The following is a 144,179-nucleotide window of genomic DNA, read 5'->3' on the forward strand; positions in this document are numbered from 1 at the left end:
TATTAATTTGCATTGTCTCATTCTGACTCTTATAATTGTGAGGTAGGCAGAACAGATGATGAGAAATGATCACACATCTAGTAAGAATCAAGGTGGGGAGTCAAGTTTTCTGACTTGCCATGCCATATATTTTTTTTGCATCAAATAATTCTCACTGTTACGCTATTGGTGATGGCAATTCCAACTGAACTGTCAGGAAAGAACCATGAGCAGGAATTCTTGCACGCTGCAGCCTGACTCATGTCTGTGTTGCTGGCAGTGCCCTGGCCTCCAGCCACCGGACTGTGGGTGGCACAGTTCTTGTGATTCTGAGAAAAAGGCGATGTTGTCACCCTGCCTGAAGCCAATGGGAAAGGGAGGAGAAAAGAAAGTTGGAGGCACAGAGGCAGTGGAGGGTGACCAAATTATAGACCTTGTAACAGCATGTCCCTAAGACCTTTTGAGTTTTGCCCCATGTTATGAGTGAAAGAATCTAGGCCATCTATCTGACCACAAAATTTTAAATTAGTGAGTTTATTTTTTATAATTTTTAAATTGTAAAATTGACACAAACAGGGTTCTGTTTTTGTTTTCATTTATACAAACAAGTCAAGGATCCAAGTTCTCATAAGTGAAACAAAGGAGGTGGTGAAGGGAAAAAATTCTCTTTTGGATAGAAAGACATTAAAGTGGGATTTTTAAACTCATTGTTTGTACAATATGGTTGAGTAAGTTTAAAGAAAATTGAAAAAAATAGCAATGTGTTTAATCATGTAGTTGTTTGCAAAGTTCTAAAAAGCATTTGGCTATAGAATTATTCTAGAATACTGTTGTGCAGAAGTGCAAGCAACATTTGTTAGGGGCTAGTAAACCAGCCACCAAGTCTTCCCTGGTGGCTCAGGCAGTAAAAAAAAAAATCTGCTGGCAATGCAGGACACCTGGGTTTGATCCCTAGCTCAGGAAGATCCTCTGGAGAAAGGAATGGCTACCTACTCCAATATTCTTCCCTGGAGAATTCCATGGACAGAGGGGCCTGGTGGGCTACAGTCTATGGGGTCATAAAGAGTTGGACACGACTGAGTGATTAACACTTGGCTTTCACAAACCATATATGTTAGTGAGTGTTGTAGGGTTAGTAAGATGAAACGAAGCTCTGTTCTCAAGAGCCATCTTATAGTGGCAGGATTGCCACTAGGAAGGTTGCCCCAGGAAGCTTTCCTACCTGTTAATCTCTTCTCTTGTCACTTAACCTACTTTACAAATTGACTTCAAATCCATTTCCTTGTCTGTTATACCCATCAGACTATGAGTTCCTTGAGGGCAGGAATTGTGCTCTGCTGTTTACTGTGCTCCAGAGAAGGCAACGGCACCCCACTCCAGTACTCTTGCCTGGAAAATCCTGTGGACGGAGGAGCCTGGAAGGCTGCAGTCCATGGGGTCGCTGAGGGTTGGACATGACTGAGCGACTTCACTTTCACTCTTCACTTTCATGCACTGGAGAAGGAAATGGCAACCCACTCCAGTGTTCTTGCCTGGAGAATCCCAGGGACGGGAGAGCCTATTGGGCTGCTGTCTATGGGGTCGCACAGAGTGGGACACAACTGAAGCGACTTAGCAGCAGCAGCAGCAGTTTACTGTGCTCACCATGAGAGACTGTATAGGAGAGGGATCATAGAAACTTAATAGAACAAAATAATAGCAGAGGAAATATAGCTTTGTCATTTACCATTTGGGGGAAGGAATTATTCTTTGATTATTATGTTAACTATTCTCAAACATATTGGGCTATACTTTTCAAATTAAGGTAAGTTAGCATATTATCATGGAGAAGGCAATGACACCCCACTCCAGTACTTTTGCCTGGAAAATCCCATGGATGAAGGAGCCTGGTAGGCTGCAGTTCATGGGGTCTCGAAGAGTCGGACACGACTGAGCGACTTCACTTTCACTTTTCACTTTCATGCATTGGAGAAGGAAATGGCAACCCACTCCAGTGTTCTTGCCTGGAGAATCCCAGGGATGGGGGAGCCTGGTGGGCTGCCGTCTATGGGGTCGCACAGAGTCGGACATGACTGAAGTGACTTAGCAGCAGCAGCAGAAACAGCATATTATCAAATTTTAGTTTTTATTAATTTTTCAAACCTAGGCAAATCATTCATGTCCTTAATTTTTCTTATCTACAAAGTAAAGGTGTTGGACCAGACCAATAATTCTCAACTGATGTTGGGGAATCCTATCTCAATATTCAGAGATAGGGTAGAACACATCAGAATCTTAATATATTTGTGGTTTGAAAAAACACACTCAATATCATTGTATAATTTTAAAATTGTAAAATGAAAAGAAAGGTCCTATTTCTGTAATGTTAAACAATAGAAAAAATTGTCCTAGAAAATGTTGGCCTCCAGGTTTTTCAGAAGTTGTGGGCCAACTTTTCTTAGGAGGTTGTATAAGAACCTTTAAGGTAGGTGTGGGAAGGATCATAATTTATATTCAGTATGGTTTTCAATGAGTTCAATAAAGTTAAAATACACTGCACTAATGCCAAGAAGCTCCAATCACCTAAGATTTCATCATGGCTGACATAAATCTTAGTTTTCTTTGCATGTGTTGGAAAAGTTCAGTCACCTTTTTTAAGAAACTTATTTTGAAGAGGGAAAAAGCTGTAGATCATATTAATACTAGGCTCAGAAAGATAAAGAGGATAAGAAAACCAGTCAGACTGAGTTATTGAAGCATTGATGTGTAGAACTGCTTACTTCTTGGACTTGCCTATGTGATCAAGGACAGGCCGATACTTTAGTTTAATTGTAGCTCAGAAGACTGAAACCCAGCATAGCATGTTTGGGTGATAGGGTGCTGAATTTTTAAGAGATGAGAGATTATGTTCTCAGAGTGCTTGGGGTCTTTATTTGAAGGAGTTTTTTAAGGGTTAAGTACTTGCTACTTAGCATCTGAATAACTTCCTCCTATAGTAAATTACTTTCTGGTCAAAATCGACATGATTTTCATATGTCTTTCTGGTCATGAGTATCCACATCACAACAAAAGCATAAAGTGATTTAAAATTCCTTTGTCCAAACTAAAAAGAGATTGAAATGTCACCCCATTATAGGAGTTGATACAAAAGTCAGTTCTTGCAAGCTCCTCTTCTCTGTGGCTCTCTTCAGATGGCTAGTGATGGAGTTGTTGTTTTGTTGTTGTTTAGACACTAAGCCATGTCTGACTCTTTATGACCCCATGGACTGTAGCCCACCAGGTCCCCTGTCCATGGAACTTCCCAGGCAAGAATACTGGAGTGGGTTGCCATTTCCTACTCCAGGGGATCTTCCTGACCCAGGGATTGAACCTACATCTCCTGCACTGGCAGGCAGATTCTTTACCACTGAGCCACCAGGGAAGCCCTAGTGATGGAGACAGCTGTGCTACTTATCCTTTGAGACTTTTGGAGCCTAGTCCATGCCCTTTAGCTCCTCTTATCCCTCAATGATTTGCCCACATTCCTGTGGTTCCAGGAGTCAACAGCATCCTGATATCTTCAGTTACAGGCCAACCTGGGCTACTTTCACCCTCCATTTTGCCAGTGAGAATCCATTTGTCCCATCTTGTGATATTTCAAGATCTGATTCTAAACTACTGCATAGCTTTAAGTTAGGGCATTGTTCAGTTTGGGGCGTGGCCTATAGATTTAGTGAAGCATTCTTAAAGTTTGACTTTTTGACCTAAATCTTTAAGTACCTCTGTCAATTTGGGTCTTCTGAAAAGCAGGTGTCAAGCAAGAGATTTGGGGAAAACATTGTGAAGGAAAAAAGAGAAGGAGCACGAGTAGGCCAAGAAGAGCCCTGAGACCCTGATGCAGGTCTGTGAAAGGAGAGGAAGGGAGTGTTGGTGTGGAAGGAGCCTCAGACCACTATGTAGTTCTGAGGAAGCCTCAGCCAGGCCTGTGGGGATCCCTGAGCCCAAGGGTCCCATTAGAGGAGTCCTGTGTCAGGCAGAAGTGGCCTGGGCCTACTGTTGCTACCATGCTCTGTCATTGTCTGGGGGCAGTCAGTGGGAAGTGTGACCTAACTTGAGTGTTGCACTGCATCTAAGAATGTGACAGCTTAAGGGTGTCCATCAGCTGTGTTCCCTACAGCAGATCCTCTGGGAGGGAGTTAAAAGAGGTACCTCTAGAGCCACTAAAGTACCCAAAAGTGGGACCTGAGATCCCAGGATCCTCAGCAGAACTTTCTGAAGGTTATTGGCCTTATTCTTCCACTCTCCATTCCCATCTCCTGCCTGACTCATGGAGATTCCTTCCATTCCTAGACCCTCTCTCAAGTACAGATAGGGAAGCTATACCTCTGGAGGCTCACTTTTGTTGGTTTTTATTGCCTGGCTAGTAAAACCAGCCATTAAAAAAAATAAAAACCCTGATTCCATGAACATTTCCAAGATGAAATTCCCAGCACTGTTTTAAATACAGAGGACCCAGGATAAATAAGACACCTCAAAGGACTCATACCCTAGAGAAGGTTATGCACAAATTAGCATACATTTTAATAATGTGATAAATAGAGGACTAGACTGAACATAGAACTCAACATATCTTGACCAGCCTGGGCAAAGTCTGAGCAGAGTCTCCAAGAACAAATACCGCTTACTCAGACAGAAAAGGTGGTCAGAGGCAAGTCTAGGCAGAGGCAAGAAAGTATGAGGAACAGACTATAAGAAACGGGGTGTTCCTGGAGGATAAAGGGGAAGGTTTATGAGGTAGGCAGGATCCAGATTTATGCTTGGGAACTTGTACTTGATTATGTTAACCATGGTCACCTGTGTGTTTTACAAGTGTGGCAGAGGATTTGGGTGCAAGAGAACAGTAGGAAGCCACTGCCTGCCAACTATGTATCTCTATCCTTTTAAGGACAGGTGTCCTGGGGAAAGATTGCCTTCCTTACATTCAAAAGATGTGGGTTCTAATCTGTGTGTCATGGTTTATCATAGTTAGGCAAGTGCTGTAGTTCTAGAAATGGAAGTTTGTTACTTATAAACTGGAAATTGTGATACTTTCCCTGACCCCTATTCAGCTGTTGTGAAGATCAAATGAGTTGAGACAGGACTTTCTGAAGGCACTTTGCAGACTTTCAGCACTGTAAAAATTAAGGGGCTGTTATTACGTGCTGCTCAGGAAATAACAGGCACCTGGGAAAACCCACAGAGTGTGGTTTTGTAAGAAGTTGCTCAGCCTCCAAGGGAGAAAATGCTTGGCTTAAGGTTGGCCAAGAGGAACATGTCCGGGAAATTACGACATGAGGTAAAGCAAATGGGGCTTTCTGTTTTGTTTTTGGAGATTACTATTTCTTGTCATTCTCATTGTTTACCCTTCCTCACCTTGGGTGGTTCTGAAATGAGAGGAAGTTGAGGTGGAGAATATTAATAAGGCAAAGAAAAGATGGTTAAAATTTACTTGATGTAACAATTAGAAACTGAACCATTTCAATGTGGGGAAGATCGTAAGCTAGACCTTGGTTATTTGAATGTGTAAAGTGGAGGGATGGAAAACAAACTTAGGTGTACCAGAAAACTCTCTGACTTTCTAGGAGTCTCAAGGGGTCCCCATCCTCTTATACTCCCAGATAGAAATAGCAGTACAGTATGAAATAAATAAAACTTATCCTAACACTTCTCTCCTGGAAAAATAAAAATTATGTTTCTTATTAGCTCTCTTTTGTTGACAGCTTGTTAGATTCTTACCAAACAAAAAACTCCACTGTCATCAGCATATTTGCTGTTGGTGAGATTCAGTGGCCAGGCCTTTGACATATATGATCAATGTATATCCCTATAAATATATTATTGGATTGGCCAAAAAGTTCATTCAGATTTCCTGTAAGATCTTACAGGATCTTTTAGCTCAACCCAACACCAGTACACGTATAAAGGTTTGGAAAAATCTCTATTTAAAAAATCCTACTTTAAAAATCTCTATTTAAACAATCCTGTAATACCACTGATCTCCTAAAAGAGTCGTCTATTCTAAGAAAAAACTTTTTTTTTTTTTTTGGATAGAGGAATCCACAAGAATATTTGCATGTGAATTGAGATAATTAGTTAATTCTTATAGCGAACTTGCAGGCAAAAATGTTGATTACTCTTTCTTGAATAGTCATACCATAGGTTGGTCATTGCCAACTTAAAGCAAAACAAAAAAAACTAAGAGAATTGTATGACCCATGAGAGACGTTTTGGGAAAGAATTGCCCAAAGAACTGGGTGGCTGAGTTAGAGATTTATTCATTTGATGTCAACATCAGCTACTTTTGACTTTCTTTTACTAATGTTTAGAGGGTAGAAAGCTAAAAATAATATCCCTCAAAAACCCTTGGAGTTAAACTTTGGGGAGTGACCTGGGCTTAGTCATGCAAATGCAAGTGTTAATTTTCTATTGCTATTTAACAAATCATATAGATTGAGTGGTTTAAAATAGCATCATATGTTGGCTTATAGTTTCTTCAGTTCAGAAGTATGGGCATGGTATAGCTGAAGCCTCTGCTCAGAGTTTCATAAGGTTGAAATCAAGATATCAGCCAGGGTTTCACTTTCAGAGATCTCGTCCAAGCCCACTGGTTGTTAGCAGAATGCAGAATTCAACTACTTACAGCTGTAAGAGATCCTTGTTTTCTTCCAGGCCATCAATCAAGGTTCCTAGAGGCTTCTTGCATTCTTTCCATGTGGCTCTCTCCATAGCATGGCAGTTTGCTCTTCAAGGCGAATAGGACAGAGTTTCTGACTTTTAATTTCTGATTTCATTTAAGGGTTCACTTAATTAGGTCAGGCCCACCCAGAATAGGGCTCCCCTGGTGGCTCAGATGGTAAAGAATCTGCCTGCAATGAGAGAGACCTGGGATCTATCCCTGGGTTAGGAAGATTCCCTGGAGAAGAGAATGGCAACCCACTCCAATATTCTTGCCTGGAGAATCTCATGGACAGAGGAGCCCAGCGGACTACAGTCCATGGGGTTGCAAAGAGTTGGACATAACTGAGCAACTAACACTTTGACTTTCACCCAGGATAATACCACCTTTTGATTAACTCACATTCAACTGACTAGAGACCTTAATTACATTTACAAAATCCCCCTTTTTTTTCGGTAACAGAACACAATCATGGAAATAATAGCCCATTGTATTCACAAGCCCTGCTCACATTCAGTAGGGTCTTGTACAGGGCATGTACATCAGGAGCAAGAATCTTGGGGACCATCTCAGAATTCTGCCTATCTCAGTGTGCCATGTTAGACGTAGCCAAGGTGAGGCAGGAAGATTGTACTGTGCGGGAAGCACAGGGGCACGGATGCTGCGCCCAGGGAGAGTTTGTTTCTGTTTCCTAGTGCTGTGTGTGCCAGGCAGTAGGCAGCAGCGGCAGAGAAGGGTTTGGGTTTGTTTTTTTTTTGGCTAGAACAACTAGCAAAAATGTAGTTGAGTATTTTTTCTGGGCAACTTTTCCTGTTTTCCTTGGTAACATTCAACCCTGTTTCTTTTGTCCTCTCATGGATGGTATAAGAACGATTATAATAAATCTTTTTCTCTTAAACTAGCTATAGTGAATACTTTTATGTGCAACATAACACCTTTACTGATACAACAGGGTCAATGATGACCTCTTTTTATATATCCATTAAGTGTGTGTCATTCTGTAATGCCTCTATAGATTCATAGAACTTTAGAGCAGGAAGGATATACTTTCAGCTCTACAGCTTTTAAAAATATATTCTGTAGAACACTTGTAATAGACTTTAGGATGTGAGGATAGTTTTTTTTTCTGAGGAAAAAGTATTCAATAGTTCTACCAGCTTGGGATACGCTATGCACTCGTGGAGTTTATGATATTCATTAGCATAACAAAGACTCTCAAAATCCTACAGAAAAAAAAGCAAACCCAAATCCAAAACTGTTAGACTTTTCTTAATCCAGCCAAGGTTTCCCAAACCAAGGACCAAAAAGGTTAACTAAGTTACCAATTCAACTAGTTAGTGATAGAAGGTTTAAAAGTAGACTAACTAGGTTTTGCTGACACCCAGACACATAAAGCTTACTCCTTACTCCTTAAATCCACTGGAGAATTAAGCTTCGGTGAATACAAACACAGCCTCATGCAGAAGTAGAAGATATAAATAACTCCATCAGATATACTAGTGATGTCTCCATGAAACTTGTCCTAGCTCTTAGAGAGGCTTGGTATCCCGCACGTCTCCACTGTAGGAGGAGGTGACTGCCAAAAGAGCAGACTCTGAGAGAATGTTTCCTTGCTTCTCTGTTATTCCCACAATAGCTTTTCCTGGGTGCCAAGGCCAAGGGCTCTCAGACCACAGGCAAAAGGAGCTTGTGAATTAGATTCTAGGACATTTTGGTAACCATTGCACCGTTATCCTCCATGCAGACATTTTGGGCTTAGTGCTTGATAGAAAAATAAGTTGCTTTAAAATAATTTCAAAATAAAAATGAAAAAAGTATAAAGGCAGTATGGATCATGTGCATAATAGAAATCTGATTCCTGGATCACAATGCTTGTAAGCACATGCCTCTCCCAAATTCCAAAATGTAAATCACATCACACACATCTGACCAAGAGAGAAGAGGTTCCAGGAGGCGCATATTTTGAGAATGAAAACAAGGAGCTGTGAGTGTTACAAAGCACAGCTCACAGTCAGCTGGCTGGCCTGACACACCTTGATTTTTATTGTTCCCCCAGGCCTTCCTGCTTGCGTGGTGCAGAGCTCGGGGTGGTTGTGGACGTGTGCTGAAGCAGCTGCAGCCCCTAAGCTTCCCCAACCCGCCTTTGCTGATCTTGGAAGGAACTAAGATTAAGTAAAGAACTTAGTCTCTGCCACATGTTTATTACTGGGAAGATTCCCTCTCAGGGCAGAGAGGCAGGGTCACAGGTAAGACTTCTCACAGTCTCTCCTGGGGCTTTCCCCTCAGCACCATAGTTTCTCCTTCCTTTCGGTAGCAGCATTTCTAACAGTGCATGGGTTAAAAACAAATCCAAAAGGAACTATCCTCCCCACAATGTTTCACAGCCACTGAAGCCCTTAAAAGAAAGAAAATGAAACAAACCCAGCCATTACACGGAGTCATAAAGGGACTTGCCACCACATATACCCACCCCGATTCTATGGGAAGTTTCCACATTCGTGCATATTCTCAGGGGTTTGTGGTGTTCCCTAGAGCTTAGATGGAGGCAGGACTGTGCAGTCTCCTGTAAAAGGCTCTGGGGTTGCCTTTGTTGTGCTTGAGGAGCCGGAAAAAAGGCAATGTAGGAGTTCGGGTAATGGCATATGGTGATTGTACTCTTTCTTCCATGCCTTGTATTCAGTAGACATTTTCTGGCCTTTTTGGTTCAACTGTTGAGCCTCCACCCAGAGGCTTTCAAAGTAAAGCTATTAGACCAGTGGAAGTGGGTTGTGTGGATACTTTTGGGGACTACAAAAGATATCTTGTTTCTTTTAAAACACTGTGAAACAAGTATCCAAGGAATGGGATATATTTCAGCTTTTAACTATTATTCTGGACACCCTTATGGAAGAGCAAAATAATTGACAAATTAGGTTTCCAGCCCCAAATGTTAACATATTTGTTAATCAAGAAGTAAAAAATATTTTGCTCTTCTGTTCTCAAAACTGGGCTCCAATTATATTTGGTCTATAATTGATAAGATGTAATGGACAGTGAAAACAGAAATATTTAAGGTGTGTTCAACTCCCACGCTTTGTTAGATAATATATAATCGGGACAGAGTTATCCTGTGAAAGAAAATATGCGCACTGGATGCAGAGGGATATGCAGACCTATTTCTATTCTAGCAGTGGGTGAAATATTTACAACAGGCAGGGGTGTCCGGAAAACTCTCAAAGTCCAAACCACTCGCTATCTACACAAAACTTCTTCCCTTTAGTACTACACGAAAGATCTCCAGGAAGTTCTGATACCTATTCCCTATTCCAGGATGACATGACACTTCACTATATGTGGAACTCATTTGTTAGCTGTATGTGGGACTCATAGTCTTTACTGTAAGGAGTATACAAATTGTTTATGCTAAATTTGAATTAAAACTGACTCTTTGAAACAGTGAGGATTCCAGGCTTGTGATGGTAGAGGAGACCATATTTTTATTTCTGTTCTATTATCTAATGGCCTGAATTCATTTTTATCTATTTAATACCAAAACCAAAATGAAATCAACTTCCTTTAAAACTTTGACTTGCAGTTACCTGAAGAATTAAAAGGAAGATGTATTGGGGTTCCCAGTAGAAAGGATGGGTATTTCCCTGTCAACGCCGCACACCAGGGACTCCAGCTCAAACCCAGGAAGGCGACAAAAAAAGGTGTTGAGGGTGTGGATAAAGTTCCCCAATTCTTTTTCTTCTTTTTATCAGGCTGTAACTTTAAATGAATTTCTTTCTGGTCCAAAGCAGGAATAACTGCTAAGGATTCCAAATGAGTACTCAAACAATTTTATCGGGCCCAGTAATGGACCTATTTTTGATAAGCGAGCAAGGAAAGCTGATAGCCCTATTTCAAAGCAGCTGGCAGTCTGCCAGAGAGAGGCACCTCCCAGGAACTTTCAGGGAAACACTTGTAAAGTTCACTGATGGCTCGAGGTGGATGCCTTGATCCCGTACTTTGGACTCTTCATTGCTGTTCTAACAGGTGAGGCCCAACATGCAAATATTTGGTTTGACCCTTTCTTACTGTGAACACTGCAGCCCTTAGTATGATGTGAAGTATAGAATTCATGGCTATTTGCTCAGATATTATCAAAATAATTGTAAATTCTACTTGTTATTTCTCAAGGACCACTAGCCTGGCTGCCCTTTTGGAGAAGGAATTTGATAAAGGTAGGTGAGTAGAAACTTGTGAAAAGTGTTAGTCGCTCAGTTGTGTCCCCACTTACGACCCCATGGACTGTAGCTTGCCAGGCTCCTCTGTCCATGGGAATTTCCAAGCCAGGATACTGGAGCCGGTTGCTATTCCCTTCTTCAGGGGATCTTCCCCACCCAGGAATCAAAGCCTAGTCTCCTGCACTGTAGGCAGATTCTTTACCATTTGAACCACCAAGGAAGCCCATTAGGGGATGAAAAATAGCAATAGTACAGATGAATCTTAGGACTCAGCATTTACATTCAGACATAAAGTTAAAGCATGGAGCAGTCTTCCAGTGAATCTGATTTCACTCCAGCCTGGGAAAGGCAATAATGAGCTCAACAAGGTGTCTATCAAAGTGAACTTCCATACCAGTTTTTCCTCTCTACTTTTTGTCCATGATCATTCATGATGGTTCTTCACCACCTTCCTTGTTGCTTTCTATTGAATTTCATTTTGTAATTTTTTTTAACTCAATACCACACACCCACCCCCCTTTCTGTGAGTATAAATCTTGCCTCTCCTTATAAATTTCAAGCATCATCAGGGTGAAGGCATGGTTCAGCAAATAAAAAAAGCATGAACTGTGGAATTAGCCTAGCTACTTTCAAATTCCAGTTCTTTCATTTATTAACTATGAAAACATTGGGAAGGTATTAACTTCTCTGAGTCTTTAGTACTTTATCTGTCAGAGATAATATCTACTTTTCTCTTTGTTTTAAATATAAAATGAGAATGTCAAGCCCATGGCTCAGATCTAGTTTCTCAATTTGTTTCATTCCTTCTCTTGTATTTCTGTAATATACGCTTGCTCTGGCACCCTCTTCTTACACTTAGTATATAACAGACATTGAACCATGCTATATGTGTGTGTATGTGTATATATATATGCTTTTTTGAGGGTGGATTGGAAAGTTTAGAAATTATCAGTTTGTATCAGTTTGGAGAAACTCAATTCGTAAGAAGTCCCTGGATCAGGGATCAGGAGGATGTTATTTCTCTCTGAATCTTCTCAACATATTTGCCTTAGCTCCCTACTTTGCCTGTGTAGACACACCCTTAACTTTCTATCCACACTGGTATGCTTAAATCTAGAAACTGTTAAGAGGGAGGTGGAATGGAGAAAGAAGATAAAAAGGAGAAAATCAATGAGAAGAAAAATGAAGAACAAAGTTTTAAAAAGAAAACTGAATGAAATAAATTTAAAACAACAAAATTCCATTTCAGCAATGTGATACCAGTAGCATAGGTGAAGTCAAAGACTTGATCATAGACACGATCAAGTCTAGTGTAGGCTTGGGTGTTGAGTGACATCAGCAAATGTAGATTCCCCAGCGAGTTAAAAAGCTGAGGGATTTGGGAAGAAAGTTTAATAAAAGGAATCATCCCTGCAGTCTGAAAGTACAGACATGCATAGCTGAGTTAGATATTTAAAAGACTTGTTGAAATACAGAAGTTCATAAGCAGCAGTGTGGAAAAACAATGCCATTTGACTTACTAATTCCAATTTGGAGATCTGGTCTCATTTAGGAGATTTTTTAGAGAAGGAAATGGCAACCCACTCCAGTGTTCTTGCCTGGAGAATCCCAAGGACAGGGGAGCCTGGTAGGCTGCTGTCTATGGGGTCGCACAGAGTTGGACACGACTGAAGTGACTTAGCAGCAGCAGCAGGAGGAGATTTTTGCATGATATATGTGTGTGTATATATATATATTAGATAATATTTTAATATTGCTGTGTTTTTAGGTTTTAGGATCTTTTTATCGCCTCTATACATCATTCAGCTCTCGTTCCTCTCAAGGACCCACTGAAACACCATGAACATACTTTTAGAAAAATCTCAAAGTTAAATTTACTAAAAATTTGAGAACATTAGAAGTATAACTAAACTGCTCACTGAGAATTTCTTAAGACTGTACGAATACATTTCCCACCTCCCAAAACATTGGTTCTTACTAGCCCAGTTATTTTTTGAAGTGCTGAGAATACAGAGTCTGATGATGTGGATGGCAGGAGTACTAAGGTCCTTCTTTTAAATCAAAAAAAAAAAAAACGAACAAAAAAAGCCATGAGCCCATTAAACATGGTAGCACCCTGGTGGCTGCTACCACAGCAGAGCTGCATTTCCAGGGAAGTTGCAGAGGTGGTGTGGCTCACATTAGGCAAGGCACAGGCAAAGGCTGCTCAAGGAAGGAGAACTGGGATACTGCTTGTCAAACATTCAGAGTGAATATTCCTCTTGGTGAAGTCTCTCCTAGCTATTTCCACAATGTGACGCTTCTTTGGTTATGTGCTTCCAGGGCAATTTGCCCTTTCACGGCACTTAGCATATTGCAGTGATTACCTGTATAATGTCAGATCCCTGCAACATGATATCTGACATACAGTAGGGAGTTGAATGACTTGCCTGGTGGCACAGTGGTAAAGAAACCGCCTACAATGTGGGAGCTACAGAAGACATGGGTTTGATCCCTGGGTCAGAAAGATCCCCTGGAGGAGAGTATGGCAACCCACTTCAGTATTTTTGCCTGGAGAATTCTATGAACAGAGGAGCCTGGTGGGGTGCAGCTCATGGGGTCACAAACACGACTGAAACGACTTAGCACAGCCCGGCGGGGAGTTGAATGAATGAATTAAACAAACTAACCCTTTCTGAGCAGTCAAGTTTGGCTGCCCTAAGATCTAGGAGATCTCCCAGTTAACCTAAGCTATTAACAGCAACAGATACCTATTGTTTATTCAATAAAACAAACATACTGAGTTTTCCTAGTGCCACCTGATTTGTTTTTTATTGTATGTTATTTTTTTCTAAGACTTAATTCTCATGGCTGGCCTTTGATCTCTCAAAAATAAAATATTTTCATGAGAGATAATATGAGATCAATGCCTGTAAGGTCTTAAATTCTTAAGGTCAATCTATAAACTTTAAAGTCTATATAATACACTGATATTAGAAGCAAGATTTTGATAACTATTTCCCTACTTGTAGTTGAAATGGTATTTTTTAATAGTTATTTGAAGCTATCTAGATACTGGTTGGGTGTAAGATGAAGGAAATACTGTGTGAAAGTTTCATCGTTGGTGTACACTGTACTCAGGAGCTAGTTTAGACTGTGCTAGAGAAAAACAACAGACACATCATTTGTATATCATTTGAATTTGGTGTGTATGACACTTTGATCTGGTGTGCCCTGAAAAATCATAGACTGAGATGTACACTTTTATAGGAGAACATATCAGAATTAACACTGGATTAATGGTTTGGGGTCGGGGAGGAGGTGGAAGCCTTTTCTCTCTATCTCTAATCCGGTGCTTGTGAAATTAGTAAAAAAATTTATTCAAAACTTACAAGCTCAAAAAAAATAATTTAAACTACGTGAAAGCAAGTGTAAAGGTTGACACTGAATGGTAGCTATGGGTTTTGTCCCTGAGCCTGCTCTCCATTTAGGAATTGGAGGCATTTAAAGATAGCACTTGTACCTGGGTTCAAGCACTAGCCTGAAGTGCCTTCCCCAGCCTATTTCTACAGGGAGATGAGGGTCAGTGTTCCCTCTCTGTGCACAGTAGGGTCAAACCATGAACACATTTTCCTCCCCAGGAAATGGGCTTTGATTATGTTATGAAAACGAGTGCCAACATTTGTCTTTCACTTTCTCACTGGTTCTGAAAAGGCACAGAGTCCCACCAACAAGTGAATATTAAATTATAGACTTAATGACCTGTTTTGAATATTTAAGAGACAAACCCAAACTCTTAAGAGCTAGTAGCTGCCTGTCCAGGGAGTTCAGTGCACTAAAAGGGAAAAGTAAAAAATAGCTCTAAGCTGTTACAGTAATTTGGGAAATTATGTCAGAATCAAGTCTATGCCCAAGGTTCAGGTTTGTTTTTTCTTCCTATGCCTCTTTTATCTTAAACCTAACAAATGAGTAGATAGGTTTGTCCAGAGGCAATGACAAAGTGGGGGGAGAGAAGGAAGTGTAGAAAAGCTGGCAAGGAATCAGCAAAAGGGAAAGCAGAAAGGAAATCTGTAGTGAACAAGCTGAACCACTCACATTTTAAGTAGTAAAACTGAATATATGTTGACGTGAATATTGAAAAACCCAATGGAATCAAAGGTGCAAGGGTAACTCCTTTGTTCACATTTAAAGACTAATGAACTATTAGTTCGGAGAAGGCAATGGCACCCCACTCCAGTACTCTTGCCTGGAAAATCCCATGGATGGAGGAGCCTGGTAGGCTGCAGTCCATGGGGTTGCGAAGAGTCGGACACGACTGAGCGACTTCACTTTCACTTTTCATTTCCATGCATTGGAGAAGGAAATGGCAACCCACTCCAGTGTTCTTGCCTGGAGAATCCCAGGGACAGGGGAGCCTGGTGGGCTGCCGTCTATGGGGTCGCACAGAGTCGGACACGACTGAAGTAACTTAGCAGCAGCAATAGCAGAACTATTAGTTAAGAAGCAAACTGTCTCACATGCTCTCTGAACTCCTGCAGAATCTTAATTTAATTTCAGTTTTAGCTCTGGTTTAGTTTAGTAAATATTAATTGAGCATTTGCTGTCTTACAGAGACGGTCAGAAACTGGCTACCTCACATAAGCAATGAAAGAATTTCAGCATATTTGGGGAGATGACAAGTAAGCAGAAACTTCCACCATAATAAAACAGGATGCTGTAAGAGAAAAAGGTGTAATAGACATGAGGGCTAATTAAAAAAAAAAACAACTTTTTTTTGTGTTTAAATCTAATTTGAAGGATGTAAATGGCAAATGTAGGATGAACTGGGATTCTGGAAACAGCTAAGTGTAGTAGAAGATCCCAAAGGACTCCGCCCTTCTGTGACTGAGCAAATTATTTGGGAAAGACTCATGTTTAAAATACAGGCACTTTAATTTTAAAATACATCATACAGTAATTCTGAAGCTCAACCACTGTTACATATTAATTATCATGATTATATGCAGTTATTAGTTATTGAACTAATAGTATTTTGCCATGTTTACATAAAACTATGGAAAATACTTAGATCCAAGCAGAAGATCATAGAATGTCTTAACTTTATACACTGTGGGTTTATGAAACATATGTTTAGCCTTCCAAAATATCCAGATGTTTGGCTTTTCCAGGAAAAATTATTGCTTGTATTTCTCTCTTGTTCATTCAGATGCTTTGGCTTCACATAGATTCTGTTTTGTTGTCAAGATGTGATCAGAACTTTCTAAATTATTGTCTATGGTATTCAGCATTGTTTATGGCCACACTAGATCTGACATCACACTTTTAATAGTCGCTTCAGAGTTTTTAAGATTTTTGTATCATACAAAATTTGATGCCAGAGCTTTTACAGCAGATGTGTTCAATAAGAAAAAGCTGTACAAGAAATTCTCATCCATATAATTGGTCATCTCCCATCAATGTGCTTCTTCCTGATCCTGATCTCTGTCTCCTCCAGCCTCTAGAGTCAAAGCACTTTTTAGCAAGGTTGTGGCCATGCTGGCTGACTGCATCAGTAGTTAGGCATTACAGGTTCTGGCCTTGTCCTTAGGCTCACTTGTCACTTCCTCTCAGATTTTGGACTTGATTGGCCTCTCGCCAAACACCTCCAGCTGTGGCTCTTCCTCTCTTCCTCCCAGGAGACCTTGTCCCTGGATCCTCCCCCAGTGCTCCCGCCAGCCCCAGTGACAGCCCTGCTGCTTTCTGCTTTTCAAACCGAGTGTTCTCACATAAAATTTTATTTCTGGGGGTTTATCATTTAGTATTCTTAGGTTGCATGGGACATACACCCACATCCCTCAAATCTGTTAACTTCAATGGTTTCTCCCAAATTTCTTGAAGACTCATTTTGTCTGAAAAAAACCTTTTGGAGTTTCCCCTGTCCCCTCGATGTGACTCATCAATGGAATCTCCCTGTTTTTCCTTGCCTGAGTGTTAGAGTCTAGCATAAGCCCACCAGGAATTTCCATAACTTCTTGTTCACTCTGAGGCTTATGAAAATGTTGGACTTACTTCTGCATTTAAGGGATTGTGGAACAGCCAGAATTTAGGGTGGCTGTCATTAGAATGATTTCCAAACAAAACTCTAAATGAGGTCGCTCCCCCCTTGAGAGATCTTATTCACCACTTGCCCCCAACATCCGCAGCTCAGATCAGTAGGCCTTCCAAACGAGTTTCCCCCTTTCATCCTCTCCCCTCCACCACGTCTCCCATCAGTAACATTTCAGATCCTCTTAGCACTTTTATTAGTCCGCTGGGCCTCTTCCTGAAGGTCACATTAAGATGTTAATAGTGGTTTAGTGGGTTTCCCTGCCCAGGAGTCTTTAAAAAAACAAACATATAAACTTTTCAATGAGAAATGAAGCTAACTACCAGTGCTCTCCTTCTAAGCAGGGGAATTTTGTGCCTCTCGAAGGAGAGTGAATGTGAGGGTTTAGTGCTTTCCTATACTCATCCAATACCCCAGACACAACCCCCATGTTTACTTTAAAAAAAAAAAAAACTGGTTGTGCCAGATATTTTATTTGTGCTTCCAATGGCACTCTGAATCTGAACACTCAAATAATCCCCATGCCCAATTTAGAAGGCTTGAGTCTGTTCAGCCCTCTCTCTTCCCCCAGGACTCCCCAGACATCAATTTGAATTTCGAAGACACAGCCCTTGACCCTGCATTGCATAACTACCCTGGAGGGAGAGATGATCTCTCCCCTTCACATAACCTTGTTCTCTTCTAGAGAAACAGCTCTGCAAGATTAAATACACTTGAGGGAGAGTGACATTACTGAGGAGAGGATAGTTAATTGTTCCCTCAAAATCCAATGGGCAATGATCCAAAAACATTTGGGGAAATAGAAGTAACTCATTGCAAGCCAGCCAACCAGTGGCTTAAACTCTTTTACTTGGTGATTTCTTCTGAGTGTTTAGTTCAATTGCCTTAAGATCCATCTTGATATTAACAGGCTGTTTAGGATTTTAACAAGATTATTTGGAGACTCAAAACCTTTCTGAGCTCATGTAATAGATGAATTCTCTCAAGGTGGGCAAACTGTAAGTGGCCCCCAAAGAAGGTGCACATTCCCCTTGATTTATTGAGGTACACAGAGGAAATAATATAAGTAGATAGATAAATAGATCAATCTTTAAATACAGTATTTTAAAGAATTCTATTTTTTGTGAATGTTTTGTATTGTTCATAATCTATTAGTTGGTAGTACAGCTATGTAACTCATAAATAACATAGATATGTTGGGGTATGTTCTTTTTTTTTTTTTTAAACTACTAAGAAGGAGGGATTAAATAAAACAAGAGCACCTTGCACTTAATACCCAACCCTCTCCAGTCCATGTACTGTAATGAACTCTCCATGGAAGCATCTACCCAGGAAAATGAAGAGGTAGTCCTGCTTCACTCAAAATCCAAAATTTTTTTCTGAATTCCAGCCACCTCTAGAAGTGGAAGCTGGGTACAGCTGCTTGAGAGTCAGTTTAGATAAAGTTGAAGGCAGCTCCTGAAGGAAAACATTTATTTTTCAGGTCAGGGCACTTAGGTTTTGCATAATCCTTTAGTATCTTGACAGTCAGACGTCCCCACCAGATACACTTGCAAGGACTCACAAGGGAAGGCTTTGAGGGAGCCAGATGGATGGAATCAGTGAGGAGCATGGGTGTTCATGAGGATTACTTGTGGTCTGTTCTCTCTGGGGAAGGAGAATTAGAGCTGGTCTTTCTTTAGACAGCATAAAAGAGGACCCCCTGTGAGAGAAGAGATTTCCTGCTTTGATTTGTCACAGACAATGTAGGTTCTAGACATAATTCCTGCCTGTTTCTTCACAAGTTTGACCATCAAGGGACACAAGGTGCAGGGAAGGGAAGAAACAGAAGTTTTTCTTCTCCTGCTGCCTCAGCCTGTTTTCAGCTGCAGAGGAAAGAGCACACTCTGGTTTTGAAGGCCTGCATGGGCATGCGTGCTCAGCTGCTTCAGTCGTGTCTGACTCTGTGCAACCCTATGGACTGTAGCTCGCCAGGCTCTTTGGTCCATGGGATTCTCCAGGCAAGATACTGGAGTGGGTTACCATGCCCTCCTCCAGGGTCGCTTCCCCACACAAGGACTGAACCCTCGTCTCCTGCATCTCCCGCATTGCAGGTAGGTTCTTTACCCACTGAACCACCTGGTAGGCCCCAAAGACCTGCATATCTGCTTTTTTTTTTTTTTTCATATCTGCTTTTAAATCACTGCAGGGCTGCATCACTGCACAGCTCATGTGCTCTGTGGCTGTCAGAGTCTAGGTGACCCACAGCCTCTAGAGCTGTTCTCTGAATGGCTGTCTGACTACTGGTGCCTGCCAGCCTCTCAGTGCTATTAGTTACTTGGTGTGTGGTCTTGGATGAGTGGCTTATTGTACCTACTGGTAAATGGGATAATAATTCCTACCTCCCAGAGTTGAGTATATGTATGCCTTATAATTAATGTCTTTCTTTCTTCCCTGGTCAGTTTGATCTGTCCACCTGCACAGCATCCATTATTTATCTTTGTTCACATTAAGATGTTACTTTTTGGATATCACTATTCAGGAGCCTTCTGTGAAGCCCTTTCTAGTAACTTCCTCCTTTCTAGTTCCATGTCTTCCTCACCAGCATTTCACTAAGAATTGGTCATAAGGCACTAGGTGTGCAGGATTATAGCTGTCATATGAAAAACAAAGGAGGTGGGGACATGAGGTCTGCAGTAAATTTGAGATGTGCTGGGTCTGACAGGCAGGTCCAGGTTCCTCCAACAAGGTGAGTGCAGTGCAGGGGACATCACACTTCAGCGTTTCCCAAACTGTCTACTTTGATGCATAAAACTTTTATGCACAATCGTTCATGGGCCTGAAGTTTGGTGGCATTTACTTGAAGAAATATCAAATTCTTGCCGTAAAAACTTTAGAGATTTCCATTCTCTTAGTGTCTCAGGCCCAAAGATCTGCTGTTTCTGTAACATCTCTTGAAGGAAGACAGATGTTAAGTCTACAACTGATGTTAAGTTAACCAGAGTTAACCCTGGTTTTATTCATTAGTCCAACCTCACTCTAATTCCTTAATAAAAAAAAAACCACCTATGTAAGACCATATCTGTCATTCCCTTCCAGGCCTGGGAGAATTTTAAACATCTTCCCTTCTACATGATCACAGCTACATTTTCACTATCTTTAAGGCATAAAAGTAGAGAACAGTCCTTGGAGTTAGTTGAGAGATCAGTTTTCCTATTGCCTTCCATAAGCTCCTAGGATTTTATATATGTAGTGTGTAATTTTAACTATGCCTTTGATCACAAAATAGGTCCTAGTTCAAACCAAACAATTTCTAAAGACATGAAAACCAGAAAGAAAAATATAATACAAAAGTTTTTGCTATAGATATGCCCTAGTTTACTAGCAAAATGGAGAAATTACTGCATAATACATGCTGAAACCACAGAGGAAAGAAAGTATATTTGTGGTGTCTATCTCACATGTACTTCTATTCTAGAATATAAATGCTGATGTTGAGCAACTTAACCCTTTCTTTGTAATATTTGCTGATGGTTCCAGATGAGGACGATGTCTCTTATACAAGCATCAGTGAACAAGCCTGTCAAGACAAGCCCAGGGCTGGCATTATTTGCATTTGTTGATCAGCGACTCTGGAGAGCTGTAAAGACTCTGACCCAAACAGTGACTCAGAAAACCAGGGGCCCATGTCATTATGCTCTAGACTCGGCCTTGCAGCATTGCAGTCTTGTGACTCGACAGTCCTGCAGCTTGCTTGCCTGTCATTTTCATTGACTGATGGTGCTGAGTGAAACTCTCAACAATTCAGTGTTCACACCCCAGCTTCTCAGCTTTTCCTCCTGTAGTGCTTGCTTGATCAGAGGCCGAGGACAACAGTTTAATGATTCATAGGCTTTCTTGGCAAGTAATCATTTTCTCACAGTGCTCATATACTCTGGGAGAGGGGTAAGGAATGTTGATTTGCTTTTTAAAAAATTTTTTTAATTTAAACTTTCTATTAACATGAGGTTGACAGGGTTACTTTGTCTCCATTTGCAAGTCCTTCTAAAAAATATTTAAAAACATTTTTGTTTATGTAGCTTGGGACCCTTAAACGTATGTTATCCATTGAGAACAGAATATGATAATCCCATTACGTTCTTTATTTTTTAAGAAAAGAAAAATTATTTTGTAAGTTCCTTCCTTATTTTGGTACATGAGGACTAGGTATGCTTCATAAAAGTTTAAAGCAGAGAGGTCCCCCCACCACAACTCCATTTTATAGATGAGAAAACTGCCCCAGAGAAATTGTATGATATTTCTATTGCCATAGAACTGGTCAGTGGCAGAGATAGATCAGGGCTGAAATCAGCCAATTTGAGGCTACTGTCTTATCTGATGTTAGGCTTACTTGTACCTGTCATAAGAGAATCTAGATCTAAAGAAGTCTGTGACTTGCATAGTGTGTCATGTGAATTAGGGACAGGGATTGAGGCAGAAGCACAAAGCACAGAAATTGGTATCAGATGGGTCTCAATGTGAATCCTGGCCCTGGAACTGGGTGTGTTGGTTAATGTCTTGCTTAATTTTTCTGAGTGTGTTTTCTCATCTTTACAGATGAGAAAGGGATAGTTCATAGTACCTGCTATAAGGATAAGAGATAATGCACACAAAGCTCCTGGCACACAGTAGGTGCTCAATAAATGGAAGTTTATTGAGCTCTGGTTATTGTTACGACTAAGAGGCATTTGCCCTTCCTCTCTGCTGCTTCCTTTCAAAGCAGCGTTTGCTATGCTCCACACTCTTAGAGTTCTGCCTTGTCAGGTTCAGCATGGTTCAGCTCATTTTCTCAAGACACCAGTGATTTTTTTTTTTTCTTCATAATTTGCATCAGCATTGTCTCATTTCCCTGAAACTCTGTCACAAGTCAGGAGATTGTTGCAGAACATGATCTGAAACCTTACTCGTAAGGGAAAGTCCCTTCCAAAAGAGGCATTTCCCCTCCTCTTGAGTTTTACACTTCTCTTTCACATTGTGCAGGCAATTCCCCAGCCTGGTGGCTGACTGGACACAGAGAAGGGCCTGCCCCCGAGTGTCCTGTGCAGCTTGAGTACAGTGGGAGAGAAGGGTCTGGTCACGGTGGCCCCTGGTGACTTCATTGTGATCATCTCTGACACTGTGCCTCCAAATGCTTCCAGCTTTCTGCTTTCACCAGGTCTCACTCTTGAAACCCCCGATGGAAATTTAGAGGCTTCTGTGGTTCTGAGGGGTTACTGGGGCTTTGCATTTTCTGTTTCCTCACTTCCTTTATAGCTCTCAGGGATTTCCTAAGAAGACTCTTTTGTCCTAGTAGCCTAGTCTGGCTCCTCCCCGCTGGGATGGGGGAGCTGACACGTAGGTGCGTATCTTTTTTTTTTTTAACACCATTTCAAAAATATATTTGGGTCTTATAATGAAAAAGTATTCTCTGGTCATTTTTTTATTTTTATTTTTTCTAGTGCAAATAGTATGCACTTATTATGATAAAAAATAATCAATTTTATCAAATGGATTCATTCTTTTATACCAAATGTGTGTGTGTGTGTGTGTGTGTGTGTGTGTGTTTGTGTGTTTGTGTGTGTGCCAGTGCTCTATTTTCTAGGTATTTTGTCACCAGGAGATTTTTCAACTTGAGGATATGTTGCAACACAGATGAACTATCTGCAATATCTTTAAAAAAAAAAAAGTACAGATCTATGTTAATTCTTTAAAAATACTTTACATTAACTGTTCACATCATAAAGGAATTTTTCAAGAAGAGAAAATAGGACTCTAATCCCATCCTTTCTGCATAATAACTGATTTCACTTTCATTAACTTTCATTTTTTATTCATGTACTATTCATGTATTGTGTTTCCTTAGGACAGGCTTTAAAAATTTGTGTCATAAAAATAAAGCTAGCTATTTCCTAAAATTTACTGCAGTGGGCCTGGCCACTTTCCTGATTTCTTGTACCCTGTCTTTTTCGACCAATAGTATACCAAGTAAAGATGGAGCCAACGTTCTCTTGCCCTGGGGATTGATCCCCAGTGAGGTTACTGATTCAAACTCCATTTTTGGTAGTTTTCTTTTCCTTTTAAGACTGAGTAGAGACAGAAGTTCCAGTATTTTAAATTTTCATTTATTTAACAAATATCTATTGAATATTCTTAAGTATTGAGTACTACTATGTTGATTAGGACAAAAGGTGTAAACTCACTTTGACCTGCTCAAGACTAGAGTGAAAAGTTATGGAGGAGACTTACTGGTTGGCTTTTGTGATTTTGCAAGTGGCTCAGGTCCACTCTGAGTGGAAAGATAATTTCTGCTATCATGTCCCATTCATACTATGGAAAGAAGTGGATGTGGAGGTAATGAAATAAAATGAGAGAGCATTATAAGCCATGGGCTGGTGGTGGCACTGCGTTTGGATTTGGGGAAGGATAAAGTAATGGGCTCCAAGAATAATAGAATGAAGCTGAATCAATAACCATGGATTGGAGAGCCTAGCATCTGGAAGCAATAAACTAAGTGTATTTGTTTATTTACTTGTTTGTGGGAAGTATTTAAGCTAAATTAATTAAATTGATTCTCACTGAAAAGGAAAGACTATTCTAACAGGTTTACATGAAAACTGAAATTTATTCCACATGTAACTAAAAAAAATCCTAAGCTGGATTTGGCTTCAACTTTGGATGAAATTATGTCTTGCAACAAAAGTTGTCATTCTGTCTTCTCCAGATTTTCACCTAACTTTCTTGTTGGGTTTCCATGTTAGTCAGGTTTCCCAACTTGTTGGCAAAGATGATCATCACCCACTTGTAGCTTATGCTCAACAAGCTTTGTAGCCCCGATGGAAAATACATGCTTCTTAAATTTTGATTGGCCTGGCTTGGGTTACAGGCCCACCATGCAGCCAGGTGGGGTGATTAGCCCCATCTAAATCATATGGCAAAGTGGTCTTCTCCAAAGGGAAGGAATGAATTTTGTTATCAGCAGAAGTGATGCTGCATAGACAAACACCAAGAATTACCACTACACAGATCATTTAAGTATCTGAGTATCTGATGAAAGGATGAGCCTTCTATTTCTAGAAAATTGCTCATAAGCACTTCTCCACATTCAATAATTCTGCTTATAATTATTAGAGTTCACAGAGCTTCTGAATTTGCATATCTGTATGTACCCTAGAGTTCCATAAATCCTAGCTTCAAAAAACTCAATAGCATGAAATAATTGAGGGCAAGCACTAGGACTTTTTGTACATGATATCCACAGAACAATGTCAGAAGAATGAAATGAAATAACATATACAAAATACTTAGCATACTACCAATACAGCAGATCACAAAAAAATGCTATTTGATTGATTGATTGATTCATTCATTCAGTGTATTCAGGGCTCAGTATGAACAAGACTGTCTATGAAACAGGAGTTATCCTGCTCAGACCCTGAACTGAGAAGAATAAAGTAGCCAACTATACTTTTCAGCAAATCATCTCACATGGGAGGAATGAGGGAAAACTAATATGCAAATTGCAAGGAGACAGTGGTTATGTTCTGATTAGTTCCTACTGATTTGAATCCATGCATATATTTCAACTGTTGATATCAATATGGACAATACGAATGTTTACATAAATAGATTTGAAGCTTTACTTTTTTCCCATAAGGACCTAGTACTGAGTGCCAGTATAAGAAGATATTTTACTTCTTTCCCCATTAATTTTGATGAGCCTCAATCAAGCTACTTTCTTTTCTCCTATTCTTGCTCTTGTGAAAGATCTTTTTCTCTGTGTGTGTGTTTTTGTGTGTAGCTTTACTAACCATAGTTTTTGGGCTCTTGAAAAAGGAGATGTGGTACAGGGTACATTTGAACTAAACATTTGTTTATTTAGCAAGGGCTTCTGTTTAAGAAGGGGTGAGTTGGGTATGGGGTGGTGTGAGGAAGCAAGATGTTACCAGATGATTAAACACTTGCTGTGAACGTTACTTGATATGTTGAAAGAGTCTTTGCAGATATGTGTAAGTTAAACATCTTGAGATGGGGCATTTAGCGTGGATTATCCTCTTAGATCCAATGCAATCACAAGGGTGCTTATTGTTTTGTTTTTCTCCCTTTGGCTGCACATGCAGCATGTGGGATTTAGTTCTCTGACCAGGGGTTGAACCTGTTCCTCCTGAGAGGGTCAATTCCTAGGCAGGTTGATAAGAAGTCTGGGGGTCCCCAAGGAGAGAGGGGTCTGGAATTCTCAAGGAGGAGGAAAGGACAAACGTTTTTTTTCCTCTACATTCCTTAGTCTTAGTTGCATAAAACGTTTTTATCCTTAAGCCTGGAACTGATGATTACACAACAAACTCAGTTTAAACTCTGTACTAAGGATTATATAATAATGATGTATCCTGCTTTAGGACAGTATCTCCTTTCTGAAAACCTTCTGGCTAATCCTGTTATCTTAAAATGTAAATTATGGGAGTGGGTCTAGTAAGATCTTTACAACCTCCAGACATTCTTTTGATTCATTGTAATAACTAATTAAAAGGTATATAACTCCATTGCTAGCACTAGCAAAGGGGGTATTCCTTCTGCCCCCTTCTGATGTCTATGTCAGAAGCTTTCTCTATCCCTTTTATACTTAAATAAAACTCTATTACACAAAAGCTCTGAGCGATCAAGCCTCGTCTCTGGCCCTGGATTGAATTCTTCTCCTCTGGAGGCCAAGAATCCCAGCTGTCTTTTGTGGTTCATCAACAACCTTTCACTCCTGCAGTGAAAGTGCAGAGTGTTAACCACTGGACTGCCAGGGACATCCCACAGGGGTCCTTATAAGAAATGGCAGGAGGTCAGAGTGAATAGTAGGAAATGTGGTGATGGAAAAGAAGGTTGGAGTGATGCTCTTTGAAGATGGGGCCTCAAGCCAAGGAGTACTGGCAGCCACTAGAAGCTAAGGAAGATAAAGAAATAGATACCTTCTGAAACTTCCAAAGGAACATGACCCTGATAAGACTTTGATGTAGAGTTGTGTTCTCCAGAACTGTTAAAGAATAAATTTGTGTTAGATCACTGTGATCGTTACAGCAACAATAGGAAACTAACACACATTTCTCCTAGGAAAGGAAAGAAAATTCCAGTAGACATTTAATCCAGTATATTAATATGTGTGTTTTTTTGCCTGCTATATACATATAGTAACTGCTTTTTCAGGTGCCAGTTACCAATATTTTCTTATCAGTTCTACTAAAAAATATGTATGATACTAAATTGAGTAGTGAATTTAAGGAAAGAATGGACAGTGCGTAAGGACACGTGCTTAGGGAATCAAGGGAGCTTGCTATGACAGGGCTTGATGTCTCTGTGTTGGTTAGAAAGGCTATGCCAGGCTGTGGTGAACAACCCCAAATCCTGGAGTGACAGAAGCTTCTTTCTTGTTTGTGCCAAGTCTGCTGCATGAACAGGTGACCTGACAGGGAGTTCCCTTCCATGTGGTGGTTCAATGTGTCACATTGTCATATTAACCTTTGCTTACACGCTAGCCAAGGCTGGGCCCGAGAATGCTAGAGGTTTTCATGCCAGCAATTAAATGCTTCTGCCTGAAAGTGACACTCATTGGCCAAAGGAAGCCATGTGGCTACATCTATGTAATTTCAAGGAAGTGGGAAAGTGTAATAATACTCCTCTGTGCCAATGGAGGAAACCTAGGGATACAGGGAATCAACTTATATGTCTAGTCTATGACCACAACTTTGTAGAGTATTTTAAATAATTTTGGAATTTGCATATGTCCTTCAAATATATAGCGATAGATACATGCTCAAATCTGAGTTATCTATCTTCTTTCTTAGAAGTGTTTTAAGTTCTGAATTTTCTCAGTATTGTCACAGATCCAGATTTCAGTTTAATAGTTAACGCTAAGAAATTGAATACTATAATTAATAAGCATTAACAAATGAAGTTGATTGTTAATATTATATTCTTTTAAAAGGCTTAAAAAAGCACAAAACTAAACAAAATGAGTATAAGTAATCTAATAATGAAAAGAGAACCCAGGTGGTGCTGAATTAAGTATTTAGTAACATTTGTAAAGAAATGGAAAATCATACCTAATTATTTGATTGTGCCTACCTTTTCTCAGTTGGAAAGCCTTTGGCAAGCAGTGCATTTCTATAGGCATTTCATGGTGATTTAATATCAATTAACATATACTTGCAGCAAACTGTTGATAGTAAGTTTCTAAATTCACAGGCTTGACATTTTGCAGTGTAATTGGGCATACGAAGGAGATTTCCAGGTTGCTGCTAATAGCACCTCAGAAAGATGAAAAGTGGATTTTAATCCTTTGCCAAGGAGGCCAGCGAATCCCCTTGCTGCAATTTAGGATATATTGCATCCAGAAATAGACAAAAGAATTGTTTATTCATTTATTTGTTTTTCCTTCTTACAAACTAACTAGTGTTCCAAGTTCAGTTCGGTTCAGTCGCTCAGTCGTGTCTGACTCTGTGACCCCATGGACTGCAGAACGCCAGGCTTCCCTGTCCATCACCAACTCCCGGAGCTTACTTAAACTCATGGCCATCGAGTTGGTGATGCCATCCAACCATCTCATCCTCTGTCGTCCCCATCTCCTCCTGTCTTCAATCTTTCCAAGCATCAGGGTCTTTTCCAATAAGTCAGTTCTTCGCCTCAGGTGGCCAAAGTATTGGAGTTTCAGCTTCAACATCAGTCCTTCCAATGAATATTCAGGGCTGATTTCCTTTAGGATGGACTAGTTAGATCTCCTTGCAGTCCAAAGGACTCTCAAGAATCTTCTCCAAAACCACAGTTCAAAAGCATCAATTCTTCAGCGCTCAGCTTTCTTTATAGTCCAACTCTCACACCCATACATGACTACTGGAAAAACTGTAGCTGTGATTAGATGGACCTTTGTTGGCAAAGTAATGTCTCTGCTTTTAATATGCTGTCTAGGTTGGTCAAGCTTGCTCTTTGGAAGAAAAGTTAGACCAACTAGTGTCCCCAGCACACAGTAATTAGGCCCCATGTTCCTGACAAGGGCATTCTGCTTAAAGTGGCCTTTTTTTTTTTTTTTTTTAAATGCCTCTTGGTGGAGTTATTATCTAATTCAGACCCTTTTTTTCCCCTTGGAAAGGAATCAACATGTTCTACAGGCCCTGCCAGCCAAGACCTTTAGTAGTTTGCTTGTTTGTTTATTAACTTTGTTTTAATCACCTTCTTAAAAACATTCTCCCTAACTCCCTCAGGGCAAGATGTGGATTTGTTTACACCTCAGTCTTTAACTTCAATGTGTGGTTACTAATCACTAAATCATTGAATATATTTCAACTTTTCTTAGGTTGCTCAGTGTCTACTTGGAGAGGAGTCAAACCCAGAGTCCCTTTGAAATTAACAGGAGTGCCAGGTAGTCTGAAAGTCAAATAAGAAACAGGTTCCCTTTGATGTAGAATCAGACAAGTATGAGTGACCATTATTATTATGTATTTAATGAGCATAGAAAAACTGATCTATAGCCTTCGAGAGTGTACTAGAAGTCTGGAATATTCTTACTGTTGGCTCTATCTCAGATCAGTCAAAAAGTCAAATGGAACAGCAGCTTCAGGGTATTAAATTAGAGGTTTCTAGACTCATGCTCTGGGTAGACCTCATGATGAACCGGAATCTGCTCTCACCGGATCCTACAACCATTCATACCCAGCTCCTCTGTATAGTTCCTACCTCTACTTCACTTAATAAGGAAGTTGCCTCTTCTTGACAACTGAAACCACCAGTAAGGGTGGGAAAAGCTGTTCCTGGCTTGAAATACAAGATGAGAAATAATTTTCTCATCAGTGTATCTCCCTCGCATTGAGGAAGTGATTTCGTATGAGTTATTATGCAAGATGCTCATCAGCAAATACTATCTGAGCACTAACTATGTGCCAGGCATTGGGCCAGGTGCTGAGGATTAAGCTTCAAACAAAATGGAATCTCTGCCCTCCTGGAAGTGACTAGTGTGAAATTTGGAACAAAAAATAGCCAAGAACAACACCATATGATAAATGAGATAAAGGGGGAGCACATGGACTCTGGGAATACCAAGGAGGGGCACATAACCTGTACTGAGGGACTGGGAAAGGCTTCTTGGGCAAGGAGGAGATAAAACGAAGGATAAACAGGAGTTGGGGAAAAACTGGGGACTAGACTTCGAAGACAGTGTGACAGGCTGAGGAATGAGCACAAGCCAAGACTCGAAAATGAGAGGGAGCATTTGAGGTAGCAAAGATCTTTAGGTGGAATAGAAAGGTTAGAGTTGGGGCTAGCATGGCAGGCATGAGGTAGCATAGGCATTTGTAAGCCAAACTAAGGAATTTTGCTGCGTCTACAAGAATGAAATTTATTGAAAGATTTTTAGGCACAGGGTGACATGATCAAATTTATATTTTAGAAGGATCACTCTGGTTTCAGCTTCAAATGACCTGAAAGACTTAAAACCACACATCTGTGGAGAGACCAGTTAGAACAGGACTTCATTAGTGTGACTGATGGGCTTCCCTGATGGCTCAGCAGATAAAGAATCCACCTGCAATGCAGGAAACACAGGAGATGTGTGTTTGATCCTTGGGTTGGGAAGATCCCCTGGAGGAGGAAAATGGCAACCCATTCCAGTATTCTTGCCTGAAAAATCCCATGGCCAGAGGAGCCTGGTGTTCTATGGTCCAAAGGGTCACAAAGAGTTGGAAACAACTGAACACAGTGTGATGTGAGTGATGCTGTTGCCTGATTGAGCCTAAGGACCAGATGGTTGTTTAGACACTAAGTCGTGTCCAACTCTTGTGACACCATGGACAGTAGCCTGCCAGGCTCCTCTGTCCATGGGATTCTCTAGGCAAGAATACTGGAGTGGCTTGCCATTTCCTTCTCCAGGGGTCTTCCCAACCCAGGAATCAAACCCAGGTCTTCTGCATTGCAGATTCTTTACCAACTGAGCTATGAGGGAAGCCTAAGGACCCGAAGGTAGTAAGCATGACAGCCATTAAAGACTGGTGGTTAGCTAGGGCAGAAGGTCTGGTTTAGGGAACTGGCTCGATGCTGATGCCATTTTCAGAGATCAGAAACAGGAGTAAGAGCAGGTTGAAGAGGGAAGCTGAGGAATGTGGTTTGGTCATACAGGGTTTGAGGTGCCCTGTGAAGATGTCCAGTAGTGCACTTGATTACATAGGTCCGGTGCTCAGAGGAGAGAGCTGGTCTGCAGATAAACTGGCAGTCACCAGCTTGTAGCTGGTAATAGAAAATGTTACCTGGAGTGATTTCTAAGATCAGCAAGTAGGCACAATGCCAAGGAGTACCCACAACTGAGAGATAAACCCCAGGCAGGAACCCACAGAAGAGACTGAGATAGGAAAGAAAGCCAAGGAGTGCTGATTCTACAGAATCATGACTCAAAGGAAGACCAAGATGAAACTAAACACAGGCCCAGTTCTTAATACATTTTAATATAAGAAATCAGGAAAGGTCAAGAAATGTTAGGAACTGGGACTAATGAAAATGAAAAAATACTTTTGCTTTAATATCTATAGGAGGGAAAGGGGGCAGAGAGAGAGCGTGTGTGTGGTTGTTTGGGATTCAGGGAAGGAAACGGGGAATGTGGGAAATATTGTCAGCAGATATTACTTGTGTTCCCTTAACTCAGTCATATATGGAATGCTTATTCTCTTAACATACATTTAGAGCCTACATATAGAGCCGTTTTCCTGTGGCAGTGGATGATACACAAGAAGTACGAGTTATATCTGCTCCCTGAATCTTGTGATCTTATCAGGGAAGCAACACCTGTATCATAACATCAGTAGTGGAGGCAGCATATGATGAGTACCAGGGGCTTATATAGAAAATAAGGTCTGTAAGAATTTGGAAGAGGGAGATATTAATTTTCACCATGTGTGTGGAACAAAAAGATAAGACACAGGGCCAGGCATCTAATGTTTGAACTGACAAAAATTTTTACAGGTTTTGAATTGTTAGAAAGCTACCTACAAGGAAGATAGGCTCCTAGATTTACTCTCCTCCATGTCCCTTTCTGAACTCACCAGGGTTAATGCTCCATTTTTTCAGAAGTGCCTCTGGCTTCTGAAAGCAACATTCATCAGGGGAGGAACAATTAGTCTTTGTCTCTCATTAGTAATAGAATCAACAGCTCAGGGAGGAAAAGCCAGCAGTGACTTTTCAGTCACCCCTTCAACCCCCTAGGTTGTTCTGAGAAATTCCCAAATATCTTGTAGGAAGAACATGCAATATATTTAGCAACAAGTTCCTCCTTGCCCTGAAGTATGCCAGAAACATACACTTTGAAAGCTCATGGAAAATACAGAGAACTTGTGGGTTTTGTTACTTGGCAACTGAGATCTGAGCTGTTAAAATAAGAAATTTGCATTATTTTACAATTTCAAAAATGCAACCCATGTTATTTTCCTTTCTAGAAGGGGAAACGTAATGTAGAGTCAATATCCTATTATTTCAAAAATCCACTTTTGTTGGATTGACTTTCCTGTGATTATATCCTTGTCATCCAAGTTAGATACCTCATAGGCTGGTGGTTTCCAGGTAAAGCTCAAGTCTGGCTAGAATTCCTAGAAATGCCATGGGAAAACCAAGTCAATATTCAGAGAATGAGGATCATTTTATCAGAGGAGTAGGAATGCTGTCTTGCATGTTGTGTTGGTGGGAGAAGACACTGAAGAGACAGAGATCAGAGCTATCATCCTGAGATTATAGGGGAGACTCTTGCATCTGCTCCCCTACTGGGAGTTACACCTTCCTTCTTGCTGCCCGGTCCCACCTCTCTTACTGCTGCCCTTACACTTTGGTTGTCCTTTACTCCATGACCAACACAGGAGAAAGTATCAGTGTGGCGCCCATACTTCCAAAATCACACCTTGAAACTAGTATTCTAACAAGAGTAAATGAATGATGAGGAAAATGGACAAAATATTTGACATAATTTTTTGGAGAAAGTGAAATGGAGGATGCCTTTCTATATGGATTAGACTTGGTTGAATGCCCAACTTTGGGTCATCTGAAACTCTAAGGTGTATTAAATATGTTGAGCACTTCTGGATTCAAGGGTACATCTTAATACATCTCTTCTCCCATCCGGTGTTGTAATGAAAGTTTTGGTATTGTTGAAGAAGAGATCCTGCAATCAGATTGCACATCAGTGAGTCAATAAGAGGGGAACTCCTGGGGAAAATATTCTCTTTTTAAGCTGGAGTTACAGCTAATCGCAACCTGGTTCTCTGGCAGGGGTAATTCTTTTGAGTTTAGAAAATGGAGAAGCTAAGTAATGATATTGAGATTTTGGTGTTAAATATTTCACAAGGAAATGGTCAATTCTGCCTTTACCGAGAACATCATAGAAAGCATTTTGTTCTGTATTACTTTATAACAATACTATAGTAAATTCATGAGGATGTACTTTTACTGTATTGACACATAGGCTAAAATATAAGCTTTGTTATTATTTTCACTGATATAGCCCCAACTACCCAGAAGAGTTTCTGGTGCATAATAGATTGGCTATAAATATTTGTTGAATAAATAGATTCTGAGTATATTATGTATAGATAGTATAAAATTGAGTATTTTTTCTAATATTTCATGGAATTAAATTCTCCTCGGAATGGACTGTATTTCTAGACAAAACTCTCAAATTATGGCCTTTGTAAATCACAAATTCTGAAATATTAGGTAATTTTTTTTGGTCTGTTAACTGAAAGAAGTTTAACCATGTTCAATGAAATGTTATCTTTTCAATCTGCTGCTAAGTCACTTCAGTTGTGTCCGACTCTGTGTGACCCCATAGATGGCAGCCCACCAGGCTCCCCCATCCCTGGGATTCTCCAGGCAAGAACACTGGAGTGGGTTGCCATTTCCTTCTCCAATGCATGAAAGTGAAAAGTGAAAGTGAAGTCACTCAGTCGTGTCCAACCCTCAGCGACCCCATGGACTGCAGCCCTCCAGGCTCCTCCGTCCATGGGATTTTCCAGGCAGAAGTACTGGAGTGGGGTGCCATTGCCTTCTCCAATCTTTTCAATCTAAAAGCCACTAGATTATTTCTCAAGCAGTTTTCACTTATAACATTCCATGATTTTTATAAAAACATACCCACTAGTTCTACTTGACACATATTTTATACCTTTGGAGAATGGTTTGGGAAATTCTAATCGAGCAGTGCCAACTCATGTTTGGTGGGTTGTCCAGGGCATCACCGCATATAGAAGAAATATGATTGACCTCTGAAGACTTTAGCTGACTATCTGTTCAGACAATCAATTAATGTGAACATACTGTTCATTAATCATCTTCCAAGCATTGTACTGGTGCTGTTGCATTGAGCATATAGTTGAGAAGACAGACAAAAAACAGTAACTAATCATCACAGGTTGTGAAAAATTACCATCACAAAAAGAAATGGAGCCAAAGTAGAAGGTGAGCTATTTTGATAGGGAGGTCAGAAAAGGCCTTTCTGAAAAGGTCTCATCTGACAGATGAGAAGGATCAGCCGTATTCGGGAGGAAGGGGCAAGCATTTCAGGCAGAGAATACAGCATAAGCAAGTGAATCACACATTTAGAACTTCTTGTATTTTCAGATAGAATGATATGATGCCCAAGATTTGCTTTAAAATAGTTCAAGGGAAGGCTGGGGAAGGGGAGTATGTAGATAGAGAGCATTGGCCATATAGGGATGACCATTGACACGAGGTAACTTGTACGTAAAGATTTATTATCCTATGCTCTCTTCTTGGGTATGTTTGTACTGTTTGACAATAAGATTTTTTTGAACTTCTTTTGTGTGTAGGTTGAGCTATTGTCTCATTTTGTTAGTTTCAGAAATAGGACCCTCTTTCATCATCCACTGTTTTTAAGAAAATTGGAACCACAGGTCTGAAGAGAGTCATGTTAGAAACATTTGACAGGGGGAGTTCAGTCATTTCTATAGCCCTTAGTACAGACCAATCTCTGTTCCAGAGGAGAAAGGTTTTCATATATTTTTATGAAGCGAGAGAAAAATAATATTTAAGAAAGTTTGGCTAAATTCTGCTGTTAAAATTCAACTTTTGGGAAGTATAATTTACATGAAATAAAGCTCACATATTTTAAATACACAGGTTGATGACACTGTGGAACTGTATCCTGATCCAAGTATAGAACACCTCCACCTCTCCAGGAAGTTCCCCTTTACCTTCATGCTCAAGTCTCCCCTTCCTCACTTTAGAAAACCACTGATTTGATTTTTATTATTATCTATTTATTTTGGTTGTTCTATAATTTCATAGACTGTAACCATACACCACGACTTTGTGCCATCTCCTTTCACTCAGAATACTGTCCGTGTGATTCATTCCTGCAGTGACGTATAGCAGTCATTCATCCTTACTGAGTAGGATACTCCATTGTATGGCTGTGCCACAATTTATCCACTTGCTGCGGACATCAGGTTGACTCCTGGTTTGGACTACTGTAAACAACACTGCGTACAAGTCTTTTGTGTGCATATATGTTTTCATTTCTCTTGAGTAGATATTTAAAGAGTGGAATTGCTGGGTCAAATAGTAAGTGTATTTTTAACCTTGTAAGAAACTTCCAAACTGTTCTTCGAGGTAGTTGCATCATTTTAACACTCTTACCAGAAATGTATGAGAGTCCCTTTTGCTCCCCATCTTTGGCAGTATTTCATCTCGCCAGTCTTTGATTTTAGCCACTCTAGTGGATATGAAATAATGTCACAAAGTGGTTTTAATTTACATTGCTCAAATGACTACGGTTGAACATCTTTTCATGTGCTTATTGGATATTCATATATATTTTTGTGAATATATATGAATATTGGATATTCATATATATTAAAGCCTATTGACCTTTATGATAAGTAGCATTATTTGTCTTTTATTGAGGTGAAAAGTGCTTTTCATATTCTGGATATACTCCATTAGTAGTTATATGTGTAGCAAATACTTTTTTCTCAGTCTGCCTCTTTGCTTTCTTGATGTTTTCTTTTAAGGAGAGCAGGAGGATTTAATTCTAATTAAATCCAATTTAATTTATTTTATTTTATTTCTAGTGCTATTTCTGGCCTAACAAATATCTTTGCCTACCCACAAGGCCATCAAGTATGTTTGGGTTTATTTCTGAACTCTCAGTGTTATTTCATCATTTTAATTGCTGTAGCTTCATACTGAGTCTTAGAATTAAGTAGTGTAAGTTCTTCAATTCTGTTTGTCTTTTACAAAATAATTTTTTTCCTTAGATCCTTTGCATTTCCAAACACATGTTTAGAACCAGCTTGTCATTTTCTTAAAAAAAAAAAAAAAACTTTCTGGGGATTTAAATTTGGTAAGACAATACTGAGTTTTTCAATCCATGATCATGGCATATATTTCCATTATTTGATTCTTTAAAAATGTCCCTGGCAATACTTATTGCTTTCTGCATAAAGATCATGGACAGCTTTTGTTAAATTTTTATTTCTGTTTTATTTCATTTGATCCCGCTGTACATGGTATTCTTTTAAAATCTTATTTTCCCCCATTTTTGCTTCTCAATTTCGTTTTTTAAATTTTTATTTCTAATTGGAGGATAATTGCTTTACAATAGCTTTATTATTTTGAGATGAATATATTTGCAAGCTTAATAAACCATGTCACTAGATTTTTCACGAATTATTTCTCACAAAACATGATTAAACTTACTCAATTTTATAGCAAAAAATTGAGATACCACGAGGTAAAATAATTTAAACAAGCTGTGCAATGCACACAGTCCTTCTCAGTTTTTTACCGGGCCTCTCTTAGATGGAAGAGAGTTGGAGAGATGTCACTGTGTTCCTATATACTGGAAATGGGAAAGCGATAACTTTCTCCTTTATACTGATAATGTCCCGAGAAGGGAACAAAACTTGAGGATGCCTGGAGGAAAAAGGAGCGAGCATTGTCTTGATTGTCCAGAGAACACGCACTAAGTGTGCTCCATTGTGTTTTTTACAACAGTCACCTTACACAGAGCCCACCTGGGGAGTCATTGTTCTTCCCCAGAAAGATCCCGATTCTCTGGGCTTAAGTCTGAGCATGTGACTTTCTAGTTGAGTATGTTTATTTATTTATTTATTTTTTTGAGTTGACCAATTATTTCTATATGGGCTTCCCAGGTGGCTCAGGGGTATTGAATTTGCAGAAGATGCAACTTCAATCCCTGGGTTGGGAAGATCCCCTGGAGAAGGAACTGGCAACTTATTCCAGTATTCTTGCCTGGAAAAATCCCATGGACAGAGGAGCCTGGCAGGCTACAGTCCTTGGGGTCCCGAAGAGTCAGACATGGTTTAGCAACTAAACAACAACAAAACTAGTTCTATAGGGGACTTATAGTGATTTTTATTTTCTTCTCTAAAATTAAGATGGTACATTTTCTTGCTTTGATGTTTTGTAGACCTTTTTTCAAGGATCAAATGTTAAGGCTCACAAAAACCCTTTGTAAACAGCAAGGCTTTAGCAGAATGTCAAATTTCAAATCTTTTAAAATGGAGCCCTTTTTTAATGTCTAGGCGGAGAAATTTAATTACTAGTGACAACTGATTGTTGCTGTTGTTGTTTCTAAATTTGGCACAGGAAGATGTGACAGAACAGGGCCTTAACATACACTGAATAAATAAGCATAATTATCATCCCTTTGCAAATAAGAAAACTGAGGTTCAAAGAGATCAACTTGCTCAAGGTTCTTCCATGGTTAAAACTTTGCCTTGTCTACAGAGCAAGTTGTCTAACTGAGAAGCTGAGTGTTGGAAGGGTAGCATGGGGATACTTGAATAGGGGATGCAAGGCAGTTTAGAGCTCAGCTGAGGGCCACTTGGTTTGCTCCCTACTTTTCTTTGTACCACCATCCCTGGGCACCACGTCCATTTAGAGTCTCAAAGGGTTAAGGCAGTCCAAACTCTTTAACACGAATGGAATCACACATCCCAGATTATTATTGAGGTGTTTGCATAGATTTCAGTTTATTTACAGTGTCTGTACTGAAATTTATCTTTGGAAGTTGCAGTCAAATAATGTTTCTTAAGTCTCTCAATGTATTAGACTGGTAGTAAATGCTGGGTAGGACGTCCATGATATAGCCACTAACCTCCAAAAGCCTTTTCTCTAGATATAGGCACAAGACATATCCTGGGCAGATAATTCCCAGCAATATATAGGTAGTGCTTTAGGATACATAGAATATTATGCTCCAGGATACAGATGGAGTTGAGAGCATGAAGGGGATTCTGCTGGTAGCTGGAATCTCACTTGGGCTTTGAATTGGAAGAAAACAGGGAAGATGTATCTCCTGATATGGAATGTGAGGGGATTGGGAGTATGTGTTCTCTGCTTGAAGAACCTGAGGAGGCGCATGTGGTAGGAGATGTGTCTATCGTGTGGTGGTTAAGCACAGGGTTGGAGGAGACTACCTACATCTTAATGGCCACCAGTAACTGTCTTTGAGGTTCTGAATATCTTTAGTTTATTCATCTCCTATGGGCATGGGTGTACACACACACATACTTTCTCATCTGTGAAGTAATGGCAATGATAGTATTTATCTCCCCGTGTTATAGTGAGGATTCAGGGAAACAGGTCATGAAAGTGCTTAGCACGCTGCCTGATACAAAGCAAACACTGATGAGATGATAGCTGTTTTCATTACTTGGATGCCAAAGTAAAGCAGAATTTTGCTTGGCTTCTGTCCATCACCTTCCAAACTTAGTTGCATTTGTAACCATGAGAAAGCTAGGGCTGCCATGACAAGATAACGTAGACTAGGTGACTTAAACAACAGAAATTGATTTTCTTACAGTTTTAGGCCCTAGAAGCTCAGGATCAAGATACTGGCAGGTTTAGCTCCCCTAAGGCCCTCCCTTGGCGTGCAGATCGTCATCTGCTCACTGTGTCCTCGGTTCTCGCAGGGTCTTTTCTCTTGACACAAACCTAGTGGCTCTGCCTCTTCTTACAAGGTCACTTGTCCGATTGAATTAGGGTCCACTCGTATGACCTCATTTAACCTTGATTGCCTTATTAAAGGCCCTTTCTCCAAAGACAGCCACATTCTGAGGTCCTAGGGGTTAAGGCTTCAGCATACAAATTTGGAGGGGGTGGGGACAAAATTCAGGGCCTCGTGTTCTCTGCTTTCATAGTGTTATGTTTTCTTGTCAAGGTTAATCCTTCTACATGGCCTGCATCCCATCAGGTATTGCCTCCTTCTTTTCCAGTGGCTTGATATTTGGGGCTTCATATCTCCTTTTGCTATTCATTCATTTATTTACTTATTTTTTAAAAAAGAGATGGATAACTATAAATCTTTCTGGCTTGCATATATACTATTTACTTCCTCCTTAGTTAAATTGAGAAAATGTTCTTTGTTTTAAGATTTTTATACAGGGCAGGTTAGGTAGTAGCAAGTGACATACTAGGTGTGTGTGGATGTGCATATATGTATGTGTAGGTGGGTGCATTTGGCAGTTAACATGACAATTTGGAAATCCTAATTCATATTTGGACAAACAATTTAAAAAATGCTTGCTCTTCAATTTAAAAAATGCTTGCTCTTCAATTTAAAAAATTATCAAAAATGGGAAACTCATCTAAAGAAAAAAGCAATCATTAAAATATAAATGCTGGGGAAGATTGCTTGTCTGTATTCAAAAGGCAGATCATTGCTTTTAAATAGAACAGAAAAGGGTAATGAATATTTCAAAGGGAATGTCAAATAAATGGGCACAAATGTATAATTTACAGCTCCAACATGGAAGAACAATTTAGAGTTTTCCTAGCAACAGGCGCTCTGATGAACTGTCAAGGGTGCAGAGATGCTGAGGCCTCTGCTCTCTCAGCTCCCCTCCAATCTCACTGAATTCCTGCTATTTCAGACACGCTGTAGACATGGTGTTAACTTAAATGGTACCCAGGGAAAAAAAAAGCGCATGCTGTGTATGGAGAAAAGCCCAAGTTCTTCCTCTTTTTATGAGCTGCCAAATCTTGCTGCTGGTGTTTACATTAAGAGAGAAATGTGATATTAATATTTAGCTCACTCTGCAGAAATATGCATTTAAATGGGGGCAATTTCAGCATGCAAGCTCCAGAGGAAGATCTCTGTCTCTGTCTCTCTCTCTCACACACACGCACACACACACATGCACAGAGAATGTTTTCTGGCTCCTGTGGCTAAGAACTTTCAATTAAATATGGAGCATAACACATGGCCAGCAGAAGGAGGGGACCCAGCAGAATGACAATGATTACGGCCGCAGGGTAGGCCCGGCATGCAGGAGAGCTCTGTGAACCCTGCTGGAGATGGAGGTCCCACATCCACAGCTGCAACATCAAAGAATCCTGGTGACCTAGATTCAGCTATAGATCGGGGACTGCTTTGGCCTGCGTGGCCACCACTAGGCCAGCAACCTGCTCGCAGTTTCACGGGGTTGCCTGGCAAACAGCGCTGACCCATTTCACCATGACAACTCAGGCTGCTCTGCTAAAGGCCAGTGCACAGGGTAACACTTGCTGCTGGCATTTTAAAGATTTCAAAATTAAGTTTACTCAGAGTTTCTGAAAAACACATTTAGAAAACCCAACCAAAACTGACATTCTGGTGGTGGGAGAGATTCAGAAATGTGAGAAAGTTGTGGTTAGTCTTTTCTATGTTCTAAACTGTCAACAAATCTATCCATTTTATGTTTTACTCAGCCAATAGCATTGTAATAAATAAGTCTCCAACCAAAGTGAATTGATAAACAGAGAATAAGTAGGTGAAAAAGCTAAGGGATTAACTTCCAGGGCCATATATATCCTGGTCTGTTAAAATAGAGTATATAGAAACTAATAATTTAAAATCTCCTGATAAATACATGGAGGTATTTAAATGTGGATTTATTATAGCTTTAGCTCAATCTTGAACTGCACAGAATTGAGTTTCATTGGAGAACTAAAATAGTATGCCCCACAGGGGGGAATAAATGGGTCTGTGCTTTGGTAAATTCCATTTAGTAAGTGCAATTTAGGAAAATCATGGCCTGGTTTGTGCATGTGATTGCATTGAAACGCAACCTCTTTTTTTTTTTTTTTTTTTTTGACAAAAACCATAGCACAAAATTGAAAGCATTTTCAGGTCTTTATATTGAAATCCATGCACCATTCTCAGCACTGCTTTTTTGGTTGTTGTTAAAATTAGCTCAGGAGATTAAACCTCAGAACTTTCTCAGTGATCTTGGTTGTTCCCTATGCGGAGAAAACAAAATCAAAACAGGCCAAAGAATTGTTTCATATGATGCAGAGTCTGTTCCCAGTGACTGATCCTACCCATGAGCCGTGTAGGTTTTAACTTGAGGGTGATAGTCATACAAAGACTTGACTTTCAAGGCGGGGAAGGGGAAGGGGAGCCATAGCTTCGCATTGGAGAATCAATCCAATATCATTTGTGGAGACATGGAATAAAACTATAGAGTATCTTTGTAAAATAAATGAACCATCCACTCCCTTCATAACAAAGATGTTAAAAACTTTTCCTCATTCTCTCTTACTCAGAATTTTCCTTCAATGCTTAAAAAGGTTTCCTTTTCCCTTGTAAGATTTCAGTCTACTTTCCAGATCCCTACTGTCTCAGAGTCATCCAGGAGCAGTCTCCATCCTGTGTGAAAGAATTGACTTCTTATTGGAAAAGCATCTAACTGTTTGCAATCATGCCACACTTAATCCCAAGGTCCCCTGTCATCCAAGGGTTTGTTAACTGAGCATCTAATACATTGTTGCAAACTAGATCAGAAATTAGAAAGCAAATGCTGTTTGAGGACAATAGTGGCTGTGGAATCAATCACTCAATTTTCAAGGACAATTAAAGATGAAAATTAATTATCCAAAATACCAGAAAGATATTAATAGTCCCTTATGGGCAAAAATGGAGTTGTAAGTAGGATAATCATATGTTATAGCTTGCCTGTCATCCTGATAGAATTAGAAATGGTGGCCTTTTTGTATCCTCATTTGAATGATAAATTACATGGTCTTCCCAAAAATTTTTCAGTGTTTCCTTCAGTGTATTTCTACAGTTTAGTTTGCTGTCTTTTGTTGTTGTTGTTTAGCTGCTAAGTCATGTCCAACTCTTTGTGACCCCATGAACTGTACACCAGGCTCCTCTGTCTTTGGGATTTGTCAGACAAAGAATACTGGAGTGGGTTGCCATTTCCTTCTCCAGAAGATCTTTCTGACCCTGGGATCAAACCTGCATTTCCTGCATTGCAGGTGGATTTTTTACCACTAAGCCACTAGGGAAGACTTCCTGTCTACAACTAGGATTTTATCGGGAAGAGTGTTATCTTTAAAGCCTAAGGTGACCACCTCTTGGCAGAAGTTCCATCCACTTTCAAATGATACATTTGGTCATGATCTTGTATCCAAGAATGACCCTAACCTCCACTGAGAAGTCAGAAGGTTCAAATTAGTGTCTTGCTCTCTATACGATAATCCTCTATATACCCTACTCTCCTCAATTACATGCATCCATTTAACCTTCCCCACCTTCAGGGCTCTTGCTCATCTCTCCTGTTCCTTTTCCAAGGCCTTATGTTCTCAGATTCTCCACTAGCACCCATCTGCAAATAATTGATAAGAGCTTTGAAAGTTTGCTTTTTGGAGGGGAGGGTTAGTTGAAATTGTAAAAGGAGGAAAGACTTCAAAGACAGACAGAAAGCTTCCTTGGTGGAATTTTGGCATTAATCCTTAAAATCAAACAGCTCAGACAGCTTCTCGTTTACTTCTACATCTAAGTCATCAAAGTCAGTGAAGCCAATAGACAGGTGGTCAGCAGAACTCCCCAGTGTAAATGATCTGAAACATTTAGGTAGAAAACAGCCTTCTCCTATAAAATATTTTCATTTCTTGGGCTATGAAGGCATGTTTTCAGTTCAGTTCAGTTGCTCAGTTGTGTCCGACTCTTTGTGACCCCATGAACTGCATCACGCCAGGCCTCCCTGTCCATTACCTACTCCCGGAGTCCACCCAAACCCATGTCCATTGTGTCGGTGATGCCATCCAACCATCTCATCCTCCTTTGTTCCCTTCTCCTCCTGCCCTCAATCTTTCCCAGCATCAGGGTCTTTTCAAATGAGTCAGCTCTTCACATGAGGTGGCCAAAGGACTGGAGTTTCAGCTTCAACATCAGTCCTTCCAATGAAAACCCAGGACTGATCTCCTTTAGGATGGACTGGTTGGATCTCCTTGCCAAGGGACTCTCAAGAGTCTTCTCCAACACCACAGTTCAAAAGCATCAATTCTTTGGCACTCAGCTTTCTTTATAGTCCAACTCTCACATCCATACATGACTGCTGGAAAAACCATAGCCTTGACTAGATGGACCTTTGTTGGCAAAGTAACGTCTCTGCTTTTTAATATGCTGTCTAGGTTGGTCATAACTTTCCTTCCAAGGAGTAAACATCTTTTAATTTCATGGCTGCAGTCACCATCTGCAGATTTTGGAGCCCAGAAAAATAAAGTCTGACATTGTTTTCACTGTTTCCCCATCTATTTCCCTGAACTGAGGGCACTGGATGCCATGATCTTCGTTTTCTGAATGTTGAGCTTTAAGCCAACATTTTCACTCTCCTCTTTCACTTTCATCAAGAGGCTTTTTAGTTCCTCTTCACTTTCTGCCATAAGGGTGGTGTCATCTGCATATCTGAAGTTATTGATATTTCTCCCGGCAGTCTTGATTCCAGCTTGTGCTTCTTCCAGCCCAGCGTTTCTCATGATGTACTCTGCCTATAAGTTAAACAAGCAGGGTGACAATATACAGCCTTGATGTACTCCTTTTCCTATTTGGAACCAGTCTGTTGTTCCATGTTATATGTTTCTGAAAACGGCATTTATGAGAAAGCAAACACAGATCCAGAATGTGTTTATCATTTCATACTTGAAAGACAGGAAATATTTGAGATCAGTGTAATGTAATGCCAAGATTTTTGATATAAAAGAACAATGTATGCATGTCATATTTAAGTTACTTCCTTAAACTGGCATACAGCTAGCAATCTAATTGTATAGTAATTACTTTTTATTGTGTGAGGGGAAAAGTCTTATGATATAAATACGTTCTGGTGAATCGTTTCCCATAGAACAATTTTAGAAAAATATAGGGTAGAGTATTTCATTAGATCACTCAAAATCCTTCTAATGTCTGTGATATTATTTCCCTTCCACCTTTCAGTCGCTTATTTATTAGCTTTTATGGTTTCCCTTGCCTCAAGGTATTTAAGAACTAGTGAAAACATTATCTTTGCAAACACTTTCAGACATCCAGCTCAGTATTTCTGCACAGTATTAATGAAATGCATTATCTAGACATGCACTGTCTTATAGACTGAATCATCATTGTGAATTGACCGTGGGTTCATTTATGCTTTAACTACAAGCATCATTTAATGATGCAAATGACCAGTCCATTTCTGAAATACTGGAGCATCCATTAATGGTAAACATTCATTTGCCCTGACTGGCAAAAACTATGGTATTAGGTTGAGAATATTTTATTCCTAATGCAAGTAGGATACATATGAGGATTTGCTCCTGGTATCATTTTCCCCTTGGAATTTTTATAAGAAATGGCTTATAGCATGATTTGTTCACAGTCTGTGTTAGTTATCTTATTGACAGAATGATTTTCCATTCTTTTAAAAAAAATTATGGTCCTTCTTGTTTTTTTCCTTAAATCTCTATTTTTATTGATATTATTAATTCAGTTACTCAGCGAGCATCCAATCAGTAACATCATTCTCTTTCAACATGACATTGTTCCAGATATTGTGCCATGCAAGATATGACTTCTGCCCTCCTCTGGGTTGCAGTCTGGTGGGAGGGTTAATACTTACACAGGTAGTATTCCTGGCAGTGATGAAGGGCTATATGAATACATGATGAAGACTGTATGCTCCAGAAATATGATATAGAAGGTATTCTGGCTGTAGCGGAAATAACATTTCAAGCTAAAGTGTGTAGACTTCCTTTTGGTAGTCTGGGCTAAGTGCTGGGCTAAGAAGCCACAGCATAAGTAACAATATGAGCACTAGAAGGGCATTCTGTGATCAGAAAAGAGTCTTTAAAAAGTTGCATTTAGAGCTCAACCTTGAGTAATAGAGCTGGAAACTGGAAGAATAGTTGGGAGCCAGATATTAAGGCTAAGTGGTTTGGTCTAAATTCTAGGCAGTGAAGAGAGAGTGAGATTTTAAGTAGGAGCTTGGTGACTTCTCTGTGCTTTAACAGGATGATTAAGGGCAGTTTGCAGGATGAACCACAGGAGGGAAGAAGGTCAGTTGGGAAATTATTGCAACACTCAAGGTGTGATGTGATAAGAGTTGGAAAGGAGGTAGTAGCAATATGAATAAAAGGAGAAGATACGGAATGTGAGACTGTTATTTTATTTCCCTGGGGAATTGAGTTTGTGTTGATTAGTAAAGCAATAAAATCAGTTATGTTTTTGCTAAGACTTCAAAAAATGTACAACTTATTTTGCCCATGATTTACTTATGAAACGAATTCAGTCAGTGATTTAAAAAACATTAATCAAATGATAGGTAGTGATTATCATCTTAAGTGCAATATGCTTCCTTTTGCAACCTTCCACTCCCCACACTCTGCAAGAGCACGGGCGCATTATGCACATTCCCTGTTCAACCTTCCCCCATCACTCTGAGACTGATGAAGCATTTCTGTTTGAAGATAGAGAAACTACAGCACAGAAATTTTAAGTATACAGGGAGGCACAAAGGCAATATTCCTGCTAAACCAATTTTCTTTAGCATGAGACACATTAGGATGGCTTTAAGTGGCAGTTAGTTAATAGTGAAATAATTTGAGCAGGTCAAATTTTTGATGAAATGTCTAATGGGGGATAATTAAGGTTAAGTATATATGGAGGACCGTGGAAGGCAATGGCACCCCACTCCAGTACTCTTGCCTGGAAAATCCCATGGATGGAGGAGCCTGGTAGGCTGCAGTCCATGGGGTCTCGAAGAGTCGGACACAACTGAGCGACTTCACTTTCACTTTTTCACTTTCATGCATTGGAGAAGGAAATGGCAACCCACTCCAGTGTTCTTGCCTGGAGAATCCCAGGTGCAGGAGAGCCTGGTGGGCTGCCGTCTATGGGGTCACACAGAGTCGGACACGACTGAAGTGACTTAGCAGCAGCAGCATATATGGAGCACTGGGATCTGTCTTCTAACAAGGAACTGTCCTTAATTGCTAAAGCTGGCATGAATAATTTAGGATGTTTAGGACAATGACATTGGATTGTTGTCTTCAATCCTCTGGAATAATTTTTATCTTCTTAGTCAAATTTACACACCAAAAAAAGTCTTGTTAATACTTGACATTGCACTGAGTAGGTTCCAGTCGACTAGCTGCCTATATGGGACTAGGCTACGTAGGGATTATCCTTGACTCATCAATGGGAGGAGACAGTCATGAAATCAGATAGAACATAAGCTGTAGTTGAATGCAAATTTTGAAAGCATTACTGAATATACATCCCAGTAAATTACACTAGAAAGCAATGATTTAAGTGAACCAATTACTATAGAAATACACTAGTTATACATTGTGTATTTGTGTATCTATCTGGGTATATAAAACTTCTGATTTTGCATATGTATATGATGAAGTAGGAACAGGGAGAGAGAAGGAAAAGGAGAGATTTTACCCAAAAGTGGAATTTTCTGAGTATTTATGCTTAAACTATCTTTTCCTTAAACTACTTAAAGATCTATCCTTCACTGTTTGAAATAGATCTCATCCTTTAAAGGTTTTATTTTATTGTTCATTTTTATTTGTACAGAGTTGCCCATTAAGCTTGTATTCTACTGTGCTATGACTTTTATCCCAAATGACAGAATTACTGGACTTTGAAAGCTGACATGGGGGAAGAAGAAAAAAAAAAGGAAATGTTTATACCTCCTCATTTTGACATGGCTCCTTCAGAAATCTGATACTAAATATCTTCCTGCATCTGGGGGAGGGAAGAAAGAGGCCATACAGGCATTCTGTACATAATGTTGAAATAAAACCCTCTATTGTCCACCAAGACAATAGAACTAGTCTATAATAATGTAGTACAAGTAGAGCAGAAACTACACAAACCAGCAATGCAATCTTTGTTCCGGTGTAATCTTCCATATCAACCATCGACAATCCCCAGAGGTAAGAGAAAGGCCTTTCTCCTATTTCCCATACATAACTCACCACCCCTCCTCTCTCTCTCCTTGCTGTGTAGGAAGCAGTGTAATAAGGCTCCCTTTGGGGATGGCTAAACATGTTTGACAACATAGGAACTGTCCTAAATAATGGCCAAAGTCTCCAACTAAGCCCAAATGCTTTGTATGGATAAACAAAGTAGTTAGCTTCATTGTCTGTTTCAAAGTCTGCAGGTGTTTCCTTTGGTGGGAAGAGAAGTAGAGATACTGAGAAGTATGATGACCCAGGAGCGCTCACAATCAAAGGGCTTCTTGGGAAAATAGCATTTCAACTTTTATCTAGAAAGACAATATCTTTCTATAGGAGTATGAGGCAAAGACACAAACAAGCCTAAAACAAAATATCCAAGAACGTCGGGAGGAAGGCAGAGCACTGAATACATTGAGGCTGACACAGAATCAACTGTTCACTAGCAGTTCACTACTCCCTGGCCTCTGCGAGGTAGAGGTACTGGGTGGCTACCGCACGAATGAATAAGATTAGTGTGCTGCCCTCCACGTGGAGCTTTCATTCATAGTGGGCATTTGACCCAAACACACAGACAGGTATCAGATAAATTGTTGTTACTGTTCAGTCACTCAGTCATGTTAGACTCTTTTGTGTCCCCATGGACTGTAGCTCGCCAGGCTCCTCTATCCAAGGGATTTCTTAGGCAAGAATACTGGAGCATGTTGCCATTTCCTACTCCAGGGTATCTTCCTGGCCCAAAGATCAAACCCATATCTCTTACATCTCCTGCATTGGCAGGAGGATTCTTTACCACCTGAGCCACCACGGAAGCCCCATCAGATAAATATCTCCTAGAATTTTTCCTAAGCCTAACCACATTTGAGCCCCTAAAATTGCTTGAGTTTGTCTGTAATTAGTCTTGCTGAAACCCATGACTTCAAGTTATATGCAAGAGTCAAAAACAATTAATTCCCAAAACATGTCGTGCCTTTTTACAACCATAAAATTAACCTTTTGTTTAAGAGAAAATTCAACCTGTTAAAAATGCTTTGACTGAGAGAAACTAGTCTGTAAAGATAAGACCGTTAAGAATTGTGAAAGCAGTCACAAGAGGACGATTGCATATTCAGAAAAAGTTGAAAGGAGTTTGGAAGAAGCTTGTTTATGCTGTTATCTTTGCTTTATTGGAGAACAAAAGGGATAGAAAGGCTCAAAAAGTTCATAATCTCTTGACATCCTACCCTCCTCATTCTGGGAAAGACTGGTCCCACATCTTTTAAGGGCACTTTTCATTTTGCTACATGTCTCAAGGGTCTGTCACATAGAGACATTCAGTACTCCATAAAAGGTGGAGGGGATATACTAGTGAGTAAAAACGAGGACCTGATCTCATAAACTTTATCATCAATAGTGAAGACATACGATATATACATATATATTTACATATATATATATATATTTTTTTTTTTTTAGGAGAAGAATGTTGTAAAATCCAGGGTATATGGAGATACTTATGGAATTGTTAAATTGTTGAGTAGCTGTTTTACATAGAGCTATCAGGGAAAGCCTCTTTAGCCAAGGGGCATTTAGCTGAAACCTGAATGATATGAGGGAACATGCTAGGTAGATATCTGGGAACAGTGACTCTAGACAGAATAAACAGCAGATGCAAGGGCCATGGGACAGGAGTCTCTAGTGTTTTCAATGCTCTGCAGTCAGTGTGCCTATAAGAAGCAGACAAAGGCAGAGAGTGGGAAGAGATGTGATCAGAGAGGTGAAAAAGATGAGAATATAGATTATGAATGGGTCTTTAGGGCAACATTAAGGAGTTTGAATTTTATTCTGAATGAGATGGGTAATTTTTCCAGAGTGTAAAATGAAGCTGAGAGGAGGACATCCATAGTTCGAAAATAATCTTGAACAAAGATCATTTTGTTTACACCAAGAAAGTTTGGGTTAGGTCTGCAAAATAATATTTGGATTTTAAGGCATTTAATCATTGGAAAAAATTAATCAAAAAACAATAATAAACCTCATTCCCTAGAGATATTTAGGAAAGGCCGGTGTTTATTTGACATAAACTACCATTTAGAAAACAGGATCAATGTGCTTTTCCCTCTCCTAGCCATTTAAGCTAATTCACAGTCAATTTGATTAACCACATAATCAAACAGATTTAGTAATTAAGACCACAGGAAAACTGGAATGCATTCAGCTCCTCAGCCTATTGTTTTTCATCAGTAGGTACTTCCCAGGGGAAATATCCATTTGACTGTCTCTAGAATGCTGGTTCTTCTTTACTTAGACTGTGAACAACTTCAATAGATCTTAAGTTATTTATTCTAAAAAAACAAAAATTGTTTTTGAGATAATACCATGAGGGGCTGGACATGATGGCAACTTGGGATAATGTGCAATTTAATACCAAATTGATATTTTAAAAATATTAGCCCAATACTCATCATAGTGAGAATTCAGAGAAACGAATTGTCTTTTATTAAATGTTATATACAAACCTATTTCTTACCAGTTACCTTTCACTGCTCAATAAGAACATTCTGCTAAAAAATATTAAGTAAAGGGTTTCTTTTTCTGCATTTTTTTCCTCCTTTCATCTGTGGTTTTTCTGTTTTGTTTTTTTTTTTTAACCTGTTTTTATTTATTTGGCTGCTCCGGGTTATAGTTTTGGCAAGAGAGATCTTTAGTTGCAGCATGTGGGAAGCTTAGTCCCCTGACCAGGGATTGAACTCAGGCCCCCTGCTTTGGGAGCCTGGAGTCAGCCTCTGGACCACCAGGAAAGTCTTTCTTCTGCACTTTTTCAAGGCTTCAATTTGTTGATGGCATAGTGAAGTGTTTAATATTTAGGTAATAAAGCATTCCCATAAAGAGCACCGTGCTGAACAATTTTTAATGTCAGAACTCAGCTCTCTGTGATCTTCAGTTGAAAACCACCATGCAATTTCTCCAAGATACTCAACTATAAGAGTTTTACCCTAGTAAGGAACATTTCCTTTTCTTTTTTCCTCTCAAAGGCAATGAGAATGGGATCAGTGCACATCTCAGCCCAGGCTAAGTCTCCAGCATGGATCCAGATCAACCAATTTGGTAATAAAATGAAGGGTCTCCCTCAGTTTGGTTCAGTTCAGTCACTCAGTCGTGTCCAACTCTTTGCAACCCCATGGACTGCAGCATCCCAGGCTTCCCTGTCCATCACCTGGAGCTTACAACTCATGTCCATCGAGTTGGTGATGCCATCCATCCACCTCATCCTCTGTTGTCCCCTTCTCCTCCTGCCTTCAATCTTTCCCAGCATCTTTCTTCCAATTAGTCAGTTCTTTGCATCAGGTGGCCAAAGTATTGGAGTTTCAGCTTTAGCATCAGTCCTTCCAATGAATATTCAGGACTGATTTCCTTTGGATGAACTGGTTCGATCTTCTTACAGTCCAAGGAACTCTCAAGAGTCTTCTCCAACACCACAGTTCAAAAGCATCAATTCTTCTGCACTCAGCTTTCTTTATAATCCAACTCTCACATCCGTACATGACTACTGGAAAACCATAGCCTTGACTAAATGGACCTTTATTGGCAAAGTAATGTCTCTGCTTTTTAATATGCTGTCTAGGTTGGTCATAGCTTTCCTTCCAAGGAGTAAGCGTCTTTTAATTTTATGGCTGCAGTCCCCATCTGCAGTGATTTTGGAGCCCCAAAAAATAAAGTCTGTCACTGTTTCCACTGTTTCCCCATCTATTTGTCATGAAGTGATGGGACCGGATGCCATGATCTTAGTTTTCTGAAAGTTGAGCTTTAAGCCAACTTTTTCACTCTCCTCTTTCATTTTCATCAAGAGGCTCTTTTGTTCTTTGCTTTCTGCCATAAGGGTGGTGTCATCTGCATATCTGAGGTTTTTGATATTTCCCCCAGCAATCTTGATTCTAGCTTGTGCTTCATCCAACCTGGCATTTTGCATGATGTACTCTGCCTATAAGTTAAATAAGCAGGGTGACAATATATAGCCTTGACATAATCCTTTCCTGATTTGGAACCATATATTAATTCAAGATGGTGGAGTAGAAGGACATGCACTTATCTTCTCCTGCAAGAACTCCAAAATTACAACTCACTGCTGAACAACTGTTGACAGGAGAATGCTGGATCCCACCAAAAAAAGGTAGTCCACATCTGAAGGCAAAAGAGAGTCCCCAGCAAGATGGTAGGAGGGGTGAAATCCTGTTTAGAATTAAACCCCATACCCACCAGAGATGCTCAGAGGAACCTTGGGTGCACCAGGACCCAGAGACCCCACAGAGACTAAGCCATAACTGTGTTTGAGTGTCTCCTGCGGAGGGACAGGTCAGCAGTGGCCTTTTGCGGGGACGGAGGCTCTGGGTGCAGTAGACCTGGTTATGGCATAAGCCCTCTTGGAGGAGGTCGTCGTTAACCCCACCACAGAGCCATCAGAACTTACACTGGACTGGGGAAACAGACTCTTGGAGGGTACAAACAGAACCTTGTGAGCCCTAGGACCCAGGAGAAAGGAGCAGTGACCCCACAAGAGACTGACCCAGACTTGCCTGTGAGTGTTGAGGAGTCTCCAGTGGAGGCATGGATCTGGGGTGGCCTGCTGCAGGGTCGGGGCACTGAGTGCAGCAGTGCTTGCAGGGGACCTATTGAAGGAGTTCACCACTATCTTCATTACCTCCACCATAGTTTGGTCTCAGGTCAAACAACAGGGAGGAAACACAGCCCTGCCCATCAACAGAAAATTGTTTTAAAGATTTACTGAGCACGGCCCCGCCCATCAGAACAAGACCCAGTTTTCCCCTCAGTTAGTCTCTCCCATCAGGAAGCTTCCATAAACCTCTTATCCTTATCCATCAGAGGGCAGACAGAATGAAAACCACAATCCCAGAAAACTAACCAAACTGATCACATGGACCCACAGCCTTGTCTAACTCAATGAAACTATGAGCCATGCCATGTAGGATCTCCCTGCTGCTGCTGCTAAGTCGCTTCAGTCATGTCCGACTCTGTGTGACCCCATAGACGGCAGCCCAAGAGGCTCCCCCATCCCTGGGATTCTCCAGGCAAGAACACTGGAGTGGGTTCCCATTTCCTTCTCCAATGCATGAAAGTGAAAAGTGAAAGTGAAGTCACTGAGTCTTGTCCGATTCTTAGTGACCCCATGGACTGCAGCCCACTAGGCTCCTCTGTCCATGGGATTTTCCAGGCAAGAGTGCTGGAGTGGGGTGCCATTGCCTTCTCCGAGGATGTCCCTAAACAGACTCTAATGTCTTTTCAAGGTCATGGCCCTCAACTGCCTTTACCCATCACTACTTCCCAGAGGAACCACATCCCTCATCCTTTCCCCAGACTTTATTTCCCCAACTCAGCTTTCTAACACATTTTCTGTCACTTGTGGAGGTGGGGTGGAATAGCATGGAGGAGAAGGGAAGGAGCCCCTTAGATTGTTTTCTGAAATCACTTTCTCTGAAAGTTCTGTCCAAACAGTAATATTTGCAGTGGGAGCATCTAGAGATACCATTTGGAGAGCAGAAGTCAGCATTGTAGCTCCGAGCGGAATTGCCATGATGCTCCTCCTGAGGTCCAAGCCTTGTGAAGGGGAGGAAGGGTGGAAGGGACTGGATCCTCTGAAAAGCACATTTCCTATTAATAACTTCCTCATACTGAGTGCCTATAAGGAGTTATTTAATTTAATCAGCCTAATCATTCTATGATGTAGCTATTATTATCACTATTTTACATGTTAGGAAATTGAGATGTGGGAGGCTTAAATAATTTATCCAAGGTCACACAGTTAGACAGTAGAAGAGCAAGCAGTCAAACCAAGGGCTCTTTGTGCTCACAGTTTATATCCTTTCCACTATATGAACTGCTTCTTGGTTCAGACTTCTCTGGGGGAAATGAATAGAATAGAATAATTCAGTAGTCCAGTGATTCCAGGCTTCGAGGCACAGAGAGTAACCTTTCCACTGTATGTGCAATTGGGGTGCTACAGATGTGGGTAGGTCCACGTGTGGCAAAGAGAGAGGACTGATTATTCCTTCCCTGCACCCCAGAAACTCTATGGTAGTCCATCCCACTCCAGTGGCATTGCGAGGCAGTGTTGGTGACCTTCCTATAGTGATAGATACGGTAAACACAGACCCTGAGGGGAGCCTGGTTGACAGGTAACTCCTCTGTGACTCAGCCCCTTACTCGTTACATAAACTCAGAAGCCCAGACAAGCCCCCAGTCCTCACACATCATGGCACCAGGGAGATAACCCCATCTGAATCTGGAATCCCACTTTCTTGAGAGGAAGCTGATTAGCGCAGCACATTCCCAGTGCCTGACCAAGGCCACACAGAGGGGAAAATAACCATTCTTCCCTCAGCGGATGAAACCTGAGCCTTGTATTTCACTCTGCTAATCACCAAGTAAACAGGCTCTTTTATGCTAGCATCTGTGAGGGCTACTTCCCACACTGCCTCCTTCCTCCCTGCCTGCCTGCCTCTCTCTCCAAAATATCAGCAGCATCACGGGGCCACCTTAGCCCCAGAGGAGCCCCGCTATCCTGTGGCCTGTGCCATGTTCCACAGAGGCCTGGGCTTAGGGGCTTCTATTTCCTCCTAGGGCCAAACCACCCCTTTGATGTGCAATTTCCATGAGCTGCTTTGGCAACTGCAGAAACTCTGTCAGTGGTCTCTGCAGAATTTTCCTGGATTCCAGAGTTTCCTACCCCTGCTGGTTCATGGTTAATTCACTGGCAGCACTGACTGCTTGAGAATAACTCTGTTTTCTTCAGGTTTCTTCCTTGCCCAACACAGGCCAGTTCATGAAGCAGTTCACACACACTGGTGCCAGATTTATAAAGTGTGAATTGAATTCTGCCCTTGGCCTTCTCTGCCCAATTCCCCCAACTTTCCTATTGTAGCTTCTCTTAAAACACAGCCACATTTCCTTTCTAAAGCCCTAGGAAATCCTGCCAGATTAACAAATGGGGGGAGGGGGAAGGATGATTTCTTATGCATTTTCACATGTAGGCTATAAACAGTCCCTGTTCTTTGCGATATTTCTTACAGAATGCCTGTGAACCAGGGTAGTTATGTTCCAGGTTTTCTAAGAGGAAAAGCAGAGACCATTCCATTTTTTTTTTTTTCCTACTGCCAACAACCAAACCAAAACAAAAAAACAAACCCAAATGAAGTGAATTGGAAATGAAGTCCAAGAAGCAGAGGCCTTCTGTCTTTTAGCTCAACACTTGGTGATTTGCTTGATTATACTTCCCTCGGCCTCTCTCTCAAATCTCAGAGACACAGACTCATTACCCCATTAGGATTTGGCTGCGGAGCCTGAAGGGACAACGAGAACAGAGACGAATCTGGTTAGGCTGCCAGAGCTAACAACCTCTTGTGTGCAATAAAACCAGACAGCATTTTTGATGGACCACATTCTCATTGCATTTGAACAGTCTTGGAAAGCTTCCATGGCTGCTGATTTCAAATAAGAAAACATGCCATAGGGAAGCAGGGCAAAGAAATGTCCCCCAGGCTCGCCTCTAACACATGTGGACCCCGTGTAAGCATCCAGTTGGAGGTGCACAAGCCATATGCTGAAATACTTAAAAGTTAGGGTTCAAGCTTGAACATTCTTTCGATAAAATGTAAAATATGCTCTACTCTCCTTCTGCGATAAACATGTTTTTATTGATAATCTAGTGGCTGGGTTCAAATTTGAATTTCTCTGACTCCTTGGAGTTTCATTCTGGATCACAGTGGTCAGGGAGAGCTGGCCTCTTAGTGCTCAACACACTGTCCTTGGTCCCAGGTCCATGCTCTTTTCTTCACATTCTGGCTCCAGATTGCAATGTGTGGCCTCTCAAACTCCTGCTGGACCCTCTACCTCAAGTGTCCAAGTCCCACCTACACTCCCACCAGCAGTACCCCCAGGGCCATTCCTTGGCCTAGAGATGTACCCAGTTGCATTCAGGTGCACAGACCCGGGAAAGAGGCCTCATACAGTTCCTGGAAATTGCCTCTGGCTGGTTGGAAAGCGAATTCCAGGGTCCTGGGAAACTAAAGTATGGTTGAGGGAGTGTGTCGGGGTTGGGGGGAATATCTTTTTGGACCCATGGTCTCTTCATCCCATTAAGAGAGCTGCTGTTAAAAGATGAGGTTGGACACAATTGTAAGATACAGGGCACAGACCAGTTGGCCCTCTCGCTTGGATTTATGGACTGTGTGTATAACATAGGTCCTTTATAGGAGGATGTTTCCCTTAGAAAATGAATTCTTGCTACCATGACCACTACAGTATAGCAGATGGAGACTCATCAAAATAATGTGCTCTTATCTTCATAAACTGGATTGAAATGAATGTATAGCTGTACTGGTTCTCCATTATGGATGCATAGTAATATCACTCAGGGAAGATTTCTATGACCCCACACATAAAGATTCTGATTTAATTTGGTTTAGGGTGGAGTCCAGGCACGTGTATTTATTTTTTAATCTTTTTCTAAAAATTGAAGTGTGGTCATACTCCATTTATAGTTATAAAAATATTTGCTGTATTTCTTGTAACATTTTATACAGAGTAGTTTGTACTTCTTCAGTCAGTTCAGTTCAGTCACTCAGTCATGTCCGACTCTTTGCAACCCCATAGACTGCAGCATGCCAGGCTTCCCTGTTCATCACCAACTCCTGGAGCTTACTCAAACTCATGTCCATAGCGTTGGTGATATCACTCTATGGTGATATCAACCATAGAGTTGGTGATGCCATAGCAGCCATCCCATCCTCTGTCGTCCCCTTCTCCTCTTGCCTTCAATCTTTCCCAGTATCAGGGTCTTTTCCACTGAGTCAGTTCTTCCTATCAGGTGGCCTAAGTATTGGAGCTTCAGCTTCAAAATCAGTCCTTCCAATGAATATTCAGGACTGATTTCCTTTAGGAATCACTGGTTGGATCTCCTCGCAGTCCAAGGGACTCTCAAGAGTCTTCTCCAACATCACAGTTGGAAAGCATCAATTCTTCAGCACTCAGCTTTCTTTATAGTCCAACTCTCACACCCATACATGACTCCTGGAAAAACCATAGCTTTGACTAGATGGACCTTCCTTGGCAAAGAAATGTCTCTGTTTTGTTAATATGCTGTCTAGGTTGGTCATAGCTTTCCTTCTAAGGAGTAAGCGTCTTTTAACTTCATGGCTGCAGTCCCCATCTGCAGTGATTTTGGAGTCCCCCAAAATAAAGTCTCTCACTGTTTCCACTGTTTCCCCATCTATTTGCCATGAAGTAATGGGACCGGATGCCATGATCTTAGTTTTCTGAATGTTGAGCTTTAAGCCAACTTTTTCACTCTCCTCTTTCATTTTCATCAAGAGGCTCTTTTGTTCTTTGCTTTCTGCCATAAGGGTGATGTCATCTGCATATCTGAGGTTATTGATATTTCTCCCAGCAATCTTGATTCCAGCTTGTGCTTCATCCAGCCTGGCATTTTGTATGATGTACTCTGCCTATAAGTTAAATAAGAAGGGTGACAATATACAGCCTTGACGGTCTCCTTTTCCTGTTTGGAACCAGTCTGTTGTTCCATGTCCAGTTCTAACTGTTGCTTCCTGACCTGCATATAGGTTTCTCAAGAGGCAGGTCAGGTGGTCTGGTATTCCCATCTCTTTAAGAATTTTCCACAGTTTGTTGTGATTATACTTCTTAATCCCTTAATCCCCTACTTTTATATTGTCCCTCCTTTCTCCCCTCTCCCCACTGATAACTACTAGTTTATTCTCTATATCTGAGTCTGCTTCTTTTTTATATTCACTAGTTTTTTGTGTTTTTTAGATTCCACAAATGTGATATCATACAGTATTTGTCTTTCTTTGACTTATTTTACTTAGCATAGTGCTCCCCAAGTCCATCCATATTGCTGCAAATGGAAAAATTTCATTCTTTTTGGCTAACTACTACTCAATTGTGTATATGTAGACACACAATTGAATTGATTTATATATATATATATATATATAGATAGATAGATAGATAGATATAGATATATCTACTGATGGATACTTAGATTGCTTCCATGTCTTGGCTCTTGTGAGTAATACCACTATGAATGTCGGGGTGCATGTCTCTTTTCAAATTATTGTTTTTGTTTTTTTCAGCTATGTAGCCAAGAGTGGAATTGCTGGGTCATATGGTAATTCTATTTTTAGCTTTTTGAGAAATCTCCACACTGTTTTGCATAGTGGCTGTACCAATTTATGTTCCCATCTACGTGTTCAAGGGTTCCTTTTCCTCTACATCCTACTTAACGTTTGTTATTTGTGTTCTTTTTGATGACAGTCACTCTGACATGTGTGATATCTCCTTGTGGTTTTGATTTACATTTCCCTAATGAACAGTGATGTGGAGCATCTTTTCAGGTGCCTGTTGGCCATCTGCATGTCTTCTTTGGAAAAATGTCTGTTTTGTTCTTCTGCCCACTTTTTAATTGGGTTTTTTTTTTTTTTTTAATGTTGTTTTACCTGTTTTTATATGTTGGATATTAACCCACCAGTCATATCATTTACAAATATTTTCTCCTGTTTAGTAGGTTGGTTGTCTTTTTGTTTTGTCAATGGTTTCCTTTGCTGTAGGCACAAATATTTTATAAAGCTCCTAGGTGACTTTATGAGCAGCCAAAATTGAGAACCATGTGGTCCAGTGTAATGATATTGCTTCCAAGCCCCAAGAACATTCACCTTTGTGTTTACCTTACCCCTAAAAACTCAAAACCATCATGGCTCAGGAGATGTTCATTTCCAGAATAACAGGGCCCCTGTGTTGTAGCCTACAGTCAGTTCTCTGCTTGGAGCAATGAGTAAGACTGGTCTACATAGGTTCTGCCAGAGGGAGGCAAAGCTCTTAACTGTTTTCACCATGCCAGATGAAAGTCAAAATATTTAACATTTAATAGGCACTGCAGCAATCCACTGTCTACAGTAGACAGACTCCAACTGTAGAATACTGGTTGGTCTGACAGATTCCTCTAATTACTCCTCCCAGAAACCCCTTAGAATGGATGTTACTGTGTACCTTTATTAGGAAGGTGGAGATCTGTGACCCAGATTCAGGTCTTCTGACTCCCAGTCTTGAGTTCTATCAACTGCAGCAGACAGCTTTTCTAGTTACCACAAACTAAGTTCTTTAGTCTATAATGCTGGCCTAAGCCAGGACACTTGAAGGAAGATACATTACTGGCTTCATATAAAACACTACCTACAAAATGGATTACCTAGTTTAAATCTAGACAAACACAAGAAGGGAAGCAACAGCTTAGAGCCTCTATTTGAATGACATTTATTTCTGACCCGAGTAGTCTGCTTTTTAATTCTGAAGTTTATGTATGAATTCCGACATATACTCAGAGCTGTGCTTACCCTTAACAACTGGTCACACTCAAATCTTACAAGTACAGGATCCACAGTTTTAAGGTTGTAGCTCCAATGTGACTTGTGTAAGTTTAAGTATCTGATACTTACATCTTATTTACTTAAATTCTCTAAACAGAACAGGATCTTTCGTGGCCATCTAGTCTACTTCTGTTTCTGGGAAAGTCTGCATTTAAAGCATCCCAGAGACAAAACTTTCCCACTTGAAATACAATTTCTTTCTCTACTCAGCAGGGGAGGCTTCTATTCAAAGCCCAGGTCAAGGCCTATCTTTGTGACAAAGTAATTCATTGCAAGTCTCTGTCCTCAGCAAGGCAGATTCATGTTCTGGGGAATGGAATTTTGTACAATTTGGAGAGTTCCCTTTATGATAAATAAAATGAACATTTATTTAATATGAGAAAATAAATCAAATATTGTATTGTTTACAAGTATTTCCATGTATAAATCTTCTCTCTTCAATAAGACTATAAGCCTCTTGGAGGAAAGGATCATGTCTTATAGCTTTTTTCAATTTCTCTACGTTACTAAGCATGTTATAGATGCTCAGTAATTATTTGTGGATTGATTGGCTATCTACTAATTTTTGTAAATCTCTATAGAAGTTAAAGTGATGGATTGATCAAGGTAGAATGGATTTAATATGGGAAAGTTCCATATTGAGTACAGAGGTGTACTCAAAACTGATTTTTGAATAAGGAATACTTGAATGGAAAGGAGGGTGTTTGTATGTGGAAATGGGAAGTTAAAGGTGTTTAATGAAGCTTTTTAATTTATTAAAAGAAATATGAATTTCTAATAATTATCTTCACTGAAACATAATCCACTGGGTATAGAAACACATTTAGATTCATCGAATGAGGTATTTTGGGTAAATTTTTCAAAATCAATGTTGTGGTTTTTAAAGTAATTGTAGTGATATCTAATTATCAACAGACAAGTTGCCCATTTGTTTCCATATATAGAGGGAAGGAAAAGCAAACAAAGTAACAATAGGAAATTCCCTGGTGGGACAGTGATTGTGGCCAGAAAGAAAAAAAAAAATTCTACTCATAGACAAAATTAAATGATACAGAAAATCATATAAAACAACAACAAAAAAACATCATCCCCCCCCCCCCCAAAAAAAAAAAAAAACCAACCCCACAAACAATGAACAAGTGATTGAAGTGAATCAAAATTTCAAAATTTCCTTAGGGTCTTCAAAATTTCCTTAGGGCCTTGACGACTCTCTAAATATTATCCAAAGAATGGCGACTCTTCATGTCTGCACAGGCCTTTAATGAGTGACAGAATGGTTTACAGGCTCACTCTGAGGATATGCTTTATGTTTTCACATCCATGATTTCCATTCCCGCCTGCTTGTGAGGGGACTGAGAGGGTGATGAAATGCCATAAAGTGGGAAAAGAGCTCTCTTACCCACTATCTTCTCTCAGATACTTAATAGGTGAAAGCTATGAGAACATGAGGCTACAAAGAAGTCCTGGCATCTGTCCTAAGTCCCGTGGAATGGTAACAAGCAGGCAGGAGATAAGCAGGGTATTTTACAGATTCCTTATCCCAATCCCACTTAAGCCGAATCCTGCATCTCACCTCTGCTCCTGGGGGTTGATCAGCAATCCGAGGATCCAGAGATGTCGAAGGGCAGCAGGAGCGGAGCATTCTGAACTCAAGCCTTTCTTTATTTAGACACAGGCTAACTCATTGCCTTATGACTTTCCTATAGATTGTCCTGGTTTCAGTTCACCTTCAGTTTACCCTCCAGGCTGTATGTTAGGTAATTATATGTTACTTCTATCTTCTGATAGCCTGAATGTTGCTCATTTTTCCTTCCCCTGTGCGTGAAACATAGTGTGTGTTACACGGTAGGAACTAAGTAAGTGTCTCTTGAATGATTTTTTAAGTGGGTCATCTCAATAAAATTGGGCCTCCACCATGTCTCCTTATCACTGGTCCATTCCAACTTGTTCAGAACTTCACACTGCTACATAAATTTCCATTGAAGGAAATTTTGATGTTACTCACTCTTCTGGTAATAAACACACCTCTACTACCTTCATTAGTTCAGATGACACTTCCCTGGTGGCTCAGCTGGTAAGGAATCCATCTGCCATGCAGGAACCCCAGGTTCAATCCCTGGGTTAGGAAGATCCTTTGGAGGAGAAAATGGCAGCCCAATCCAGTATTCTTGCCTGGAGAATCCCATGGACAGAGGAGCCTGGTGAGCTAGATAGTCCTTAGGGGTCACAGAGAGTTGGACACAAATGAACAACTAACACACACAAGGAAGCTTATTATTAGAAAACCTTACTTAACTTGAGCTATATTTCATTTCAAACACAGAGGGGTAAAGGCCTGTGTAGAATATAGGTGACTATTGATTTTATCTATTCTCAAGAAGCTTTCTTATCTCTCTTATTGCATAACAGATATTTTACCTCTAGCCTTAGGAGTAGTCAGTAACAATACTGGCCAAATATTCCCCTAGCTAGAAAGTTGTAGTTAAAATTTGGGCACATGAACCAGACAGACTGTTTCCCTGGTTTTGCCACATGGGAACCAAAGGAGAAAGGAGTCACCACTTTGCATTGGGGTTACTGAACAGAGAGTGGATGTGAAGTTCCTTCAGCTATTTTCTTGAGCTACTTAGAGGGAGTCTTGACTGTAACAGAGCATAAGGCAGCTCTTTCAAGGGAAGTGGGGCCGAGAGATGAAGGGAAAGAGGGAGGATGGAGAGAAAAGGTCAGACAAATAGTGGACATTTATTGACCCCGAGATTTAATCATGCTCAAAGTCAGTGCCTTGCTTGGATTTCCTAGTTACAGGAGTCAATAAATATCCTCCCCCTTTACTTTCTTACTTACTCATCTGTATTGGTTGTTTGCCATCGACAATCAAACATTACCTGTGGAATATCCAAGGAAGTTGCCCAAACCAACTTGGTCAATTTTAGACAAAGCATATTTTACCAAACGTCTTTCCCTAAAAGAACTTTTTCAGTTGAGCATAGTATGCCCCTGGATTGTAGAAGTGATCAACTTTTGCTCAGATGAGTTTTATGAGCATTAAATAAGTCAATCATATAAAGCTTTTACCACTTGGCAGATGGTTCTAGTTGTTGGTTAAGTCTCATCATCATCATTATGTTCAATGAAAGTTATTGAGATGGGGACTAGGTTGAGATATTGCTTGGAAGCCAGATAAGTGGTAAATCTGTGTTATGCAAGAATATTTTAGAGGCAGTACTTGGGGTTTAGTCCGTGTATCTGTAGTATACAGAGTATAATGTGCTTCAGAAATTTTTGTTGTTTTTGTTTAAAAAGTCTCCTGTCTTTCTCAGAGCCTTTCCAAGTCAGTTACATAAGTGCATTTGGGGGGAGTTGGCAAGGTTTATTTTTACATGGAAAAACAACGTATCACTTTGACTACAAACACAGGGGGAGACAAGAGGTAGCTTACTGATATGGGCTAGAACAACTCCCCAAACCAAACAGGATCCTATCCTTTTTTCATGAGCTGCAGTCTAGACAATAAGATCACTTAAAAAAAAAATCTTATGTCATTTCTGGACTAAGGTGAAAATTTTAAAGAAATTAAAAAATTATTTTAAAGACAAATGAGAATTGCTCATCAAAATTAACCCTAAAGTAAACAAAAGCTGTTGACATAGTACTTGTGAAGCTTGCGTTTCTGTCCTCTGACTCATGAGGTAATTAAAAGCAATTCTGGTGAATAAATTGACTGTTAACGAGGTAGGAGATGGTAGTAACCATAATCTGGGAAAGATTCCGTAAAAAGACATAAATTGAGAAAATTCAAACTAAGAAAATCAACCATTTCTGCCCCAGAGAATGCAAGTTGAAAACATCTTTGTTTTTTCACCCACAATTTTATTTCTGTTCTCACACCCCACCCTCCTTTACATGAATATTAAGAACTAAGGCTTTAGCAACAGGCTTTGGTGGTGGGGGAGGTGGGGGTAAAGGGAAAAGTGCTGTGTATGGCTTTTCATATGTTAATAAGTTGATTCCATGACAACCATTGAAAAAGAAGGGCTCGAAACAAAAGCCGCTGCGAGAGAGGATCAGTGCTCTTTCATGGGCGCTGTAAGAATAACAGCCGAGACTCCCTCCGCTGAAAGGTATCTGATGGCCGCTCGTCAAAGGGCTTTGTTTTAGTAGCGCAGAGTCAGTATATAATTAATGCAGAGTTTTATGAGTCCAAATTGCACCCTCAATGATGCTTCCCTTTTAAAAGATTGTGAATAAGAATCTGAAACCAAGAGGATTTGCTTCCAGGAGGGACCTGAGCTGTACGCAGACTATCAGTTCCTGTGATCATGCACTTCAGTTTTAGGTAAAAAGGTCAAGGGCTTTTTATCTCAGAGTCTAAGAAAGCATTTAGAGTTGGGCCGCTAGGGGAGTGCGATGAGAATGTCTTGCTCTGCTCTCCAGGCAGCCTTTGAACATAGGGCCGAGTTATCCCAATGACGTGGTGAAAGTGCTGCGGCCTCACACAGGAGCCGCCCTGCGACACTGGCATTCCTGGGCTTCTGGGACCAATGATAAGAATTCCCAACTTGCTGTTTTTCCTTCCAGAAACATGACCATGACGTGACACCCTCATGACAGATTTCCTAATGCTTCTTACAGTTAAATTTTTGCTTTGACTTAAGTAGCCACGCATATCAATTAGCTGTTGTATCAAGTTAGCACAATGCATTCCTTCTGGTTAGTTCTAAAGCATTGTAAACTGCTGCATTCAGGAATAATGCTGACTTTACTAATTTTCTGTTTAGCCCTGTTTTTCTGTCCTGTGTATTACCCAGTTCTTGATTGAATTATATTGTTCCTTTTATTTGTCCCCTTTAAGCAGTTGCCAAAAACTTGCCATGAGTAACTTGTGATACAGTGTTTTCTCTGTTCCGATGGACACAAGAACTTTCATCACAATGGAATGCTTATGGAATTACATGTTTCAAAGGACACATACGAAAATACGACTTCATTCGGAGTCAGGTCACAATGATGAATAGTAATGCCAAAATGATTACTAGAAGAATTTGCAATTTGCTTTTAAAGTATTGGCTTTGGTCTTCCCTATAATTCATGTTTTTTTCCTTATAAACTTATGAACTTATGTCAATCTTGCTTTCATGCAATTAGTGTCTATAGTAGTGTTGTTTGATGAAAAGAAAAGAGATATTGTAGCTCTGATGAATCAGAATTTGAGATCTGATGATATTGTTACCAAGACTGTATCAAGAATGTGCCAGTTTTCTTAAAATCTTATTTCCAGATGCACATTTTACTCAATAAATATCTGCAGTGTGAAATTTATCACTATCCAGTAGTTTGGCAAAAATCATTAAACCATTCATTAGACAAACTTTAAAAAAATTTATTTATTTTTAACTGAAGGATAATTGCTTTACAGTGTTGTGTTGGTTTGTACCAAACATCAACATGAATTTGTCATAGGTTTATCTGTGTTCCCTCCCAATTGAACATCCCTCCCACCACCCTCTGCATCCCACTTCTCTGGGTTGTTACCAAGCCCCAGTTTTGAGTTCCCTGAGTCATACAGCAAATTCCCATTGGCTATGTGTTTTACACATGATGATGTTTCCATGTTATTCTCTCCATACATCCCACCCTCTCCTTCCACCCCCTGCCCACCCCAGCTGTGTCCAAAGTCTGTTCTCTTATGTCTGTGTCTCCATTGCTGCTCTGCAAATAGGTTTATTAGTATCATCTTTAATCATTCAACAAACTTTTAATGTCTATTGCAGACCAGAACTGGATTTAATTCTATTTGTACACAGATGACAACATTTTTGCTTTTCTTGAAAAATTCATAGTTTAGTGAAATGGATAATTATGTTAATAGATAATCACAGCATTTTTATATCTCATCTCTTTTGAAATTCAGATTTGAGATGGCTTAGTTATATATGATAAAAGATAAAAGAGGATGTATAGGTGAAATAAAATGACAGGAAAAGAAAATGAGATCAAAGAATAGAGTGTGCTCTAGAAACAGACCCGAAAATCCTGTATTGTTGCCAGAAGTGATCCACAAATTTAACCTTGAATTTTTTAGCAGCCAGTCCAAAGAATATTGTTTACAAAATTCATGGTGTTCATAAGGGCAGAGCCAGCAATAACAAATGATAAGACAAACTTCTACTTGTATTGAGATATGAGAGAAATTTCCCTACCGGATCTGTGAAAAAGTGTGTACAGTGGCATGGTGTGGTGCGTTCTCAATACCATGTTAAATAAGTGCAATATCATGGCTCTTATAAGTATTTTGGGTACTATTCCTCAGCTCAAAACAAGACAGACTGAGATTCAGAGTGCTTCCAATGACCACAGAGCTCCTCTAAAAAAAGGAAAGTAGCCATAGTTGGCTTGACCACAAATAACTGTTCTCTGTACTATGTAGCCTCCCTTCTAACACACACACACACACACACACACACACACACACACACACACACACACTCACAAACCTCCCAGTTACAAACATCATGGCCACAGCTAATTGGCCTGGGGAAGGGAGGAGCACTTGACTCAAGAGGAACTAATGTTTACAGACTGGCCAGTGGCCTTACAAGGCCATCTGACAAAAAAGGTTTGCTCAGAAAGGGTGATTGAAGTTGAGAGGAAACAATTGGATGTTTTCTTTTGGAGTGTTTGATGTTAAGAGACACACAGAGGGAGGCAATTATTTGGAAGTGTGAGCAGGAACCAAAGGGCACAGAGAGAAAAGTTAGGTTGCAAAGGCCAAGAGGCAGCTGAGACAATAAATAGGCAAAAAGTGAAAGGGACACACAGAGCGAGGGATGGGGTGGTGATTTCGTGTGGACAGAAATGGTGTCATCAATAAGCTCCTGCTGCTGAACTGGGGCTGGAGAGCCCATCCCGGGAACTGTGGCGGTTTCTGAATGACAGCGGGTTTCCCTGGAGCCTGACTCTACTGTGTTCTGCTCTTCCTGCAAGGGGTGGGTTTGTGCTATTAATATAGCTATCCTGAGAGAATCGCTGACTTTTGTCACTGACAGAGGAAGCCAAGTACGTAGCTGATGGCACAATTTGAAGTGCAACTCAGTATTAGAAATCTTACAAAGGAGTGAACAGTTTGGTACAAGCATGTAGCGCTCAAGGTCTGTCTTGATCCAAGGAAAAAAAGACATATGTATAATGGTGGGATTGCACGTCCTTCAGAAAATCTCCCATAAGTGTTACTACTATAATTTGTAAATAAATTCTTCACAAAGATTAAGTAGCAGAATTTCTAGTGTTGCACCTGAAAAGAATGAATGCAGATGTTGCCTCTAGTTTGATTAACAGTGTGTTAGTCACTCAGTTGTGTCCAACTCTTTGCTATCCCATGGACTGTAGCCCACCAGGCACCTCTGCCCATAGACTTCTCCAGGTGAGAATGATGAAGTGGGTAGCCATTCCTTTCTCCAAGGGATCTTCCCAACTCAGGGATCAAGTTGGGAAGAAGAACTCATCAGAAGAAAAACTCATCAGAAGAAACTTCCCAGATTCTTTACCCTCTGGGCCACTAAGGAACCCCCATGGTCAATTTAAATCTGGAGCATAATGTTGATATGCTTTCATGCTGCTACTGCTGCTGCTAAGTCGCTTCAGTGGTGTCCGACTCTGTGCGACCCCATAGACGGCAGCCCACCAGGCTCCCCCATCCCTGGGATTCTCCAGGCAAGAATACTGGAGTGGGTTGCCACACCCTCCTCAGGGGTCTTCCCAACCCAGGGATCAAACCTGTGTCTCTTACTGTCTCCTTTTGCATTGGCAGGCAGCTTCTTTACCACTAGCATCACCTGGGCTAAGGCAGTATTGCCTAACAAAACAGAACAAACTCCCAGTTCTAAATCTCAAACACAAATAAATGCAAATCCAGAAACCCACAGCTCTGTTCCATAAAACAGAGCTACAGAGATGTAAACATTTTAAAGTATGATTGACCATGATTGTTCCCCATGACCATAACAAAATTTCCATTATAATCTCTTAGAACATCTTGCCTGATACAGCATTGTTAGAAAGAACCAGTTAAATTTTAAAGTTCAGCTGCCCATGACAATGGTTTTAGTTTTATTAATAACAGAAATGTCCATTGCATATTGGAGACCCTCTTGATCATCACAATGATCAGTATAGGAGAGGTATGAATGGAGGACTGGGAAGATGAAGGGAAGAAAAAACTCATCAGAACTACAGGGCTTTAGGATGTGGCACTGACTGAACCTTGACAAATAGGGGCAACACAGAGAATCCACAGACTCTGAGCCCCTGATGGTGGAGGCCTAGCTGAAAGCCTAACCTATAGCAGGCTTCCAACTCCTCCCTTCTACTATGCATGCAGGAGTCATTGCAATGCTGATACAGTCACATGCAGAAGTGGCTAGGGCAGATGAGGGGCTAATATAGAAACAGTGTAAACATATACACACACACACATGATGAAAAAGAGGGGCATCTGGACCACCGTCATGGAAGATACTGACTTCTCTAGCAAATTCAGGTTGATACAATGCTCAGTAGTTCTTAACTAAGATGGGCATTAAATCATACAGTATACTGAAAAATTTCATGATGCATTTATGTCCAAAACACATCCTAGAGGAATTGAATTCTGTAAGCCTAGGATAAAATCGAACTGGTGTAACTGGGTAATGCTTTCCAAGTCGTCCTGATCTGTTTCCTGATTAGTAGGATCATAAGACCAACCCTTGTTGAGAAACGGATTCCTAGATATAAATGTCAGAACCCCTTTGGGATCTTACTCCATTTAAGTTGGAGTTTACTTTGTATGTACCTATGGTTCCTAGGTGGCCCTAGTGGTAAAGAACCCATCTGCCGATGAAGGAGACGCAAGAGATGTGGGTTTGATCCCTGGGTCAGGAAGATTCCCCTGGAGAAGGAAATGGCAATCCATTCCAGTATTCTTGCCTGGAGAATCTCATGAACAAGGGAGCCTGGTGAGCTACAGTCCATGGGGTTGCAAAGAGTCTGAGACAGCCGAGAAACTAAGCATATGTGCTTCATTTAACTATATAGACAACTATATGTAGTACATTTCAATGTAAGGATTAGGCCTAACACAAAATGGGAAAAACAAAAACAACTTGTTGGATTAATTGATTTTGTGAAGTAAAAGGATTCTCAAAAATGATTTTATTATTTTTTCCTATTTTCTCCCTTAATTTCCCTTTGGTTCGCTAAGTCAAGTCAATTGATTTTCAGAAGTAATTAAGACTTCTAATTTATTATATTTATTGAGGGACAGAACTTGAGAAAGTTTCCAAATGTTTCTGTTATTACTATTACTGATTTAGAGAACGTTACCTAGTTTTTAGAGGCTTTACATTGAAAAAAAGAAACTGCCAAAAAGTGCTATTTTTCAATTGCCTGACTGGTAAATTTTCTCATTTATGTGTCTGCAGTAGATAGCTTTTTGGGCTTGATATCAAGAGAACAGTTTGGTTCTTTATGTTGTCGGGCAAATTTCTTATCTTTTAAAAATTCTTGACTGTATCTGTCTGCAAAATAGATAGAAATACATCTGCTATACAGAGGATTTTCTAAAATAAGAATTAAATGAAATAAACTATAGTATACTGCCATCCACAGTCCTTGACCTAGTCAAATAGTTATTTTTCTTTGCCTGTCTTGGTAAGTTGGATAAAAACAGAGCATTGTGAATGCTAAAATTCGACTCCCTCATTCTTTGAGCAGGATCCTATGAATAGATTTGGTTTTGGTCATTGTGGAATGATCTCCCTCTTGAGATGACGTCTCCAGGCTGACAAGTTTCATGTTTTGAATAAAATGTGGAACTGTGCATTTAAAATTCCAGCTATGAGTTTTCCTTTTACTTTGAAATGTTCCTGTATGTGGAAAGTGAAAGAAAAAATTGAGGCAGCTGCCTGAATAATTTCAGCGAAACCAAAAAGAGGCTATCATTGTGTGGATCATTATACATGAAAGTGGTCCTTAACCTATCTAGAGAACAGCTACAGTTCCATTCTACTTTGATACAAGTACATCACCTTAGAATTGGAGAAATGTGAAGGATAGTATTTTAGCCAAATTTTAATTTTAAACTATTCTTTCATGAACTTCCTTGCTTCGTTGGTTTAGTAACTTCATGGATTTATCTTCTTTACCTTATTCTCTTCTACCTTTGTCCCTACCCTATTGGAGGAGGTGATATATACTATTTTATGCTGAGTTTCAAAAAAAAAGATGACTAGTACTTTGAAAATCCTTCTTGGGGACCAAGCTGTTTGTATTTTCCTGGGGAGCTAAGAATAAGTGATGGGAGGATTTTGTGATCTCAATTTCTTTTTCATGAATCTCAACATAGTACTCTTTAAAAAAAAAAGTCAGCTATAATGTTTACATTAATTACTCAGAGAAATAGAGTTTTTCTGAAGGAAAACATTGAAGATTATCTACATAACAACTAAAACTTTGGAATGGAAATGAAAAATACTGTCAAATATTTGGATATTGTTTCTACAAAATAAAAAACATGAGGTATTTAAAATATTTAGGAATTTGGACCTGTTATTGCTAGAGCACCCAAATCTTCTGTTAGAACATCAATGTATTTGTTTTGTGAGGAATATCTATCCAAAACGAGGGTATTTCAAAAGAGCAGGTTCTGTGGAAGATTCTAATCAGATATGTTGTGAAGTTTTTTTAAGATGTGGATGCCTAACATAGGAAGGCATTTGGAAATTCAGAGAAAATGTTTGGTTTGTTGGACCAAGTCTTATGCTATGACATATAAAACCTGGGATTCTGTGCTGATGAGTGGTGAGACTTTGGAAAAGATGTTTCTCTTGTGCCTTAGGATTGTCACCTGTGGTGTGTAGTCGTGAGAGAGGGCTCTGGATTCAGAATTAGCCAATGGGAAGAGAGGTGGGGCCTCATGTAACTGTCAGTGTGCGATTATTGCCACTTCATTTTTCTCCCAATGCTGCTATGCTCCCGACCCCATTGTGATAAGAACACTTTCTCTTCCAGGTCCATTTAATTTAAAATATTTGTTAGAGTTGAGGACTGTGAGACCAGGTAATGGGTCATAAAAAACTCAATTGAAAAAAAGTGGAGCGGTTGAGAACATCAAAACTGTGGGAATACTGGAATAATGAGTTTGGATACACATGTGCATATTCACACTTACTCAAGAGAGCTTCCAAAAGAGAGAAATGAAAAAAAGCTGAAAGGAATAGCTGAAGATTAGGGCAGAATAAAAGAGAAAGTGATGCAATGGAGGAAGAGAAAATGACCAAGAAGAAAGAAAGAAAGAACTATTAGTTTTTCATCTTCTTCAAAATGGAATATGCAAGGAGAGAGAGACTAAGAAGGAAGAAAAAGAGTAAGAATTCCCTACATTGTCTGAAAGGAGAGATAAAAGTAAGATCCTTAAAGGCAGCTTCCAAGATAGGAGCTCAGAGAACTGAATATTGAACTCTATATCTTTTTAAAAACATTGAAGCGTATTTGATTTACAATGTTGTAAAAGGGGAGGGACGAGGTAAATTAGGAGTTTGGGATTAACATATACACACTACTATATGTAAAATGGAGAAGGCAATGGCACCCCACTCCAGTACTCTTGCCTGGAAAATCCCATGGATGGAAGAGCCTGGTGAGCTGCAGTCCATGGGGTCACACAGAGTCGGACACGACTGAGCGATTTCACTTTCACTTTTCACTTTCATGCATTGGAGAAGGAAATGGCAACCCACTCCAGTGTTCTTGCCTGGAGAATCCCAGGAATGGGGAAGCCTGGTGGGCTGCCGTCTATGGGGTCGCACAGAATCGGACACGACTGAAGCGACTTAGCAGCAGCAGCAGCATATGTAAAATAGATAACTAACAAGGAACTATTGTATAGCACAGGGAACTATACTTAATATTTTGTAATAACTTATAAGGGAAAAGAATCTGAAAAAGAATATACATTTTTTTCCCTTTGCTATACACTTGAAACTAACTCAGTGTTATAAATTTATACTTCAATAATATTTTTAAATGCAGTTAGTAGTTATACTGGTTAGTGTCAAATGCTATGGCTCAACCACAAGTGAAGTTTATTTTTCACTCCATCCAGAATGGATGTTCCTTTTTTCAGGTTGGGAGGAGGAAGGAGGACTCTATGTTGTCTTCAGGGAACCTGGATGACAGTGACTGTCATTTTTAATATGTGAAGTGTGCTCATGCTCTGGTTATCAGCATCTCGTGCAGTGGAAGGGGAAAGTTTCTCAGGACGTTTTATACTCCAGGCCTGGAAAGAAAAGGCAGCAATCATTTCTGCATACTTGCCATTGACTGGAACCCAGTCTTGTGACCCCAGCACAAAGCAGAGGGTCTTGGGAAATGTAGTCTAGCTGAAGAGGAGAACGTACTCTGATGATAGCTAGCAGTCTCTATCATAGTTGCTGACATTTAAAACTCACAGATTTCTTACACACACACACTCCAATTTCTAGCTTCCCCTAAAATGGAAAGACCTGACAATTCTGATCAGATTCCACATGACAACAATTGGATGGAACCAAGTAGTAGCTCCCCTTTGGAAGCAGCATCTTATCTCCAGGTTGCTGTCATCCTCACCACTTCTATTTTTGTCCCAACCCTGGTCCTACTTCATTTCATCCAAGCATGATCGACTCAAGCATGAAGGGATTATACAGTTAGAGGCCTTCTTACAGTGTAGTGCTTAGTCACTCAATCGTGTCCGACTCTTTACGGTCTTGTGAACTGTAACCCACCTGGCTCCTCTGTCCATGGGATTCTCCAGGCGAGAATACTGGAGTGGGTTGCCATTTCCTCCTCCATGGGATCTTCCCAACCCAGGGATGGAACCCACGTCCCCTGTGAGTCTTTCATTGCAGATAGATTCTTATACTGCTGAGTCACTGGGGAAGTCTTTGGTTCATTAAAACAAATGAAAACAACAGCTAAAACAGGAAATTTTTAAAAAGGTTCTTTAGACTTTCTATACTACCCTAAGTATGATAATTTACTTTTTTTGCTTGATTGTAATCTTGCATCAAAGTCTTTTCTTTAAACATATGTCTTCTGATGGAACTCAGAATTATCTTTTTTCTATAAATCTCACAATATCACTTCTATAATGTTCAACTTTTTTTTTAAATAAAAGGAGCATTTAAAGACATTTATAAAGCACCTTAAAGGAAGAATCCTTTAGATTTTAATGACTTTGTCCCCAACATCCCAGCTATCTCATTCACATCTAATTTTTAGTGACTCATCCTTATCAAATTGTTCCAAAGTACTCGTTAGTTTTTACTGAGATAATAACTTCTATTTTACATTCCTATTTTGTTGGGTGAAATAATATTTTGAAAAATCATATCATTTACAATAACAAATACATTTGTCATAAGTAAGTTTGAAGATTAGCACAACTGACTTTTGGTAAGTATGTTAGTTCAGGTAAGAATAAGTTGCTATAACAAAGAAGTCCAACATAGAATAGCTTTACTATGATAGAAGCATTGATACGTTTTCACAGAAGGTTTCAAAAGCAGGTGAGTAGTTTAGGGTGAGTAAAAAATAACCCTTGATGTGATTCTTTTTTTGTTTGTTTGTTTAGTTAAAGATAAACTGTGATATACCTACCTTCAGTCCAAAAATTAGAGAAGGAGAGAGTCCAATGCAAACAATACTATAAAGGAGACACCTGTGAGGTTGTACTTTTCATTACTACTCACATTCTATTGGCCTAAATCTGGTCTCCTAGCCTTGGATAGCTACAAGATGGCTGGAAAATGTAGCCCATAGCTGGCCATGCATTAACAGAAAGAGGAAACTTCTACTACTGAAAGGAGAGGATGAATCTTGGCATTAGCAGTCTCTGACCCCATAAACATGGAAATGAGTCTTGTGTACTATTGTATCAGTTAGATTTTGCAGCACAACAAACCTTCCCAAACTTAGCTGTAACAACAAACATTTATTATTCCTCATGATCCTATGGGTTTGTTTAGTACTTCTGGTCTGGTTGGCTTAATGGGGGCTGCATGATCTAGGGTGGTCTCATTAAGATGATTTATTTTTGATTTATTTGGTCTCTCATCCCCTGATAAGCTGGCCCAGGATTCTTTTTATAGGTATGTCAAGTGTATAATGGAGAAGGCCCTGGCACCCCACTCCAGTACTCTTACCTGGAAACTCCCATGGACGGAGGAGCCTGGTAGGCTGCAGTCCATAGGGTCGCTAAGAGTCGGACACGACTGAGCAACGTCACTTTCACTTTTCACTTTCATGCGTTGGAGAAGGAAATGGCAACCCACTCCAGTGTTCTTGCCTGGAGAATCCCAGGGACGGGGGAGCCTAGTGGGCTGCCGATTATGGGGTCACACAGAGTCGAACATGACTGAAGTGACTTAGCAGCAAGTGTGTAAAGCAAGAAGAGGGCAAGGTTCATAGAATAAGCAGTTTTCAGCTTCTGGTTGTATATATTTGCTGAAGTCCCATTGACCAAGGCAAGTCATATGGCAATTCCAAGATGCAAGAAGTAGAAAAATAGAGGCTTCCCTGGTGGCTCAGAGGTTAAAGCGTCTGCCTCCAATGCAGGAGACCCCTGTTCAATCCCTGGGTCGGGAAGATCCCCTGGAGAAGGAAATAGTAACCCACTCCAGTATTCTTGCCTGGAGAATCCCATGGACGGAGAAGCCTGGTAGGCTACAGTCCACGGGGTCGCAAAGAGTCAGACAGGACTGAGCGACTTCACTTTCACTTTATGATGACAGAGGCAGCAATATCACATTGCAAAGAAGAGTACACACAAGAAAGGGAGGAATCTGTGAACATTTTTGCAATTTACCACAACAAAGAAGCAATCTGTTAACTTTGAGAGTTCAATTTTTTTTTTTAATAGAGAGTATTGTATACCCAAGCTAGTCTGTTAAATGAAAATTAGACAATAAAGCTTCTGTCCCTTTATTATGATGTTTGTTCCTCAAAAGAGAAACGATTGTTTACCTCTACTCCTACTTAGAAACGGGGAAGGATTTTTTAGGTAAGAACACCAAAGTGCAAACCACAACAAAAAGGTTGATAACTAGAATACATTGTGATTAAGAACTACTTTCATTAGAAACATAAATAACATGAAAAGCCAAGTACAGACTGATTGTCTATGCAGCATATTTAGCCAGAATGGATTATATACCCTCAAACTCCTGAAAATCAATAAGAAAAAGATAAATAACTCAATAGAAATATGGGGAAAAAAATACCCAAAGAGTCATTTCAGGGAAGAGGAAACTCAGAGGCCAATAGACAAATGGAAAAAGGCTCAACCTTATAAGACACTGAGGAAGTGCCCATTGAACTCTGAATCAAATACCATTTCAACTCTTAAGATTGGTAAAAATTAAAAAGCCAGACAATGAATGTTGTAAAGGATATGAAGCAATAAGCACTCATGTATTTTGGACAGGAAATAGTATAAATAGTTTGGAAAATTACTTGGCACTATTTTGTAGAGTTAAAAATATGCATATCCTATGACCTAGAAAATTACTCCTAGATAAATAGAGTAATTTCTACCCATGTGCACCAGGAAATGTGTACGATAATGTTCCCAGCAGAGCAATGCATTGAAAGTAAATGTTTGGAAACAACCTAAATGTTCATTGACATGAAACTAGATGAATATTTTTTATCTTTTTCATGCCATGTCAATTATACAGCTGTGAAAGTCAATTAATCATAGCTACTATATATATGTATATATACAGAATAAACAATAAGTATCAGTGTGAGTGGAAAAAACCTATTTCAAAGGATAAATATAAAGTGAGCCTCTTTTATATTTTTAATTAATTAATTTATGTTTAATTTTTTGCTTGCATTGGGTCTTCGTTTCTGAGTGCAGACTTTCTCTGGTTGCCAAGAGCTGGGTCTAATCTTCGTTGCGGTGCATGGGCTTCTCACTCTGGTGGCGTCTCTCATTGCAGAGCACAGGCTCTAGGTGCAGGGGCTTCAGTAATTGCAGCTCTTGGGCTCAGTAGTTGTGGCGCATAGGCTTAGTTGCTCCATGGCATGTGGGATCTTCCTGAACCAGGAATCAAACCTGGTGCCCTGCACTGGCAGGTAAATTCCTGTCCTCTGTACCACCAGGGAAGTCCTCCAGTGTGAATACCTTTTATTTAAAAAAAAATGTTTTTGTATTAAAAAAATATAAAAGCAATATATTGCTAAGGGATACATGTATACATCATAAAAACATTGAACAAAAAATAGAATGAAGAAAATTTCAGGATGGTGGTGTAGGGACAGGATGGGATGCATGAGAATGTGAATGGTATTGCACTGTGTGTTCTTTGGTGTGTATGTACAATTTATAGTTTTAAGAAAAAGGATGGTGGCTTGTTGGCTAGTATTTGCTTAGAGTTTTTAATCAGAAAATATTTCATTAAACGTCCATTATTCCTGAGGGTTTCAGGATAGAATTAACGCCTCTTGCTTTAAGCAAAGAGGGCCTTTGAATTCAGTGTCTTAAAACATATTGACCATTAATTTTGCATTCTACTTCATATTCCAGTGATTATGTTAATATTAAATTTACGCCATTGCCATAAATATTAGTAGAATTTAAGTTTTAAGAAAATTAACCATTTAATTCTATGCCTTTAAGGACTCCCCAGCAAACCATAGTATATTTCACATGGTAAACACAGGTTTACTATCCTATAAAAAGAGACAATATTTAAAGTTTTAAATTCTGTGGTGGTTGTAGAACAACAAAAAGAGTGAAGTGGAGAGCCTTAAAAAGGAGAGACAAAAAATTGCTATACTTTTGAAGGCATCAAAGAAAGACAGACCCTCACTTTGCACATAGTATTATCATGTCAGGTATGACACTATTATAATTGCTTGTTTCAAGGGCTGCATGCCCTCCTAGAATGTAAACTCTTTCTGGTCAGAGTTGTTCATTTTTTTATCCTTGTATGACAGCAAAATGAGCAGCACACAGAATGCTCTATAGGAACTCTCTTGGCTCGCTTTCTAATTGCAGACTATCAGATTGCAATTTTGGCAGACAAATCCTGGTGGAGGAAGGACCATGAGCTAGCCCCTTCCTTTGAGATCTCATCAGTAACAATTGCCGTTTCCTTGTTGGCATGAGGGAGTGATGCGCTCTCCTTAGCTCATTCTGAAGTGAGTGGACATGAGCCTGTCCCTTAATACCACCCAGAGTGACTAGTAGCTTTAACAGAATGTAGTGGATAGCAACAGAATATATAGCTTACTCAGGAAGTAAGTTAGTGACTGGTTATTCTTGCTATCCAGTCACCAGTTCAAATGTATACTAACTGCTTTGCCAAATTATCTTTCTGACTTCAATATGGCAATGGCCATGTTTCTCCTACCACCTTATAATAGTTCAAGGATATCTCGATTCTAGAGTCAAGAGATTGTGGCTGCAAAAGTGAAGGGAATCAAGTTTATCCACGGTCTGCATTCTGCCTTTGAAGTCATAATTTTCCATCTTATGATCTATGTAATTTCCATATAATTAACAAAAGGACCACCTTCCCCCTTTAGCGAATACCAGCTCCAACAGGACAGTCACATAGCGACAAAAATGTTTAGCCTCAGTACAAGAGATAGACCAATTTGGGGAGAATAGGGGCTGGAGGGAGCATGAATAGCATGATTGGCAGGGTGGGGAGCATTTTCCATAGAGGTGGTTTTGATAAATGTTTGTTGAGGAAACAAATTTTAAAGGGCTAGTCGAAAGTATTGAGTACACTGCAATGATCAGATGCAAAAGAAAACTGAGGAATGAAAACATATGGAGTAGAAAAGTAAGCAAACCAAATTTTAGAAAAGAGAGTAATATTGAACAAATTATTATTATTAATTTTTTTGTTGCCAACTTTTTTAAAAACCATAGTCTATTGTGATTCTACTAATGGGGTGTACCAGCCTTCTGATGGGGACTTTTTCATGACCTAATGAAAGTGAAAGTGAAGTCGCTCAGTTGTGTCTGACTCTTTGCGACCCCGTGGACTGTAGCCCACCAGGCTCCTCGGTCCATGGGATTCTCCAGGCAAGAGTACTGGAGTGGGGTGCCATTGCCTTCTCCATGACCTAATGAAACAGCACTGCAAATAGGAAAATAGCTCTCAAGGTGGAAAGAGAGTCTAGGCATACCAACTTGGATGTTTTTCAAGTTTGATGTGTATATTTACTTTAGAAGTCTGAACACATGAACAATCAAGAGCGTATTCCTCAGATTTGGCTTGAGGCTAGTGATAGCCTCATGTCAAGAGGCTAGTTAAATGGGCACATCTCTTATAATGTTTTGTTTGTTCATTTTTTTTTAATAGGAAGGGAGAATTATAGAAAATCTGGGGATAAGAATTATTCATTCACCCAACACACATTTATTGTACATTTCTACATGAAATACTCTGTGGGGTTCTGGGGATATGAGGACTATTTAGACATAGTCTGCGATTCCCAGTAGCCTAGCATCTCATGCAGATAATGTACACTAGCATGAACATAAAGGACCTCAAAAGGGCTAAATAACAAAAACAAACAAAAACTATGGGAATGTGCTATGGTTAAGAGCTATCAAATCTGAACAGTAATTGTAAAATATAAATTGATAGACTTGAGGGTTAGAATACTATAATGATTGACAACTGTTTGTAAGAAATCTAAAAACTGATACAAAACAGATATCAGTGGAATAGATTATGTAATAATTTCTGATTAAAACTGTGTACAACTCTGTGGTTGCAGAAATGGTATGTTCTCAGAGAAAGGTACAAGGCTCATAGCAAAGAGCATTTTCTGAATGTACTTTGTGGAAACAGGATCAAGAAAACTGAGATAATTGGAGAGAAGAGAGAAGGAAAGCCAGGCAGCCTATAGTTATAGAGGGAATGCTTACAGTATTTTATCCTTATTGGTATAAGGAATAACAAGAGATCATGATATTGAGGTGATGATTTTCTGGAACTGTAGTAAAGTCCAAGTACATAGGTGGGTGAGAGAGTCAAGAGAACTGGGAAGCAGAGCAGAATGCTGAGAAAAACTGACAGTGAGACTGATGGGGGGCAAACCACAAATATTTCAGAGTAAAACTTCTATGCAAGTTTGAACTGTAACATCAGTGGACATGCTGTTTGCTTTGCTGGAGAAATGACTGTACCAACTTATGATTAATATTTAAATAAAAACCTTTTATAATTTCATATTTTAAAAGTTGAAATTGGAATGTGACAGAGCATTTGGGGCTAATTCTATATGTAAGGGGTTATTACTATACCACTGTCATTGGTTCCTCCCTTCCCATCTGAGGTAGAAAAAAATAAACCCAAAATGCATCTACTGAAAAGTAATGAGAGTTCCAATTCATTCTGTACACATTCATTAACGGCTTGTTATGGGCAAAACATTGATCTGGATTAGGAAGCTACTGTAGTATTACGTTACTTTAATTCTTCTTAAGCATTTTGATGTCTTTCACTTATGGCTACTGTATCGCTAGCGCTTTTTATGAAGAGAAGGGTATACAACACACGAGTGTTTGGTAAACATTAGTTTAATTCCCAAATTCTACCCAAGTTCTCAGACTAAATAAAATAAAAATTGTAGGCCTCCGTGGGCATGTGATGATCATACTAAGTCATACTTTAAAATTTTTCAGGTCAGAAAAGTTGCAGGTAGATCTAGTTTCCTACCAATGGCTATCTTTCTCTTCTATCCATGTTCCAGCTAAAAAACATTTCTCTCCTTAGACTCTTTTGAAAATAGAGTTGGTCATATAATCACTGTTTACCAATAAGACATAAGAATAAATCTGATGGGAAAGAACTGAAACTTCTATGATGTCTTTTAGCCTTTGTTTTCCCCTATTTCCTCCCAGGAATATGGCCATAATGCATTGGTCATCTTGCAACCACGAGGATGTGACAGCATTTGAACCAGGGCAGAGACAAAGACAGCAGGATGGGTCTCTGATGGCATTGTGGTGCCACTTACTCCAGCCCTTCCACCTTGAGACTAACATGTTATGTGAGAAAAATAAATTCCTATTTGGCTTGGTCTCTGTGGTCAGGTTTCCATTTCATGGAATTTAAGAGAGGGACAAAACAATTCTAGAGGAAGAAATGGGAAAAAAAGAAGAAATGGGACAAAACACAACACAGTAGAAAACTATTTTCTCATACTCCAAATTCATATAAATTTTTATGAAGTAGTAAATATTTCTACCTAATGAGTTATAGCTCATTCAGTAAGTACTGTAGCTCACTGATTCTAAGATATACCTTTTTTCATATTTTTATATATTTTTATTACTGACATTGGATGTTTTTCAATTGCTGTTGGCTAGGTGGCACTCCTATTGTGGATGTTATTATTTGCACACCTGCAAAAGAACTAGCAGAATTAGTGTTGGGGGCTTGAAAGAAATTTCTGACCACAATGATAGAGCTTTCTTGTAGGAAATTCTGCATCATCACGTCTCTCAGTTGCACAGATGATGCCACTGTGGGGAAAACAGAGGTGTTAACAATTCTCATACAAAACATGGTAAGAGAGTTGAACTATGCAAAAGCTTTTCAAATGCCTTAACCTATCTATTTTACTGATGTTTTCCTTCTTATAGATGCATACGAGTAATGTATGATCCAGAATAAATTTAAATGGGCTTGTTTAGTATGTATAAAATTAAAATTCTAAGAGAAGAAAAGAAGTAAGGGTAATAATTTAATTTGCAGTTTTTAGTCATTCTTTGTTGTATTAGTTACCAAGTTGTGTCTGATTCTTTCGTGACCTCATGGACTGTAGCCTGCTAGGCTCCTCTGTCCATGGTATTTCCCAGGCAAGAATACTGGAGTGGGTTGCCATTTTCTTCTCCAGGGGATCTTCCCAACCCAGGGATCGAAATCCCATCTCCTGCATTGGCAGGCAGATTCTTTAATTCTTTACTGCTAAGCCATCTGGGAAGGCCCACTTAATCATTCTTGCTGCATCGCTTCAGTCATGTCCGACCCTGTGTGACCCCATAGATGGCAGCCCACCAGGCTCCCCCATCCCTGGGATTCTCCAGGCAAGAACACTGGAGTGGGTTGCCATTTCCTTCTCCAATGCATGAAAGTGGAAAGTGGAAAGTGAAAGTGAAGCCACTCAGTCGTGTCCGACTCTCAACAACCTCATGGACTGCAGCCTACCAGGCTCCTCCATCCATGGGATTTTCCAGGCAAGAGTACTGGAGTGGGGTGCCTAGTGGCATATAAAATCATGAGTTGTTTTATAAGATATCACATCATAGGTTTGATAACATACCATAAAGGTCTGCTCAGCCTGGAGTAATGATTGGGCTTTATTTTCATGGCATGATGTTGTATTAAGGACAGAACATATGCCTTAGGGAAAAAGAGGCCAAGGTAACAATGTCCCAAAATAACATTTTGTGGCTATGTGCAATGGGCCTAGCAGACTGCCTGGCAGTTATATTGCCTTAGAGACTCATCCTGTGACTTGCTCTAAATTCTGGGCTAAATCCAGATGCCAGATCCCAAACTTGACAGGCAAATGATATATATATATTTGTAGGATGAAGTGATTTCTAAAAATTCAAGTCAGTTTCATATACCATGCAGGTTTGTCTGGTATTTTTAACTTCTCTTCAAGTGTAATGTTTTTGGATAATATATTTATACTTTTGCCTTTTAGAATTTGTGCATCTGAACTGATTTTCAGTAACTATATTGACTTTTCTCATATAGAGTAGGTTTTAATATGCTTATTTTAAAAGGGAGAATCTGAAGTGTCAAGAGGTAAGTGACTTGCCTAAGGTCACATAGCTAGTAAGTGGCATAATAAGGATTAGAATTCACATTTATCTGTTTTAAAAGTCCATGTTCTTTATACTGTGTGTAAATTAAAGTAAGCCTCCCCCTCTCTAAATCACACCTAATAAAATACTGGAATCATAGAGTAAATTGCTAATGTGCTATGCTTAGTAGCTCAGTCATGTCTGACTCTTTGTGACCCCATAGAAGAAGCCAAATATCACAACCAAACTGTGCAAAGTTCAACTGTAAAAATTAAAGCAAAACAAAACAAAGCTAGTTTGTACTAGAAAAGAAGAGGAAAGAAATGAAAAAGAAGATGGAATGGAATAAAATTTCCTACATAATGAATAGAGAATAAAAAAGTTATGGTTATGAATGATAAAAAAAATATTTTTTAAATGTTTTTGACAAGGACAAAAATGATAATTTGATTGCCAAGATGCTTTTTTTTTTTTCCTTTGGTTAATGACCTTTTAAAGGAAGTCAACATGGCAGAATATGTTTTGGATGATTACAAAATTTCCTCAGTAAGAGTCTGATTTCCCAGTTTCCTGTCAACTTAAAAGTGATGATATAGAATCATTGGCTTTACCTGCAGTGGCAGCAAAACCAGGTATGACAAAGACTTGTTTAGTCTGACTGGCCAAAAGTTATTAAGACGATCAGGGAAATTTATGATGTGTGACTGTCTGAGCTAAATGTCTAAGCCAGTCTTTAGAAATTAGTTTCATTTGAAACTAACAAACTGATTTTTTACATATGAAACCAAGCCTTCCCATAAATAAGAACTTCATTCCCAGAGTCTTGAAAATAACGAGAGAGGTCCTCTTAATGGATTAGAAAGAAGATCCTGCTGTGCTCCTGAGAACAACACAAACCTTTAATTTGATTAGAGAAAGAATTGAAAACTTGAGAAATTTTAGAAAAGTATTCAAAACTGCATAATTGTATTTTTTAATTTCTTTTTAGTATTTTGAGTTAAATCCAGACAATGCATATCCAACAACAAATGGATATGCATTGTTAGCTATGGCTTTTAAATTTCTAATATTTCTATTTCTGTGTTGTTGATATTTAACCCATAAAACTATTGTTTGATACAAATTATCTGACATATAAAAGATACTTTCTTTTTTTTTTGATACTTTGAAATGAGAAGGAGTTATTTTCCAAACACAGAAAATTAACCATAAAGGCTATGGTCTACTCCAGCAAGATACATTATTTTGTTTTTTAAGAATTTTTTAATCATACACTATTATCTGAAGCAAAGGACATTTTCCCTCTATTATCGCTCTCTACAGAACTAAGCAAGATGTAACTTGAACCTGGGGAAGCTAACCAGACTCTGCAGTCTGAGAAATGGACTATGGGTCACTATGTGAAAGCTATAATCAGGAGGCTTTTTGTTTGAACAGAAGTAAATATTTCAAAAGCTTCTCTTGGCAAAGCTTAATATTAGGTTAAATCATTATGAAATTTCAGTTTTATAGGCTCAAAAATGGATGAATAGCAATAATGTTACATACTTCCACATAATGCATTGAGATACTGAAATTTGCTAAAGGTGTAATGATTGTTGGCTCAAGACACAAAAATCAACTTTGGGAATAAAAAACTACGTTGCCTGTGAGAAGATAAATATTAAGCGAAAGTAACTATGTCAAGTCTTGTCAAAGTGAATCCCTGGACCAGCAGAACCGCATCACTTGGGAATTTAAAAATGCTTACTGTAACTCCTCCCTAAATCCTATACTGTGGGGTGGGGCTAAGAAACTTGTGCTTGAATTAGCTGTCAGTTGACTTTGATGTATGCTAACATTTAAGAACCACTGGACTATGTGTTTCCTAGCATACACTATGTCCTCACTATCACTGAGACTTGAATTGAGTTGAACTTGCATTTATTAAGTTTACATGCCAACTGACAGAGAAAACACAACAATGGCAATCTTTTTACTTTATACATCTGATCATTGGTATTACTATATGTTCATAGTACTGTCTTTTATGCTATCCTTTCATTCTCCCATCTGGAAAATCTTTGATGGTAGTACGAAATGCTACTTTTGTCTTATCAAAGGAAGTGAGATTTTGAAGACAGAAATAAAGCCACTTGGCACATATTTAATCATAGTTGTAAGGTTTTTAATTCACAGAAGTAAAGACCTAAATGTAAGAGAAGATGGCTTGCTAACTGGAAAAAAAAAAAAATGATAAGAGAAAGGAACTAGGGAACAGAGATTTGTACAGCGTCCGGTGTTTTGAGGAGTTTTAAGGTAGTAGAACAAACACAGGAATGCCGGTCTCATAAGCAGGTCCAAGACTGCTGCTCAGAGCGTGAAACCAGGATTATAGGTTCCATGAACTTGCCAAGGTGGAGTATGTTAGCTCCTTTAGTGTAGTGTTATAGCAGAGCAAATGCTTGTGTTTTGAAACATATTTTTTCAAGTGAGAAGCAAATGAAACTAGTGGCTAGAAAATACCATTAAAATGATTGTTGGATTTATATCTGAAAAAATGGGTTTCAATAAGATAATGGATAGTTTCTGACATTCTTGACTGCTAATATTTTGAGATTCACCATTTTGTAATGTTCTATTATACTTGAAAGTGTAAAATTTTATGATTTTAAGCATCATCAAATAATTCGAACCATTCCAATTCATGAGAAGGATTAGATATGACACACATTTTGTCATGTGTGTGACAAAAAGCCTACAACAAATATCAGCCCTAACGGAAGAGTTCCAGGCCCAGTTCATTTATGGCTGAGGAGAAGACAAGAATGGTCACATTCAACCCTGCTGCCATAACACTGTGGGAGCTTTTAGGCAAAGAAATGAGTAAAAGAACAAATAAGTACTACAAGGGTAGAGACAAAAATAGCCTTATACTATGTACTGGAAAATTTAAGAGGATCAATATATTGTTAACATAATAAGAGGACAAAAAGAGACTTGAATAAATGTAAAGATATACTTAATATCACATATATTTCAATTTTTCAGAATTTAATATATAAATTCTATCTTATCCAGTCAAAATCCCAAGAGAATTTTTGAGTAACTTTAAAAATTGATTCTAAAATATGTGTACAAAAATAAAGGTCCATGCATATTTATAGTAATTTTTTAAAAAGAAGCCAAGGAAGGACTTGTCTAAGCAGAACTTCAAGCGTATTACAAAAATGTTTAAAAAATGTACTAAAAAAATTTTTTTTTAATGTGGTACTAGCATAGGAACGTATAGGTAGATAGTGGAATGGAATGAAGTGAAGAAAGAGGAGAAAAAAATATGATTGAGGTGACACTGGAAATTAGCAAGGAAAAGATGGATTCTTTAATATAAGCAATAGAAAAATTAGGTCAAGACATGAAGAAAAATAACTTTGTAATTTATGCTTCATATTGCACATATTGCAAGAAAAGAAAAGGAATCCACTTCAAGTGAATTAAAGGCCTAAATTTGAATGGCAAAAATTCAAAGCTTTTATGGAAGAAAATACAGGAATTTATCTTTGTGATCTCATTTAGGGAAACCCCAGCAATATCCCAGAGCACAAGTGAGAATATCTAAATATAAACATTGTTTTTAACAAAGGATTCCATAAGCAAAATTAATTGGCAGGAACGGATCAGAAGATATTTATAATGTGAAAACGAAGTATATATACAACGTGTATATTGGTTTCCTGCAAATAAGGAAGAAAGTTTGTAAACCCAATAACACATGAAGGAAATATATGAATAAGAGTTCAGGAAAACATGGGATAGGGATTGAATAGTTAATAAATAACATATACTTACTAATTTAAACAAAAATGAGTTATTGTCAGATAGACAAAGATCTGAAAGCCTCATAACATCAAGTTCTCATAACATCAATTGCTAGTGGAGTAAGGTGATGTAGTCACCTGGGGCAGTAATTCACCAGTATTTAGTGAAATTAAATATTCATGTAACTATGATTCAGCAATCCCACTCCTGGTGAACCTCTCACAGAAACTCTCCTCATATTCATAGGAAAATCTGTTTCTTACAGTGTTAACTATGTTAGCAAAAGAGGGAGGCAACTGCATGTGCCTATCACCAGAAGAATATGTGGGTATCATGTGAAGATGCAAACTGTAAAAACTAGGTTTACCAAGGCTATTGGGGTCTCCAAGGAGATCCCCAATAAAGAATGATCCTCTTCCTTTCTTGGATTCTGAATAAATGGAGTAATAAAAGCAAGACTCCATGGAAGTCTAACTATTATTCTTATTGTTGGATAGTGCAGCATTGGGAAATATAATTTAGTGTGAGAGAAAAGGGAACCATTACCTGAAAACCAGAGTAGGCAGAGTCTCCACCTCTGAGCAGAAGAAAAAGTGGACCCCCCCGCAGGCAGCCAGGACCTGTGAGAAAATAGGCAGAACAGAGCAGAGCATGCCAGCCAGCCAGTCTCAAATGTACCAACGGAGAAGTCACTCTACCTCTCAAAGGCAGAGTGAAAAACAAGGCAGAATGGGCTTTTTATGGGAAATTGACATTCCTTGTGAAGAAGATTAACAATAAGGATAGATCTAAAGGCATAATATTGGTGAAAATGTCAGGAATGAGACAATTTATAGTTCAGTAAAATATACACATGTTATTTTTTAAAAGTACACAAAGAGCATATTTTTGAAGGTTGCAAATACAGGAAATATACAGAAGGTAGATTAGAAAGGTGGGGAGTACATATATTTTGTAGATGTCTATGGGAGATTAAAAGTTTAAAAAAAATAGTAAAAGAGGAGTTTTGTACAGATAAAGGAAGATAGTGTCACCTGAATTTAGGTATATGAACAATTTACTCCTGTACTACGATTAAAAAGACAACATTAGGGATACAGAGATGATATGGCATTTTTTATTATGCTGTTATTTGCATTCGTATATATGAGCAAAAAAAACCTACCACAAAAATAAAGTTAATAAATGATAGCAATTATCCCAGAACTCAAGGATGGACAAAGTATTAAGCTTTCTCTAGAGTTTAGAATCTTTTGAGAGACAGCTTTCATTTTTACACAAAACTTTTGCTTCTAAGGAGAGATGATTATTAATCAGACGATGTTTGTAAGAGAGAAGGGAAATCAAACAAATCATTTTGATGTTCTAGGTACTTTTTTTTACACTTCCTGTGCTTTTCACTTCCGGAGCGTGCTTTCTGCTATTGTGTGTCCCACTAGTGATTGACTGAGACATGTCGTTAATTCAGATTATCTTGTTCCCAGAATCTGAGGGGATAAACAGAACCAGTTTTGCTATTTTTGTTACATAAATATCTTATGAGAAATCTGCTAGCAAACTGCCCCGCCGTGGAGCCAGGCAGGGGCCAGGCCAGGGAGGAGGGGGATTGCCAGCTGGGCTGGGCCTCCCTGGCTCAGGGATCCTCGAGACTGGATGCCATCTTGAGGCAACTCCTGCTTGGGCTGTGCAGACAGCACAGGGCTGCTAAGCGGCACCCACTCCGGGACTTGGAAAGTACCCCTCAGCCCCACAGTAGACAGATGGTATTTCTTCTGCGTTTGTGTGGAGGGGGTGGGGGAGTGGTGGTAACAATGAGCAGCAGTAGCCACTTGACAGGCTCCCTGCTGCCAAGAATTTGCATGACGAACGCTTGCTGCCATCTGGAGAACTTCAGCTCATTGAGGAAGAATCAGCATCTCAGCCTCACGATTCTCTTTGCCCCCGTCTGTGCCGAGAATCTCTTTTCCCAGGGGAGGAAGAGAGCAAAAAGGCAAATCAATCCGACGAACGGAACCTGGCCTGAGGGAGGCAGGCTGCGCCATTCCTTAGGGGAAGTCCCGGTGAGCTGGACGTTGCTGGTCTAGTTCAGGGGGCGTGTGGACCGGGCTGGCATTTCAGAGTGGATTAGGTCAGTGGAGTCCGTCACCTTTTGAACAGGGCTTTGTTTATCTGCCGGTAGTTGGTGGAGGAAGTGTGGAACTGAGAAGGAGAAAACTCAAATAAGGAACCCCTTTCCCATGACCTCCAGCGTGGAGTTCAATGAGGCAAAAGACTGACCGTACACCCTGGGGATCTGGTCACAGACCACAGTGTGATGTACGATAAACACATGTGTGGGCCATTTAATTAAACACATAACACAGCTTTCCAGCTGCTGAGATACTGCATGTTTAAAACAAAAGGTATTTTTCAAAGTATGAAAAAAATTCCACTTAATATTAGTTATTGTACTTTTAATATCCTTTCCTTCCTTGTTATGGGAACCTTATGGTTATGGTATTTTTTCTCTGAAGTTTTTTCTTTAAAAGGTATTTTTTTCCCCTCCAAAATATCTTTAATACTTAAAATTTATTAGGATCAAATGGTATCTTAAATGAAACATTTTATTAGGAGATTATATCCTATAAGGGCTATATATAATACATAAGACCACATAGCTTAATGTCTTAGAGTTTCTAACCTTAAACAACACCAAGCCAATTCCTCATTGGAAAAAAGAAACGGACTCATATATTAATTATGGAATTATCAAATAAGTGGGAGTAATACCACATTCAGGGGCTTCCTCGGTGACTCAGATGGTAAAGAATCTGCCTGCAGTGCAGAAGATATGGGTTTGATCCCTGGGTCAGGAAGATCCTCTAGAGAAGGGAATGACTACCCACTCTGGTATTCTTGCCTGGGAAATCCCATGGACAGAGGAGTGTTGTGGACTACAGTCCACGGGATTGCAAAGAGTTGGACAGGACTGAGTGGCTAACACTTTCACTTTTAGTGCCACATTTACCACTGATGCTCTGTGAGCTTTGTGAAAGTGGAAATTGTATTCTGTTTCTCCTCAGCACCCTAGCACCCAGCACAGTTCCCACCTTGAGGAGAGTCTGTTTCTGCTTTGGGTATTAGGAGGTATGAATTACAAATTAACAGCAAACTTCAGCCCAGTGGAGGACTTGCTGGAAAGGTGCTGAGCCATCATATGGACTGTAAAATGGTGAACAACCAAGACTAGAAAGGAAGGGCCAGCAGGAATGTGGAAATTGCTTTAATGATAAGTAGGCCTATATTCTGGTGACCTCCAGCCTTTGAATCTAAATTTCAGATTCTCTGAAGGTGAACTTTGATGGGCCCAGCTTGGGCCTGTGTCAGGTGATTGCTCTGGGCCAATCAGAGTGGAGAGGAAGGTAGCAGGCACAAGTAGTACAGCAGTGCTGTTGGCGCTGACTCCGGGTGTCACAGACAGCTTCCACCCAAGGGAAAGATGTGTCTCCATCTCACGTCCCAGCTGCACTGTGAAGTCGTTGAGGAGCCACCTGGCAGTATCAGAGCGGAGGCATTCTGGCTGACTATATATTGCTCAGAACATAAGCTTAATGCTGTTTGCCGGAACTTAAAATTTAAATTATTTAAAACTTGTCAGTGTATTTCCCTATCTTATTCGATGCAATTATTGAGGTAATTTAGTGTTCCAGTGATTCAGAATTATAATTATGCATGTTAATTTTTATAAACTATTGTAACATGATGCTCTCTCAGGAACCACTGAGGGATAGAAGGGACGGGCCTGGACTAGAATGAAGAGGGAGGCATCTAGGCTGTAATGTTTAAGAAGGCACTCAGGCCAGCATGAGAGTAAGTTAGGAGTGTTTCCTTAAATGCTGCATCCTTGGTGACTCACTTGCTGTGCCCTACTTTGGGCACTGGTCAGAGGGTATATTTAACCTTAAACAAAAATGACTTCATACTATTCACCTAGGTAGTTTTGTCATCTGTTGCTTCTGAAGAAACCATTGTTTTGTAGGGCCCTCATTACAATCACTCTCACTTCCCCACCCATTCAGACTTGTCTGATCTTCTTTGGTTTGTTATAACCATGGTGTTCTAAGAGCCCTTTATTCCCAGCCCAACACCAGTCTAGGGAAATCCTGATGTAACAATTTCCATCCTATACTTCCATTGTCACTCTGAATGTCAATGATCTGATATTCATATGTACATAAGTATTCAAATCAATTTGAAACTTTCATAAAAGGGTCATTTTGAAATAATACTAAATGAGTAATCATTATGTGCAGATGTATTGAAATAAACATGTTTCCTAGTAGGACATGTATCCTGATTTTTACATATGAAAATCCAGCAATTATAACCATAATCTAGAGAGAACTAAAGCTTTAAAGGTAAAAAGCAGACAGCTACAATAACAAAATTACATACTACACTTTAAATCTCTATAGCAACACAGTTTTTGTGTGAGTCCTTGAGGGTGATTCTAGTTCTGACCTGTGGAGAAATAGCTCATGACATTTATGCCAGATTCTCAGCTTTTTTCTAGGCTCCAGGTAGCCCCCGAGAGCCTAGTGCTGAGTATAAGAGACGATTGCCAGACAAAGGTGATGTGATGGTGAGACAGAACATCATTAACCTGGAAGGAAAGTCAAGTCTTGAGTTGTATTCTTGGCTCTACTCTAACTTGTGAGATTACCTTAGATAAGTCACTCACTCTGTCACAGTTTTCAGGTCTGTAATTGAACTAGACAAATTTGAAGTCCCCTTTGGATATAATAGTTTCTATTTCCATTATTTCAAATAAGAGTTGACTGAACATAAAACTTGAAAAACATTTCTACTGTTTCAGGTGATCTATTGAGTTGGCCAAAAAGTTCATTTGGGTTTGTCTGTAACATCTTATGGAAAAACCTAAACGAACTTTTTGGCCAACCCAACACATACATCAATGAAATAATTAATTTTAAGGGTTTTCTTTGTGGTGCCTGCTTGATATTCATCACAAGAACAAAATGCTGTGCCTGTGTGACCTGTGATTATAGCTGAGTCATTCCAGTGGTATGACAGTTTTCGTTTTTTCCAGTAGCTGTATACAACTTTAGGAAAATTGAAGTAAAAAAATTAACCAGTGGGTAGTTTGCCTGCAAAACACTAGGAACTAGCTCAATCTGAGGACAGAATTAAAATGCCCATGTTTTCTGGTATTATAAGAGAACTGTGTATATATGCTCAGTTGTGTCTGACTCTTTACGACCCCATAGACTGTAGCTCGCCAGACTCCTCTGTCCATGGAATTTTCCGGGCAAAAATACTGGGGTGGGTTGCCTTTTCTTTTTCAAGGGTATCCTCTCGATCCAGAGACTGAACCTGTGTCTCCTGTGTTTCCTGCATTGGCAGACAATTTCTTTACCAATTGTAGAGAACTAGTTTTTGTTTAATTAAAAAAAAAAACTAAACAGAAACAGACATCTAGTTTGGTTAAATGGTCTTGCTTGCTTTTGTATCTTTTACTCTATCAGTGTAATTTTTCTTTTAGGGGATATGCTATTGGTTCAGTTGTATCTCCCCCAAAAGACATGTTGGTATCCTAACCTGACTCACCTCAGAATGTGATACTATGTGGAGATAGGGTCCTTGCAAAGGTATTCAAAATAGTCTTTATGATGGGCGCTAATCCACTGTGACTGATGTCTTTATAAAAAGGGGAAATTTTAACACAGATGTGCACACAGGAAAAATGCCACGTAAAGAAGGCATAGGTCTAGATTGGGGTAATATTTTTCTGAGCCAAGGAATTCCAGAGATTGCTCACATGCCACCAGAAGTTAGGCAAGAGACATGGAACAGGTTCTTCTTGTCTACCTTTAAAGAAATCAACCCTTCCAGCACCTTAATACTGGCCTTCCAGCCTCAACTGTGAGATAATAAATTTCTTTTTTTTTAATTAATTAATTTTTTTACTTTTCAATATTGTATTGGTTTTTTTGTATAAGCCACCCAGCTTGTGGTACCTTGCCTATTAAACTAATGCAGATACCTATTAGTGTATCTATGTGTAGATAAAATCCCATTATTAATTTCAGTTTTGGTTTTGAACACACACATTCACATGCACAAAGATTCTAAAATTACATATGTAGTTTTTAAGATCTCAGAGTGAAACAAAAAAATGCCTTAAAGGAGACCCCACAGAATTTGCACTTTATACACATATTCACTAGTAGCTTGGAAACCTAATTGCTTTCTGTGTCTTATTTTATTATGAATCTCATTTATTCAGTAACCTCATTTATTGATTATGATTTTCAGGATCATCTTGCTACTCAAAAGCACAAAGAAAATTAGAAATTTAGAGCATTTATGAACCATTACTAGGCAAAAATTTTCTGCAACAGAGTGGTCCCATCACCCTCTTAAAATGTACAGTGTCATGCCATTAGTGAATTTATGAAATATAAGAGAATTCATATCTTTCTTTGGGAAATATTGATAAACTATCCTTCAAATTGTGACTTTCTTCTTTATAATCTCATAAAATAAGATTCTGTAACTTCCTTGTTTTTTTCTTCCAGTATTTTAGAGTCCCCTAAAGGAAGACTATTCTTTCTAATAGCTAAGTAAAATTCCCCCTTTTTGGGATTTATGCTTGAACTTTTTTACATACAGTTAGTTAGAAATAAAAAGCCAGTTACTGAAACTACTACATATAATCTCATGGAGGTAATGAATATGGAAATCAAAGATATAATATTTTTAGTTATTTCTATTTGCTTCGCCAGTTTTAAAGTAAAATTATATGCTTATAGAAATGTTTTCCTTTCTGGCTCACTAGATTGTATTTTTTTCCCACTCTTTGATATACAGGGAGCAGAAGTAGGGCAATTTAAATACACCTTTTGAGCCAAGGAAGCTAGCAACAAATAATCACAATTTTAAAGAAAAATAAGAAATTGTAACAGTGTTTAAGTGGGAGATTGCATTTTATTTGGATTCTGTTAATTACTGCTACCAGTCCACAAGCTGTTGCAAAAGTCCCCTGGAGATTATTTCCAGTCTATTTATAGAATCTTCAGAGAAGAAGCTATGAGAATGTCTTTTTATGATACTCTCTTTAGGCTTCCCTTTTCAATAGCTCACAATTAGTTGTCTGGAATGAGGATGTATGTTAGGCTAAATATGCAGGGGTCATAATTTTCTGACCCACTTCCTTCTTCATGGCCAAATACATTTGGGAAGAATTTTTTCCAGATTCTGTTTGTTGTATTAACTTACAATGACATCTTTTCAACTGTCTTGGCTTTAGAAGTGTCTTGTAGCTTTAAAGAAGCAATTTCCCATTTTAAATGATCCATTACCATGCCTACAAGAATGTGGGTAGCTACCCACAGTGGTGAATATACTTGTGGAGAAAGCTTAGAACTGAGATGAGCACACAGATTAAAGATGGGAGAAAATTAATGCCTAGAAAGGAGGTGGATTGTAAAGGGAAGCTGGGGGTAGCTTCTTGTAGAATGAACTCATTTTAGCAGTTTTCTTTTTCTTCAGGTAACAGTGGAAGTTATTGTCTTCCTTATTAGCAAATTGAAATTGATTGTTTCATTTATTTATAGTTCCTCTCTAAGAAAGAATTCTTTATTTGGTTTTACTGATCAGTTTCCACAGAGTAGAATTTTGTACCTTTCTCTTTGGTATCATCTGTCCATTTGAGAAGTACAGGGCTTCCTTAATTCCCTAAAATGGGTTTTGTCTGTGCCAGAGGGCAGCATGTGACACTCGCCCATCTGGCATGAAAGTTGCCACTTGGCTGCCACCTGTGTTGCCACCCAGGACCCTTGCCACTCCTCCTCCATCCAAAGCATTAGACTCCAAGTCCCCACAGCCCCTTGCTGACTGCTGTCTCTTCTCCCGTGGCAGATGTCAGGGTGGGAAACACTTTGAGGGCCAAACATTTGCTATTACCAGCCTGGCATAGACTCAAATCCTCCTCTACAGGCAAAATATAACACCATTGAATATGTTTGCCTCTTAGTCTACAATCACTTCCCTCCTTTACCTCAATCCCAATTCCTAACTTAATTTGACTCATTGCTTTAACTCAGAATAGATCTGGTAGCCCATCGTGCTTGCCATCCCCAGTCCTCACTAAAGAGATCTTTGGGTGAGGAGGAGGACTGATTCTTTAAGCAGCTGAGCTTAGAGCCCCTTTTGAAATTTTCCTGGTCCTTGGACATGCAAATCCCAAACCATTAAGTTTTTGCAGTCTGAATAGATTACTGAGCTAGTGGAAGTACCACAGAGGCCATAGAAGAGGCAAGAGGTGTGAATGGATTTGATCCCTCTAATGATGAAAGATCAGCTTTGGCATCATAAGCTCATACTATTTTTAGAGCAGGAGTTATTTTAGAATCATTCATTTACATATTTTACAAATGAGAGAACCAAAAGTCCTATGGCTTGGTTATATATGGTTTGCATATTGGTGCTAGTCTTATTAATTAATTGATATTCTATAAAAACATATGTCATGAAATTTATTATTATAAGTATTTTGGATTTATGTCTATTGTTTATGCACCTCACCTTTGAATGTGGGCAATCTTAGGAACAAAGCATTTCATTTGAATGAGACCATTGAGTGCTAAGAGTCTTTCCTAGGCATGGCATTGAGACGTTTCTCAATTACACTCTGAGAAAATGTTTTTCTTTCACTATTTGAGTTTATGGGAATAGCTTTAGAAAACATCATTCGGCTTATTCAATGAGGTACTTATTGAATATTTATTGAAAACTGGTAGTCACTAGACTAGGCACTCGGGATATAGTGAGGAACAAAACAAATAAGATTCTAGATGCTAAAAATGAGTGGCTTATATTTTTATTTAATGGGCAACTGAATGTGGTCTTAAAACTGTAAATCTAGTTTTTTTTTTTTTTTTCTTGTGTGTTTTCCTTTTCTTTAATATCACCGTCATTGCAAAGTGTTTGTTAGGTACAAAGGGTGTTAGGTAGAATGCATTTGGCTGTGAGGGAAAGAAAAATCAATCAGATTCAAACTGGCTTAAATAATAAAGGGAATTTATTGGCTCTGTAACTTAAAAGTCCAGCTGGAAGGTGGGCTTCCAGCATGGTTTAATCAAGGTTCCAGGTCAATTGCTCAGTGACTGTTCCAGCTCTGTCCAGCACCATGCATGTATCATGTTACTCCCTGAAAGGCTTCTCGTGTGGTTGCAAGATGAATACCAAGAGAAAACAGGGTTTGATTTTTCTCACTCATAAAAAGGAAAGAAAGAGTATTCTTATCTTAGGATTCCAAGCAAGATATTGAGATGACTCAATGAATTTGATTAGAGCATATGTGTACAACTGAACCAATTATTGTGGCCAGGAGAATAAAATATGTCATTTGAAAATCCCATGGACAGAGGAGCTTGGTGGGCTGCAGTCCATGGGGTCGCTAAGAGTCGGACACGACTGAGCAACTTCACTTTCACTTTTCATTTTCATGCATTGGAGAAGGAAATGGCAACCCACTCCACTGTTCTTGCCTGGAGAATCCCAGGGACGGGGGAGCCTGGTTGGCTGCCATCTATGGGGTCGCACAGAGTTGGACACGACTGAAGCGACGTAGCAGCAGTAGCAGCAGGACCTAAAATTGAGAAATCTGTGTGCAGGTCAGGAAGCAACAGTTACAACTGGACATGGAACAACAGACTGGTTCCAAATAGGAAAAGGAGTACATCAAGGCTGTATATTGTCACCCTGCTTATTTAACTTACATGCAGAGTACATCATGAGAAATGCTGGGCTGGAAGAAGCACAAGCTGGAATCAAGATTGCCAGGAGGAATATCAATAACCTCAGATATGCAGATGACACCACCCTTATGGCCGAAAGTGAAGAAGAACTAAAGAGCTTCTTGATGAAAGTGAAAGAGGAGAGAGTGAAAAGTTGGCTTAAAGCTCAACATTCAGAAAACGAAGATCATGGCATCTGGTCCCATCACTTCATGGGAAATAGATGGGGAAACAGTGGAAACAGTGGCAGACTTTGTTTTTTGGGGCTCCAAAATCACTGCAGATGGTGATTGTAGCCATGAAATTAAAAGACACTCCTTGGAAGGAAAGTTACAACCAACCTAGACAGCATATTCAAAAGCAGAGACATTACTTTGCCAACAAAGGTCCGTCTAGTCAAGGCTATGGTTTTTCCAGTAGTCATGTATGGATGTGAGAGTTGGACTATAAAGAAAGCTGAGTGCTGAAGAATTGGTGCTTTTGAAGTGTGGTGGTGGAGAAGACTCTTGAGAGTCCCTTGGACTGCAAGGAGGTCCAACCAGTCCATCTTAAAGGATATCAGACTTGAGTGTTCATGGAAGGACTGATGTTGAAACTGAAACTCCAGTACTTTGGCCACCTGATGCGAAGAGCTGATTCATTTGAAAAGACCCTGATGCCGGGAGGGATTGGGGGCAGGAGGAGAAGGGGATGTCAGAGGATGAGATGGTTGGATGGCATCACTGACTCAATGGATATGAATTTGGGTAAACTGTGGGAGTTGGTGATGGACAGGGAGGCCTGGAGTGCTGGAGTCCATGGTGTCGCAAAGAGTTGGATACAACTGAGTGACTGAACTGAGGACCTAAAATTGGAGATAAGGGTAGGATCAGTTTCCCTCAAAGTAGTTTAGCTGGAAGAAGAATAGGGCCAAATTTGAGGGCTATTTAAAAAAATGTGAAGTGAATAATGAATACCAAGTAGAAAATCATCAAATATTTACTAGATAAATTTTGGGATACTACATCAGGTTCTGTGATCTTGCTGGTTACCACACATGGAGATTTATTTAAAAAGTTGAAAATGAGTTTACATTTTACATTGTTCAAAGCAATAAAGAAGAAAAAGTTAACAAATTAAATATTCAACTCAGTAAGAAAAACTTTAATAAAACAAACCAAAAAAGAAATTAAAGAAATTAATAAACATAAAAACAGAAATTAATCACTGAGAAAACATAATAAAATTCTTCCTTTTGTGATCATAGAAGACTGTTTACTTTTAAACCAGTTCAACACACTGAGAAAATCCCATGGACAGAGGAGCCTGGCGAACTACAGTCCGTGGGATTGCAAAAAGTTGGACTGAGCGACTGAGTATGCATGCGCGCCTGCGCGTGCGCACGCGCACGCACACACACACACACACACACACACACACACACAGAAAACAGAAATCAACTAACAAGAACAACAAAATCTGTTGGATGACATTGAGGAGCTACCAAGGTAGCAAGGACTTGAGGGCCAGAATTCTGGAGAGAAGAAGAGCCCTAAGAGATGAACCCCATTTCTGGTGCCACTTTTCATCTTAAGGCATTTGCCAGTTAAAAGCATAGGTGAAGGCTGAGAGGCTAGAAGTTTTGCAAAAAGTAATATTTGAGAGGCATAGAGGCTCAGCAGATTTTAGGGTAGTCTTATGGGGCTGGGTGCCCCAAACTAAAATTGAGAGCCAACTTGAGAGTCCCTTGGACATCAAGGAGATCAAACCAGTCAATCCTAAAGAAAATCAGTCCTGAGTGTTCATTGGAAGGACTAAAGCTGAAATTCCAATACTTTGGCTAACTGATGTGAAGAGCTGACTCATTGGAAAAGACCCTGATGTTGGGAAAGACTGAGGGCAGGTGGAGAAGGGGACGACAGAGGATGAGATGGTTGGATGGCATCACCGACTCAATGGACATGAGTTTGAGCAAACTGCGGGAGGTAGTGAAAGACAGGGAATCCTGTTGTACTGTAGTCCATGGGGCCGCAAAGAGTCAGACACGACTTAGTGACTGAACAGCAACAAGCAAGAGTTGCTTATAAATACCCAAGGTTTTCAACTGGGGCTCCCAAACAGTTACACCTTAGGAGTATGGACTAACTCTCACAGGGAAAACAAAGTCCCAGTTTTGAGTCATTTCAGGTCTTCCCTGATAGCTCAATTGGTAAAGAATCCACTTGCAATGCGGGAGACCTGGGTTCAGTCCCTGGGATGGAAAGATCCCCTGGAGAAGAGAAAGGCTCCCCACTCCAGTATTCTGGCCTAGAAAATTCCATGGACTGTATAGTCCATGGGGTCGCAAAGAGTCGAACGCGTACTGAGTGACTTTCACTTTGAGTTATTTCAATCAACTTTAATCAATTATATTAAAATGATAATCCTTTGCCTTAATTTTCTCTCAGAAACAAAAGTAAGTCCCATCTGGACAAAGACACCATTGTCCAGAGTTTCAAATTATTTTTTATATACAATGTCCAGCATTACATTAAGAAATTTCTGGTCATGTTGACCAAAAACTAAGAGAGAAAAATTAAAACAAACAATAAAATCAGACCTACAAGAGATCCAGATATAGGAATTATCAGGCATGGGTTTTAAAATATTTGTGACACATTTATTTAAAAAAAGGATGGAAAATGTTAGCAGAAAACTGGAAAAAGCATAGATAAGTTAAAGCATATTTGAGAACTGAAAATTTTTTAGTAATTCCAAGTAAGAACTGGATATATAGGTTTCATTAAAACAGATTTAATGAATTAGCAAATTGGTAAGAAGAAAGCATCCAGGTATTCAGACCTAAGTATCAAGAAACAAAGAGATGGAAAATACATAAACAAGCATCAGAGACCAGTGAAATATGGGGAAAATATCTGACATATGTGTACTTGGAATCTAAAAAAAAGAAAGAGAATGTGGTAGAAACACGAAGAGGTAATGACTTAGAATTTTCCAGAAAACAGATGGCAGTAGATAAATGATTCAAAAGCTGTTTATGAACAAAGCAAAACAAATAATAACAACGACAATAACAAAGTTAGCTAATATAATCAAGGGGAAAACAAGATTCCAAAAATGAATATAAACTATAGATATAAAGGATATTGAAATTATAATAAGTCTGTACTTATAAATTTACAAGCTTGATTAAATGAATAATTTCTAGAAAAATTTAATGACACTCATTTAGAAGACATAGAAACTCTAGAAATTAATGATAAATTACCTCCAGAAAAACATGGCTTGAGTGCTTTCATGGATGAAATTCTATAAACTATTAGAGAACAGATGATTCACACAATATATAACATTGTTTAAAAGCAGAGAAAGAAAATATAAAACCTTCCAATTTACTTTCAGTGCTTATGATGATAACAGTATGAAAATCTTCCCCCAAATGGCATAGAAATCTACAAAAAATCTCATTTAGAAATAGATACCAAAAGTTTCACAACTGATATCTGACAATTTATTAAGAAAAAAGGCAATCATATTCTGGCAATATAAGAAAAGTTTAAATCGTAGAGTTAAACTGATACATTTCTATCACATTTATAGATAAAAGAAAAAAAAAACCAATATTGCCTGCTTGGTGGTCATCAGATTTCTTTTTTGAATTAAGTTTTACTACTTTGAGAGTTAGCATCTTGTGTTAGAAAACTAACATCATCTTTGATTCTAAAATAGGAGAAATCCACACCATACCAGTGTCTGAAAAAGCAAAAGACCATTAGGAATTTTATATTTCTTGCCTTCTTTAGAATCTATAATGATATGTTACTTCATTATTCAACTTTTGCACACTTAAATTTCCAGTTGTTTTGCAGAAATGCATCATGTATGAAAATAATGTAGAGGATACATTTCAATTCATCAAAGGGGTAGATAAATAATTTACAGTTCAGTTCAGTTCAGTTGCTCAGTCATGTCTGACTCTTTGCACCCCATGGACTGCAGCATACCAGGCTTCCCTGTTCATCCCCAACTTCCAGAGCTTGCTCAAACTCATGTCCACTGAGTCAGTGATGACATCCAACCATCTCGCCTCTGTCATCCCCTTCTCCTCCTGCCTTCAATCTTTCCCAGCTTCAGGGTCTTTTCCATTGAGTCAGTTCTTCACATCAGGTGGCCAAAATACTGGAGCTTCAACTTCAGTATCAGTCCTTCCAACGAATATTTAGGACTGATTTCCTTTAGGATTGACTGGTTTGATCTCCTTGCAGTCCAAGGGAGTGGTTTAGTTGCTAAGTCATGTCTGACTCTATTCCTGGGTCAGGAAGATCCCCTGGAGAAGGAAAGGGACTCTCAAGAGTCTTCTCCAATACCACAATTTAAAAGCATCAATTCTTCAGCACTCAGCTTTATTTATAGTCCAACCATCACATCCATACATGACTACTGAAAAAACTATAGCTTTGACTAGACAGTCCTTATAACGTCTCTGCTTTTTAATATGCTGTCTAGGTTGGTCATAGCTTTTCTTCCAAGGAGCAAGAATCTTTTAATTTCATGGCTGTAGTCACCATCTGCTGTGATTTTGGAGCCCAAGAAAAAATCTATCACTGTTTCCATTGTTTCCCCGTCTATTTGCCATGAAGTGATGGGACCGGATGCTATGATCTTAGTTTTTTGAGTGTTAAATTTTAAGACAGCTTTTTCCCTCTCCTCGTTCACTTTCATTAAGAGGCTCTTTAGTTCTTCTATGCTTTCTGCCATAAGGGTGGTGTCATCTGCATATCTGAGGTTATTGATATTTTCTCCCAGAAATCTTGATTCCAGCTTGTGCTTCATCCAGCACAGCATTTTGCATGATGTACTCTGCATATAAGTTAAATGAACAGGGTGACAATATACAGCCTTGATGTACTCCTTTCCTGATTTGGAACCAGTCTGTTGTCCCATGTCTGGTCATAACTGTTGCTTTTTGACCTGCATACAGATTTCTCAGGAGGCAGGTAAGGTGGTTTGGTATTAACATCTCTAAGAATTTTTCACAGTTTGTTGTGATCCACACAGTCAAAGACTTTGGCATAGTCAATAAAGCAGAAGTAGATGTTTTTCTGGAACTCCCTTGCTTTTTCTATGATCCAACGGATGTTGGCAGTTCATCAAAGGGAAGATACAAAATAATTTGCACTATTGCAATATTGTTAGACAAGATTTTTAACACTTTGTTGGTGGTGGTGTAAAATTGATGAAGTCTTCTTGGAGGGTAACATGGTTGAATGTACTAGAAGTTTAAAAAATATTAATTACCTATGTTCTATCAATTTCATTTCTAAATATTTATGTCAAGGATATTACTATGGTGTATAAAATGATTTATGTTACAGGATATCCTATTCATTGCAGCATTATTATGAAAGTAAAAAATTGGAAACCACCTAAATGTCAACAAGACATTAAGTAAATTATGATGAAGCTGTGATTGGATACTATGGCTTAAAATATTTTAATGGCATGAAAATATCAGTTATGTATTGATAAAAAAAGTCACACCTTTATAAACAACAAAAATGTATATTATACACATGCAGACAGAAGAGATATAAATCAAAATCATAGCAGGAATTATTTCTTTCAGTAGTATTGTTGCAGTTGATTTTCATTTTCTCCTTTGAGCCTTTCTATAATTCCACATTTTCAAATTTCCACAATAAACATAAACATATCCTATTTTTGTAACCAGAAAATATTATTTTAAAAGTTGTGCTTGAAGTAAGGCAAGAAGGAGAGGTTATTTCTTTTCAGGAGAGCTGGAAACTTTGTAATAGTTTCCAGCATAACAACTATGACTGGCAAAATCATATTATTTCCTTTTCCCTCCTTAGTTAAGCACTCCTGAGATACTAATTTTGTCCCCTTAAATCTAACATTTAATCAGAAGAGGGTCCAATATGGCAGTATCAATTCAGTTCAATTCAGTCGCTCAGTCGTGTCCAACTCTTTGCGACTCCATAAACTGCAGCACGCCAGGCCTCCCTGTCTATCACCAACTCCCGGAGTCCACCCAAACCCATGTCCATTGTGTCGGTGACGCCATCCAACCATCTCATCCACTGTCATCCCTTCTCCTCCTGCCCTCAATCTTTCCCAGCATCAGGGTCTTTTCCAATGAGTCAGCTCTCTGCATCAGGTGGCCAAAGTACTGGAGTTTCAGCTTCAACATTAGTCCCTCCAATGAACACCCAGGACTGATCTCCTTTAGGATGGACTGTGGATCTCATTGCAGTCCAAGGGACTCTCAAGAGTCTTCTCCAACACCACAGTTCAAAAGAATCAATTCTTCGGCACTCAGCTTTCTTCACAGTCCAACTCTCACATCCATACATGACTACTGGAAAAACCATAGCCTTGACTAGATGGACCTTTGTTGGCAAAGTAATGTCTCTGCTTTTTAATGTGCTGCCTAGGTTGGTCATAACTTTCCTTCCAAGTAGCAAGTGTCTTTTAATTTCATGGCTACAATCAGCATCCACAGTGATTTTGGAGCCCAGAAAAATAAAGTCAGCCACTGTTTCCACTGTTTCCCCGTCTATTTGCCATGAAGTGATGGGACCGGATGCCATGATCTTTGTTTTCTGAATGTTGAGCTTTAAGCCAACTTTTTCGCTCTCCTCTTTCACTTTAATCAAGAGGCTCTTTAGTTCTTCTTCACTTTCTGCCATAGGTGTGATGTCATCTGCATATCTGAGGTTATTGATATTTCTCCCAGCAATCTTGATTTCAGCTTGTGCTTCATCCAGCCCAGCATTTCTCATGATGTACTCTGCATGTAAGTTAAATAAGCAGGGTGACAATATACAGCCTTGACGTACTCCTTTTCCTATTTGGAACCAGCCTGTTGTTCCATGTCCAGTTCTAACTGTTGCTTCCTGACCTGCATACAGGTTTCTCAAGAGGCAGATCAGGTGGTCTGGTATTCCCATCTCTTTCAGAATTTTCCACAGTTTATTGTGATCCACACAGTCAAAGGCTTTGGCATAGTCAGTAAAGCAGAAATGGATGTTTTTCTGGAATTCTCTTGCTTTTTTGATGATCCATTGGATGTTGGCAATTTGATCTCTGGTTCCTCTGCCTTTTCTAAAACCAGCTTGAACGTCTGGAAGTTCATGGTTCACATATTGCTGAAGCCTGGCTTGGAGAATTTTGAGCATTACTTTACTAGCTTGTACTGCTGCTGCTAAGTCACTTCAGTTGTGTCCGACTCTGTATGATCCCATAGACAGCAGCCCACCAGGCTCCTCTGTCCCTGGGATTCTCCAGGCAGGAACACTGGAGTGGGTTGATATTTCCTTCTCCAATGCATGAAAGTGAAAAGTGAAAGGGAAGTTGCTCAGTTCGTGTCCGACTCTTTGCAACCCCATGGACTGCAGCCCACCAGGCTCCTCTATCCATGGGATTTTCCAGGCAAGAGTACTGGAGTGAGGTGCCATTGCCTTCTCTGACTAGCATGTGAGATGAGTCCAATTGTGCAGTAGTTTGAGCATTCTTTGGAATTACCTTTCTTTGGGATTGGAATTTAAACTGACCTTTTCCTGTCCTGTGGCCACTGGTGAATTCTCCAAATTTGTAGCCGCTGCACGTGTGTGCCGTCGCAGCCACTGTGTTCGTGTGTATGGCAGTATAGGAAGACCCTGAACTCCCTTCCTTCCATGGACATACCAAATCTATAGGTATTATGAAATAATTTTTGCTGAAAGAGAACTGTGGACTAGCTGAACAGCTCGCAGCACAATGAGAGATAAAAAAGTCACAAAGAGATGGGTAGGAGTGTCAGAGATGTAGTCTGTCTCCAAACCCTACCCCTGGCAGGAGTATCTCCCTGAGCATGAGGGGTGCCTACCTCACACTGGGCCTGAATGAAGAGATGAGGTCCTCAAAATATCTGGCTTTAGAAACCAGTGGGGCTGACATCCAGGGGGTCTGAGGCCTGTGGGGACCTGGGATACTTCCTTTGAGGGACTCAGGAGTAGACTTACTCATCCTGGGTCTCAGTGTAGTGAAGGCTACAGTTTGAGACGTGACTGTATGATATGTGAAGAAGGTTCACTTGCTAATCTTAAAGATCTTAACCATAAAGCATAGATGCATAAAAAATGAGAAAGAAATCTAAACATAACACTAAAGAGAGTCATAAAATCACAAGAGAAAAAAGCAATAGAAGAAAAAAGGAATAGAGGGAAACTACAGGATTGTAGAAATGAGGGAGCCATTGACAGGAGAGAGGTGAAGGCAAGTTCTAGGATGATAGCGCTAAAGCTATGCAGTGGGTCTGGAAGAGCATGCAGTCCAGAATGGAGAGAGAGTGAAAGAGGTCTCAGAGGGAGAGATTTCCAGGAAAACATATGCCATGGTGAGACTATCTGATGCTTTTGATCATGTGAAAAATAGTATTATGAAATGTTTTATGTGTTAGGTTTACACTTTTGAGGCAAATTAGATATAGGTTTTATGTATAGAAGCCTAAGTCAATGAAAAAGTGAAACCATTATACTGTTTTAGAAATAGTAAAAATACTACAGAAATGGAAACATAATCATATTATGCTACTTGGCTCAGCAACAAACAATAATTGAACAGCTATAATAAAGTATCTGCATTCAGGAATTTAACCAAAAACTGTTGTAAACATACACTAGGAAGATGGTGGGAATGGGAAGTGATTAGTAGTGTAAGGGAGAGGTTTAGTGTAAGAGAGAAAAAATATCTGCCGCAATTGGCAGTCAGTAGATCAAATAAGATCTTCACGACCCAGATAATCACGATAGTGTGATCACTCACCTAGAGCCAGACATCCTGGAATGTGAAGTCAAGTGGGCCTTAGAAAGCATCACTATGAACAAAGCTAGTGGAGGTGAAGGAATTCCAGTTGAACTATTTCAAATCCTGAAAGATGATGCTGTGAAAGTGCTGCAATCAATATGCCAGCAAATTTGGAAAACTCAGCAGTGGCCACAGGACTGGAAAAGGTCAGTTTTCATTCCAATCCCAAAGAAAGGCAATGCCAAAGAATGCACAATTGCACTCATCTCACATGCTAGTACAGTAATGCTCAAAATTCTCCAAGCCAGGCTTTAGCAGTATGTGAACTGTGAATTTCCAGATGTTCAAGCTGGTTTTAGAAAAGATAGGAACCAGAGATCAAATTGCCAACATCCAATGGATCATCAAAAAAGCAAGAGAGTTCCAGAAAAACATCTATTTCTGCTTATTGACCATGCCAAAGCCTTTGACTGTGTGGATCCCAATAAACTGTGAAAAATTCTGAAAGGGATGGGAATACCAGACCACTTGACTTGTCTCTTGAGAAATCTGTATGCAGGTCAGGAAGCAACAGTTAGAACTGGACATGGAACAACAGACTGGTTCCAAATAGGAAAAGGAGTATGTCAAGGCTGTATATTGTCACCCTGTTTATTTAACTTCTATGCAGAGTACATCATGAGAAACGCTGGGCTGGAGGAAGCACAGGCTGGAATCAAGATTGCCGGGAGAAATATCAATAACCTCTGATATGGAGATGACATCGCTCTTATGGTGGAAAGTGAAGAAGAACTAAAGAGCCTCTTGATGAAAGTGAAAGAGGAGAGTGAAAAAGTTGGCTTAAAGCTCAACATTCAGAAAATTAAGATCGTGGCATCTGGTCCCATCACTTCATGGGGAATAGACGGGGAAACAGGGGAAACAGTGTCAGACTTTATTTTTTTGGGGTTCCAAAATCACTGCAGATGATGATTGCAGCCATGAAATTAAAAGACGCTTACTCCTTGGAATGAACATTATGACCAACCTAGATAACATATTCAAAAGCAGAGACATTACTTTGCCAACAAAGGTCCATGTAGTCAAGGCTATGGTTTTTCCAGTAGTCATGTATGGATGTGAGAGTTGGACTGTGAAGAAAGCTGAGTGCCAAAGAATTGATGCTTTTGAACTATGGTTTTGGAGAAGACTCTTGAGAGTCCCTTGGACTGCAAGGAGATCCAGCCAGTCCATCCTAAAGGAGATCAGTCCTGAGTGTTCATTGGAAGGACTGATGTTGAAGCTGAAACTCCAGTACTTTGGCCACCTCATGCAAGGAGTAGCCTCATTTGCAAAGACCCTGATGCTGGGAAAGATTGGGGGCAGGAGGAGAAGGAGACGACAGAGGATAAGATGGTTGGATGGCATCCCTGACTTGATGGCCATGGGTTTGGGTGGACTCTAGGAGGTGGTGATGGACAGGGAGGCCTGGCATGCTGTGATTCATGGGGTCACAAAGAGTCAGACACGACTGAGCGACTGAACTGAACTGAGATGATTAATAACCCTATTAATTAGAAGTATAGAAGAAGAAGCAGAAGTCAGAAAAAAATAGCTGAGACATTTTTGCAAATATTTGTGTTAGGAAGTAAGACTAGGTTGGAGGTGTGCAGTGGTAGATTCTAGTTTTCACTGTGTTTTCTGAACCTACCTGACTTTTCAAGCGATATATTTGAATTACTTTGATAAAATTAAACACCAGTGACTTTTAAGAGAGCATTTGCTAGTGAGGGGCAAAGCTAGTATGGGCAAAAGAAAACTAAGATCATTTACTTGTATTTCTAGGTAGGCATATCTCCAGAAGTAAGAGCACTTAGTCTGCTCTAAGCTCTTTTCACATCAGGGCCCTTGTGGTCTGCCTTAGACTTGGAAATGGTCTTCAAATTCTGCACACTTGTCACTCTACCATATCATCTCAAAATCATTTGGAACATCAGTTGATGTAAAAACAACTTGACTTCAATTATTTCCTTGAAAGGATTTTCCTTTTCTACTCTTCTTGGCAATGAAGTCTGGACTGTGCGCTTTCCCAGAACTGGCTTGGTGGTACGCAGTCCACCCAGTCAACAAAATTAAACATAAAAGTGTTTCTCATGTTTCAAGACCTAGTCTTTGCTCTGACAGCTTGTTGATACCGCACCACTGGATTGATAACACTTAAGTGTCTGGCTTTGATTGTGGTAAAATGCAATCAGCTGTTGACATAGAAAATATGAAGAAAAATCCAGAGGGCAGATTTAGAGTATATTTATGTGTGGGGTTGGTTTGGAGGATGGAGTGGGAGGAAAAGAATTTGAGAGGAGACAATGGAGAGAGACTTGAGGACACAAGTGTATAAGCTCTGCAGCCTCCAGTGTTTGTCTGACAGCCCTAACCTTGGAGCAGGCTTCTTCGAAACCTCTTTATACTTATGATAATGGCAAAATAAAAAGAAAAGCATATCATTGTTTTTGACTTAGATTCTTATCCACAGTGGAGAATGTGATAGCTTATTTGCAAATCATTTGTTCTCATCTGAAGGGGTTCCCATTGTTAATGCTTCCCAAGCTGAAACTGAATACTCTGGGATTTTACCCACTGCCACTGGCCCAGCTGCAGGGAGAAGCATTGACTTAGCTTCCAGACCCCAAGGCAAATGTTCTAGGAAAGCCTGCTTAGGTGCATTTTAAGATCCTCTCAGTTATCACTTCTCTTTCTCCTCAGCCCTTCATGGTAGAATTCAGAATAGGTTGGAGCTCTGCTCCATTTTATGCCCAATAATTTAATGGAGGTTAAAGTGCAGTTAATAAAGGTAAATGACTAGGGAAGTAATAGCCAGGCCAAATTCTCCCAACTTCATCAGCAAAGGGGAATTTGCAAGATATTTTAACAGCTGAATAGTCTAAGTCAACTTCTGGTGGGTATGAGTGATTTCAGAAAGGATGTCTCATGGCCATTAAGAATTAAGGAAACCAATTAATCATGTGGTATTATTTAATTCGTGACCATCTTGAAAGTTTTCTTTGTAATCTGGGTTGCAACCATTCACATGACAATTTGATTTTAAAGAGTTAGCATTCCACTAGTCAATTTTCTTTCAATTCTTATTTTTATACTCCTGACAAGTGAATACACTTAGTTGAGGAAAATTAAGTATTTGTGTAATTATGTGTTTTGTTATTCCTCATGGTCGATGACAGCATTTCAGGTCTTCTAAAATTACATCATCTAAGAAGAACTAATAATATGTTCTAGTCTCCATTCATTTTCTTAATAGCCACAGGCTACTCTACATCACCACTCAGATTTCTTCAAGTACTAATGGCATTTGCTGCCTAATGATCTGTGATGCTAGAGCTGAGCTAATGACAAGGTGAAGAGCATTTGTCAAAATACAGTGTCAAAAAAGACATTGTATATTGTTACAGTGGTATATAAGCCTTAAGGTTTCAAATATTTTTCCCCAATTACTTTAAATATTTTAGTAATAATATAGCCAAGTTTTGTAATACACTTCTATGCTTTCTATAAAATAAATACATGTATATATGTATATGGACTTCCCAGGTGGTGCTAGTGGTCAAGAACCCACCTGCCAATGCAGAAAATGTAAGACATTCAGGTTCTGTCCCTGGATCAGGAAAACTCCCTGGAGGAGGACATAACCCACTCCGGTATTCTCGCCTGGAGAATCTCGTGGACAGAGGAGCCTGGTGGTCTACAGTCCATGAGGTCACAAACAGTTGGATGTGGACATGACTGAAGCAATTTAGCTTGCATGCATATATGTATAAACATGGGTAGGAGGGAGTGAGTGGGTTTCAGCCCTGAAAACATTGGTGGAAAGGTATATTAAATTGGTGATGTACAAAAGTCATTTTATATTCCCCTTCTTACTCTCTCCCTTTGTCCCTCACTCTCTCTAAATATGTATGTATGCCTGTGCACACATATGCATTAATAGTGTATATAAATATGTGTATATAAATACATACACATACACTCCCACATGACTATTCCCTCTATTATGTCTCACACTATGTATGTCTGATAAAATGCAAAGAGAGAAATAAGGCTGGGAAACAATAGGGTCAAACACTAAAATTGAAAACTCCCTTTTTCTCTCATCAGAACATTGTCAATCTTTTATCTTCCAGGACAAATTCATTTTGGTTTTCCCTAAAGTAAAAATGAATGGTTATCTATAATTCTTTTCATATTGAACTCAAAGTTCTTCCCTCCTTGGCCTTATCTGGTTTCAACTGCTCTTTAGAATGAACATTGTAATTTTTTTAGTCCACAAATACAGACAAAGCTCCTACTCTTCTGATTTGCCCTAGGGCAATGTGGTCTAAGTCTCAGAGCAGTGCTGTAATGTATTTGTATGAAAAAGAGCATCCTTGAGTGAGTCACTCTACCTCCCACAGACCAGTGAGTCGCGCATGTAGTTTCAGAGCCCTGGTCAGAGAGGCCAAATTGAGCTCACTGTGAACCCTGAAAACAACATCAGTGCCTGGGGTTATTTTAAACTTCAGCATTTTAGTGTCCATTCTTTTTCACTACCATGAGTAATTTAATGAGGGTTAGTTTTAATAGACTAAGATATTAAAGAGTCTTTTGTATTTATGAATGAATTATTTAAAATATACTCCATCTTTAAAGCAAGTAATTATCTTTTTTCTAAAGACAATTTCTAAAAACAGAGATTTAAAGATTTAAGTGTATATTTTAACTTTTTGAATCTATAATGAGTACCATTCTGGAAACAAATAATTATTTCCGAAAAGAAAATATAATAAGCAAAACAAGCATGTTATTTATAAAGTTTTTTTTTTTTAATTTACCCATTTGTTAAGAATTCTTTCCACAAGAATATTTACACTCTTGATGAATGGAGTATCAAACCCAATTTCAAGTTGTAGATTGTCCCTAAAACATGTATTTGGTTTAATGGTCTATTAACACTTACTTCTAACAGTAGTTAATGTTTTCATTAAAAGTATGCATCACTGTATTTTTTCATCAATACAAATTGGAACAGTATTTTATATTAACATAAAGATAACCATTTTGAGTTTCTGTTATATGCAAGGTGCTCTATTATTTATTTAGGTTTCAAAAAGCAAAGACTATTATACCTATGGGGCTTCCCTGTTGGCTCAGCAGGTAAAAAAAATCCTCCTGCAATGCAGGAGACACAGGAAATGAGTATTTGATCCCTCGGTCGAGAAGATCCCCTGGAGAAGGAAATGGCAATCCACTTCAGTATTCTTGCCTGGAAAATCCCATGGACAGAGGAGCCTGGCGTGCCATAGTCTATAGGGTCACAAAGAGTTGGACATAACTAAGCATGCAGGCATAGCCATTATACCTATGACAGTGTTAGTCACTCAATCATGTCAGACTCTTTGTGACCCTGTGGACTGTAGCCCATCTAGCTCATCTGTTCAGGGAATTCTCCAGCAAGAATATTGGAGTGGGTATTCACTTCTCCAGGATATCTTCCCAACCCAGGAATTGAACCCCGGTCTCCTGATTGCAGGCAGATTCTTTACTGGCTGAGCCACCAGGGAAGCTGCATTATACCTATAGTGGCATTTTAAAATAACTAACTCTTAAAGAGTGTTGATGTTATAACTTGGTCCCTTGAGAGTCCAGAAAAGTAAGAGCTAATTATGTTTGTTTGTTTTTGAAAAACGCAGAATGTTTCAGGAAGTGGTAATAGAATGACTAAAGTATGGAAGAAAAAAAAAGAGTTGTTGTGGAATGCATGCACACATGCATGAATGATTATATTCCCCTCAAATTCATATGTTGAAACCCTAACCCTGTAATGTGATGGTTAGGAGGTGGGCCTTTGGGAGGTGGTTAGGTTTAGATGAGGTGGTGATGGCAGGACACGGTGGTAGTGTAATCTTATGAGAGGAGGAGACACCAGAGTTCTTCTCTCCACCATGTAGGATACAGCAAAAATGCAGTTGTCTGCAGGCCAAGAAGAGGGCCCTCACCAAGAACTAAATGTGGCTACACCTTGATCTTGAACTTTCTGGCCTCTAGAACTGTGGGAAATGTGTCTGTTGTTTAAGCCATCTAGTCTATCAGTTCAGTTCAGTTCAGTCGCTCAGTCATGCTCAACTCTTTGCAACCCCATGGACTGCAGCACGCCAGGCTTCCCTGTCCATTACCAACTCCTGGAGCTTACTCAAACTCATGTCCATTGAGTCAGTGATATCATCCAACCATCTCATCCTGTCGTCCCCTTCTCCTCCCACTTTCAATCTTTCCCAGAATCAGGGTCTTTTCCAATAAGTCAGCTCTTTGCATCAGGTGGCCAAAGTATTGGAGTTTCAGCTTCAGCATCAGTCCTTTCAACGAATATTCAGGACTAATTTCCTTAAGGAATCACACTGGTTGGATCTCCTTGCAATCTAAGGGACTCTCAAGAGTCTTCTCCAACACCACAGTTCAAAAGCATCAGTTCTTCGCACTCAGCTTTCTTTACAGTCCAGTTCTGACATCCATACATGACTGCTGGAAAAACCAAAGCTTTGACTAGAAGGACCTTTGTTGGCAAAGTAATGTCTCTGCTTTTGAATATGCTGTCTAGGTTGGTCACAGCTTTTCTTCCAAGGAGTAAGCATCTTTTAATTTCATGGCTGCAGTCACCATCTGCAGTAATTTTGGGGCCCCCCAAAGTCTCTCACTGTTTCCATTGTTTCCCCATCTATTTGCCATGAAGAGATGGGACCAGATGCCATGATCTTAGTTTTCTTTTCTTTTTTTTTTTTATTTTTAAACTTTACATAATTGTATTAGTTTTGCCAAATATCAAAATGAATCCGCCACAGGTATACATGTGCTCCCCATCCTGAACCCTCCTCCCTCCTCCCTCCCCATACCATCCCTCTGGGTCGTCCCAGTGCACTAGCCCCAAGCATCCAGTATCGTGCATTGAACCTGGACTGGCATCTCGTTTCATACATGATATTTTACATGTTTCAATGCCATTCTCCCAGATCTTCCCACCCTCTCCCTCTCCCACAGAGTCCATAAGATTGTTCCATACATCAGTGTCTCTTTTGCTGTCTCGTACACAGGGTTATTGTTATCATCTTTCTAAATTCCATATACATGCGTTAGTATACTGTATTAGTTTTCTGAATGTTGAGCTTTAAGCCAACTTTTTCACTCTCCTCTTTCACTTTCATCAAAAGGCTCTTTAGTTTTACGCTTTCTGCCATAAGGGTGGTGTCATCTGCATATCTGAGGTTAATATCATTAAATAATGATATTTCTCCTGGTAATCTTGACTCCAACTTGTGCTTCATCCAGTCCAGCATTTCTCATGATGTACTCTGTATGTAAGTTAAATAAGCAGGGTGACAATATACAGCCTTGATGTACTCCTTTCCCAATTTAGAACCAGTCTGTTGTTCCATGTCCAGTTCTAACTGTTGCTTCCTGACCTGCATACAGATTTCTCAGGAGGCAAATAAGGTGGTCTGGTATTCCCATCTCTTTCAGAATTTTCCACAGTTTGTTGTGATCCACATAGTCAAAAGCTTTGGCATAGTCAATAAAGCTATACATATAATAAGCTAGTCTATAGTATTTTGTATAGCAGCCTAATCTAAGACAGGAGAGAGGAAACAGGTTTGACCCAAGAAGATAGTTTAAATTGAGGATTGTATTACTTGTCCATTGCTGTGTAATAATATTAGCACAAGCATGGTGGGTTAAGACACATGCATTTTTATCTCACAGTTTCCTGGGGATTCAGATTTGAGGCACAGCTTAGATGATACCTCTGCTTAAGATATCTCGCAAATGCTGTAATCTCTGCTGACTGGGATTGGGGGTTTTATCTGAGGCTTAATTGAGGAAGGAGCCAGTGCTATGCTCAGAGGATTACTGGCAGCATTTCAGTCCTTGTGGGCTGTCAGATGGAAGGCCTTCATTTTTTGTTGGCGGTAATGCCCAGCTCTTTGCCTTGTGGACTTTCTAAACATGGCTTCTTGCTTCCTCAAGCCAGGAATGAAGGGAGAGTCTCCTAGTAGGAAGGACATTACAACTTGATGTAATGTGATCATGTACATGTAAACCTGTATGGGCTTCCCTGGTGGCTCAGCGGAAAAGAATCTGCCTGGCAATGCAGAAGACATGGGTTTGATCCCTAGGTCAGGAAGATCCCCTGGAGATGGAAATGGCAACCTGATCCAGTATTCTTGCCTGGGAAATCCCATGGACAGAGGAGCCAGGTGGGCTACAGTCCATGGGGTTGTAAAAGAGTCGGACATGACTTAGTGACTAAGACAACAAACAGCAACAGTCCTGTACATCATGTCAGCTTTGCTGTAATCTGTTGGTAAGGCACAAATTACAGATCCCATCTACACTCACAGGGAAAGATTACACATGGCTGTAAATACAGGTGTAAATTACACAGGGCAATAATCAAGAGAGTCACGTGAGGGTCTTTTCACCACAAGGAACAAAGCCGAAAAAAAATCAGGAAATAAAAAAGGGTCCTTGTTTAATGAAGATATGGATAAATGTAAATGATTATCTTCATTGTGAGTAAAAAAAAAAAAATCTAATTTCTTATGTCTTACTGATTGAATTTCCAACTTGAACTTTCCATTGTGATATACAGGTTATTGACAGTACCCTGAATTTAGGAATAGATTCTGTCCAACTCTGTGTAGGCTGTTTGATAAGCAGTATTAATAAATATTTTCCCTTCCCTTGTAGATTGTATGTGGTGCAGCCATGAGATGTTCAGCTTAATGAAGAGGAAATGTGGTGAGGTTTTTGGAGAGGATCTGGTTACTGGAGGGGAGAAGATCCATTTGGGGAAGAATTTACCACACTTGCATCTAGCAGTTTGATAGAGAAGAGGCCATATTTGGGCAGAGAATAATGAACAGATTACAGAAATTAGAGCAGGGGAGTGGCAGAACCAAGAGGTCAAATCAAGCAGCTTGACCGCAAAGCCTGCTGTCTTTAACTCTCCGCATCTCCACCCAGGGTCTCTGAAGTGTCTGGGTTCTCAGTGGAAGGGAAATCTCAGAGGTCATTCGGTCCCAGCTCCTCAGCTTCAGATAAGGAAATTGAGGGGTTAATGAGGATTAAGTATTAGCCTCGAGTCATGAAATGGTCTTCCCAAAAATTAGAGCAAAAATCAAAGTACTGGTTTGAAACTTTCTTGGATTTTAATTCTTATTTTATGGGAGGAGGGCCCTCAGAATAGCATTGACTGTCTCTTATGGTTTCTAAAGAAGAGGTTGAAAAGAACTGAGTATCTGAAGAATTCCTTCAGTCCTCTTCTGCTTGGGGTCTTAGGATATAAAGTAATTCCATTAAATCAATGTTGTAATAGCAGCAGCAGCATGTCCCTGGAAAGAAGGGATACATACCAAGCATATCATTCCTCAGCCTTTTTTTTCTTCTTCATTCCTCTACCTCTTCAGGACAAATCTAATGTGAGGCTTTTGAAAGTGACATGGGATGAGGGCTGGGGAGAAGCTTAACTAAATCTAATCAAACTTCATTGTCTACTAACTTCAAAGGGAAGCCAAGTATGAAGGACACGTGTGAAGAATCAGCAGGCAAGAGGCTGTAAGATATCTTATGACAGTTTGCTTGAGTATGTTGCACTTCTAAGTGTTAGGAGCATTTAATCAAGCCAGAAGAAGCCTTGAGAGAAAAATAGGTACTACTACTAGAATCTAAAGAGGTTCAGGTATGTTAGTAGTAATCAAAGCAGGTTGATCGGTTATCTGAAAACTCGGTGCAAAGTGTTGGATACTCAAAACAACAATCTGATTACGTCTTTCTTGGTTGGAACCAATTGATTACTGTCTCATTACTGTTCATGTCCAATCAATCAACAGGATGACAGGTTTGGGAACAAAGACAGATACCGAACAGAAGATGAAAAGCTAATGTGGAGAACATGCATTTGAATTTTCGTGCAGCTGTTTGCTATGTAATCTTCCTTTCATTCACAATTAGTTCACATCTATGTCCCTATAGATACTCTAACCATTAATCCCAGTGGTCTCAAGTTCTTTAAATGTACACACTGAGACCCAGGAAGGTGAAGTGACTGAACTTGGCCACAGGTCTAGGTGGCTACAAAGCCAGAGTGTTAGCCCAGGTCTTCAACACTTTGCACATTTTGTCAAGACTCAGTTTCCAATCCGGTTCATCGATGTTGATTTAACAAAGGAAAAAAAAAAGTTAAAATAAGATTATCACATACACCTAAGGAGAGGAATGAACTTTAGTGATTATTTCATTTCCACTGAGGCATTGATTTTTAGCTTTGAAATGCTGTAACTTTTCTAAAATTTAGGGGGCTGACTAGATGCTGAAAGACTTACTTATTGCCTAAAATCTATTTAGAAATCCTTAGATGAAAAGGCGCTACATAAAATTATTCTTATGACAGAGTGACTGTGTGGAGCTGGTTTTGTGTTTGGCTAGGATGCGTCTCACCTGGTTAGCCGGCAGCCAGGTTCTTTGGGGAGATGATGTATGCCTGTTGTAATAACAGGGCCAGAGAGAGGGAGGCACTGGCACCAAGGCTTCTTAGAAAAAGCCCCAGGGTAAGCCCAACCCAGCCTCTCCTCCCACTAATTGTAAGTTTTATTATTATTATTATTTTACCTTTTATGTTTTAAGGTCAACATCTTCATATTTTAAGGTTATAAGAACTTATGGGGTCACAGCACTTTATAGTTAATGAAACGTTCATATAGGTTATTCCTCTGGAGAGTCTTGAAGTCTGTAAGATATGTAGGTAGATATCACTATCCTCTTTGGATGTATAAGCACAGACGATTATTAGAATCATACTGTCAGAAAATGACATTCTGTACCAGAACAAGGCTGCTTCCCTAGCTGAGCTTCAACCTTAGCAGAGGTAACATTGATGTCATCTCTCCCAGGCGTGCTGGGGCATCACTGCTGAGTGGGAGGTTGGCAGCTCTGGCAGGATTACCGAGAGGGATTCAGGTTATCCTAGTCAGAAGTGCCAGGAAGTTACATCTCTGCCTTTGGTTTTATCACTGTGGGTTAGGAGGTTTTGTGGAAGAGTTGCCTCATTCCTCTGGGCTTCAGGTCCATGCCTTACGTCATCTAGGTGACTGTGCACTGGAGTAGAGGGAGACAGACACCAAGGCTGCTTCCCAAGGCTGCTGTGGAAAGTCGTGCAGGCTGTGTACTACCCAACTTTAGGGGCGCCATTCAAATCAAAGATGTTATAGATGCTCACATTGACTATGATACTGTTCCAACAGAGAGAAGGAAAGTTGGGGAAAAGGTGTTTTTCTAATTTATACAAAAGTTGAAGGCAACTAGGGCTCTAAATCAGGGCAGATTTATGGAAAAAGATGAGAAATAAGCAAAGAAAAAAAAAGTTATTAGACTTTTATTCACAGCCAATTAATCTAGAAGGCAATTTATGAGAATACACCCCAATTTATATTTAAGAGCAAAAAGAAAATCAGTAAATTCTACATATTATAGGTGTCTCATCAGATAACACTGTGAGTATAGAAACTTCAGACAGCAGGCCTGATTTTCAAAGAATTAGGTTTAATTAGAAAATAAATCTACAAAACTTCAAGCATCAAGCAATTTAGGAAAAGATGAATTTTTTTCTACCTTATTTCACAGGTGACTGAGAGATCTAAAGATTCTAGGTCATTCTAGGTCTAAGAATTTGCCCAAAGTATTATTTTCATTTTTCCCTAGCTCTTTTTGAGACTATTCTCATACTCAGTACTTCCTCAATTTATATCACAGTGAAAGATGAATCAGTTCTAAGGAGCAAAGGTTTAAAATATTTTACTTAGCTTGGATGGGATTTGATTGAACTCAAGCTTGACTAACAGGAGTTTGAAGTTAAAAACTGAGTGCAGTTATACGTCAGTAAACCAAGGAGAGCCCAAAGGAACCGGAAGTGAGAGTATCAAAGAAGTAAAATAATGCGTTCTGCATGTTGAATGCAACAGTAAATAAATGCAACAAAATAGCAACCATTATGCATTTTTCCAAAATTCTATAAAATTCCTATTTTCTAATTTTATTTCCAATCAGTTTCTTATATTGCATGGAAAGAATTGCAGGTGTTTCTCAAAGAATTTGTAATAGCTCTCTCTTTTTTTTTTATAACTACGTAAATAAAAATTAATCTCTGGCTTCAGTTGTTCAACAAAACCTCTTGGTGAGGTCCCTCAAGCAAAATCTACTATCTTTCTCTTTCTTTTCAAAGTCTTGATGTTGTTCTAACAGTACTGGCCACCTTCTCATCTTGGGTCCTCTTGATTTCTAAGCGTATGTGCACCTTTCACCATCCTCTCACTTATTTCTCCTTTTGTTCACACTTTTCTGGACTCTGCTATTTCCCCATCTTATATTCTGCAAAAATATGTGTACATATTTTGGCATGTGCTTTCTGAGCATCTTTATATTGACATTTCTCCAGGTTTCTTTTTTGAACTCTTTTCCCGTCCCTACATTGTTGGTCATATCACTGTATTGTTTTGCTTGACTGGCCTACATCAGTTTACCATCCATCTCATGTTTCTTTCCCTTAAATATTTCTAAAGTCCACTCTTGACATCTTTTCATTCTATAGTCACAGAGCCTCCAGCTTGCTGCCTTTAGCAACCCGTTTGCTAATTTCCTTGTCTTTAGTCTATCTTCACCTGAACAGCTGCATTCACACAAAGAATATCATTTTCTTTTCTTCTAGTAACTTCCAATAAACTGTCACATCAAATTTATGTATCCTCTCAAGCAATTCTGGTCTTTCCATGGCCCTCTTCCCTCTAATCTCACTGCCCTCTGCTCTCTGTAAGGAATTATATAACATGGTTCACCCAAAATATTCTTGCTTTGTTCCTGTTACTCTAGAGCAATTATTAATTATGTCTTCTTACTCTCTGGTGATTGCAGCCATGAAATTAAAAGACGCTTACTCCTTGGAAGGAACGTTATTCCAACCTAGATAGCATATTCAAAAGCAGAGACATTACTTTGCCAAAAAGGTCTGTCTAGTCAAGGCTATGGTTTTTCCAGTGATCATGTATGGATGTGAGAGTTGGACTATAAAGAAAGCTGAGCGCCGAAGAATTGATGCTTTTGAACTGTGGTGTCAGAGAAGACTCTTGAGAGTCCCTTGGACTGCAAGGAGATCCAACCAGTCCATCCTAAAGGAGATCATTGGATGTTGATCTGGAGATGAACTGGGTGTTCATTGGAGGAACTGATGTTGAAGCTGAAACTCCAATACTTTGGGCACCTGATGTGAAGAGCTGTCTCATTTGAAGAGACCCTGATGCTGGGAAAGATTGAGGGCGGGAGGAGAAGGGGATGACAGAGGATGAGATGGTTGGATGCCATCACCGATTCAATGGACATGGGTTTGGGTGGACTCCAGGAGTTGGTGATGGACAAGGAGGCCTGGAGTGCTGTGCTTCATGGGGTTGCAAAGAGTCAGACATGACTGAGTGACTGAACTGAACTGAACTCAAAATTGTCCTCTTTAGATATTAAATTATAAGGTTATCCTATCTTAATGGGACCTTGGTCATGACTGTGTCTACTACACAAATATACTTTGCAATTCTCTGTATTTGAGTTGTCCTTATGCTTTTCAGTAATGATATATAAGTCTTTGTGAAGTTTTTTTTCCACCTCATGTTCTTATCATGACTCACATTTATCAAAATGCGCTCAAGATTGCATGCAGTAAAGACTTTTCATTCTCTCTTCTAGATTCTCCCCAGAAACCCTTATATATTTCATCTCCTATTTGTTGTTATTGTTCAGTTGCTTAGTCATGTCTGGCTGTGCAACCCCATGGACTGCAGCACACCAGGCTTCACCGTCCTTCACTATCTCCCAGAGTTTGCTCAAACTCATGTCCATTGAGTCAGTGATGGCATCCAAACATCTCGTCTTCTGTCATCCCCTTCTCCTGCCCTCAATCTTTCCCAGCATCAGGGGCTTTTCCAATGAGTTGGCTCTTTGGCCAAAATATTGGAGCTTCAAGTCAGCATCAGTCCTATATTCCAATTCATTAAGGCTTCACCCCTCATGTTCACAGAGAATGCCTGGAAGTTCTACTTTCTATTCTGATTAATGTGGCTATGTAGAACCAGGATCCATTTGTTTGGTATCATCTAGTGTTTTGTTCTTCACAACCAAGATAATCACGATGGTGTGATCACTCACCTAGAGCCAGACATCCTGGAATGTGAAGTCAAGTGGGCCTTAGAAAGCATCACTACGAACAAAGCTAGTGGAGGTGATGGAATTCCAGTTGAGCTACTTCAAATCCTGAAAGATGATGCTGTGAACATGCTGCACTTAATATGCCAGCAAATTTGGAAAACTCAGCAGTGGCCACAGGACTGGAAAAGGTTAGTTTTCATTCCAATCCCAAAGAAAGGCAATGCCAAAGAATGCTCAAACTACCGCACAATTGCACTCATCTGACACACTAGTAAAGTAATGCTCAAAATTCTCCAAGCCAGGCTTCAGCAATACATGAACCGTGAACTTGCAGATGTTCAAGCTGGTTTTAGAAAAGGCAGAGGAACCAGAGATCAAATTGCCAACATCTGTTGGATCATGGAAAAAGCAAGAGAGTTCCAGAAAAACATCTATTTCTGCTTTATTGACTATGCCAAAGCCTTTGACTGTGTGGATCATAATAAACTGGAAAATTCTGAAAGAATTGGGAATACCGGACCATCTGACCTGCCTCTTGAGAAACCTATATGCATGCAGGTCAGGAAGCAACAGTTAGAACTGGACATGGAACAACAGACTGGTTCCAAATAGGAAAAGGAGTACATCAAGGCTGTATATTGTCACCCTGTTTATTTAACTTATATGCAGAGTACATCATGAGAAACGCTGGGCTGGAAGAAAATAAGCTGGAATCAAGATGGCTGGGAGAAATATCAGTAACCTCAGATATGCAGGTGACACCACCCTTATGGCAGAAAGTGAAGAGGAACTAAAAAGCCTCTTGATGAAAGTGAAAGAGGAGAGTGAAAAAGTTGGCTTTAAAGCTCAACATTCAGAAAACGAAGATCATGGCATCCAGTCCCATCACTTTATGGGAAATAGATGGGGAAACTGGAAACAGTGGCAGACTTTATTTTTTTTGGGCTCCAAAATCACTGCAGATGGTGATTGCAGCCATGAGATTAAAAGACGCTTATTCCTTTAAAGGAAAGTTATGATCAACCTAGATAGTGTATTAAAATGCAGAGACATTACTTTGCCAACAAAGGTCCGTCTAGTCAAGGATATGGTTTTTCCAGTAGTCATGTATGGATCTGAGAGTTGGACTATAAAGAAAGCTGAGTGCTGAAGAATTGATGCTTCTGAACTGTGGTGTTGGAGAAGACTCTTGAGAGTCCCTTGGACTGCAAGGAGGTCCAACCAGTCCATTCTAAAGGAGATCAGCCCTGGGATTTCTTTGGAAGGAATGATGCTAAAGCTGAAACTTCAGTACTTTGGCCATCTCATGTGAAGAGTTGACTCATTGGAAAAGACTCTGATGCTGGGAGGGATTGGGGGCAGGAAGAGAAGGGGACGACAGAGGATGAGATGGCTGGATGGCATCACCGACTCTATGGACATGAGTTTGTGTAAACTCTTGGAGTTGGTGATGGACAGGGAGGCCTGGCGTGCTGTGATTCATGTGGTCGCAAAGAGTCAGACATGACTGACTGACTGAACTGAACTGAACTGAACTGAATGGTACAAATATTTACGGGTCATTTTCGATCCATATCTTAATTTGTAATGTTACCTGGCATATTTCTGTATGAAATAATATAGATTATATTTCTATAATTATTATATTATAGATCTGAGCTCTCTTATTTCATTTCCTCTGGAAAGGAATTCTGCATCTTTTATAATATCCCACCTAGAAAGATTTTACAAAGAAAACTGCAGTTTTTCCATTTCTAATAAATAAAGAATGTTAAAGTTTTTACTTATACAAGTGGTCCCTGACTTAACTATGGTCTGACTTTACAATGGTGTAAATGTTATTTGCATTCAGTAGAAATTATACTTCAAATTTTGAAATTTTGATCTTTTCCTGATTAGTGATATGCACTAGATATTCTTACAATATTGGGCAATAGCAGTGAGCTGCTGCTGCCAGTCAGCCACATAATCAAGAGGGTGAGCAACCCACACACTTACAACCATTCTGAACCCATATAGTCATTCTGTTTTTTTACTTTCGGTACAGTATTAAACACATTACATGAGATATTTAACACTTTATTATAAAATAGGCTTTGTGTTAGATGATTATTGCCCAGCTATAGGCTAATTAATGTAAGTGTTCTGAGCATGTTTAAGGTAGGCTAGGCTAAGCAATGATGTTGGGCTAATTAGATGGATTAAATGCATTTTTGATTTATGATATTTTCAGCTTGTGATAAGTTTATCAGAACCTAACCTCTTTGTAAGTGGAGGAAGACCTGTACAAAATTTAGGGATTTTAGCATGTTTAATTTTTGCACATTGATCTAAGGTCAAAGATGATCTGGAAGTGTTCTTGCTTCCCTCTTGGGTTCTTGCCTTTAAAAAACAGCATGTTGGCAAGTATTCAGGTAGGATCATACAGATTTATCATTATCTACAAAGTGTTTCAGTGGAATTCAGGACAAATGTTAGTCAGTATTAGGGAGAGACAGACGACAGAAATCAAGTTTCTGTCTCTTTTCTTGTTCCTAAAGGAATGTTGGGCTTTATCAGAGTTGCTGAAAGAAAACAGCTGAGAATTGAGCACAATGAATGAATTTCCCTACGTCCTTCAATAAATGGTAGTTGGTGAAAAGGAATGTAAACATTCTTACAGTAAAAGAAGTTCAAAAAGAACCCTAAATCCTTAAAATTAATAAACCAGTAAACCAAAACTTAAAATTGTGCAACTATTTGCATCACGATAAGCAAAGAATTTCAGGTATCTTTTTGAAGAACAACAGTGTATTAAAAACTAAAACAGTGTTAAATACTATACAATAGAAAAAATATTGAAGGCACCAAATAAAAGAAAGTAAATATAAGCTTCTGTTGACAGAGAGTGATTTTAAGAGTGATGATTCAAGTTGTTGACTTCCTTTCTTTCCTGACCCCTTACCCAGAACTTACCCATTTTTTCCTTAAGCTTATCTTGTACCTTTCACCTTTCCCTGTTACCAGGGCATTTCAGAAAGCTTCCTTTACTGTTACTTATTCCTTACATGCTGCAGCTGTGGTTACATGTTTTTCAGTTGTTAGCACCTTGCACTGATCTCTTAGCATCCCACTTCTGTTTTTTGTTTATTTTTAAAATAAAGTTACCCTTCACTTTACTAAGACGATATTACTGATTAGCCAGCAATATTAGATATTTCAGGTTGTTTTCTGAAAGTGATGATGGATTTATATTGCCCACTTGTATTTTTCCAACATGGTTCCCTGGCAACTATGGGCATTCATTTAAGTAAGGGTTTTTCATGGTAGGGGTTGCAGTTTAGGGTCATAAATAGAACTGTGCCTCTTATATTATTCTGTGTATCAAAATTATGTAGGGAACTTAAAATCTTGAATCTAGGTCATATCATATACCAATTAAATTCAAATTTCTGGGTGAAGGAACTTGAGATCTGGTTCTTGTTTAATCTATGTTCATGAGGGACTTGGGTGTGTAATTTTGTTTTCTTATCTTTTTTTTTTAAAAGAACAGCCTTTTTGGTTATCTTTAACAAACAATGAGTTTTACCATATATGTTCACCTGTGAAACCATCACTACAGTCAAGATAATGAATATAATCCTATGATTCCTCACGCACTGGTGTAAACTCTTCCTTCTCCTGCCCCTCCCCTGCCATTCCCAGGCACCTGCCAGTCTGCTTTCTGTCACTATAGTATGCATTTTCTGTAATTCTGTAGAATAGAATCATACAGTACATACTCTGTAAGGTCTGGTTTTTTTAATTTTTTACCAGAGAGAAATCGTATGTATCAATGGCTTCTTTTCTTTTTTTTTAATTGCTGATTAGTACTCCATTGTATGGAAAAACCATAATTTGCTTATCAGTTCATGTATTGATGGGCATCTGAGTTGTAGCTATTACAACAAAGCTCCTATAAACATTCGTGTACAAGTCTTTGTGTAGAAGTAGGCTCTCATTTTTCTTGTATAAATGTCTAAGAGTAAATTGATTGGATCATATGATAGCAGATGTTTTTTAAGAATCTGACAAACTGTTTTTCAAAATGGCTGTATCATTTTGCATTTGTACTAGCAGTATAAGATTTCTAGTTCCTTCACATCCTTGCTAACAATTGATATGGTCACTCTTTTTAAATTTTTACTCATTTCTAATTGATCAATAGTGATGTCCCATTGTGGTTTTAATTTGTGCTTCCCTGGTGGCTCAGACAGTAAAGAATCTGCCTGCAATGCAGGAGACCCAGGTTTGAGTCCTGGGTCAGAAAGATCCCTGGAGAAAGCAATGGCAATCCACTCCAGTATTCTTGCCCGGAGAATCCCATGGACAGTGAAGCCTAGTGGACCACAGTCTGTGGTGTCACAAAGAGTCGGACACAACTGAGCTACTAAAAACACAGTGACTAATGATGTCAAGCATATTTTCATGTGCTTATTTGCTAATTATACATATATACTATTTCAACTTTTAGAAAATAAGGTAATTTTTCCATTTATTATTGAGTAGTAAGGATTTTTAAATGTGTTATAGATAAAAGTCTACTCTGAGGACTTGCCTTTTCAAATTTTTAACAGTATATTTTGAAGAACAGTTTTTAATTTTTATGAAGTCCATTTTATTGACTTTTCCTTTTGCGGTTTGTGCTTTTGCCAGATTCAAGGTCATTAAGATTTTCCTCGATATTCTAGTAGTTGCATAGTTTTAGCTCTTATATTTAGGTCTATAATTCATTTTTAATTAGTTGTGAGAAAAGGGTCAAGTTTTATTTATTTTTCCATATGGACATCTAATTGTGCCAAAGCCATTTGCTGAGAAAATTATCCTTTCCCCAGTTGGATTATCTTGGCATCTTTATTGAAAACAAACTGACTATATATGTGTGCATCTATTTCTGGACTCTATTCTGTTACACTGATCTATTTGCTTATTTTTATGTCAATTCCACACTGTTTTGATTACTATACTAAGACTAAATCTGGAAGTATAATTCCTCTATATTTATTCTTTTTTCAAAGATTTTTGACGATTCTGAGTCTTTTGAATTTTCATTGAAATCTGAGAGATTCTCAAATTTTACCAAGGAGGGAGGGAGCCTATTTTTATGGCATTATGTTGAACATATAGATCAAATTAAGATTTATGTTAGCTCTATTTGTTTTTTGGTAGATTCCATAGGATTTTCTATGTAGAAATTGTGTTCTCTTTGAATAGATAGTTTTACTTATTTCCATATTCTCCCAATATTGTTGCCTTTGTCTCTTTTTTCTTTTCTTATCACACTAGCAAGAATCTCAGGACAATGTTAAGTAGAAATAATGAGAGTAGACATCCTTGTCTTACTCCTCATCTCAGAGGAAAAGCTTTTTGTCTTTTACCATTTAAACATGATATTAACTGTTGTTTTTTTTTGTAGATGCATTATCTACAAAAAAAGGGAAAGTTTTCATTTAAAAATACTTTCCCTTTTGATATTTCTTTTGTATCATGGGTTATTTAGATGTATATTTGATTTCCAAATATTTGGGGATTTTCCAGATATTTTTGCTCTTAGTGGTTTCTCAGTTAATTACACTGTGGACATAAAACAGATTTTGTATGATTTGAATCCCTTTAAATTTATCTAGACTTACTTTATATAATCTGTGTTAGTAAGTGGTCCATGGACACTTAAAAAAAAAGAGAAGTGAACATATTCTGTGTTCAAGAATCTATGAGTGAGGGAACTAGGCATCAGTGTTTTTTCTTTAATGCTTTCCAGATGATTTTAATGTATAGCCAACTTTGAGAACAGATTAGACCAGGGGTTCTCAAATTTAGTATGTGTCAAAAATCACTAAAGTGACTGGCTAAAACACAGATGCTGAGTAATACAGAATTTCTGATCCAGTACTTCTGAAATAGAGTCCAAGAATTTGCATATCTAAAAATTTCCCCGGTGATACTGCTAATACTATTCTACAACAACATTTTAGGAATGACCGGACTAGATTCTTGATATTCAAAGTATAGACCGGAGACCAGCAACATAAGCATCATCAGTGTGCTTATTAGCAATGTTGAATCTCTGGTCCACTCTATATCTACTAATAGAAATTTGCATTTTGGTGAAATCCTCTGGTTATTCTTTTACACATTAAGTTTATGACTCAATGGACTAAGACACTGCTTCTTATTCTGATTCAGTAGGTTTCATCATGGGGCCTGAGATTCGGCATTGCTAATACGCACCCAGGAGATGTCAGTGTTGTTGGTCTGTAAGTCACACTTTGTGTGTGTGTGTGTTAGTTGCTTAGTCATGTCTGACTCTTTGCAACCCCGTAGACTGTAGCCCACCAGGCCCCTCTGTCCATGGGATTCTCCAGGCAAGAACACTAGAGTGGGTTGCCATTTCCTTCTCCAAAAGGAACTATAGAAAGAAAGAAAGTAAAGCCACTTAGTTGTGCCCGACTCTTTGTGACCCCATGGACTGTAGCCTACCAGGCTCCTCCATCCATGGAATTTTACAGGCAGGAGTACTGGAGTGGGTTGCTATTTCCTTCTCCAAGTCATACTTTAAGTAGTGTTAAATAAAAATCCAACTGAGTGAATTTTAAAGATCTCATTGGCTTTGTTGAACAAGGTATGGATTGGTCAGCATCCCATCTAGTGAGTAGAAAAGAGTTCTGCCACACTGTAGAAAAGAAAAGTCTCTTAAAGGTGGAAAAAGGGGTGGCAAAAAGACATTATTACCAAAGAACACATTGTTTCAGTGGCATTCTGGCAAAAATGAAAAACCTTAATCTAATAATCATAAAACAAAATGCTCCCAGATTGAGGAACATGCTACAAACCAACTGGTCAGTATTTCCTAAAAGTGTTAAGGTCATGAAAGACAAGGAAAGAATGGGAACTGTCACAGATTAGAGCCGAGGCTGAGGAGACACGACCGCTAAATACAATGTGGGATCCTAGACTGGATCCTGCAACACACAAAAATGGACATTACTGTAAAATTACTGGTAAATCTGATTCATATCCGTAGTTGGGTTGAAGGTTTTGTACCAATATTCATTTCTTAGTTTTGAAAATTATACTACAGTCTTGTAAGATGCTAACATTAGGGAAGGCTGTCCTACTTTTGCAACTTTTATGTAAGTCTAAATTTATTTCAAAATGAAAAGTTTAAAAAGTGTTTTAGGGACTTCCCTGTTGGTCCATATACAGGCTAAATGGGACAGGAAAATGGGGTATGCTATTTTTCTGGGTGGAAAGTGAGTTTTTGAAACGCCCAAACTCTTAGATGAATTTGTGATCTTTCCACTGGAACTTCTAATCTAAGAGTTAGTCAAGTTCTTCTGGTCTTCCTGGGAAAAAGATAATGCAAGGCAAGATAACTTCAGAGCAATGGAAAAACAATAATGATTTATGTATTGCAAAAGAGATAGAAAAGGATTTAATTGACCTCTGCATTGTCAGGAGCCTGATGACTCATTATCTTATAGTTAACAGAATGGAACTCTTTTTGGAAAATTTGTTTGAATGGATGTGTCAAAATACTAATCAAGCCATACCTTAGAACCAAATTCATTAGTTAAATTATTTGTAGAGACATCTCAGTCTCAGTGAAATGGCATCAAAACCATTTTAAAATCTTTAAATTTCATCTATGCCATCCAGGTGAAAATAGTCAAACTATATGTGGACAGCGCCCCTCCCCCATCCCCACCAAACAAAACCTAAACCAAAAATGTTGGCTTTAAACTAAATAACTAAATATTGTATTTTCAAATGCTTTTCAGGTCAAAGATTTTAAAGGGGAATGGAATTTCAGAAGTTTTCTTTTGCATGGTAGGCAGTTAGTATACAAAGAGGTAGATAGATTTTTTTCATTGTAATAGATGAATTGAATGTGGAAGTTTTAGGCATGTCCTCAAATTTTTCGACATTCTTCCCATGGAGATGTGAGATCCATGTCCTCTGCTGTGGAATCGGGGCTATCCATAGTAACTAGATTGTAAGCAACAGATTAGGGCTTCCCAGTGGTAAAGAATCTGCCTGCCAATGCAGGATGCTGCTGCTGCTAAGTCGCTTCAGTCACGTCCAACTCTGTGTGACCCCATAAACGGCAGCCCACCAGGTTCCCCCGTCCCTGGGATTCTCCAGGCAAGAACACTGGAGTGGGTTGCCATTTCCTTCTCCAATGCATGAAAGTGAAAAGTGAAAAGTGAAAGTGAAGTCGCTCAGTTGTGTCCGACTCCTAGCGACCCCATGGACTGCAGCCTACCAGGCTCCTCCGTCCATGGGATTTTCCAGGCAAGAGTACTGGAGTGGGGTGCCATTGCCTTCTCCGGCCAATGCAGGATACCCGTGTTCTATTCCTGGGTTGTGAAGATCCTCTGGAGAAGGAAATGGGTACCCACTCTAGTATTCTTGCTTGGGAAATCCCATGGACAGAGGAGCCTGGAGGGCCACAGTCCATGGAGATGCTAAGAGCTGGATACGACTGAGCATGCGTGCAAACAGTTGATTATGGTGGAGGTAACACTGGGGAACTTCTGAAGTTTGTTCAGAAAAAAGTCATGCAACTTCTTCCAATTTTCCTTGGGAAACTCACTCCAGGGGAAGTAGCTGCCATGTAATCCAACCCTGAGGCTGTCATGGAGGAGAGGCTATGTGCTGGCACTCTGATTGGCCCCGGCTCAATGCCCAGCAGCAGCCAGCTTCAGTTGCCAGCCCTGTGAGGAAGACATGTTGGATGGCCAGCCCTGTAGAGCCTTTCATTGATCCCGTCCCAGCTCACACCTCATTGTCACCTCCTGAGAGACCTCAACTGAGAACATTCTAGACACGCCCTTCCTACATCACTGATCCACAAAATACTACCCTCAATAAAGCAGTTATTTTAAGGTGATAAGTTTTGTAATGATTTCTGACACAGCACATGTAACTAGAAAAGTACGAGCACATTTATATGAAATCACTGATTTATTTATTCATTTATGTATTTCTGGAACAGATTTGTAAATTTGAAGGTCTTTACCAGTTAGAATCACACACAGTCCAAAAAAATGATTTACAGTACTGTCCGGGTTTTGTCCAATTTTAATTGTGTATTCTATATTTTCCATGCATTTATCTGAAAGTAGTCACTGATTAATTGTATTCTTAGTGGGGAGGATTCATGGTTTATGCTCAGAAGGGCAGCTGTTGCCAGGAAGGAAACAGGTTTCAACAGGCTGAAGACATAGGCCCCACTTTTTCTGGCTCCAGCCACCTGTTTCAACTGAGCTAAAATAGCCTGTATGCAGAGATTTTGGAAGTAGTCATTAGGAAAGAAAATAAACTATACTCATTTTGAAAACTCAATTTTATGGAGAGGAAAAAATTTGAAGGCCCAATTTAGGGTATAGATATGAAAGCAATTTACAAATGATTTAGGATTTCTTAGTGGAGAATTTCTTATCCAAATGGCAAAACATTTGGCACTGCTGATTGCAGCAAGAATATGAAGCTGCTTTGAGTGAGGAGCTTGGTGAGGGCTTATGATGTTGCATTGTTGAAAGTGATGTAGTCTGAGTGAGTCAGTATGCATATAGGGCTTATACAGCTTCGGTTCTCAGAGAGTAAGTCCTCTAAGCAAGGCACAGGATACAGTACTTCACACAAAATCAAATAAATTCACTGTTGTATGAAAACGTATCCATAACTAAGTTATTATAACTGTTATACCCTATGAATTTAGGAACCGTACTAATTTCCTGAAATTTTCAAACTCCTGCCTTTGTTATTTGTCCTTTTTTTTTTTCCCTTTAATTAAACTATTAGAAGCAGTAAATTATAAAGGTGAGAATCTGAGAAAGGAGAAGGAAGAGAGAAACTCAGGCATTTGCCTAAGAAAGAGAAAAAAATAAGGTGTGAGATAATATCAATTTAATTTTTAGTTAACAGATAAATGTTCTGAGGAGAATGTTAGTACTTTATATTATAAGATTTTATATTATAGTACTTCATATTATAAGATAGATTTCCTATCTTTTTTTTTGTAATGTTTCAAGTGTTTTGTCTTTCAAATCAGAATTCTTAAAGTTATGTAAATGATTTATTAAACAGGTGGGACCTGACAGGGTATAAAGGAAGAAAAAAACTTTTTTTCTCCTTCTATCTTTGAGAGTTCCCTTCCCAGGAGCCAAAGGCCCCATTGCCTTTGTAGTTGCTTTTAGGTGTTAGACTGTCTTTTTTTTTCCCCCTAGCTATGAACAAGATTAATTTAAAAAATTAAGCTGGCACTCAAGTCAGAGGGGTATCACTCACTTCTCCCTAACTAAGGCCTAACTCAGGCATGGCCTCTGCTTTCCCAGGCATCAGAGGAAAAATAAGCGACCCGCCTCCCCCGGCCCAGGGATTCTTGTGCACTAGTCCAGTTGTCAGTCCTTTTTATGGCAGATGCTCTGTGCTTACTTTTCTGCTGATGCACTGGTGAATTCTTTGGGGAGGCCCCTCTGCGGATGTCCACGCAGCAATTCTCTCACAGGTGAGGCTTCTTCTGGTTCAGTTCTCTGAAGCTTCCTCCTCTCCTGTTTCAGAGGTACACTCTGTGATGTCCTCCACGATATGGCCTGCCCTCTCTACTGGAATCCTTTGAAGATGCCTGGAGCCTGGCTACCTTCTGCAGCTTTCTCTTGGCCTAGAGGAAAACTTAGGAAGTGCAGGTTACCCCCGCGATTGCCCTCTCTCCTCGCCCTCTTTTCTAGTTTCCTCCAGACAGCCTCCCATCCTCAGTCTTCTCTGAGAGGCAGCCATTGGTATCTCTCTTCATATATACCCCCAAAGTTCTGGAGACAGTTGTCAACATGTCAGGTTTTCTCCAGTCCTCTCTCAAGGATAAGCAGCCAAGATTTTGCCTCTGAGCACATACCTAGTTGGAGGCTGAAGTACCCACTGCTTCTTAGAGAAGATAATTTCAGTGTCTAAGAGAGTTGCCCTCAGGGCCTTTTTCTTTTTGGGTGTGCATGTGTGCATGTGTGTACTTGATAGTGAAAGAAACCAGTTTGACCACCTCTTAGTTAAGTTGTGTGGGGATGTTTCTAGAACGTCTTTTGTAAATGCAAGAGGGGATAATAGTCAACTTTGGTCATTAGATTTGACGTTGAACTTCTGAAACAACAGGAAAAGCTTAATTTCATATCTTGTTACATTTGAACTTGGATGTACTCTAGTAGTGATAGATCATGAACAACACACCTGGAGGGCATTACTCAAATTCTTGCAATTATATTATTTCTACATAATTCAAGTCCATAGTGATCTGTACTTCCTTTTCTACGACCCTTTGACTGTTTGAATCCTGTGAGAGGCTTCAGTTTATCACTGTAAGAATATGTACCCCCCCTTTCCTGGTCTTGCACTTCCCTTTTTCCCCTAAATTCCTCCCTCCCTTTTTTCCTTCTTCATCTTCTCCCTTCTACCCTAATCTGTGCCCCATCTCTTTTTTCTCCAGTCTCTCTTTTCCTGATATTTTCTTCCAACAGCCACTGCAGTATTTCACAGTGAGATATAAATTATAAGTAGTTCAGAAAAGAGAAAGCAAGCTAGAGCGAAATATAATACGGAGCTAAGAACAAACCAAGTATAAAAACACATTCCATAAAAGCCTACATAGTACTTACAAAAGGACCATGAATCTGATACTAATTGGCATCCTAGCAGCCAAGAAAAAAACACTGCTTGATCAATTATATAACTTAGAGAGTCCTTGACATAAAAAGAGACTAATTGGACAGAAAAAAACCTTAACTATTGCTGGTAATAAGGACAGACAGGAATTTCTCCTGAGGGTGTAACGTTATGAACAAAAAAACCCAATAAACCACCTCTTAGTAGACACAAGAATATTTTGTGTGGGGCTATTTCATCCAGCAATTCTTGGTGTGAGCAGATGGCATCTTGCCAAAACTCTGGTTGGTAACAACAATTTGATGAGCGCTAGTCACTGCTTAGCCTCTTACAATGTGCTCCGTGGAAAAGTGTGCCTTACAAAGCTCAGGAGAGGAGAGAAGGCAATCAGTGTAGACAGCCTAGTTGGAGGAGAGGCCGACACTTACATCCCCATCTACATGGAATGTAAGCTGACGGAGCCATATTCCTCCCAGAGAGGAAGTGAATACTGCCTAGAAAATTCAGTTCCAGAGAAGATAAATTGTGCTAGCATGTTTTCATATACAGTCTTTAATTAGCATTAGCACACTAGGGCAGTAAACAATTCCCCAAGTCCAGTTGGTCTTCCTGTGGCGCAGAAAGGCCAGGTCCAGCCTAAAGCATACTGCGTGGTAACGTTCTAATTCTGGACCTGAAAGTGGTAGGAATAGACAACTACTGTTGCCCTACATTTGGGTCTAAAGAATATACTTTAAATTTAATAACATCAAGAAGACTTTCCAAGAAGTACTTTTTTCGATGGCAGCTGTTATACAAGAGTCAGTTTCTAAAATATTTTAGATGTTTTGTAAATCTCTGTAGGATGTCCCAGAGACCAGAATTCCTAAGGGCAGCATCTCCATCTGATATTTCAGATATGGTGGTGGTCTCTCTCTTCTTGGTGTTCTTGACCTGTTTCTTAGTCTTGGTTGCAAAAGACATTCTGACTCTTGGGCAGGATTTTTCAATACATCTGTGGAAAGGGACCAGGGTACCTACCCCCACCCCACCCCAATCTGTCATGGACTCATATTTTTATAAGTCCAATGCAAATGACTAGAAAAATGGTCATGCATTTGGATATTGTTGCCACAAAATGTCAAATTATTAAAAACATTTCTAATGTTTACTTTCATTTTCTGTGTTCAGCTCTTTGAGGGTTGGTAACAGTTTGCAGATGGGCTTATAGTATCTGGGCTCTACTTGAAGAAGCACAGCTCTAAGGTATTAATTAACCTGATGCCATTCAAAGTTGAATTCTAGCTGGTGTGTGATCAAGCTGAGATGCTGTTTGGCGTAACATCTTCTGACAGTTTTAACTCACTTTCTGTTCCTTTAGGAGGTATTTTGCTGACTTAGCAGATGAGAAGATGCCAACCAGCCACCTGGGCCAGTGCTGGCAATACAGTGGGTGGGGCTCAGTATTAAATGAAAATACAGGGCTCCTTATTCAGGAATTATTAAGAATTCCAAGACAGAAATGGCAGGGAATTAAGTTGCAGGGTCCTTCTGAGGGTAGCAAGTGGTCTGTGCAATTGCCAAGGTCACACACCTATGATGTTTGACTGGCATACTCAAATTGCTCCTACTAAACTTAATATCTTAGCAAGACACTGTGTGCTTGCACTGCTGGATGCTCTAGGAGGGATCCCTCTGAAGCTCATTCTAGGGTGTCCTCAGGCCCATGTGGCCTCAGTGTTCGAAGATATTGCTGCTGTTAACAGAGTTGTCCCTTGACATGCATGTGTGACCTAAAAAAACCATGAACAAAGTCCTTTTGACATTACATTCTGGTGAAGCCAGATGTGTATTAGAGACTGCTGCTGCTGCTAAGATGCGTCAGTCATGTCCGACTCTGTGTGACCCCATAGACGGCAGCCCACCAGGCTCCTCCGTCCTTGGGATTCTCCAGGCAAGAACACTGGAGTGGGTTGCCATTTCCTTCTCCAGTGCATGAAAGTGAAAAGTGAAAGTGAAGTCGTTCAGTCGTGTCCGACTCTTCGCGACCCCATGGACTGCAGCCTTCCAGGCTCCTCCGTCCATGGGATTTTCCAGGCAAGAGTACTGGAGTGGGGTGCCATTGCCTTCTCCCGTGTTTGAGACTACTGTCAGTGTAATTCCAGCTTCTTAGCCCTTTCGAGGGTATTTACTTAAAACTGGCTTTTGGTTTTCTCTGGTTTCTGAATGCTAGGGCAACAAAGGTAAATAAAAATAATCACCCTGCTGGCAAGTGACAGGATTATTCTCAGGGCACAAGCTATTTGGTTTTTTTCTTTCTTTATAAACAAGGTTAAGTGGTCCAATAGAGTGTGAAAAAGAGGCCCTAGGTTCTTTCGGAAGGTTCAGTCTGGAAAGTGAGAACAGAAGAAAAAAGGCCTTTTAGGTACACTGGCGTTTACAATTCAATTTTGTTTTAATAGCTGTAAGGCAGACTTGTTCCGTCCACTTCCTTAAACCTTTAATAAAGTCTGCTACATAAAGGCTTTGCGTGATCATTTTTTACTTTTCTTTCTCTGTCTCTTTTTAATTTTTTTGTAAATCAAATAAAGAGTACATTCCTACTGTCCCACATCTGAAAGACAGGACAGTATTAGGTCAGCAAAACTTACTGGACGAGAACTTGGGCTTGGGAACCAAACTGCCTGGGCTTGGATCTTAGCAACAACACTTAGCAGCTTAATCTCAGGAAGTTATTATCTTTGTGCTTCAGTTTCCTCTGATAGTAGTAGTAGTTCCCCTAAGGTTGTTGTGAATATTAAACGAGGTATCTGTAAAGCTCAGAGAACAGAGTTTGGTTTGGTAAGTATGTTAGCTATTATTATTAATCCATAAGATACATTAATTTGATAAGTACCATAAGAATATAAATCCATTGAAAAGGGGCAGAGATCTTAGGAGCACACTGGGTCATAGGAGTTTATATCAGTCTGATCTGGATCTTAAGAGTCCAGGTTACAGCAGTGGCCATTGTGATTGTTCTAGGTTGGACTCTTTCCTTGTTGAATTCTTAATGTCTTAGCAGCACCATCTTGATGAGGCCATGCCCCCATGTGATAGGCCTGTGTTTGATCCCTGCCATTCATTCTGATATCCCTGGTCCTCCCTCCTTCATTTCAGCATTACCCCTCCAGCTGTAGAAAATATCTTGTTTGGGTCTCCACAGTTAGGCTGCTGCTGCTAAGTCGCTTCAGTTGTGTCCGACTCTGTGAGACCCCATAGACGGCAACCCACCAGGCTCCCCCGTCCCTGAGATTCTCCAGGCAAGAACACTGGAGTGGGTTGCCATTTCCTTCTCCAATGCATGAAAGTGAAAAGTGAAAGTGAAGTCGTTCAGTCGTGTCCGACTCCTAGCGACCCCATGGACTGCAGCCCACCAGGCTCCTCTGTCCATGGGATTTTCCAGGCAAGAGTACTGGAGTGGGGTGCCATCGCCTTCTCCAACAGTTAGGCTACATGGCTTAATTTTATTTATCTACATAGATTATTTTTTTAATGTGTTTTTCCCCCAGATATAAATTTTATTTGTTTATTTATGTTTTAATTTATTTTTAATTGAAGGATAATTGCTTTACAATTTTGTGTTGGTTTCTGCCATACATCAACATGAATCAGCTGTAGGTATACATATGTCCCCACCTTCTCAATCCTCTGTCCCACCTCTCCCCCATTATTTTTTAAACGTGTCTTTATCACACTTCCCTTAGCTGTTTGGCATCCATCTTCCCCAGTAACTGAGTGCCTGTTTAAGGGCTCTGACATTATTCACCTGCTCTCAACATCTTGTCCAGGAAGACTGGTTTGTCATCACTCTCATAGTAGGCCCTAAGGAGAGGATGTTATCAGTGGCCTATGGTGCTAGGCAGTAAGAAACCTGTGTGGAGCCCGCCTCAGGTCCACAGGCATACTATCAGTGCAAGGTGTGCAAACACTTCCTCTCAGTAAAGAATTTAAGAGCAGATAACAGAATCAAAGTTCAGTTGTCCCAGCATAGTTTTTGAGTTATTCTCATGAGCTATTTCATGAATAATGCTACCGTATAATGGTAGTGATGATGATAATAATCTAATATATGGGGACACATATGTGTCAGGCTTTGTTCTAAGTATTTCATATGTACTCACTAATTATCATAGGAATCTTGTGAAGTGTTTTCCCATTTTTACAGGTGATTAAACTCTTGATCTCTGAAACTGGGTTCTGTGTTTGTGAAAAGAAAATGCTGGATTTCTGTAGTCCTGTTTACTTCAGAGGATAAGAATGATCTGGCCAGGGAATGCAGTAATGTTGAGCTTTAAACCAATGATCCTCAAACTTTGGCATGCATCAGAATTACGTGGAAGGTTTGTTTAAAAAAAAAAAAAAAAAGATTTCCAGGCTCTACCACAAGAGTTTCAGATCTAGTGGGTCTAAGTAGTACCTAAGAATTTGTGTTTCTTTCAAGTTTTCAGGTCATGCTGATGCTATGTTGGGCTGAGCCCAATAAGGTGAGGTTGTGATGTCATTATTCAGAATTGGGGAGAACGAAGGCACAATTCTATGACTATAGGATCACCTCCCTTACAAATAATTAAACTCTGCAAGGCCAGTAATATATGCACATTTATATGTACTTATATATACATTTCTATTTATTCCACTGAAATGAGAAAAATATCTTTTACTTCTCTTGAAATCTACAGAGTACATTTATTTGTGTCATGCCTACTGACTTTAAAAAATATTAATAACTATTTTTAGAGCAATTTTAAGTTCACAGGAAATGGAGTGCAAAGTACAGCGTTCTCATAAAGTTATTGTCTCCAACATGCACAGCTTCCCCCACCATTAACATTTCCCACGAGAGTGGGATGTTTGTTACTATCAATGAACCTACACTGACACATCGTTATCATCCATAGTTTACATTAGGGTTCACTCTTGGTATTGTACATTCTATAGGTTTTGATAAATGTATAATAACATTATCCAAAGTCCCACTTTTAAAAAATAAGTTATTTTTAGCTATTACTAAGCAAATAAATTTTAACATTTTCTTTGCCTTTATGTTTTAGTTTTCCTCCGAGGTAAAATAATATTCGTTTTGCTGAGAGGATCCATCTATTCCTTGCGTCCCACTTCCCCAGCCCTGCCCTCCCAACCACACACACACTCATATACTTTTATTTTTTTTTGAAAGGTAAGGAAGGGGCAATAAAAAGATCTTATTGGTTAATTTAAATTTTTTTTCAATGTTAGAAATTCCCAGTTAAAGAAGCTCTGCTTCAGATTTCAATGGCAAATCAGCCATGGGATTAAGTGGATTAATGTAAAAAGCTTTCTCAAAAAGAACAAGAAAATCCACTCATTTTCTTCTGAGTGAATGTGTCTGTGATTTCAGTGACCCTAACAATGCAGCATGAAGCAGCCACCACACAAATGGATGGCGACAGCTGTACTCTAACACCAGGGAAGGCAGTGAGTGTACGCGTCCTGCACAGTTCTAAGAAGCTGGTCCTTATGTGACCCCCTTTATTGTAGGTGGTCGGGCTGTCCTTTCAACAATGCTTCACTTTATTATGTTAGCAAAATGTAAAAGGCACTGTGTTATGGCGGGAAGAGCTGTAGAGTTTTTAAATTCAGTCAAGTGTGAGTTTGAATCCTGGCTTGAGCAAGTTCTTCATCTCTCAGAGACCATTAAAATGGTGGCGATGGAGGACAAATTCTATCTTTTCAGGTTACTGGGAAGCTTAGCAAAGGGCTATTAAAAATGCCAGTGAGTACTCATCATTTTTGGCAAAAGCACTATGTTAAAACAACCATTCAATATTCTACAAAAACGATTATTCATAAATCAGTTCAGGCAATCATTCATTCATTCATGTTTATTGAGCACTTCTGTAAGTGCTCTGTATGAGGCACCATAGAGTATCAGTAGTTTTTTTCTGTTACTGCTTTCTTCTTTGTAATAATCTCACTAAGCAAGATATCAACATGAACTATTTTAGATGGTTATAAAAATATAAGCATAGTATATTTTCTTTAAATGTTTAAAAGTTAGAGACAGAAATAAGAACCATCTCCAAATATGAAAGTGATTTTCAGGGAAGTGAAATTATGTATGTCTTATGTTTTCTTCTTCATGTTTTATTTACATTTTCTAAACAATTTTTACAAATTTAAATGATTTGGGGATAATAAAAAGGACAACAAATTTTATTAGAATTTTAACAGTTTTGCTAATTCTGATAATCATCATTGCAATAATCAGTAATTGATTCCCACTGTACACTATTAGGGAGAAGGAAATGGCAACCCACTCCAGTGTTCTTGCCTGGAGAATCCCAGGGACGGCAGAGCCTGGTGGGCTGCCGTCTACGGGGTCTCACAGAGTCAGACACGACTGAAGCAACTTAGCAGCAGCAGTACACTATTAGGGGGCTTCCCAGGTGGCTCAGTGGTAAAGAACATGCCTGCCAATGCAAGAGATGGAGTTTTGATCCCTTGGAGGAGGAAATGGCAACCCACTCCAGTAATCTTGCCTAGAAAGGGAAATGCCACGGGCAGAGGAACCTGGAAGGCCACAGTCCATGGGGTCACAAAAAAGCTGGACACAACTCAGTGACTGAGCATGCACACATGTGCATTATAAATTGGGGGGCAAAGGAGGAATAAGGGAAAAAAACCCTGTGCTTGAGAGTCTTTCAACAAACTTATGAAGGGAGATGCTTCTTTTATATGTCAGTGGTATCCTGCTATCTTTTTAATTTTCAAAAGGACAAAGGATAAAGCTTAAAGTTTAGAAATAAGGGACTATCAAAATCATGAGAAATAATAACATATATCTTTCTGAAGAGAAAATGAAATTCTCTTAAAAAAGGAAAAATTCTTAGAAATCTTCCTCAGGCTCCAAAGTTAAATATTATATATGTTTGCTCTCTTTGGATAAAGAGTTTTAAAAACTTAGTTTCATTTCAATTCTTTTCAATTCTAGTCTAATTATACTTCATGCTGACTCTAATTACCAGGTTAATGTGAACACTGATAGGCTTGTCCTTTCCAGGAATATTTACCATGTGACTGATAAGGTCATTTCCCAGATCTGTGATTATGGGACTAATATCCAAAGTAGACCAAAGATGAAATTGTGTAGAGATCTCCACCGTTATGGAATCTGTGACAAATGGCAGGTTGTCCTTATGTAAAGAATTGTTGCTGTTTAGCTGTGAGATGTCAGATGTCAATTGCTCTGAACCACAAATATAGAAACATCCTGAACTTAACAAAAACATTTTCTTAAGTATAAACTAATTCAGCCAGACTCACAGAATATTTCAGAATGTTGAGGTGTATCCAGGGTTTGGGAAGCTTCAGCAGAGCTGTGGGTTCTGAAGACAAAAGATTAGAGTTATGGTATTCAGCCACAGTGGGGGTATCTCTACCTATTGATGATATTGGACACCTGAATTGCCTTCTTTGTCAGTGCTGCAAAGGCCTCAGAACTTATATTTGTAGTCTGAGAACTGAGAAGGCTTGATGACAACTCGTACCTTTTTTTTTCCCAGCATGAAACCCAATTATACTTCAAGGGCTTATACCAGCAAAAATAATTATTTCTTTTCCAAAGTTGATTCAAATCATTATCATAGCTGTTGGGCCTGAAGTGGGGAGAAAATTACATAAGGTATTATTACATTTTTTAAAAGGAAAACAAAATGTAATGAATACTATTTACCCCCCAATTCCCTATCTTTGAAGACAAATTTTATATAAAAGGTATGCTTCTTATCAAATTAAAGTGGTTTTTATAATGGACTTGATTAGTTAATTTTAAAAAGAGGAAAATATACTTTATGTAATATGTATATGCTGATGTAAAGGTCCATCTAGTCAAGGCTATGGTTTTTCCTGTGGTCATGTATGGATGTGAGAGTTGGACTGTGAAGAAAGCTGAGCACTGAAGAATTGATGCTTTTAAACTGTGGTGTTGGAGAAGACTCTTGAGAGTTCCTTGAACTGCAAGGAGATCCAACCAGTCCATTCTAAAGGAGATCAGTCCTGGGTGTTCTTTGGAAGGAATGATGCCTAAGCTGAAACTCCAGTACTTTGGCCACCTCATGCGAAGAGTTGACTCATTGGAAAAGACCCTGATGCTGGGAGGGATTGGGGGCAGGAGGAAAAGGGGACGACAGAGGATGAGATGGCTGGATGGCATCACTGACTCGATGGACGTGAGTATGAGTGAACTCCGGGATTTGGTGATGGACAGGGCGGCCTGGTTTGCTGCAATTCATGGGGTTGCAAAGAGTCAGACACGACCGAGCGACTGAATTGAACTGAACTGAACTGAACTGATGGTAAGAATGCAGTGTTATATAAAATGATCAGCAGGCAGTCATTTAGGTAATTCGTGGTGGTCAAACGAGGGTGGTATGGTGGACATCCATACCCTGCACTCAGGGATGCAAGCAGTGATGATTCCAACTCTGGGTCCTGGAAAATGTAAGGCCTACCTATTAAGTGGTGCTAGTGGTAAAGAACACGCCTGCCAGTTCAGGAGACATAAGAGATGCGTGTTCGATCCCTGGATCAGGAATATCCCCTGGAGGAGGGCACGACAACCCACTCCAGTTCTTGCCTGGAGAATCCCATGAACAGAGAGGAACCTGGTGGGCTACAGTTCATAATGTCACAAAGAGTCAGACACAACTGAATTGAAATAGCATGCATACATTGCAGTACAGTTTATTCCACAAATATTTCTGAGACTCTCTGGGCCAGGCTTCACACTTTATTGAGTAGATACCACCACAGAGGCAAACCTCTACTATCAAGGGGTTTGCAGCACAGTGGGGACAGTCATATACCAGCACCCTGATAGAGGCTACTATGTGAGCCTTGAATAGGGGGTTCCTGATGTCCCTTGGGCAGTGGCATGAGGTTTTGTTTTTGTTGTTTTGTTTTCAATAGAGAGGACACTGAGGCTTAGAGGAGTCATACAAACAACAAGAGACAAAGCTGGGACTTGGAGCCCATGTCCTTTGCCCATGGTATGCCAACTCCTCTAGGGGTGGGAAGGTCTTGTTGAGCCATGAGGTGGACAAAGGAGGACAGAGCTAGGTTGAAAAGATTTTTTTTTCTTTTTTAATATAAATTTATTTATTTTAATTGGAGGCTAATTACTGTACAATATTGTATTGGTTTTGCCATACATCAACATGCATCCGCCATGGGTGTACACGTGTTCCCCATCCTGAACCCCCTCCCACCTCCCTCCCCATACCATCCCAATGGGTCATTCCAGTGCATCAGCCCCAAGCATCCTGTATCATGCATCGAACCTGGACTGGCAATTCATTTCATATATGATATTATACATGTTTCAATGCCATTCTCCCAAATCATCCCACTCTCTCCCTCTCCCACAGAGTCCAAAAGACTGTTCTATACATCTGTGTCTCTTTTGCTGTCCCACATACAGCTAAGATGAGGTGGTAGTTCTAGAAGACCTTGTAGGTCTTCATAGAACCATTCAACTTCAGCTTCTTCAGCATTACTTGTTGGGGCATGGACTTGGATTACTGTAATATTGAATGGTTTGCCTTGTAAATAAACAGAGATCATTCTGTCATTTTTGAGATTGCACCCAAGGACTGCATTTCGGACTCTTGTTGACTATGAGGGCTACTCCATTTCTTCCAAGGGATTCTTGCCCACAGTAGTAGGTATAATGGCCATCTGAGTTAAATTCATCCATTCAAGTCCATTTTGGTTCATCGATTCCTAAAAATGTCAGTGTTCAGTCTTGTCATCTCCTGTTTGACCACTTCCAATTTGCCTTGATTTATGGACTTAACATTCCAGGTTCCTGTGCAATATTGCTCATTACAGCATTGGGCTTTACTTCCATCACCAGTCACATCCACAACTGGGTGTTGTTTTTGCTTTGGCTTCTTCTCTTTATTCTTTCTGGAGTTATTTGTTCACTGGTCTCCCACAGCATGTTGGGCACCTACCGACCTGGGGAGTTCATCATTCTGTGTCCTCTCTTTTTGCCTTTTCATGCTGTTCATGGGGTTCTCAAAGCAAGAATACTGAAGTGGTTTGCCATTCCCTTCTCCAGTGGACCACGTTTTGTCAGAACTCTCCACCATGACCCATACATCTTGGGTGGCCCTCCATGGCATGGCTCATAGTGTCACTGAGTTAGACAAGGCTGTGGTCCATGTGATCAGTTTGGTTAGTTTTCCGTTATTTGATTTTCATTCTGTCTGCCCTCTGATGGATAAGGATAAGAGGCTTATGGAAGCTTCCTGATGGGAGACACTGACTGAAGGGGCCTTGTTCTTATGGGCAGGATCATGCTCAGTAAATCTTTAATCCAACTTTCTGTAGATATGTGGGGCTGTGTTCCCTCCCGGTTGTTTGATCTGAGGGCAAACTATGGTGGAGGTAATGAAGAAAATGGTGACCTTCAAAAGGTCCTGTGTACACAATGCCACACTTAGTGCCACACTCAGTGCCCTGGACCCTGTAAAAGAAGCAGAAGATATTATGAAGAGGTGGCAAGAATACACATAAGAACTATACAAAAAATATCTTCATGACCCAGGTAACCACGATGGTGTGATCACTCACCTAGAGCCAGACATCCTGGAATGGAAAGTCAAGTGGGCCTTAGGAAGCATCACTACGAAAAAAGCTAATGGAGGTGATAGAATTCCAGTTGAGCTATTTAAAATCCTAAAAGATGATGCTGTGAAAGTGTTGCACTCAATATGCCAGCAAATTTGGAAAACTCAGCAGTGGCCACAGGACTGGAAAATGTCAGTTTTCATTCCAATCCTAAAGAAAGACAATGACAAAGAATGTTCAAACTACTGGACAATTGTACTCATTGCACACGCTAGCAAAGTAGTGCTCAAAATTCTCCAAGCCAGGCTTCAACTGTACGTGAACCGTGAATTTCCAGTTGTTCAAGCTGGATTTAGAAAAGGCAGAGGAACCAGAGATCAAATTGCCAACATCTGTTGGATCATCGAAAAAGCAAGAGAGTTCCAGAAAAACATCTATTTCTGCTTTATTGACTACACCAAAGCCTTGGACTGTGTGGATCACAGCAAACTGAGGAAAATTCTTCATGAGATGGGAATACCAGACCACCTTACTTGCCTCCTGAGAAATCTGTTTGCAGGTCAAGAAGCACCAATTAGAACTGGCTGTGAAACAGCAGACTGGTTCCAAATCAGGAAAGTGGTATGTCAAGTTTGTATATTGTCACTTACTGCTTATTTAACTTATATGAAGAATGCATCATGTGAAATGCTGGGCTGGATGAAGCACAGCTGGGATCAAGATTGCCAGGAGAAATATCAATAACCTCAGATATGCAGATGACACCACCCTTATGGCAGAAAGGGAAGAAGAACAAAAAAGCCTCTTGATGAAAGTGAAAGAGCAGAGTGGAAAAGTTGGCTTAAAGCTCAACATTCAGAAAACTAAGATCATGGCATACAGTCCTATCACTTCATGGCAAATAGAAGGGGAAACAGTGGAAACAGTGAGAGACTTTATTTTTGGGGGCTCTGAAATCACTGCAGATGGTGACTGCAGTCATGAAATTAAAAGATGCTTGCTCCTTGGAAGAAAAGCTATGAGCAACCTAGACAGCATCTTAAAAAGCAGAGACATTACTTTGCTAACAAAGGTCTGTCTAATCAAGGCTATGGTTTTTCCAGTAGTCATTTACAGATGTAAGAGTTGCATTATAAAGAAAGCTGAGCACTGAAGAATTGATGCTTTTGAACTGTGGTGTTGGAGAAGACTCTTGAGAATCCCTTGAACTTCAAGGAGATCCAAGGAGTCCATCCTAAAGGAAATCAGTCCTGAATATTCATTAGAATGACTGATGTTGAAACTGAAACTCCAATACTTTGGCCACCTAATGCGAAGAACTGACTCATTGGAAAAGACCTGATGCTGGGAAGGATTGAAGGCAGAAAGAGAGGGGGATGACAGAGGATGAAATGATTGGATGGCATCCTCAATGGCATCATCAGTGGCATGAGTTAGAGCAAGCTCCAGAAGTTGGTGATAGACAGGGAAGCCTGGTGTGCTGCAGTCCATGGCCTCACAAAGAGATGGACACGACTGAGTAACTGAACTGAACTGTGAAGATGAGGTGACCAACTGAATGCTGATTATGACTGAAGGAATAAGTAGGGGTGACTCTTGGATGGAACTCTGCCTTGGGCAAGTAGGAAGATAGTGACACCCGCTACCAAGAAAGGGAGATGGAGTGGTGAGAAGTGGAACAGGAAATGTAGTAATGTCAGCTTTAGATTGATTGTGTTCCTACGGCTTATGCATCTAACTGATGTTTAAAGCTGACAGGAGAGGAGCATGAACAGGCAAACGGATTTTAAAAGCCTTTGGCATGCAGTTGGTGGTGTAAACTGTGTGCGAATATGACATTTTGTGAATTAGAAAAACCAGGATAAGTGGAACAGTCTAATGAGTTTCATCTTATCTAGAATCAAATATTTAAGGCAACCAAATTCTTTACTTTCAAAACTAAATGAAAACTAGTGATATTTAACATAAGATTTAACACATGAACATTATTCAGGTAAAGAATTAAATACTTTCTTATTTATAAAGCTGGGAAACTTTCTTATTTTAAAAAAAAATTCTTCCTCCTTCAAGTGTCCTTGTTCCCCACCATTTCCCTGCAAAGGAATTCAGATTTGGTCATTTCTCATAGTACAGTTGTAAAGAAAGTGACCATCTGGTGATGTCCATGTGTAGAGTCTTCTCTTGTGTTGTTGGAAGAGGGTGTTTATTACAGGTTCTCTTGGCAAAACTCTATTAGCCTTTGACCTGCTTCATTTTGTACTCTAAGGCAAAATTTGCCTGTTACCCCAGGTATCTCTTGACTTCCTACTTTGCATTCCAGTCCTCTACAACAAAAAGGACATCTTTTTTGGGTGTTAGTTCTAGAAGGTCTTGTTGGCGTTCATAGAAACGTTCAACTTCAGCTTCTTCTGAAGGCATACATTTGGATTCTTATGGTATTGAAAGGTTTGCCTTGGAAACGAACAGAGATCATCCTGTCATTTTTGAGATTGCGGTCCAAGTACTGCATTTTGGACTCTTTTGTTGACTATGATGGCTATTCCATTTCTCCTAAGGGATTCTTGCCCACAGTAGTAGATATAATGGTCATATGAGTTAAATCCACCCATTTCAGTCAATTTTAGTTCACTGATTCCTAAAATGTCAATGTTCACTCTTGCCATCTCCTGTTTGAACACTTCCAATTTGTGTTGATTCATGGTAACATTCCAGGTTCCTGTGCAGTATTGTTCATTACAGCATCAGACTTTACTTTCATCACCAGTCACATCCACAACTGGGTGCTCTTTTTGCTTTGACTCCTTCTCTTCATTCTTTCTGGAGTTATTTGTTCACTGATCTCCCATAGCATGTCGGGCACCTACCAACCTGGGGAGTTCATCTTTCTGTGTCCTCTCTTTTTGCCTTTTCATGCTGTTCATGGGGTTCTCAAGGCAAGAATATTGAAGTGGTTTGCCATTCCCTTCTCCAGTGGACCATGTTTTGTCAGACCTCTCCACCATGACCCATACATCTTGGGTGGCCCTACACGGCATGGCTCATAGTTCACTGAGTTAGATGAGGCTGTGGTCAGTTTGGTTAGTTTTCCATAATTGTGGTTTTCATTCTGTCTGCTGTCTGATGGATAAGGATAAGAGACTTATGGAAGCTTTCTGATGGGAGAGACTGACTAAGGGGGAAACTGGGTCTTGTTCTGATGGGCGGCGCCATGCTCAGTGAATCTTGAATCCAATTTTCTGTAGATGGGTGGGGCTGTGTTTTCTTCCTGTTGTTTGACCTGAGACCAAACTACGGTGGAGGAAATGAAGAAAATGGTGACCTCCTTCAAAAGGTCCTGTGCAGATACTGCAGCACTCAGTGCCCCCGACCCTGCAACAGGCCACCATTGACGCACGCCTCCACTGGAGACTCCTGGACACTCTACACATGGACATCACCAGATGGTCAATATCCAAATCAGTTTGATTATATTCTTTGCAGCCAAAGATGGAGAAGCTCTATACAGTCAGCAAAAACAGGACTGAGAAGTCACTGTGGCTCAGATCATGAACTCCTTATTTCCAAGTGGTCGTGAAGTCACTCAGTCATGTCCAACTCTTTGTGATCCCATGGACTGTAGTCTACCAGGCTTCTCTGTCCATGGGATTTTCCAGGCAAAAGTACTGGAGTGGGTTGCCATTTCCTTCTCCAGGGGATCTTCCTGCCCCAGGGATCGAACCAAGGTCTCCTGCATCACAGGCAGATGCTTTGAGATGCTTTATCCTCTGAGCCACCAGGGAAGCCCAAATTCAGACTTAAATTGAAGAAAGTTGGGAAAACCACTGGACAATTCAGGTATGATCTAAATCAAATCCCAAATGAGTATACAGTGGAAGTGACAAATAGATTCAAGGGATTAGATCTGATAGAGAATGCCTGAAGAACTATGGATGGAGGTTCATGACATTGTACAGGAGACAGGGATCAAGACCATCCCCAAGAAAAAGAAATGCAAAAAGGCAAAATGCTTGTCTGAGGAGGCCTTACAAATAGCTGAGAAAAGAAGAGAAGTTAAAGACAAAGGAGAAAAGGAAAGATATACCCATTTGAATGCAGAGTTCCAAAGAATAGCAAGGAGATATAAGAAAGTCTTCCTCAGCGATCAACGCAAAGAAAAGAATAAAATAATAGAATGAGAAAAACTAGAGATCTCTTCAAGAAAATTAGAGATACCAAGGGAATATTTCATGCAAAGTTTGGCACAATAAAGGACAGAAATGCTATGGACAGAAGCAGAAGAAATAAGAAGAGGTGGCAAGAATACACAGAGGAACTATATAAAAAAGATCTTTATGACCCAGATAATCATGATGGTGTAATCACTCACCTAGAGCTAGACATCCTGGAATGTGAAGTCAAATGGGCCTTAGGAAGCATCCCTATGAACAAAGCTAGTGGAGATGATGGAATTCAAGTTGGGCTATTTCAAATCCTAAAAGATGATGCTGTGAAAGTGCTTCACTCAATATGCCAGCAAATTTGGAAAACTCAGCAGTGGCCACAGGACTGGAAAATGTCAGTTTTCATTCCAATCCCAAAGAAAGATAATGCCAAAGAATGCTCAAACTACTGGACAATTGTACTCATTGCACACGCTAGCAAAGTAGTGCTCAAAATTCTCCAAGCCAGGCTTCAGCAATATGTGAACCATGAACTTTCAGATGTTCAAGCTGGATTTAGAAAAGGCAGATGAACCAGAGATCAAATTGCCAACATCTGTTGGATCATCGAAAAAGCAAGAGAGTTCCGGAAAAACATCTATTTCTGCTTTATTGACTATGCCAAAGCCTTGGACTGTGTGGATCACAACAAACTGAGGAAAATTCTTCATGAGATGGGAATACCAGACCACCTTACTTGCCTCCTGAGAAATCTATTTGCAGGTCAAAAAGCACCAATTAGAACTGAATGTGGAACAACAGACTGGTTCCAAATCAGTAAAGTGGTATGTCAAGTTTGTATACTGTCACTTACTGCTTATTTAACTTATATGAAGAATGCATCATGTGAAATGCTGGGCTGGATGAAGCACAGCTGGGATCAAGATTGCAGGGAGAAATATCAATAACCTCAGATATGCAGATGACACCACCCTGATAGCAGAAAGGGAAGAAGAACTGAAGAGCCTCTTGATGAATGTGAAAGAACTAAAGAGCCTCTTGATGGAGAGTGGAAAAGTTGGCTTAAAACTCAGCATTCAGAAAACTAAGATCATGGCATGCAGTCCCATCACTTCATGCCAAATAGATGGGGAAACAGTGGAAACAGTGAAAGATTTTATTTTGGGGGGCTCCAAAACCACTGCAGATGGGGACTGCAGCCATAAAATTAAAAGATGCTTGCCTCTTGGAAGAAAAGCTATGACCAGCCTAGAAAGCATTTTAAAAAGTAGAGACATTACTTTGCCAACAAAGGTCTGTCTAGTCAAAGCTATTGTTTTTCCAGTAGTCATATATGGATGTGAGAATTGGATTATGAAGAAAGCTGTGCGCCGAAGAATCAATGCTTTTGAACTGTGGTGTTGGAAAAGACTCTTGAGAGTCCCTTGGACTTTAAGGAGATCCAAGGAGTCCATCCTAAAGAAAATCAGTCCTGAATATTCATTAGAAAGACTGGTGCTGAAGCTGAAACTCCATTACTTTGGCCAACTGATATTTAGAACTGACTCATTGGAAAAGACCTGAAGCTAGGAAAGATTGAAGGCAGGA

This window comes from Bos indicus, chromosome 9 (genome assembly GCF_029378745.1).
Source record: "Bos indicus isolate NIAB-ARS_2022 breed Sahiwal x Tharparkar chromosome 9, NIAB-ARS_B.indTharparkar_mat_pri_1.0, whole genome shotgun sequence".
Taxonomy (NCBI): Eukaryota; Metazoa; Chordata; class Mammalia; order Artiodactyla; family Bovidae; genus Bos; species Bos indicus.